The sequence below is a fragment of the Leiobunum rupestre genome, chromosome 1 (genome assembly GCF_980474605.1).
Source record: "Leiobunum rupestre chromosome 1, qqLeiRupe1.1.hap1, whole genome shotgun sequence".
Lineage (NCBI taxonomy): Eukaryota > Metazoa > Arthropoda > Arachnida > Opiliones > Sclerosomatidae > Leiobunum > Leiobunum rupestre.
The window spans coordinates 46,215,167-46,339,357 of NC_143384.1; the positions used below are offsets into that span (position 1 = coordinate 46,215,167).

Genomic DNA, 124,191 nt, shown 5'->3' on the forward strand with positions numbered 1-124,191 from the left:
AATAATTAACGAATTGTATAATTTCGATTTAAAAAGAAATGATAGTTTAGCGTTGTTGAATATATGTATTCATTTGATGAAAGAGTGGAAACGAAATAAATCGATTTGTTTAGAATAAAAAAATGTTTATTTATTTCATACATAATTATTTTTACATATTTTTATTATTCTTGCCAGCGAGAAGGAGGCCTGGTTTGTCGTTTTGGCCTGGGAGATTTTTTAGGAGATGGTGATTTTAATTTTTTTTGCGGTGATGTTAGAACGCCACCAACAGCACCCTCCTCAGAACCTAGCTCTCGATCCCAATCATCTTCCTTGCTTAATTGACTACCAATATCGGTATTTTCTAAGTATTCTTCAAATATTTCATTTTCTTGATTTAATCGTTTATGCATTCTATCATCAGTAATTGTCTTTTGTTGTTTAACAATCGGCGTAGATGATTTTCTTTTCCAAGAATCTACAGTCTTTAAGAGACTCGGGAATTTGGCCTCTCTCCTAGTCTGTTCGTTTTCTCTCTCGCTGAGATAGTCTTTCATTTTGCGTGTTATAGTATTTAAACGCAGCTCTGCGGCTTCCCCAGCGTTACCCCCCCGGGCGTTTTGAAGGGTGAATAAATTTGCGAGGTGAACGGGGAATTTAATGGGGCAACAGGTACGGGTGCTTGAAAGTTTGTAATTTCAACTTTAGGTACGGGTATCGCTTTCCCCATTTCCCTGGCCTCGCTCAGAATTTTTAGAAATTGTCGTAATTTGGAGCGGCTGGTTAAATTAGAAGTTAATATATTTTGCAGCTCATTATCTAATAAGTTATAATATGTTTCCTGGGGAGAAACAAGCTGTTTATTTTCTTGAGATATTTGTCCGACACTCGATGCTTTAACTAAAATCATTTTTTTCATTTTATCTTTTATTGAATAAATTGGCAATTAAAGGAACGATAGATCCTAGTAGAGATGGTATGAAGAATCCCGTACCTTTCTAAATTATTAAAGCACGCTTCCTTTTTTGTGAAATTTTCGGACTGGCCAAAAACCGTATTGTTTTTTTATATTTAGATAATTGTTTTTTTTTGGCTTTAGATAATATAATTCCACCCCCTTTCAAGTTTTTGCAAACGGTCTGTAAGGCTTTTAATTGCGTTGGAGAACTGTTAGCTAATAAATTTTTACGTATCCCTCCTTTAGATTTATACAATAAATTTAAATATGGATAGTGTGTTTTAAACCTGTCAGAGGGATTTGCAATAGGAGTCGTTTTTTTACGTACTGTCTTTTTTGGAGCCATTGTCTTTAATGAAGTTGCTAATAATATAGTAAATTATTTATTATTGGAAAAAACTACCATTTGTGGTCCGTTTTGATTAAATGTGTACGATCTTAATCGTAAGTTATCTGGAGTGGTGACAGATGTGTCTATAAATAGGGAATTGTAAGGTTCGCTAGTAGCCATATCGTAGACCATTTTAAATATTTTTGTATTATTTGGAGATATTTGATTGGCTAAATATTGAACTTGACTTAAATCTCGAGGAGATTTAAACAGATTTAGATATGACATATTAAGAGAGATTAAACGAGATTGTTTCCCTCGAGGAAATAGGGTTTGTGAGATTAATACGACTGAAATTTCATAATGATGACTGTCGACAGTAACCAATTTAGCAATTTGATCATTTTTGTAAAGTTCTTCTGCTAAATCATCAATAATAAGTAATGAATTTCTATTTGATTCCCAAAACTCGCTGTTCATTGGAGGTAGTCCTTGAATAAACTCTATATCGGTTAAAAGTTGAGATAAAACCTGGTAACCTGATTGCCAAACCGAATAACAATAAATAATTTTAATAGGAGGTTTATCGATTAATTCATTCCTCCATCTAATTAGTGAGTTCGTCCAAAATGATTTGCCTGACATAGTAGGCCCTGACACCATCATTCGAAACGGTGAAAGAAATTTTATATAAGACATTACTGTTTAAACAAAGACAACATACTACGTAGTTTGTTAGTAAATGGACTGTTTTATAGAATATTTGTAAAAATTAACAAACACATTTTAAATTTAAAACATTATTTTATTAAAGTATAATATGTCTCTTATCAAAGACCATTCCTTCACCAGTTATATAAACTTTCAAAAAATAACATACAAAAATAACATTTTTGAATAAAAAATAAATCATAATAATTCCTTCACCAAAAAAATTATACACTAATTCCCGTTTTTTAGTAAAAATTCAATTTTAGAAGTTAAAAGTTTAAATCTTATGTTGCTTAAAAATAAAGTATTTACTCTATTTTCGGAAGAGATTTCATTTACGATAACTATGTGATTGAATGAAACCTGTTTTGCAAGTTTTTTTATTACATGTTTTTTAGAGTTATAATTAAAAGATGGTAATTTTATTTTACAATTCGCCATCTTCACATTCTAAATAGCCGTAGGGGACACTAGAGATATTCTCTTTTAGCACACGTTTACAAAATGTTTTTTTGAAAGTTTTACTTAAGTTCCCAACACGTAAAAGCATTTTGTAATTATCTTTTATTACGTTAAAAGGAATTTTTACCTTAAACTCGGTATTTGGTACAAAAATCATCTGTTTAAAAGAATCTAAATGGATGATTTCTGAATTCTCCCTGGTAAGAGTTATCCCTTTTAATTTTATAATTGTCTGATTATTTTCAAGTTGAAAGCTGTAACTTTTTGGCCCGGTTGATACGAATTTTGTTATATAGGTATTCGGGGTCTCGCACGTAAGTTCACCTAAATTACCACCGAGGGGGGTAGCCATTCTTTTGGTAGATGTGTAAATTTCCCTCCGTCTGTGTCAAAATAAATTACACGCTTTCCCAACTTATTAATTAACTTATGCAGATGAATACGCCCGTAACTGGTGACAAAGGCAGCAATTATTACATTACCTTTTGAAAATGTGGGTGCCAGCTCACTTTTTTATAACCTACCATGGCAACATCGTTGTTGATTAGATGAAAGTCTGTTAATTTATTCGTTGTGTCTGCTATAATCTCGGTTAATTGGGAGTAGCGATTTTAGTTGTTGATTTATCCATTCTTAAAGCCATTCTTCCATATAATGAATTTTGCGCCAATTTCGCGGAAGTTCTTAAGGATGGGTTATCAACAATTTCTTCAGGTTCTAATCTTACTCCATCCGCTTCGTATATCGCGTCTAAATACTCTTTTTGCTATTGATATGTTTTAATATTAGGTGGAAACCCTGAATTTTTAACTTTTGCTCTAAAAAAATGTCAATATATGGTTCGAAAAAATTGGTTGTAATATTGTAATGGTACACCTCGAAAATTTCTAACAGTTGGTAATTACTCTTTTATTGAGTAGTCGATTTCTACCGAAGGTAAGACTACCGTTATAGGTCGTTCGTCAATACTATGGGTACACTTTTCATCATTATTGATCACACAACTACCACATAAAGGATAATAAAGTTTCTTATTAAAACGGTAGGGAAGAACGGGTAAGTAGAGGTCTCTGGGGGGGAGGATTCGACAACTAATTATTCCAAAATAGGCGTCAGGTGCATAATCAAAGTTGTGTGTGATAACTTTAACATTTTTACAACCATATTCCATTTTTTGTAAGCAATACGCATACAGACTACAAAAGTCAAAATATCGGATTTGTTCTCCAACTGAGGGGTCTATTTCATGGTACAACTTAATTGTTTCTACACGCCCTCCAACTAAAGAATCTCTAGGGTTAATTTTAGGAATAATTTTAATTGTATTAAAAAAAGCTTTAACTTCGGCATTTTTTCTCACATTCAAAAATTTGAATATATGTGTGGTTTGGTAAATTTTCTTCTATAAATTCTTTTCGGTCTAATTCTCTTTCTCTAATTTCTTTAAATGTTTTTCCGATAATTGTATTAAAGCTCGAGCCAGAAAAATGTTTTGGACAACCGTGCCAGAAATCACCCATTACATCAATTACTATGGGTGGATTTTCACAGTATCCATCTACGAAATACGGACCTACAGCCTGTTCCCCGGCCGCGGATCTGATCGTTTGCAAAATTAAATTATTTTCCTTCTCATACCAAAATAAATATTTTAATGCAATCTCACTTTGATTCTGTCTACTTGCCAAACCGATAGCCGGAATAGTATAATGTATATGGTTCTAAAAACTTGTCAATAAAAACATTGATAAGTGCCCCAGAAAGAGAAATACCCCTATAATTACTGATATCAATTTCAATTAGTTCTTTATATAAGATGCGAAATTTCTGCATAGCTAAGCGTAATAAATTACAATCTAAAAGACAATACGCTCTGGATTCTGATTCAATACAATAGACCGGTTCAAGCTGTTTGTGTGAATACCAATTTTTAAATTCTCGGTATTCCAACTCTTTCATTTTATTGGGCTCAAAAAATTTTTCGTCCGGAATTGGTCCTGAATAATTTAAAGTGTCTTTTGTCCAAAAAATTTAGGGAAAATATCCTTAGATTTAGGCAAAGAAAACATTTTAGGAAAATGCCTTAGTGGAGCACTAATGTAATTTAAAGAATCTACAAAACGAATGTCTACCCCTTTAATATAAATAGTAAGAATTTTGGCTCCATCATAAATAACCTCGGGAATGACATGTTTAATTAATTTAGAAATAATGAACATTCCGTCGAAAGATCTCAGATTATGGGCCATTACGATGAGGTTTGAAAATTTCGGTCTAATTGTTTTTCTTTTCCGTTTCCCATCCGTAAGTAAAATAGTTTCATGATGAAACAAAAAATTGAGAAAGTTATTTACACAATATTGTCCTTCAAAAACCGTGGTTTCCACAGGCTGATTTAAAATTTCACTTTGTGCCACTAACAGAATAGGTTTATGAATATTATTCTCAATTATAGTCTCAATATCAAAATATACATAGGATCGTGGTTTTTTTTAAAGGTCGACTGTTTAACATAATGCTGGTTAGGAGGATGTTCAATTTTACAAGAGTTGCAAGCTGTTTCACATTTGTGAGTTTTTAAAGTTCCAAATTGTACACAGCATTTTTCGCATCTGTGGAAAAGCTTGCAAGTTTCATTTTTAAAATGAAAATTGTAACATTCACCTTGTTTTAAATACCTATTACAAAGTTTACAACGAATTAAAGGAATTTCTAAAATTTCGAGAAAATTTTTACTTAAACACCTTTTACATTTAATATTTCTAGTGTCAAATCAGTGGTGTTTGTTCCTACGATCGGTGGAATAAAAAAAATTCACAGTCTAAGCACGAAGCTACTCCGCCCCAAATGGAATGTAGATTTTTAGCTAAATGAACGTTCGTGCCAATTTTTACAAGTAGAATTTTGTTTTCGGAAGGGGGAAAACCTTTGAAATAAATTCGAAAATTTTCCGTTGCGTTAATTATTATTATCTGATATTTTGGGCCTAAAAATGTCTGAAATTTAGCTATATCAACAATTTCTACAGCTCCTTGTGCAATTCCTACATCATCATGCAATTGCTTAGCGGCTTTAGTTTGTAATTTACTACGAAAGAATGTTAAGGCTCTATATTCTTTAAGAGCACTTGTTAATGGAAGTTTTTTCTTTTTGTACTCGGCAATTTGTCAGAGTTTTTTTTCGACTGTGAGGGCTCTCGCTACCCATAAATTATCGATGTTATTTATATAGTAAAAATTGGTTTTAGTTTTTAAAAAAGCATCAAGATCGATAATGTCTCTGTTTTTTAATGCTAAAACATTTCTACCCATTTTTTTGAGGGGATTTCAAAAGAATTATACTGAATTTAATTTCTCCGTCTAGTAAGAAATCTTTTTTCGATTGAGCAATGCGAGCTATATGGTTAAATATTCGAGAAACAGTTAACTGATCAATTTTAATAAATTTAATGTTAATTGGATGTTCTAAATTTTCCGATTGAATTGCAAATCTGAGGAAATCGAAACCTGGTGCCTCTTGTTTTACGTATTTGATAATTTTGCACAGAATCTTTTCAAATACTGTAAAAAATAAATGTGTGGGGATTTCGTTTAAGTCTATTAGTTCTAATTCAAAACCAAGTTGTTTACATTTCCACTTTTTTGAATTTCTAGGGCTTAATTTTTTAATTTTATAAAACTTTTTATATTTAAAACTGTTTAAAGATGAAAAGTCTAATTGAGAGTCCGAATCGTAATCACTGAAGTCTTCCATATTCTAATTTCGTTTCCAGGTCTAAAATGTTATTCTAATTACTATTACGAATAATTAATTAATGAGTTTAACTTGCCTTCGTGGGTGGGCAAACAATTTTTCCTTCCGTCTGGTCAATTATCTTTTTCAGCCTGTTTGTTGAGTTTATGATTCGGATAACGTCCATGGATAGGGTGTTGGCTAAGAATTTCACTCTTTTATAATCACCCTTCCAGAGCTCATCTTGAGGAAGATGTTTAATGTTTTTATACGAATATATCTGAATATCTAGATATATGCCCTTGTCGCTCGCCTTTTTTCTCGGAGTTTTAGTTTCGTAAGAAACTCCACCTCTCTTAACTTTCACTGATTGTTCGATACCAACTTCTTCGATATTTGACATACGACGTACCTCTTGAATTAAGTCTCCATCCGATTCGTCCGAATCTAATAACATCTCTTCTTCAGGCCTATCAAAAACTGAAACTGCTTGACTCGCGGAGCTTTGACTATTGCTTGTGGAAGCCATTTTAGGCTGTTATGTTTTAATAGTAAAATTTTGCCCTTTTATACCAAAAGTATTTATTTTTTCATTAATTTTTTTCAAAAATATAAAACCTTGAATATTAAAGTGTTTAATACTACAAGGATAGAACCTAGTTATAATTTATCGGTATGTAAATGGTATTTAAAATTGTTTGTGAATGCCAATTTAAATATAGACATGTATAAAAATATAAAATTATTAATTATTTTTTGAAGGACTTTATATTTAATCAGTTTTTTATCATTGAATTTTCCGTGACAAAAAAGAAAACGCCCTAAGAGTTTTAATATTTTTGCTTTAAAAATCGATTATAGATGTAAGAATTTTGTTAATTACAGGGTTAGATGTTTTAAAATTTTATGGGAAGAAATATATTTCTGCAGGGTATAGAATTTAAACGAAGGGATAAATTATATTTCTGCAGGGTGTATTTGATAAAAAATTGTCTTTTGACTTGATTTTAAACAGGTTAAATCAGGATGTAAAAAATTAAATATTTCTAAAAAATGTCTTATAAAAAGACTGTCTTTACCGTATTCGTTTTATAAAACCATGGGATCTCGCGAAGTTTTGACTGTTTCCGGTAAGATTTCTCATCCTCTCGCTATTAACCCTTTTTCACTTAAATATCTAGCATTACGCAAAGTTAGGAATTATAATCTTTTTAAAATTAACGATGTTTCGATTAGAGTTGAAAATTACTGTATGAAAACAGTCTTTCTTGAGTGTCAAGCATTAGTAGAACCTTTTAAAAAAATCATTTTTGCGTGCCCCTTTATAAAAAATCTTTCAAATTATCTCCGTCTGTTTTTGCTTCAGTTTTTTCCAGAAGAATCAATAACAATTCTTGTCTATTTGACGTTCATTCTAATAATTTTGTCTGTCCCCACGATAGTTTTGAGTTTGACGGTTTACTGTTCCACACTCAAGCCACTCTTGAGGGCTGGTTTTCTTACGAAATTTTACGTTTAATTGGAAAACATATGCGATTATATCAAAATTTAAATAAGATCCCATGGTTTCGTCAACATAGAAATCGTAGGAACCTTCAACACGACCTTTTAATTCTCTATCAATTACAACAACTTTCTTTCTTTCGAAAAAAAACAATTAAGTATAACTAATGACTTTCGCCTAACGAGATATAACATCCGTTTAGAATTAGGAACGATAGTGTTATTTTTTATTAATGATTTGGATCGACAAGAAGTTAAAATAGTTACAACTTTAGAGTAAGGAATACTAATTTTAAAAAATAATTACAATAATTAAGATAAATATTTTTATTTAGTTGCAAATTATCTCCTCCAAATCCCAATTTAAACGATCGTCGGCGAATTTTAAAACTACGACTCAAGGTATTTACAATATTTTTTATTTATTTATTTTAAAAAATTAAATTTATTTTTTTTAAAATAGGAGTCGAATCTCATAAAATTTTAATTTTGTGAATAGACATTTTTATTTAAAAACTTTATTTGTGTTTTTTTATACTTTTATTGTTTTTATTTGGTGAAAGATATTAATTTTTTTGAAATGTTTTATATTTTTTATTTAAAATGTTTTCTTTTTAAAGGGTTTAAGATTTTTTAAACATGTTTTCGAAAATAACTAGTTTTATTAATTTAATTCAGGCAGTGGAGGCTCTTTTTAATACTTCATAATCTACTTTTTCTTTTTTAACTAGTTTTATTAATTTAATGTTGGGATTGGTGTAAAGCCCTTTTTTTCTATATTAAACATCCTTTGTTTTCATCTCTTTTATACAATGAATTTTCAAGAAATTTTATTATTCTTATCTTTTTGACAGGTATCTAATTTTTTGGTTAAATTAATTCGAGGATATAAAGATCTTTTTTTTTTTTTTATTAGTATTAGTTTTTTTATTTTCTTTTATTATTATTATTATTATTATTATTTAAAAAAACCTTCTGGAAAATTTATTGTTTACAACTAATGTAAACGAAGTTCATCTGGGATACAATCTATTGCTCATTTCAAACTACCCCTTGGTTATTTAGTAATCTTATTTTTTTGTTTTTTTCATGTCTTCTATATACTTTTTTATACTAATATCGGTTAAACTTTAATGTTTTATGTTTATTTTAGTAAATGATGAGTATATTAACTGAAATTTTATAAGTACATTTTGTACTAGGTTGTTTAAAAATTGAATATAATTGTTTTTATTAAATTTAAAAAAACTTGTTTAAGAAGGATAGGGATAATTAGTTAACCTTAGTTGTATTACAAAATTAATAATTATTCCCAAAGGAAATATTTTTAAATTTTAAAATATAGGTCAGGCTTAAATTATAAAATATAAATGTAAAGGATTTTTACCAGGAGAAATCTAGAATCAAGATGACTGGTGAATTATATCTTAAACCTGTACTTTCTTTGCCGCGATCTTTAAAATTTCTCTCTCTTCGAGTAGAATGTATAATCTTTTTTAAAAAACAAACTTTTTGTTTAGCTACGAAATACTTCAATTATTTAGCAAATATATGTAGATGTTTTGTGGTGGAATCAGAAGAATTTAAAACAGTTTGAGTCTAAACTTCACGTGTTAGATCAAATTCAACATGTTGGCATTGTACAACATAACGTTCGAACTGTTTTAATTAATTCAAACATTCTCGAACTGTATACTTCCGAAGCGATTAAGACCAAAACCAGTGTTTTTATTCGTGCGATGGTAGAGCAACAAAAAGTTAAAGAATTCTTGTGGTAAATATTTTTAGATATATTCGTTTTTAATAGATTAATTTATTTATATCTATAAATTCTAGCCTGAATTTCCAACCCGACATGTCGTTTTGTACCGAAGAGGAAAAATATCTTCTAAGAATTGATGTAATTATAATTATTTTTAATTATACACTTAAAATATTTTTAACATTGTGTTTTTTATATTTTTTAGCCTTCAAAAATTATTTATGCACCCTTCTTTAATTCTTTATTATTTACTAATTTAATTTGTTAGATTATATTTTAGTTTTATTTGTAATGTTTTTTGTGTTGTTAAGTGTTTAAAAATATATTGTTTGAAATATAATAGTTATTAAATAATATAATAACTAATTGTTTTTTTGATTACTTTAACTAAAACTAACATTGTTTTAAAATAATAAAACTATTAAAATATTTGCGAAAAAAATGAAAACTTATTTATATTAATATAAATTTTAAAGTATTTTGGGTGGGTCCAAAAGTTGCCAAGGATATAAAGCGAAGGTCGCGAATTCGTTTCCCCATCTCGCAAATAACTAATTAGCATTTTAAATGGCGAAAAAACGAAAAAAACGAAAAAAGTGACACCAAAAGTAAATAAGTTGAAGTAACCGGGGGTCACATATTACCGCCGATATCTCGGTCCGAGCTTGTTCGATCGTGTCCAAACTTGTTGGGGTGATAGACCGAGGCTTAGGGGTGGTGGACAGTGCTCGAGCGTCGAGGTCAAAGACCATCTTCAAGGTGAAATTTGAGATTGAAAACAAAAATATGTTTTTCGATTTTTCCAAGGTCAAAAATTGGTTTTTGGAAAATATTTTGGGGTTGTTATGGCGGCCATCTTGGCGGCCATCTTGGATTTACATGTTCAAATATGATCTATCTCTACTCTTGGGCAGATAGTTATCCAGTATTTAAAACTCCTACCAAAAATGACGCGCTACAAATATTGGAGAGCTATGGCACTGAATTTTTTACTCGCAACTAATCAAGGCCGTACAACCGCTGAACCAGTGAACCTACTTCAAAGTGTTTCAGTCATATGCTGAATAAGAAACCAAGGATGGGACCAGGCTCACTCAAAGAAGGATGATACATTCGTACGTGCAAGAAGACACCGCAAATCCGGAACTTTCGTGCCTATTGGCCTATCGGAATGAATATCAGTCCAAGTACCCGGCTATTGCGGCTTTTGCAAAAAGACATTTGTCCATGCCCTCAACTTCAGCGAGTTGCGAACGAATGTTTTACAGAGGTGGGTCACTTAAAAGGCCGAGATGATCGAGACTCGGAATTGATTTAATCGAAGATAGTTTAATTTATAAAGAGTACAGGGAGCCACAAATTGAGTGAATTTTGAGAAAAAATAATAAAAATTTAAATTGTAATTAAGTCACAAATGTGCCATTATATTATTTATATTACCATGATATAATTAACCGAAATAAAGAATTTGAATTAAGCGAATTGAAATGTGGATAACGAACTAATTTTGGCAGCATAATAACAAAAGTTTATATTTCATCTTCGATAAGTATGATGATTAGCTAAAAAACGACGCAAGAGTGACGTTCTATTTAATAAAATCAAGTTAATCAACACCACCTAAATGCCGGAATAAGAATCAAAAAAGGCATGGAAATTAATTGAAGTGTCATACTTGTCGAAGATCATGCAATTATGAACTTTTAATACTATATTTTACCTACTACTTATCAAAAACGTATCACACTGTATAATGGGGATCGCAGAAAACGTTTTACATGGTACCATATATTATACTTTCTACTTCATAATCTGACAATTCTTTCCGTGAACAACCTTGAAATTATATTTCAAGGTTGTTCATGACGATATCATTTTTGTTCTCGTTTTCAAATTTAAAATATCTTCAATAACATTTTTTAACAAAATTGAACGTGGATGCATTTATTTATCGCGATATAAAGAAGTTCTTCGCGAAAGGAAAGTTTCGGTGACCAGTTATCTAATATCCTTATAACCAGAAAACAATATTAACTTGAAACTAAGAACCTAAACCTCCCGTGACCAGAAATGACCCGCGAATGTAATCTATTTAACCAGCTCTTTTCATTAGAGCGACAGTTTTTATCGCCGAGATTTTTAACTACTGTGAAGAAACAATTTTAATTTTTTCTTGATAAAATATTGATGAATTAACTATATCAAGGTTTTGAAGTTAAATAGTTTAGGATATATAGATTCACTCTTCGCTGTATTTTTTAAAATCTTTGAAAGAACGATTGTTTCTGTGAACATATCAAAATTGAGGTGATATTTCAAAAACGGCATAAAAGTCTCAACTAGACTAACATTTTGATAAACAAAAAAAATTAACCTAATTGATTAAAGATTTAATAAATCTGGCAACACTTTAATGTCAGAAACACTTAGGAAATCGATATAATTTAAAATTAATTCTTAAGAATGAAGAATTTTTCAATGTTCCAAAGTCCATTTAACAGGCAGATTGGCTTGTTGAAATACTAAATATTGTTAAATTGCTTCCGTCAAACATGGTTTTGCCGATAAATCGACAATAGCAATCGATTAACAAATAATTAAAACCTGTATACTTATTGAAATAAATAAGCCTGGCAGCCCTGTTATGTTACTAACACTCCATAATTAAATAAAAATTTTCATTTTTATATCCAGCTTGATCTGCTAAGAAGGAAGATTTTGGCCAATTTTCCACAGCAAAGCAACTAACGGAATTCTTGGAGAAATGTACATTTCTTGTTAGTCGCCTCGGTCAAAAACGGCATAAAAGTCTCAACTAGACTAACATTTTGATAAACAAAAAAATTAGCCTAATTGATTAAAGATTTAATAAATCTAGCAACACTTTAATGTCAGAAACACACTGTTCAACTCAAACAAATCTTGATCACGGAAGGAATTGTTCACGTAGGTATAACTTCACTTATGCCGCGAAACGAACTACTTATGTTACAGTGGTTCTTGCTCTTATGAGGAATGAAAATGAACAAAAAAATTCCCGAAATGACCATCTCTGCACACGAGTAAATGGTATCCTATCTAAGGAAAAACTCTTAACCAATGGTGTAGCGCAGGGCTCGGTTATTTCTCCGACACTATTTAACCTATATATCAATGATATTACCGACATCGTAAAAACTGGCCTTCTTCTGTATGCGGACGACACCTTATTAATATATGGAGGAAAAAGTATTGACGTCGTTATTCAAAAAACCAACCAACTGTTAGAAAAATAAATATCTGGTTAAAAAACAACAACTTAAGCTTAAACCTAAATAAAACGGAATATATAATTTTTAAAAATGTAGGAAAAGAAATTAATACGAGTGTTAATTTACATATTGAAAATTATAGTATTAAAAGGGTAACTACCTACAAATACTTAGGATTAGTTTTTGACCATCATTTAAACTGGAACGTTCAAGTAGACAATATATGTAAATCATTAAGAAAAACATGTGGAATGGTATACAAATGTAAAAATATTTTTCTTATAAAACCCTAAAAGATATATACTATGCACTTTTCTATTCAAAAAATAGTTATGGTTTCTGCATATGGGGCAACACATCAGCAAATAACTTATCCAGATTAAATGTCCTTCAAAAACATATTATTCGCTCGGTAAATAACGCTCCATTCTTAGCCCATACAAGGCAATTATTTATGAGTAACCAGATTTTAAATGTGTACCAATTATACAATTTCTTAACTATTTTATTTTTATACAAAGATTTCCACGGTAATAACCAAATTCTAGAACGAGTTGTTAAAACCGTAAATACTAGATCAAACCAAATGTTTAAATTACCAAAATGCAATGTTCACTAGTAAAAAATAACCTCAATATTATATAAAGGCATAAAATTGTTGAACTCCACAATTATGGATATTGATATATATGAAAAAAATTAGACTTAAAAAAAACTTAAGTTACTTATGCTCGAAAAGTAATCTAATGAATTAACCGACAGCGCTTACTACTGTGAATCTTTTTAAATTTTGTATATACTCACATTTTGTGTAATTTAGTTTTTCTTTTTTTGTTAAATTTATGTATAAATGTATGTATGTATAATATTTCGTTAGTCTCTTAAACTTACACACCTCTGAAAACCGGGCTTACAAGTCATTAATGACTTAGCCCACAACCAATGTAAGAAAAAAAAGGATTCCCAATAAAATTTGAAATTTGAAAATTAATATTCTGTGTGGAAAACTTTCAAGAGTGTGTGGGCTTTTTTACTTATGTAAAAACATACCAAAAAAAGAATCCTACGTTCGATCCACAAAGCCCCTTATCTTGCGCACACTGAAAAGCTATTCCGGGATAGCAAAATATTAAATTAAGCCAGCTGTATAACTTTGCTAGTTTAACCTTCCTACATAAAAACATAAATTCCGACCTAAATATTTTCGAAAAATCTACCCAACCCCGAATCAATAGAGCAAACAAACTCCTAAAAGAACCAAATTGTAAAACGTCCAAAAAAATTAACTCAATTTTCTACAAGGGTGTTAAAAACTATAATAGAGAGAAGTGTTACCGTTTGGTTAATGAGATAATCAGACTGATATCTCATTAACCAGCCGGTAACAGCAAGATTCTCTCTGCTCCCCTCCCCCCCGATAACCAGAATGTTTTCCCAGCGCTGTTATCTTCGTTAACCGTACCGCAATCAGTAGACTCTCTGCGTACCCCCTTTTCCCTCCCCATTCGGCAGAATTTATCATTGCTTCCATTAACCATAATTTTCATTCTCCAGATTCTGTACTACCCGCGCTACTATCTTCGTTAACCGTAACACAATCACCAAGATTATCTCTCGTTCACCAGCTCCTTTCCCCTGTTCTCCAGAATTAGTTTTTCTTAGCGCAGATTTGTTTTTGGATATTGGATTTTTTACCCCTTTGCTTTTCCCCATTCGCCGAAATATAATCGCCAAGATTTTTCCTCGTGCAGATTTCTGGAGGATGGTATTTACCCCTCTCTACTCTTACCCCCACCGCGTTAACCATAATTTCCACTATCGCTTCCGAACCCCTTAATTTCTAATCTCTAGGCAATAAAAACAAGAAATATACATTTCCAATTTTATTTTACTTTTAATTACATGATTGCGTAAAACAGGTTCTATGACTAATCCGATATTATATATATATAATCCGTTTAAATCGTAATTAATTTCATTTAAAGTGGTGAAACGAACTACCTTCTGCAAGTGAAGTTTGTATAAATAATTTAATTAAAAGTTCTAACTCACGTCCCATTCTAGCGAGATATACTTTTTTTCCGATGGTGAATTATCCCTCGACGGACAGTTTGGAAAGCATCTGGCGTGTTCAAGTTCTGGTACGTCTCCTGATTTCCAGTGTTCTAAGATTCCATGGCACTTGAAACATCGTACTTCATCGCCTCGTTGAATATAGTAGAATCCAGCCTTCGCTAGTTGCTCCTTAGTGACGTGCGGATTTTTCCAGTGACGAAACGTTTCAACTCGATACGCTTCGATGTCCATACTGTAAAACTGATAGTTTCTATAAGCTATTGCCGACATTCTTAAGCCTAATTGTGAAGCCTAAATTTCAATAAATTATGTTTTTCTATTTATTTTGGTTAGACTCTAAGACTATTTGGCTAGAATCTAAGTCTATTTACTTCAAATACGCTACATTTTCAATTTAAAAAAAGCTTAATTTCCCTCTACAGTAAAATAATAAAGTCACTTACTTTTACGGAAATCCTTAAGCCTTTGCCTGTAAATAGAGTCGAGAGGTCGGCGTACGGAGCGCGAAAATCTACGTGTCTCTTCTCGAGGGGGGTCCAGGAACTAAAAGAACGCTGTGTCGTATATCTAGAGATCAAATAACACTCGAAACTACAAGTAAATCCTGATTTCTCCCTGGCTGAAACAAATTGACGTCACGGGAGATTGTAAAACATAACCAAAAATAGAGGTTACTGCTCATTGGTTAGCGATAAAAAATTCGTCACGTGTTAAATTAGGCAAATTAGAATAGCTGAAAATACATTGCGCTTACTTACCCCTAATTTACTTCTGATACAACTTTGATAAAAATTAATCCTGTTCCTAGGGGTTCCCACTGGAGGAAATCTTAATGTTTCACCCTAATCCTAAATTTACCTAATGTGTAATCCGCTAGTTTGTCTTACTCACTTCTTCTATATGATAATTATTTCATTAATTTGCTTAAAACAAAATACTAAAATAAATTTTTAACCCTAATTCAGATTCCTATCGGGTAGGCCTAAATTAAGTATACTTAGTATAATATGCCTTAAAGTTCAAATACTGTTTAGTACAATAAACATTAATGAAAAATACTTACTTTGTATGTACACCAATGGAGATCGAAGACTGTTACTTAATTTTCTCTCAGATATTCAGAAAAAATTAACATTTACCTATATACAATGATCAAAGGGATTACGTTATATTTGACGCGACCGATTCCTTAAAACGATATGTTAAGTCTTTTCTTCCATGGTGGAGGTAGGATTGAGGTGGGACTGAGCTGATGATTTTGATGGGAGATTTTTCCGAGTACCAACGCGTTTTCCGCATGCGTGCGCGTTTTCCGCGATATTTTCCGCATGCGAACGCGTTTTCAGTTGTGAAGTCATTATTAGTAAAATTGTTTGTACCGTGAGAAAAATATCATTATCAGATAAATAAAAGAACTCAATCCTCGTGGTATTACACTCAGCTAAAAAAATTAGTTGCATTATGTTTTTATATTTCTTTCTTAATTACAGTGATGCTTAAAAGCAAACCTCAAATCTAGAAAACGGAGAGCCTTATATACCGCTAATATTTAATCTTCTTTTTATTAAACCACCACCTAACAAATAAATGTATTTCACCATAATCATTTTTTTTATTTCAAGTTTAAGATATGGAAAACGTCATCACATTTATTTATGACCACCCTATATAAGATCGATGTTTGGTATATTTTCGCTTAAATCTCCGAAAGCTGAACAATGTAAGTAAATCAAAGCTCTATATCTATAATTTTTATAAGTTATTAATAACTGGTATCCTTTATTTTAGGGCTGACCTCAAAACGTTTCCAGTATCTCGAGCTAAAGGTGTTACTATCACGGAGGAATGTGAAATAAGACTATGAGTGTTGGATGGCGGAAGTGGGATTACTCTAACCGAACATGAATTCCAACAATTGTGGATGAAGCGTGAAGACATCTCATCATTCATCGATACTGAATCTGCTAACGGTTCTACATGGTTCTTCGAAGGATCAACAACTAGACGGATAAAACTGTGTATTTACCGTGACCTGAAAATGGTTGACATCCGAGAAATGTACCATGGAACTGGACCCTCATACTGGACGCTTTTCCATAGTAAAGAAGGTTTAGCTATAGCCAGATCTTCTTGGAATAAACTTATAGATGTTTACGATGAACTTAACGTCTATCTGAACGAGGTTAAACGCGTTCATAATCTTATTAGTCAAAATGTAGAGAATCAAATTCGTGATTATATAGCGAAAAAATGTTACGGTTGTGAAATAGACCACCCTTCCCAAATAAAGCATGATTATTTAATGATGGAGTGGGATCTGAGGGTTGAATTACACCTCTCCGAAGCTATAAATAATTTAAACTATTCGGTAATTAATTCTACATATTCAGGTAAATCGTTTCTAGAGAAAAGAGTTTGTGAAGTCATTATTAGTAAAATTGTTTGTACCGTGAGAAAAATATCATTATCAGATAAATAAAAGAACTCAATCCTCATGGTATTACACTCAGCTAAAAAAATTAGTTGCATTATGTTTTTATATTTCTTTCTTAATTACAGTGATGCTTAAAAGCAAACCTCAAATCTAGAAAACGGAGAATTTGTATGAGACCCTTATATACCGCTAATATTTAATCTTCTTTTAATTAAACCACCACTTAACAAATAAATGTATTTCACCATAATCATTTTTTTTATTTCAAGTTTAAGATAATGTTTTGGAAGCATCTTTTTTAAAGAATATTAAGTATTTTAAATAGCTCCAATGTCTTCGTCGAATGGTGGAATCGCGGTTTAAGTGGATTTCTTTTTAAAGAATAAATGGGTCATTCCATACGATTTCGACCACTCATGTCACCATGGGTCAATCGCTTTTTTTTAATTTTAAACACAGATAGATTTGTCTAAAAAACGGTGATATCCGAGGTTTTAGCTGAAAATATTGAGAAGTTTTAGAATAAACACAGTTAAACCGAAACCCCACATTTTTTGGTATATCGTACCTCGATTTCCGTACCCCTTCTCTTTAAGTTTAATAACTTTTTATAAATATTTTTTATTTTAACAAAATAACACAATCTTACACATTTTGGCAAGGCAAATTCAATGGTGGAGTTTTTATAGTCCTAACTAGAATTGATACCAGGTTATTGGATGTCAAAATGTAAATTTTTATTTTTGGGGGGTCTCATTCGAGGGGTTAAAGGGTCATGTGGGCGAATGAAAACACGGAATATAAATACACTATTAGATAGCTCTACCTTTTGTAATACCTAGCTCCCATAAGTATCAACACTTGCAAAAGATTCATTTTATATCATCTATAATGTGTGGTAGGTTCAATTTAACCTTCTTAGGTGGCATCCTCGGCTGTGACTAGTTCATTTTTCACTGAATCTTAGGCGGAATTCACAATTTAAATAAAAAATAATAATTTATATGTATAGTTAGGAGTGGTTCTTTGAAATATTTTCAATTACTAACCCTAAAACAATATTACTTTTAATTACGTGTACAATCACAAAACTAAATTTGTGTTAAAATAATACTCAACGGTTCATGTTTCTCACTTCGTAAAACTCACCTTTTTATATATGCTTATGGAAGAGATGATTTTATATAATGATTTTTGAGGCACCAGTTTAAAATTATTAACAATAAGGTCAACGTTAAAAGAATTAGTAATAGACGAAATTTAATGAAACTAACATTACGTAATTTCTGAAGTACTAGCAATTTATAAAACTAAGGGTGTTTTTAAATGATTGTGTACCTTCCTATAATAATCATTTATAAGAGGAATTACAACCTGAACTATATATTTTTTCACACTAGATTTTTTTATCTACTCACAACCAGCCTTCGTTAATTTATGCAATAAATACCAGTTCCTCTTATAAATGTTTATTTTCCGTGACTGGCACATGCGCAGTTTACATACCAAAATGCAAAATCATAAGGAATTATTTTTGAAAAAATTGTAATTATTTTAATTAATTTAAATGTAATAAATTATTTTATGTAAACCTAACTGCTTGTTATTACCTTATTATGTTGTGTAAATTCTAGGAAGGTACCCAATCTCTTAAAAACATCCTTAGTTTTAAAAATTGCTAGTACTTAAGAAATTGCGTAATGTTAGTTTCATTAAATTTCGTCAGAAGTAAATGAATTGAAGTTACCAGACTGCTATACTCCCCATATTGGAGGCGTTTTCCTTGTGAAGTTACATTTTGACCTCGAATTTGAAATTTTGCGGGCTCCTAGGCCGAAAAAAAGTTTTTGTGTTTATCAAACCATTTTTTTAAACACGGGAACTGTTGGTATAGCTATTTCTAAGAGCAATTTATCACGTCAAAATACAGGGATGGAAATTAGCTTTTATTTGACTCGATTTTCTCATCATTTTCATAAAGAAAACGCCCTCCGATTCTGAGCGCCATTTCAGTAACTTCGGTCCATTTACTACTGATTTCGTCTTTTATTAATTATTTTAACGTTGACCTTATTGTTAAGCATTTTAAACTGGTGCCTCAAAAACCATTATTTAAAATAATCTCTACCATAAGCAGATATAAAAAGGTGAGCCGTTGAGTATTATTTTAACACAAATTTAGTTTTGTGATTGTATACGTAGTTAAAAGTAATATCGTTTTAGGGTTAGTAATTGAAAGTATTTCAAAGAACCACTTCTGACTATACATATAAATTATTTTTTTTTATTTAAATTGTGAATTCCGCCTAAGATTCAGTGAAAAATGAACTGGTCACAGCCGAGGCTGCCCCCTAAGAAGGTTAAATTGAACCTATCACACATTATCGATGATATAAAATGAATCTTTTGCAAGTGTTGATACTTATGGGAGCTTGGTATTACAAAAGGTAAAAATAAAATAAGCATTTATTGTAGCATGTGTTTCTTAATGTATTTTCCAAGCTAACCAAAATGGTGTATTAGAAAACATCAATTACTGAAGGGTGTAAGGTTTTTTCTAGGTATTTATAGATTAGGTTTAGTTTTCAGTTACAACAAACATTACAGGCGATACTAAAAAGTTCAATGCCTCTATTTAACACGCAATTATTTTCAATTTAATATTTTATCAATTTACTACTAAAAATTAAGGGTTGAAAAATATATACATAAGTTAACAGTCTGTCATGGCCTAAACGGGACGAAAAATGCCATGTACCTCTTAACTTGATTTTACGACTGATATCAACGCCTACAGTGACTGCTTCCAGAGCTAGATCCTTTAATCTTAAAGTTTATGATTTAGAAAATATTCGAGCAATATTTATCACACATCGTTAAATACGTAGTAATAATTTCTAAAAGATTTAAGCCATTTTTTGTATGATATCAAAAATATAAAATTTCAAAAGTGTTGAATTTCAAGAAAACAGTTATTGATTTATCAATTAAATCAAGGAAAATACCCCTTTTTTTAAGAGCTTATTTTAAAGCTCATTTGTAGAGCTATCTAATAGTGTATTTATATTTCGTGTTTTCATTCGCCCACATGACCCTTTAGCCCCTCGAATGAGACCCCCCCAAAAATAAAAATTTACATTTTGACATCCAATAAACTGGTATCAATTCTAGTTAAGACTATATAAACTCCACCGTTGAATTGGCCTTGCCAAAATGTGTAAGATTGTGTTATTTTGTTAAAATAAAATATATTTATAAAAAGGTATTAAACTTAAAGAGAAGGGGTACTGAAATCGAGGTACGATATACCAAAAAATGTGGGGTTTCGGTTAAACTGTGTTTATTCTAAAACTTCTCAATATTTTCAGCTAAAACCTCGGATATCACCGTTTTTTAGACAGATCTATCTGTGTTTAAAATTAAAAAAAACTCGATTGACCCATGGTGACATGAGTGGTCGAAATCGTATGGAATGACCCATATTAAGTATTTTAAATAGCCCCAATGTCTTCGTCAAATGGTGGAATCACTGTTTAAGTAGTTTTCTTTTTGAAATATGAAAGTGGATTTCTTTTTAAATAATATTAAGTATTTTAAATAGCTTCAAAAGATAATCTCATATTAATCAGTACCATTTTATTAAGCTCGTAAAATATACAATTGTTAATGGATGTTTTCCTCCGAACCTGTATATAAGGATTTCACGTTCAAAAAACGAGTTATTCTTTCTCTCATTTTTATAATAGAAGTTAATTTCGTTATAATGGAAGTTAATTTCGTTAAGTTAACTGAATTTGCGTTTACACCTACAAGCGCTTCTACACAGTCGGCCGGTATGGATTTGAGATCCGCTTATGTTTATGTGATAGGTGTTGGGGGTAGGACTATGGTGAAGACGGATTTGTCTATTAAAGTACCGCAGGGCGCGTACGGTCGCATAGGTACGCATTTATCTTCCTATTTAGTTAAGATTTTTAGTTCACGCTTCTAATATTAGTTCTGCAAAACTAATCCTTTATCGAAAAGTCATCATCTTAGTATTGTTGCTATTACAGTATAACCAAAACTAAATCCTATTCCACATTTTTCTTTCTTATGGTGAAGGACGAGGTTTTTCTTGTAGCATTTACGGATGGAGGTTCAAAATAAATCTGAAAAATTCGTTCGCTATGTCATTTTCTGTTCAGCTGTAGAACGAATAATCGTAATCTTATCATTTCAGGGTAATTAAAGCAAATTTAAGCTGTACCACACGATCTTCGCTCCGATAAACGAAGGTATGCTCTATCCAAATGCTTACAGATGGAAATTAAATTAAAAAAAAAATAGATACGCAGACAGAATAATATAGGCGCGCTGCTTAAATTGTTTATAATATTTGATAAAAGTACACTGGTTGTTTGCGAAAACATCTGCCACCTTTAATTACTCTAAATATTATTTATTAAACAGATATTAAAAACATTATTATTTATTTTAATTTTCTATTCAGAACTGTTTTATATACAACTTACTTATCTCTTAATCATAGTTTCGTACCTTTGGAAAAATTATAAATATTGTAAATTTGTGCAGAAATTATCTCCAAATGGTTATGGACAGAATATTTTACCCATATCACGTGTTGGAGGTGTGGTGGAGGTGTGGTGGAAGTGTATGTTAAATTTGCATAGAGTTTTGCTGGATGAGAGTTCTAAATCAGGAAAGGCTGAGGTGTACGTTAAATTTACATTTGAATTTTTTGCTGGGCGAGAGTTCTAAATCAGGAATGGTTGAGAGTTAAATTTCGATAGAGCTAGGTGATAGTTCGAGAGTATAGAGATAAGTTTATAAGATAAGAACTTGATATCGCGCGTGTGTATTTACTACGAGATAATACGGGTATATAAGACGCGTCGGGAGAGACAAAAACATCATTCCGTTAGCTTTTATAAATTATTCTTTAAAGAAAGCAAAGTGAAGTAAGTAAGATTCGCAACTATAAAGTTGCATTGTATATTTTGTAATAAAAGTTGTTCTTTCCCCTAGAAGATGCCGTGGATTATCGATGGGAACTTTCTTCGTGCGAACGGCGAGTACGTTGTAAAAGAGGTGGCGTTTTTCATAATGGAAACAGGAGAAAATGGAGTCTTCCACTTCAAAGCTCCGTTCCCATACGGAGACTTAACTATCAACAATAAACGTACAAATTCGTGGATTTCCCGTAATATTTGCAGTCTACTGTGGAACGAAGGGGAAGATGACTTATCAGGTGTATTCTCGCTCATTTCCGATAAGTCGACGAAGTTTTACGCCAAGGGCTCAGAAAAAAGTGTAATTTTTTCCAAACTCTTAAATCGCAAAGTGGGAAACTTGGAAGATAATGGATGTTCTAAATATAGTTATCTCAATAAATTAGATTTGAAATTTAATTGTAAATATCACACTGGAAATAAGAATTGCGCCTTGTATAAGTCGCGGCAATTAGCGCAGTTTTTCAATGAAAGTAGTAAAACCGAATAAAAATTGTTTATTCCATTTTAAATATTTTTTTTTATTTAAACACATTTTGATTGGCATACTATCAATTTATACCGCTAGAACCAAAACCTCCACATCCTCTTTCAGTTTCATCTAACAGCTGTCGATTAAAGAAAGTCTTTTTTATGTTAATATTAAATTGAATAAAACTTACATTACATTCTACAGCTGATGGGTATATAATACATTCACAAATCAGTTGCGCTATCTTATCCCCCCTCTTAATTCTATATTTGGAATTTCTATGGTTGATGAGAATGACACAAACGTTCCCAGTATAGTCTCGATCAATTACACCCGCAAGTACATCGATGCCATAATGTAGCGCAAGACCGGAACGGGGTGCTTTAAATTATTATAACGGGCCCCTATGGGGGTAAGCATTCCCCATTTGCGGCAATGTTCGGCGGGGTCAAAAGGTTAGCTGATTTACGAGGTTAGATGATTTACGATGTTATACCACCCCATTGTGGGTCAATAGGTTATCTGCCCCTATTCGGCAGGTGGTGTGGACTGACACGATGTTATGCAAACAGCTATAAACCGTTAAATAGATTCGTCAAAACCGATCCGTCATAGTGAATGTCTGGCCCCTGTCTTTCGAGTTGGTAATAAATAGTTCAAAGGGTTTCCGCCGACAAACACTTTTCCGCCCATTATTTTCGAACACTTTAGGGCCCCTAAGGGTACCGTAAAATAGCGGGCGGTCATCGTTAAAAGTGTTTTGGAAAAAAAGAGCAGAGTGTATACAAATTATAAGGTTTTATTAGGATATTTTTCCAGTACAGGCTGTATAATACGATTTACATTGAAAATACGTCTTTGGAAATGTATTTTATTTATATCATGGTAATTACGTCGATCTTCGTAGGGTATATACCGAAGTTCACTCAAAGGGTTGAAACGAACCACCTGAAATTAGCGTTTTTACGAGCATTTTCATTAAATGTTCTACCTCGAGGCGTTTGATGGTAAGAGTTACGATTACGTCGGCGCCGGGTCCCTCGGGGGTGGTTGTGGGTCCGCCGGATATGTATTTTTCGGATGGCGGGATATCTTGACCCTCCAAAGCGGCGGGTGACGGACAGTTGGGATAAAATTTGTCGTGTTCCGCTTGGGGTACGTCGCCGGTTTCCTAACTGCCTAACTGTCCGTGGCAGAGGTAGCATTCGACTATGCCGTCCGAGTCTACAGCGAAAAGTACGGCGTGGGAAAAGTCCTCTTTGTTCACGTGTACGTTGTCCCATTGCTTGAACGTTTCTAGCTGACCGGTTACGGTGTTGAGAGATCCTCGTGATTAACCATCCCGATTCTCTTTGAGCTGCGGAATAATATTTCTGGGTCTAAACCCCCCAAAATGACGTAATCTATAAAAATGACGTAATTTTAAAATGACTCACTAAAGATGACGTAATCTACACCATGAAACGTAAAGATTACGTAGATGCGTTGTGGTTTTCATAAGCCAGCCGCTATGTGAAAGAGGAAGATGTCTCCGCTTAGGGTACCAAAGAAATGCTGGATATGCGCTGAAATATACCGGTCCGTGAGAGGTATCAAACAACATTTAATGACTCATTTATCGTGTAATACAATGAAAGAAGATTCGGATCTGTCGTGTGATTGTGATGCGAGTGAATCTCTCCATTACACGGAGGCCGAGGAAATGTCGGATGATAAAATTATCGATTATCTTAACGAACTTTTTGGGGCATGTAAAAAGCGCGGTGCCACAATGGAATCAACCGAGTCAACTACATCTAACCTGCCAGCCGAATTAAAAATGCCGACTGAAAAGGAAATGACTGCTCTGATTTATTTTCAAGAATATTGTAAAACTAATCAAATTCATAATATTAAAACCGTTGTAAAGAAAATGTGAATAAACGTTTTTATATTGAATACATTGTTATTTTTAAAGGTGACCGTATAAAGTAATTTTTACATTGGGTAAATTGACACTTAATATTTTTTAAATTCTAAAATACGTTTATAATATTTTTCCAACGTGGGCGAATGAATGGACACAATGAACTATTAATTACGTAATCTTAAAAAATGACGCGAGCAATGAGAAATAACGAGTCGGATTTATAAGATAATAAAAAATATTTATTTTTACAAAAAAAAATTATAAGATCATATATTACAAAAATTATTTTTCTTTTACGAGTCAAAAAAATTAAAATGGACATCGTATTTGACTGTCTATTTCAGCGCGGTACTGGGTAATCCAGTCGGCGAAAAGTAGACTTCGTTCCAAAGAACACGGTTGTCGGGTGTTTAGAGTTTGATGTCGGAATAGACATTTCACTGGCGTATCAAAAGTCGCAGCTCGGGGACAGTCAAAAGTTTCCAAATCGTATATGGCGGTCTCAGTATAATCGGCTAAAAATTTACACTTTACGTCTCCTTTTGTGATGACGTAACAGGTTGTTAAATTTTCTCGTGGCCATTATATCATTTTTGACGTCTCTTCGTGAAAAACCCTTAAAGAAGCTTTGGTGACTTCTACGTTTTGATCGGTGACGTATATAAATCACGCAATAATGTCCGCAAATGACGCTCGTTGTCGATTGAAGTCGCCGCTTGTTGGGCGTGATTTTTCTCGAATTTTGTTTTAAAAAAAGTTTAATGGCTGGCAAAATGGGCCGTAGCGCCAACGAGTCAAAATACCAAGCCCGTTTTAATTTATCAAGGTAAATCGCGACCCAATGGCTGCCCGGTTCATCGTGGGGGTCCAGATTTACAACCAGTGACGCTGGAAAACTATTAATCTTATCGGGTAGACAATCCGAGGCGAATACGCCCATAAAATTGCGCGTATGTCTCAAAATGTCTAAAATCTCGGATCCACGCATAATTACACGTTTTCAATAGAAACGTTACGATCTTTGTCTAAGCTAAAGCTGGCTTGAAGTTCGGCGAAAACTACGCAGCTTAACGTTTGCGGGACTGGTTTAGCGAACGAAAGCTCCAAACGCATCTGGTCCTGTCTGGATGGGTTCCAATAATGACTCTCACCCGCGCTATGGTCGTTTGAAATGTCGAAGACGTAAAAAGCGTACCCCTGGGCATAACCGCCCCGGGAAATATCGATCCCGGTGTTTCTATAATGAATTCCGCTACCCGTGAATAAAGTATGATAGGCTTGAATATATTGGCCAGCGTCGTAATTTGGCGTAATAGGTTTCGAATCCACACCATCAGAATCCACATAAAGAGCTAAACTCGATAAATCTTGATGTTCGAAAGCGTACCGGTTTTTTGCCAAGGTTCCATTGTAGGCTTCGTGATCCACCAGTGCGACACTCAAGCGAACCGGGAGGGTACCCAAATATACGTTGGGAATAACGGTGTTTCGGATATTCGAGTTGATGGGGAATATTTTAGTTTCGGTGCGTGTAAAAGCGTACTTTGCTGCTGCTCGTGACAAGGCGTTTTCGTGAGTGATAAGTATTTTGGGCGCAATTTGGACTCGACGTACCATCAAGCTCGCGTCCGTAATGATAATTTTATAGTCAACACCGGGCTTCGGCGTACCCATTAACTCAAAACTCGCTTTACTTCGCGATAGTTTAATACGTAAATCTACTCCATTATTTAAATATTTTTCGACAATGAGCGCGTCAAGAAACAGCGGACAAATTAAATCTATTTCTTTCGCTGATCCGTGAATCCTTAACGTTGTTTAAAACCCTCGTTGGCCGTGACCGAATTCATTTCACCGGGGGTATCTTTGTACCACAGCGCGCCTTTTAAATGGGACGCTTTGGCACCCTTGTCAAAATTTAACAACGTTTCAATGTACGCCCGATAAGCGTACGAACATGCTGACGGAGACAGTAAGGTTCCGTTAAGGTAAACTTCCGCGTGATTAAATAGCGTGTGCAACAAATTATTACACCCCCCCAACAACGTCAGACGCGGATAAGCTACGATTTTAGCTTTAACAAGTAGGTGCGTAAGCGGTAAATCAATGTGCTCGTGCCCGCTTCCAGGAATATTAAACTCTACGGTATCACCTCGCAGCGACGAGATGGGTTTGAAGGTGGTCCGTTTCCTCCCTCAATTGACGTTTGGATAGGCGCGGTTTGAAAAATATCAAGTTCACTTTTCAACGCTTCGCAATGACCCATGATTTTAGGAGAAAATATCAACGACCTTTCTAGCTCGTTTCCTGCCTACTAATGATTTTTTTCCACCGCGTTTTGGTCTTTTCTTAATTGTTTTCTTTTTAGTTTTGCGTTTACGTTTCCCAGTCCCGTATTGTTGTTTGAGATCATCGTACTTTTCGGTGAGCCGCTGTTTGGTGGCTTCACGTATGGATGACCCCGTCGATACATCAACCAAAACTTGTTTTCCCGTGGAGAGGGCTTGGCCCCCCAAAAATTTCATCCCCCGTAAAAGAAAAGGTTTCGCTAGCTTGTACAAGCCGGAGAAGAAACTTCCAAACCCGCTTCCGAATTGGCCGTGCCCCCGCTAATACGGCGATCCTACGTATACTTCGGGGATAGCACCACCCGCCTGAGTGGCATAATATTAGGCATCTTGGACGCAAATGAAGTTTTACTGTTAGATTACCAAACTCAAAGGAGCCGGTTTCCCATAAACATCGCGTAGATCTATTTGGATAGTATCAAAGTATTTCTTCTCAATGGGCACGTAATGCGGCGAAATGTACGTTTTCTCGATATGAGTACCAAATCGGGCTGATTCGTCAACCGCTATTATTCTTAACAATTTGACGAGCGACGAATCCACCACTTGATCAGCGACGATATCGGAATAAACGAAAATTTGGGGCCGAATGTGGAAATTTAAGCGAGCCGGTTTCTCGGTTCTACCCGCGATAGTTTTAATTCTTTCAAATCCTAGCGTGTTGCTCAATACGTCACTCATAAATACGCCATAGGGGGTAATATTTTTTCCAACCAGCGCCACGTGTCCGTTCAGCGGATCGTGGGTAAGACACACATTAGCGGCGGTGCATAGCGCGGTGTCGTTTACTACTTTAAGTAAATGGTCTATACTCAAGTAATGGCCCGGAGGGATTTCTCGCATCGTCCCGACCATTTTAGGGTCAGCCTGTCCCCCATGTTGGGCAGGATTAACGCGGAAATAGACGTAATTGTCATAGGGCAACACGTTGTAAAACGAAAAGGGATACAATATTTCCACCAACGCAACTTCCCACCCCCCCCCCCCTTTAATTCGATAGGTTCGGGTAATTTTATAGTGAAACAGGCTACCGTATTATTCGGAAATATCTCGAGATTTGAATTACTGGGTATCGTTAGGTAAAAGGCTTCGGACATCTTCAGCAGAAACCCAAGAATTGAATGTAGCCGGATACCCTAACCAGGAAACGAAATATTCGACTTTACCCTTTGAGCGTCGCTTCTTTAATACTTTGTCAATTGTATATTCTTCCGGTTTTATAACTCGTTGAATTTCTTTGAAATAAAAATACCCCGTGGTGGGTTCGTCAGCCAAATCAACGAGTTTAAATTGAAGAGGTCTTTTAGTATTCTTGAAAACAACTTTAAATATTTTGGCGCTCCAATTTTGATCGCTGTATCCTTTTAAAAACGGTCTGGCAGTTCGGGTAATCCTTACGTAATCGCCGACTTTGATACGGCATTTTCGGGGCTTGAGGGCGGCTGGCTGAGATTGCCCTGGTTTGTAAATATTTCTATAAACTTGAAGAATTTTTTGTCGTTTACATCGAAGGGAGCCATTTTAATTGCCGTATGATAACTGGCGTTATACGAATGAATTAAATTGGGCAGCTCGTCGAGATAGCGTCGCGTGTTTTTATGGGTAAAAAAACGATACATGCGCTGTTTCGTTCTACCATCGCGGCTTTAACATCGCTATTTTCGGAATGGTAATGTCTAACGCCCTCCTCTTTTAGGAGTTTTAAAACAGTCGAATTAACGTACTCCAACCCACGGTCGAACTGTATAGCGCGGGGCTTGCCCCGCTCTTTAAAAATTATTTTCAGGGCGCGCGCAACCTCCGCGCCGGTCTTACGTTTTAGGAGGACGGCAAATGCCACTCTCGAAAAGCAATCAATACAAGTAAGAATAAATGTGTATCCGGAATTGTCGCTCGCTAAAGAGCGCATATCCGCCAAATCAGTCTGATAGAGGTCTAGTCTGTTTCCTACACGAATCTTACGTCGTTGGAATTTTCGAATGACTGGTCTATGTAACGTATAGGCGTCGTGAGTTTGCAAAAACGTTTCAACATTCTCCCGAGATATTCCGAGCTCTTTGACAGAATCGTATAATTTTTCAACACCCCCGTAGCTAGCTGGATTACGAGAATCGAAATATATTTTTTCGAATCTAGTCGTTACGTTTATCGGTAACTCTCCCATTTCAAAATTTTGGCACTAGGCGTTTTTTTTTACGTAAACGGTTCTTAATAGTAGGCGACCAAAGTTTCGGTGACTGTCGAGGTGTCGCGAAAGAATTAGGCCCGACCGCTGACGACAAAGTTTTCGTTTGGAGGATGCGAGCGAAAGATGGGGGCCCGGGGGGCGGAAACTGTTACGAACGAAGTAGACGGTAATGGGGTGGTGGTGGTGGGGAAGGCTTGAGGGGTGATTTTTCGTAGTTTACCCACCAGGTTATTAAATTTTGACCAACTCTGGGGTCTCGGCGCGTGGGGACTTATTAGATAATATACTATATCAACAATATCAGAATCAGTTTGTATTTCACCGTCTAATAAAATCTGCCCCTGGCTGTCCCACCTCAGTCGACCGCTGTCCGAAATCAAATGATTAAATATAGCTCGGGCGCTCGCTCTGTATCCTAGCGGGAACAGATTGACTAATGTTTCGAAACTGGGCGTATCGTTATTTTCAATCGGTTTATTTCGAGCGTGCTTTTTCAGTAGCATCTCTTCGTATATCTTCCACTTGGTTTTGTCATCGAGCGCTTCGCTTTTTAAAATATCCGCCATTTCCGTGTCAATATCCGGTTTGAGTTGATGGGGAGCCGTAATCGGCGCTAAAGTCATCTTTTTCGAGTATCTTAACATTTTTTATTATCAACCTGTTAGGGCTCCCACGAGCGACGACACAATAGGCAGAAGAAACGAGAAAAATCCGGCACCTTTTTGATTTAATAATATTCGTTTTTTAGTTTGCCAGCCCAATTTTTTCTGGGCAATTCTGCGTAACGTTTTACGGTGTATTTTTAATCGTAGTTTTTGCCGCGTGGTTAGACGTATATTCCCTATAAGCGTATTATACACGCAATCAGATATCGCTTCGATCAACTCTTTATTGGCGTTAATTAAAATATTACGTCTCTTAACGCCCTTTAATTTGCCGATCGCTTCGAGCAGTTGTTTTTGCGACCTGACTCGTCGAGACATTGTACACTCTGTTTGAAAAGTCTTCGACAGCTGAAATTTTTGCCCTCTTTTTAATTAAATCGTCTCTCTCTCTCTCTCTCTCTCTCTCTCTCTCTCTCTCTCTCTCTCTCTCTCTCTCTCTCTCTCTCTCTCTCTCTCTCTCTCTCTCTCTCTCTCTCTCTCTCTCTCTCTCTCTCTCTCTCTCTCTCTCTCTCTCTCTCTCTCTCTCTCTCTCTCTCTCTCTCTCTCTCTCTCTCTCTCTCTCTCTCTCTCTCTCTCTCTCTCTCTCTCTCTCTCTCTCTCTCTCTCTCTCTCTCTCTCTCTCTCTCTCTCTCTCTCTCTCTCTCTCTCTCTCTCTCTCTCTCTCTCTCTCTCTCTCTCTCTCTCTCTCTCTCTCTCTCTCTCTCTCTCTCTCTCTCTCTCTCTCTCTCTCTCTCTCTCTCTCTCTCTCTCTCTCTCTCTCTCTCTCTCTCTCTCTCTCTCTCTCTCTCTCTCTCTCTCTCTCTCTCTCTCTCTCTCTCTCTCTCTCTCTCTCTCTCTCTCTCTCTCTCTCTCTCTCTCTCTCTCTCTCTCTCTCTCTCTCTCTCTCTCTCTCTCTCTCTCTCTCTCTCTCTCTCTCTCTCTCTCTCTCTCTCTCTCTCTCTCTCTCTCTCTCTCTCTCTCTCTCTCTCTCTCTCTCTCTCTCTCTCTCTCTCTCTCTCTCTCTCTCTCTCTCTCTCTCTCTCTCTCTCTCTCTCTCTCTCTCTCTCTCTCTCTCTCTCTCTCTCTCTCTCTCTCTCTCTCTCTCTCTCTCTCTCTCTCTCTCTCTCTCTCTCTCTCTCTCTCTCTCTCTCTCTCTCTCTCTCTCTCTCTCTCTCTCTCTCTCTCTCTCTCTCTCTCTCTCTCTCTCTCTCTCTCTCTCTCTCTCTCTCTCTCTCTCTCTCTCTCTCTCTCTCTCTCTCTCTCTCTCTCTCTCTCTCTCTCTCTCTCTCTCTCTCTCTCTCTCTCTCTCTCTCTCTCTCTCTCTCTCTCTCTCTCTCTCTCTCTCTCTCTCTCTCTCTCTCTCTCTCTCTCTCTCTCTCTCTCTCTCTCTCTCTCTCTCTCTCTCTCTCTCTCTCTCTCTCTCTCTCTCTCTCTCTCTCTCTCTCTCTCTCTCTCTCTCTCTCTCTCTCTCTCTCTCTCTCTCTCTCTCTCTCTCTCTCTCTCTCTCTCTCTCTCTCTCTCTCTCTCTCTCTCTCTCTCTCTCTCTCTCTCTCTCTCTCTCTCTCTCTCTCTCTCTCTCTCTCTCTCTCTCTCTCTCTCTCTCTCTCTCTCTCTCTCTCTCTCTCTCTCTCTCTCTCTCTCTCTCTCTCTCTCTCTCTCTCTCTCTCTCTCTCTCTCTCTCTCTCTCTCTCTCTCTCTCTCTCTCTCTCTCTCTCTCTCTCTCTCTCTCTCTCTCTCTCTCTCTCTCTCTCTCTCTCTCTCTCTCTCTCTCTCTCTCTCTCTCTCTCTCTCTCTCTCTCTCTCTCTCTCTCTCTCTCTCTCTCTCTCTCTCTCTCTCTCTCTCTCTCTCTCTCTCTCTCTCTCTCTCTCTCTCTCTCTCTCTCTCTCTCTCTCTCTCTCTCTCGCTGACCATATTGCCCAAATAATTTCCCGTAGCTATAAGGGGTTGTTTCGAGACGTACTGGAGGGCGTCAGTCTCTAAATATAACGCGTTCTCTCCGACTATTTCTAGATATTTTAATAAGACTAATCTCGCTTGATAGGTTGTATAAGCGGCAATCACGCAATTTGTATGTTTTAGAGGGATTTCCGCTTCCTTGGTGGGGGCTGATTTCACTAGAAGAGTCGTATCGTTGACTGTCAAAACCGATTTTACGTTGATTTCTGTATTTGATAGCAGTTCAAAGAACGCTTTGGGTTCGCGAACGATTTCAGTTTTGGTCACAATGGATCGCTGACCGAGTTTTCTGTAAACAAAAAAGCTCGTTTTAATATCTATCACGCTACCTACTATGATTTATAAGCCCATGGGCTAATAAAATCCATACAAACCCCCACATGGAATTCAGCATTAGTTTCGAGATGGCTCGAAGCCCTTCGTTTTTCGATACTTTGGTGGGGTCCAATTTGACCCCTTCATGACGCTCAAAGGCCGCAATGTACTCGGCCCGGGCTTCGGTAGTCTGACATTCTGACGGCCAGCCGCTCGCCTCCACCTTGGTTTTTAGGAAACAGTCAACGTAGTCTCGAAAAATCCCGCCGCTGTCCGTTGCAGGATCGTACTGCGTCACCTTGTACGACCAGGCCTCGATTTTTTTGTAATTTTGTATCCGCGATTTACTGCCCATCTTAATTCGTCGATTACCCAAACGCCTTTAAGCATTCTTTCATCGTCAGAATGCTCGCAGTCACCCTGGTACCGTAAATCGGCGCACATCCGGCATAGGGTAAACCTTAACTTCTTGTTAACGGTCCGATACGGAAGGATAGGGTGGAATAAATTGGTTGGCGGGAGCACGTTACATAACAATAATCCCTCAAAATCGTCAATGGCTGGAATATCGGTACCGAGCAGAATTGTCGGATGGCCAACGGGGACTTTACCGCTATAAAAAGGAAAAAACACTTAAATATTTGTTTTCGTCATATATATATTTTTCGATATAATACCGTTTGTTTATAAAAGGGTACAGGCTGCAAATATCCACGTAGAAAATTTTATCGTCGGTCCCTTCAACGTTACAGTACGTTCGTAAGGCTGATACTCTGCCCCCGAAAAAAGCGGCTCGGGGATCTAAACGCTCAGTTAAAGTTTCCGAAAAATTAGAATTTTTTAAAAATTCATTTATGGCTGGATTTTGTTGTTTTTCCAAAATACAATCGCACCCCCATTGTTGAATGACGGTATAACCCATTTCTTTAAGTTTATTGGTTGTCCGCATCGTGTTGGAAAATCGTGTAATAAGGGTATCGCTCGCGTTAGCGTATAAAGGCTGGTTCCTATTTACAGAGTCCCCAAAGCAAGTCCTACATCCGTGAAACCTTTAGTGAAAGAAACCTGTTTATATTTTGTCTCTTCGAACTTTTTAAAATAATACTTACCAACAGCCCTGATATTGTTAAGCGTTTTTTTCACCGATTAGACCATCAATTTTAATTTTTCCAGCACGCGGTTCTCGACCATTCAGCGTTGATACGATGGTAACATTCCGGACATGCGCTTCCCAAGCCAGCCATTCTAAAGCCTCGGTGGATTGAGGCTCGGATAACCGATACAAATTAGCCGGTATTATGCCAATCGTTTCGGGCTCCAAAATTCACACCAACGCTAAACGGATTAACTTTGCACAAGTCTTGAAATAGTTTCATAAACAACCTTTAGCTAATATGTGGGTATCTCTAGAACAATAGAGTTTTAACGTTTATAGGTAATTAAACCCCGAACTCTTTTCGGTTTCGAGAGCGTACCATTTGTTAAAACTTTCGCGGTCTTTCGCCGTGAAATATTGCGCACCGTAAGCTTCCAAGGGGGGCAGCGAGTTCTCCGAGACGTAGTTTGTTTGCTCGGGTTTGTAAATGTCAAAATTATTATCAACTACGTTGAATAGAAAATGGGGGAAAAAATCTTTCGTATATTCGCGGCCCAGTTCGAACGTATCCGCGAATTTCGACAGAGGAATGGGTATATAATTATACGAATCCGATAAAGTTAAATTGTGTAGTTTCAGTTGCAAGATGCGAGTTCCATTTATTATCGGATCGGGGTCAAACGAGTCAGCACTCTCCATTATAACTTGTAATAGGAGTTGCGTATCATAATTACTCGCATTATGTCCCAGCGCGGTCACTCTTCTTATCCGAGCCAGTGTTCTTAAATATTCGAAAAACTTGCGCGCGGAATCTGAACCCAGAAATTGTCTTTGGCGAACGCCGCAAAATTTACAGGCTACGTTGGGGGTATCCACGCACACGCAACAATAAGTTTCCGAAACGCATAAAATGGGTTGATGAATATAACAGTTTTTCTTATCGGGGTGCCGTTTGGTTTGGATAGTCTCAAAATCGTAAAATATCCACATTTGCGTAGGCTGACCATTGGAATCGAAACGGGCTGGGGGGCGTCGCGGTTCTTTTATTACTTGGATGTAACATTGATGTCCCGAGGGGGAAAACTTACGACAAACTGTACAATACTGTTCGGTACAAGAATGCAGCTGGCCGTCGTGTTTAGTCAAATCGATTAGAATCGAACATTCCGAGCAATGAAATAAATTTTGGCATAATGATAATTTATCGCCGGTTAATTTTATTTTATGATGCGCGTAGCAATCGACACCCGTAAACTTACGTAAACAGTCGGTACATTTTATTATATCTCCTGTACATTTTATGGCCCTGCAGCACGCGAAACAATAGTCTGAACACGCGTGGGTGCTATCTCGTCTGTACCCCTCGAGACACTTTGAACAAAACTTTGCTTTCCCGAATAAGGGAAACAGCTTTTTAACTAGATTGAAATGCGCCCCCTCGTTTAAAAGTATAATACGTTTTCTAACCATACCGGCCCGTACTCTAGAATCGTACACCAAGGTCGGCCAGCTGTTTTTAAATTGGTAGATTAAAATATCGTATTCTTTGAGGTACGTTCTAAATTTTCTAATTGACTCTGGCGACGCGCATTTTTTATTAGCTCGGACACCCGATTTGGAGCATAGGAGGAGCGCCTCGGCTCGCTGGGCCAGATTGTTTTCTTTGGTATGCGACAAAGTTTCATAGACCGTTTTTAGTCTTTTTTTTCGGGCTCGTTTTGGTATTTCCACAGCGCCACACCGACGCAAAGAGCTCTAGCGAGACAGATTGAGTCGCTGTTCGCAATACGGACAATTGATTGTCTATTTCTAGAAAACATGACAAATGTCTCTAGTCGTTTCCGTTTTGCACAGCCCCCGCCTTGGGGTAGCCGGACAATGGAAAAAATTAAATTAACGGGTGCCATGAAAAACGCTTCTTCCTCATCTGAATATATAGCTTCGGATACCTCGTCAAGAAGGGCCTCAATATCAATTTGGTCACGCCTCCTAAATGAAATGGTAATATCGGGATGCGCCGCACCCAGCGCCGAGCTACGGATTACTAGTTGTATCATGTCAGCGGGGTTTACATCGCGTAATACCCGTTCAGTGACCTTGGCAAGCCCTTCCGCTATATTATCAGATATTTCAGCTTCCAATTCAATTCCCGTCATATTGAAGTTCGGGAACTGTTTTTCATTCTGACCCAAAATTACGCAATTAGGGTGCTCAAAATCAATATACCCTACAATTGGGAAATTTCCCTCCTCCTCCCCGTAACCGCTTTGGTTAAGTAGTTCATCCACCATTTCAACGGATTCACGTGGTTCGGGGTCTCCAGCATCATCGACCGTGACAATTTCAGGGGTGTCTATGAAAAAGAAATATATTTTTTTAATTTCTTATATATTTTTGATACGCTGTAAGAGAGAAAAAAACTTACTCTTCAGGTAGTCCAACACAGGTTCGTCATATTCGGCACCCAACATAGCATCCCACTCGAGTTCGAGTAATTCTTTTTCCCGCTTATTATATCTAGCTTCAATAATTTCGCCTAACCGAGACGGTAATGCTTGATTAAATAATCGGAGTTCGGCTACCGTTTGGCACGCTTCTGTAACGTGGGGGATAGATTGAACAGTTTCAAAAATTTCAATAACCGTCAAAATTAATTTAAAACTCAGACGGCTAAAGATTGCGGGTAACTTATTTGGTGCAAACCCCGGCTCTAAATTTAAAAATAAACATATTCCGTAATAAAATTGCAGCAGTTGGAGTACGGACCAGGGTCTATTTACCGCCAAATCGTCTAGATACCAACATAAGCTTTCGCTATCCATTTTTTCTAGGTGCTAAGAAAACGACTTCCAACTTGAGAATTCCGCTGATTAGTGAAGTTTCTTTGACCGATCGGGCTCTATTTATACGTATCTTTTGAGGCTGTATAAAAATAATATCACGTCGTTAATTCGAAACTCTATTATATAAAACTCGATTGTTTTCTAAAAGATGAGCCCCACTGTTTTTAAGCCTATAAATTTAAGGATGGATAGTGATCAATGGCTACTTTAATGATAGCCCTATCCCCCCATAAATATGGTGGCGGTTCATCCTTTTATCGCTGACAAAATTTGTTTTTCAAAAGAGCCGCCGAAAAATCTTTTGACTATTTTGACAAAGTTGGGTGAATATACGAAAAAAATACTTTTTGACGGTGCCCTTCTTGTTCTCCGAGCGGCCCAATTTTTTTACGAGCCGCTGTTTTATTAGACACCAAACCCTTTGGGCCCACGCCGCTCGAGTCTTAATTGAACGATGTAGGCCCTTACGGTCTTTTTCTTTGAAGGGAAAATGGTTTAGGGCTCTTTTTTTTGTGTCAACCCTAACCTTTTTTACGATGCAAATTAAGTTTGTCTTTGACCCACGCGCGACTCCTGAATTTAACATGACGCGTCAAATCGGGTATTGTTAAAATAGTGTGCTTTTTTTGCGCACCGAAATGTTTATAAAAAGCGATTGTTTTCACAGCTGTTTTTAAGCGTAGAAGGATGGTCATGGTAAAAGAGGTGACAGTTATATACTCAAAAACTTTTTAAAAAAAGACGTTTCAAAGTGTTAGATATTTTTTGGGGACAAACGTTTTGTCGAAAAAATGGTTATAAATGAATGTTGTTGCGCGTAGACTTTTATGGATCCTACTAAACTATGTGGAATAGATCCTTTTAACTATTTCAGTTTAAACTACGAGGGATTCTCATAGATTTTTGTTTTTACATCCCAAATGGCCCCTACGTATGGGGGATGCCCCTCAAAGTGGGGTATGGGGGTCCTTTTGGTATAAAAACCCTGGAACTGGGCCCCCAAGACATCATAACTTTGCTATCATGACATCCAGAAGTCCCTCGCCACTATTCTCGAATGAGGACGTCGACATGTTAGTTTTTGAGCTCGGTGATCTCTAAATGTTATTTTGATATTTCCCAAATAAACCCTTTTTCGATTTTGGCTGGGGTTTTTAATAATAATATATATATTTTCAGCTTCGCCTTAATACAAAAGGGTGAATACCTGTTCAACCCGCAGGGTTTGGAGGCTGCTGCTGAAGCGGGTAGCTGTAGTCGCTCTTCTTCGGAAGGTGAAGGAGAAGGAAGTTATCCGGACCAACAATTCCAGCCACCCGCCGACGTAATCCCTACCGCCGGACCCGGTTTCGTCATTGACGGGGATGGGTAAGCTTGAATTTATACCTAAATATTGATAAAAATATATTCCGTATTTTAAATTATATATTTGTTTAGTCTCATCAGAGACGTTTCGGCCCTCTTTGAGGCCCGGGCGTTCCTGACGGTGACCACCTCCCCGTCATTGGCGATGTCGGCGGTTCAGCTCGACAGTGACCTCCAAACCCTGAGGGTTTTATTAGACCTCATTTTTCGTAACAGGGTGTTATAACAATAAATGCTTTATCTTATACTTTGTCTCTTTTTTTATATAATTCTATTATTAGACACCCCATATCGGGCTGTGAGACCTTTAGAGCCGGTCGACTTAGACCAAATTGACCCTAGGCTCCGGTTATTCCCGCCTAGCGACTCGCTTATAACGTACGCATATATTTTTTTTACAAAAAACGCCGTGTTGCTCAGTCTTTTTTTTTTCTAAAAAGGAACCTCATGCGAGCAGACCACCAACCCAGTCTCGAAGTCGTGGCATTCGCCCACAGGTAATTTTAATTTATTTCATACGATTTAAATTTACGTCATACAACCCTCCACACCTTTTTTTAGACTTTCGCTCGAAATAAGCGAGTTGTGTCGATGGAAGGTTGGAGCGTGTCTCGCGTACACCGACAGCGAGGAGCAGTCCCAAGCTGTATACGACACAGAGGGGCTGTTCCACGACATGCTCCAACAACTACTCGTCGACAGCCTCTAATTATTGTATATATTTTTTCATTTCTCGTTTGTATTTTTCATTTGTAAATAATTCCTTTCTATATATTAGTTATTTGTCAATATTTCTTTTTGTATATTTTAGTCATTTGTTTATTTTAGTTTTTTGTTTATTTTAATACTTTGTATGCCATTTGCTTTTTTATAAAATATATAAAGTTTAAATCCGTTTTTTGGTTTATTGATAAATTTAGTTTAAAGATAACTTCCGGTATGGAAGGTTCTATCCCCGCCTCTCCCGTTAGTCGGCTTATCGCTAACAATCCTAAGAACGCATTACTAATCGCGTTGACTTTACTTTTAATGGGACTTGTAGAATTTCTATCGCTTTGGTTTATCAATATGGCCGTCGCTATACACATAACACCGCATAATTTGACTAATCGCGTGAGTCATTGAGTCAACCCATTACATCATCCTGATTACGTCATCAAATTATTATCTATATATAAGGCATTCACCCCCGTCATCCATCGGCAGTACACTACAAACCGTTTCTCGAGCATCATGTCTAAACGAAGCTGTGTAGATAACGTTCCAGCGCCTACTAAAATGTCTAAATTTGATACGACTCAGCGGAAAGTTAACCCTCGGTATTCACTTTCATCCGAGCTTTTCGTTACTACGGGGTTCACGTCTGAGCTCGATATATCTGTAGCTCTATGCAATAAAATCACACACCAGGTCTTTGAGATGTCTTCGCGCGCCTGGGATGATTTATACATCCACTGGGAACAAATAAATGACCCCCAACCGCTGCCCTTTCGATCACCGTTCCCGCTATCTGATGCGCTAGTGACCGCCGCCATGTCTGACCAAAAAGAATTAACCTTGCAAAGTACGATATCCGAAGCGTCGGTCGTAATCAAAGCGCCTGAAACTCGAGAATTGGACAGACTCAAATATTTCATTAATTCGCACATTCAACTCCTTAAAGTGAACCAAAAACTCTTTGAATTAATGGGTTACGTTATAACCGATAATTATCGTAAAATTTACGAAATATTGTATAAAGAACCATGTGCACCCAACAATTTATTTCTATCGGTTGAACATGAAAAGTACGATACCGTTGTACGCTACGCGTCCAATTACGTAACAGCATTTAAAATTACTGAAGATTTTAAAGAAACAGTTGCCAACCAAAATATGTTTTGCGTATTTAACTTTTACAATTTGTTCACTATGGTATCTACAAACCATAAATATATTAAAAATAAATTGTTTTATCTTTAAGCGTTTTTCATCCGCTTAATGTACTGTAACTTTGGATGTATAAATAAAACCTTATAATTTGTATACACTCTGCTCTTTTTTTCCAAAACACTTTTACCGATGACCACCCGCTATTTTACGGTACCCTTAGGGGCCCGAAAGTGTTTGAAAGTGTTTGTTGGCGGAAACCCTTTGAACTATTTATTACCAACTCGAAAGACAGGGGCCAGACATTCACTATGACGGATCGGTTTTGACGGATCTATTTAACTGTTTATAGCTGTTTGCATAACATCGTGTCAGTCCACACCACCTGCCGAATAGGGGCAGATAACCTATTGACCCACAATGGGGTGGTATAACCTCGTAAATCAGCTAACCTTTTGACCCCGCCGAATATTGCCGCAAATGGGGAATGCTTACCCCCCTCCCCAGGGGCCCGTTTAAACCCCTTTTCCCCCGCCGAATATTGCCGCAAATGGGGAATGCTTACCCCCACAGGGGCCCGTTTCACCCCCGTTTCCCCCGCCTGCAGGGGGCCCCTATCGGTAGATCGCCTCCCTTATCTCTAACGCAAATTCAGTTAACATTATAACGAAATTAACTTCTATTATAAAAATGAGAGAAAGAATAACTCGTTTTTTGAACGTGAAATCTTTATATACAGGTTCGGAGGAAAACTCAAGTGTTTTCCATTAACAATTGTATATTTTACGAGCTTAATAAAATGGTTCTGATTAACAGTGGCGTAGGAACGGGGGGGTACAGGGGTACAATGTACCCCCCTTAAAATTGGAAAGGGGCGCTAAATTGGTGTGAAAAGGGCGCCAAATTGTTTTAAGAGGGGCCTCAAAAAGCTTGTCGATGAGGGGGCGCCAACTTTAGCATCACAGCTGTACCCCCTTCATCTAAAACGTTCCTACGCGCCTGCTGATTAATATGAGATTATCTTTTGAAGCTATTTAAAATACTTAATATTCTTTAAAAAGAAATCCACTTTCATATTTAAAAAAGAAAACTACTTAAACAGTGATTCCACCATTTGACGAAGACATTGGGGCTATTTAAAATACTTAATATTATTTAAAAAAGAAATCCACTTAAGCCATGATTTCACCATTTGGTGATAAATTAATTAATTTAATTCGAAAGTTTTCAAGCGACTGCTTGTCCTCTCCAGTGATTTAGGTTTTTAGTATAAAAAGCCGCGAATCCTCATTAAATTGATTCATTCTTTCCCTTCTATCGAGTGAAAGTAACAGTAACAGCAGCATCATGGGAGAAGCAACACCAGTAGACATGCACGTGACGAAGCAGGTACTTAGATTTTCGGTACTTAAAGAAACAGTTGAGGGAAAACCAGATTTCCGATTTACCTTTCGAGCACTTGAAATTATAGTAGAAAAATAGTTATAAAAATTGATGCTAACCAAAGTAAACGCTACATCAATGTGCATTTAGCTACGCGCGTCAATATTAAGAAACTTTTTGAGCAAATGGGACCGAACTCAAAATTTTTTATTAAGGTAGGACCATTCTTTTTCTATTTTATTAAGGTAGGATCATTTTCTAAGTGACATTCTAAAACGTGTTTTCATTAAATCTCAATCATTCAGATTGAACGTCAAATGGTTGGGCTATCAATGGAGGAGGCGGATCAGATGGAGACGGTTCTAGCCGTTTTTAATGGAGAAGGTACGAGCTCTTCGCATACCACCTCCGCTGCACCCGACGATGAGTTTGAGGACTATATTTCCCCAGCTTTAATTTCAGCAATCAACGAAATAAATTCACCATCCCCACCAGGAAAGGATGGAAAAAAGAGACGCCCGGGAGATTTGCAAAACGACTCTAAAAAATTAAAAAAAATATTGTAAATAAAAATCTTGAAAATATTATAGCTTCAAAAACATTATCTTAAACTTGAAATAAAAAAATGATTATGATGAAATACATTTATTTGTTAAGTGGTGGTTTAATTAAAAGAAGATTAAATATTAGCGGTATATAAGGCTCTCATACAAATTCTCCGTTTTCTAGATTTGAGGTTTGCTTTTAAGCATCCCTGTAATTAAGAAAGAAATATAAAAACATAATGCAACTAATTTTTTTTAGCTGAGTGTAATACCATGAGGATTAAGTTCTTTTATTTATCTGTACACCCACCGTATGCGGAAAACGCGCTCATATGCGGAAAATATCGCGGAAAACGCGCACGCATGCGGAAAACGCGTTGGTACTCGGAAAAATCTCCCGTCAAAATCATAAGCTCAGTCCCACCTCAATCCTACCTAGACCGTGGAAGAAAAGACTTAACATATCGTTTTAAGGAATCGGTCGCGTCAAATATAACGTAATCCCTTTGATCATTGTATATAGGTAAATGTTAATTTTTTCTGAATATCTGGGAGAAAATTAAGTAACAGTCTTCGATCTCCATTGTTGTACATACAAAGTAAGTATTTTTCATTAATGTTTATTGTATTAAACAGTATTTGAACTTTAAGGCATATTATACTAAGTATACTTAATTTAGGCCTACCCGATAGGAATCTGAATTAGGGTTAAAAATTAATTTTAGTATTTTGTTTTAGGCAAATTAATAAAATAATTATCATATAGAGGAAATGAGTAAGACAAACTAGCGGATTACACATTAGGTAAATTAAGGACTAGGGTGAAACATTAAGATTTCCTCCAGTGGGAACCCCTAGGAACAGGATTAATTTTTATCAAAGTTGTATCAGAAGTAAATTAGGGGTAAGTAGGCGCAATGTATTTTCAGCTATTCTAATTTGCCTAATTTAACACGTGACAAATTTTTTATCGTTAACCGATGAGCAGTAACCTCTATTTTTGGTTATGTTTTACAATCTCCCGTGACGTCAATTTGTTTCAACCAATGAGAAATCAGGATTTACTTGTAGTTTCGAGTGTTATTTGATCTCTAGATATACGACTCAGCGTTCTTTTAGTTCCTGGACCCCCCTCGAGAAGAGACACGTAGATTTTCGCGCTCCGTACGCCGACCTCTCGACTCTATTTACAGGCAAAGGCTTAAGGATTTCCGTAAAAGTAAGTGACTTTATTATTTTACTGTAGAGGGAAATTAGGCTTTTTTAAATTGAAAATGTAGCGTATTTGAAGTAAATAGACTTAGATTCTAGCCAAATTGTCTTAGAATCTAACCAAAATAAAGAGAAAAACATAATTTATTGAAATTTAGGCTTAACCAATTAGGCTTAAGAATGTCGGCAATAGCTTATAGAAACTCTCAGTTTTACAGTATGGACATCGAAGCGTATCGAATTGAAACGTTTCGTCACTGGAAAAATCCACACGTCACTAAGGAGCAACTAGCGAAGGCTGGATTCTACTATATTCAACGAGGCGATGAAGTACGATGTTACAAGTGCCATGGAATCTTAGAACACTGGAAATCAGGAGACGTTCCAGAACTTGAACACGCCAGATGCTTTCCAAACTGTCCGTCGAGGGATAATTCACCATCAAATACGTGAGTTAGAACTTTTAATTAAATTATTTATACAAACTGCACTTGCAGAAGGTAGTTCGTTTCACCCCTTTAAATGAAATTAATTACGATTTAAACGGATTATATATATAATATCGGATTAGTCATAGAACCTGTTTTACGCAATCATGTAATTAAAAGTAAAATAAAATTGGAAATGTATATTTCTTGTTTTTATTGCCTAGAGATTAGAAATTAAGGGGTTCGGAAGCGATAGTGGAAATTATGGTTAACTCGGTGGGGTTAAGAGTAGAGAGGGGTAAATTCCATCCTCCAGAAATCTGCACGAGGAAAAATCTTGGCGATTATATTTCAGCGAATGGGGAAAAGCAAAGGGGTAAAAAATCCAATCTCCAAAAACAAATCTGCGCTACGAAAAACTAATTCTGGAGAACAGGGGAAAGCGAAGAGGGGGAAAGGAGCTGGTGAACGAGAGAGAATCTTGGTGATTGTGTTTCGGTTAACGAAGATAGTAGCGCGGGTAGTACAGAATCTGGAGAATGAAAATTATGGTTAATGGAAGCAATGATTGTACAGAATCTGGAGAATGAAAATTATGGTTAATGGAAGCAATGATAAATTCTGGCGAATGGGGAGGGGAAAAGGGGTACGCAGAGAGTCTACTGATTGCGGTACGGTTAACGAAGATAACAGCGCTGGGAAAACATTCTGGTTAACGGGGGGAGGGGTAGCAGAGAGAATCTTGCTGTTACCGGCTGGTTAATGAGATATCAGACTGATTATCTCATTAACCAAACGGTAACACTTCTCTCTTATAATAATCTGGAAACTAAAATTCAATCGGCCTCGTCGCTGTGCAAATTAAAAAAATTAATTCAACAAATGTTTTTCACTACGGAGACGCCTTCAAATTAAATTAATAAAATAAATAATTTATCAAATGAAATGTATAAGCTTAAACGGGAACCGGTAAAATATAATGTATATCAATTTTTATTTTCTTGTTTATGACTTTAATTTTGCTATAGTGGTTGTTATTTTGTTTTTAACTAATCTTGTATAAATATAGTTGTATCTTATTTTTCCTTTCTTTTGTTTTCTTTTGTCTTTTTTCAGACAGTATTGTTGAACTGCTGTAAGTTATATGTATTTGCCTTTTTATATAACAAAAAATGTATTTCTCCTTACAAAGGGCTTACAGGTCGCATGATGACTTAGCCCTTAATTTTCAACCTGTACACAAAAATACTGTGAAAAAAATAAACTCAAACTCAAAACTCAAACTAATTCTTGCTCAAATTACAAATAGTACACATTTATTCTTGGTGCATATATCTATATTGGGAACTGCGTTATTGATGACGTAGGGATGGAATTATGTATACTATTTGGAAACTGGCGGCCTTGAAATAATCTTAAAGGGGCTCCAAAGTTCGGTGGCAAAAAAAAGAAAATTGAGCATGCTTTTCATTCCCCCCAACCCCTCACTCGGCCTTGGCAGAGGCGGGCAGAGTCAACTGTAAATTTCGCACTTTACTGACTTCACACACATATTGCCACCGAATTTTGGAGCCCCTTTAAATATTTTTGTTCTTGTTCTCTAAAATGCCGGATTTATATACAACGTCCAGAAAACCGATTTCTATGAGCCGTAGCCCCTTTCAAGCCACGTGGTCTTTAATAATAAAATAAATTAATTTGAAAATATTCCTTGACTCAAATATTAGGTGAAAATATTATATTTAACTCATATTATGTTAGAAATTAATAGGGAAATTTTGAGGGAATTTCTAACCTCAAAAAGGAAAAAAAAAGGAATATTGTTGGTTACCTAATATAGAAAAAGGGAATTTGAAATTTCCCAGAGTGGAAGCACTGTCCATGTTATAACGGGTCGCCCTGACAACGCCAAATTCTCCTTTCTCCGAATTCCCATATCACCGAATTCTCTTTTCTCCGAATTGATATAATTCCGTATTACTTTTACTCCGAAAGTTCATAACGCCGAAGTCCCATTTCTCCGAAATGTATTTAGTGACCTCACATCACCGAATTCTCATTTCTCCGAATTCCCATATCACCGAATTCCCCTTTCTCCGCAAGCTCATATCACCGAAGTCCCATTTCTCCGAAATGTATTTAGTTACACTATGCAGAGATAAACCTCCTCCGTGTCACGCCCGCTTGTGGCTAAAGCAAGATTATTTAAATTAAATAATCTTGACTTAAGTTTTCCCTTTATTTTAATTTTTGGTCGTAATTAAATATGATGATCAAGGCAGGCGATTCTATGACAACAAATCCTTACAGCGACTCTGACTACGCCGGCTGTGAAAAAACGAGACGTTCAACATCTGGAATCGTATGCTTAATTGGTTCAACTCCAGTTACATGGGCGAGTAGAAAGCAACAATCCGTTGCCCTATCAACCACAGAGGCTGAACTAGTAGCTGCCACTGAAGCGGCGAAAGATGTCGTCTGGATTGAACGAATCAAGTCTTTCCTGGGTCTCAACGTAGACGATGATGTACCCGTACTCCGAGTCGACAATGAAAAGACACGACGTCTACGAAATGGTTGATCCTCCACCTGGTCGCAAGATAATCGGAAATCGTTGGGTCTTTCGTACAAAGAATGATGAAGATGGGACGATCGTCAAGCACAAAGCCCGGCTTGTCGCAAAAGGCTTTACGCAACGAGAGGGAATCGACTTCAATGAGACTTTCGCTCCAGTTGCCCGATTCGAGACAATACGAATCTTTCTCAACCTAGTTGCCCAGAAAAATCTCAACCTCAGGCAATTCGACGTAAAGACCGCATTCCTTCATGGGAAGCTATCCGAAGAAATTTATCTGCGTCAACCTGAAGGTTTCGACAATAGTAGTGGACAAGTCTGGAAGTTAAAGAAAAGTCTCTACGGTCTTAAACAGTCTCCACGATGTTGGAATGAACGAATTGACAAATCGCTTCAGAACCATGGCTTCAAGAGTGCTGATGGAGATCACTGTCTATATATTTACTCAACCAATGACGTTTTCTTGGTCTTGATCCTCTACGTCGATGATGGATTGGTTGCCGGCAGTACCACCAAAGCAGTTGATGACTTTCTTCACGACTTCAGCGATGAATTCGAAATCATAACCGGAAAAGCGTCAACGTATCTTGGACTTAAAATCGATCAGTTAAGCGACGGCTCCATATTCTTACACCAAAGCGCCTACATCGAGAAGGTTCTTGAAAGGTTCAACATGCAAGACTGTAAACCAGTGAGCACTCCTATTGGCAGTCCAGACACGACCAACCAAAGTCAGGAGAGTTTCGAGTCAACGACCATATATGCCTCGGCCATTGGAAGTCTCAGATACGCAGCGACAGGAACACGACCTGATATAGAGTACGCTGTTAATCGAGCGTCACAAGCTATGGCCAACCCCACAGTCGCCGACTGGAACTGGGTGAAAAGGATCTTTCGATATCTTAGAGGGACCTCTACACTTGGTCTCCTATTCAAGTCCGAGAATTCAATGACAACCATCCCCTACAGCGACGCTGATTACGGTGGTTGTGAAAAAACAAGACGTTCAACGTCTGGGATCGTATGCCTAATTGGTTCAACTCCAGTTACTTGGGCGAGCAGAAAGCAACAATCTGTTGCTTTGTCAACCACGGAGGCTGAACTGGTAGCTGCCACTGAAGCGGCGAAAGATGTCGTCTGGATTGAACGAATCAAGTCTTTCCTGGGTCTCAACGTAGACGATGATGTACCCGTACTCCGAGTCGACAATGCAGGGGCCATTAAACTCATCAGAAATCCTGAGTTTCATCGCCGAACGAAACATATCAGTATTCGTCAGTACTACATTCGTGAACTGGTCGAAGAGGGCGTCATCGACGTTATGTACGTCCCGAGTGAAGAACAGCTGGCCGACATTTTCACTAAGCCACTACCTAAAGAAGTCTTCACCCGCCACCGTCTGAATCTCAGTTTACGGCAGTACGAGAAAGTCGTCAACGAGGGCGAGTGTTGAAGATAAAAAGCGTTATCGGCTTTTCTCGTTTAGTTTTTTTAATAGGTTAAAAAATGTTTATTGTAAATAAGATATATTTTTAATCACTAATCTTATCTTACTATTTTTTAACCTTAAGTGTATATATATTCGCTTACAGCGTTTATTATTGCCGTCACTCCTAATATGTCGTTCATCTTGTAAAGTACTCATTCTTAATAAACGTTTGTTTTTTTTAAATCACTACGTTATGATTTCTCACTAGTTTCATTAGTTAGTTAGTGTAGTGTAGCTTTGCTGATTAACATTGGATTTAAAACTCCAATAATTACAGTATAAGAAAATTGTTTGGTAGCATATTTTATTGTTACAACACAAATTCTATAATGTAGATGGCGTTGTGTTTTCCGTCCTCTGTCAGAAGGGGACAGAAGAATGAATTTTTAATATAAAAACACATATTAAGCTTTCAATATCCATGTCAGCTACAGTACACAATTAAATAAAAGCAGGAGCCGCGGAATTGGGGGGCAGGTAGGGCCAAATGCACCCCCATTTTGCATGGTAATGTAGGGTTCTTTATGCTTTAGTCGTAGGAGCCTAGGAGGAGCTAGTCATGAATAAAACAGCTTTCAAAAAAAATTCTTACAAAAAATGTCAACGTTTTGTAAGTAGAATATGTTAAGACAATATAAATTGCGGTAGATAAATAATTTTAAATAAAAAACACCAATATCAAGACCCTAAAAACTATGACTTTTTAAAATCGCGCGGGCAGACTGCCGTGGCTCGGACTGGCTCCTGACAATCGTACGTTTATAGTACAGGCAACCGGAAGGAGGGAAACATGCATTGAAACAGGGTCAATCGATAAATTTCGTGAAATCCAAAGTTTCCACATACTATAATTAAATAATTTGTTAAAATTTCACTGTTTAAATAGTATGAAGCGCTCTTCTACGAATTCTTGTCTATCACACGTTTAAAGAAGAGAAAAATATCGCCATTTTGGTAAATGGCGACCTAAATTATGAAAAAGTCGAGCGAAAAAAGCTACATTTTAACATAATGAATAATACTTTAGAACGTATAGTATAGTTATCTACCATATTATTATTGAGAAGTATATTAGCCTTAAAAAACGTAACATAATTTTAGTTTATAATTATAATTGCAATTTTAGATTAATACATAATAACTATAAGTATGACACGTCCTATTCTCCCAATGCTACGTTAGTTAATGATAGTCTGTCTCGGCAATTACCATTCATCCTATGGACGAACAGATTTTTGCAAATTAAATCGGGACAAATTTTAAACATTACCCTGGTGTTTGAAGGAAGTGCTTTGGCTGGTATATAATACGTAGGTGTCATAATTTTTTTGACGAATTTGCAGTTTCTAATCCACCGATTACGCAATCACCCCGCGACAGATCATCATTAATATCATTAACCGACGTCGTTCAGTGATACTTATGATTATTATGTTAATTATGATATTATATTAAATCATATATATTATTCAGTTGAGTGGTAATCAGCTTATTTTAATAACAAGTTTTTAACAATAAAAATATTTTGGTACAAGCTAGAGCAGTACAATTAGAATAATTACGTGGCGAATTGAACTAGGGACGAAATAGAACTTAATCGGCGATGATTAGGTTCCATGTCGCCACTAGTTCATTCCCCACCTAAGTAATTATCCCAATATAAGAGTCTCTAATAAGGGTAACAAACTGGGCACTTACAAGGAGAGTCCCTGATGTGTTAATTGCCGATTTTGTTCAAAGTCGGGCGTATATAATCAAAGATAATTTAAACTCGTACCCTAGATTCAAAATCACTCTCTCGCGCGTTGACGATAGCGTTTACCCACTTCCCGCTGGAACTCAGAAAAATTCGCTCCATAGTTTGCGCCTTACCGCAACCGATGGAGCCCGATTTTTCTGAGGTCAAAAATATTTTCGGTTGCCATGGCAAAACCAATGGATAGTGCACCGTTTCATTTTGGGAAATTTCAATTTTCATATTGGTCTACATTACGCCCGACTTCGAACAAAATCAGAAAAAAACACCCCGGGTACTCTCCTTGTTAGTATCCGTACCATGGTTTATGAAAATTAAATCTGGGGATCTAAATGGCGGAACTAACTTTCGTAAGTTATTATATTGTTTTCAAGAAATTGCAGTCCATTTTCACTTGAAATGGGGGCGTTAGTAGTTTAGATTATTATTACTGTGTTAAAGTATTTCAAGCAGAAATACAGAAAATGGGAAATAGAGTAGTGTGACGTCTCCCATACTTTTCACACGTTCCTAAAATTCTATAAAATTCTGAGATTATATATGTTAGGTTAGGTAGAATCCAACTCCTTGAAAATAAGAGCTGGCCTGTAGTCGTTTATTCACTTCATTGCATCGGTTCTTAATTTTTTTAAACATTTCTGCTCATTTTGTTCTTTGAAATCGAATTTGGAATTTTTTGGATACAATTTAGATTTACCGAAGCACGTCAACAAAAAAATAAAAGCAGACGAGGAATCGGAACTTTTTGCAGGTAAGCTAGACGGCGAAATGAAATGCGCCCAACGGGGCCAAACCCGAGGCCAAACCGAGGGGCAGTTCACTCCTTCGTAGAGTGCAGAAGTAATCAAGGTTAAAAATTTAATTGGATTATATTTAATACAGCCAAAGCTACAGACATTAAATTTAATCGGATTAAATTCAATACAGACATCAAATTTAACCAGATTTAATCAATCAAGAGTGCAGATTTAATCATGGGAGTGAACTGCCCTTCGGGCCAAACCTAAAAACTACGAATTTTCAACGGAGCCTTTTTTCTAAATTATGAAAAATTTTGGGGCTTTCCTAATCGAAGAGCGATGCTATTCATTTTACAGAATGAGAAAAATTGTAAAATACGCTAAAATCCCCTGATACAATAAACACTCTTTGCTTTAAGGGCGTACCAAAATATTTTTATTATTAAAAATAAAATATACCATTTAATATATAATATCATAACTAACATAATAACCATTATTATGAAACTGAAAGACGTCGGTTAATGATATTAATGATGGTCTGTCGTTGGGTGATTGCGTATATACGAGCCAAAGCACATTTGGGCAAGGTTTGGGTATCAAATTCGAACAAAACTACCTTCAGAAACAAAAATAAAGTTTAAAATGTGTTCCGATTTAACTCGCGGAGAGTTGTCAGTCCTTAGGATGTAAGTGACCTTCATGGTTTCTTACACGAGACTCTTCCACCGCACGATGTTTTCTTCTTAATGGGAGATTTTAACCTACATGTTGACTGGTCGAATCCGTCCCTTTGTACAGCCCAGGAGCAAATTTTTTTCGATACTGTGTTTGGCCTTGGACTTCAACAGACGGTATAACAAATCCCACACGCGGAAATAACTTCCTTGACTTGGTTTTCATAAATGACGAACGTTTCCTCACTGAGATTCACACTAGAGAAAGCCTACCAGGTTTTGATCACTTTGCGGTTGCTGGAAGCCTGAACTTACCTCGGTATTTTGTTCAGAGAATTCATCGAACTATTCTCAATTACAAAGATCGGTCTAAAAATGATCTTGCAGGCACTTTGTACTACGCTCCTTGGGACATTGTATTTTCTTCAAGTGATATTGATGTGACTTGGGAACTTTGGCTTGATCTCTTTTGGGCATGAGTTAGGGACAATGTTCCGAGTATAACCATTCATGGAAAGAAGCGTCCGCCCTGGATTACGGCTGGTCTTGTTCACGCGAGCCACGTGAAGAATTCTCTTTTTAGGAAGGCCAAATGGTTGGGAAGAGATTTTGATTGGAAGAAGTATCGGGATTTTAACAACACTTTGAGAACTAAGACTAGAGGTGCATATGATATATTTGTGTCAAATTTGCATGATACCATTGCTACTTATCCTACGCGGTTTTGGAGTTTCGTCCGCTCAAAGTCCCAACTCCCTCCACCGTCTTCGTTTAAAGTAAAGAATGGGCAAATATCATGTCCTTTGGCCATAGCTAAGGCCTTTGGTGAATTCTTCTACCGAAGCTTTAGCACGTCAGACACTGCCTTAACTCTACCATCCGTTTTGACACCAGAAAAAAAGCCTTGAAACGTTTGAAGAATGGATCGGCCTGTGGGCCGGATGGTATTACATCCTAGGCTTCTTAAATTGATGTCTCCTGCCATAATTGCCCCGATGGTGAAAAATTTTAAGTTATCACTATCGATGTCTTCTCTGCCTTCTGGTTGGAAGCTTGCTAATGTTATGCCGGTCTTCAAAGGGTCGGGCAAGCGTAACGATCTTTCAAATTATCGACCTATATCACTCACGTCTGTCGTTGGAAAATTACTGGAATCGATTGATTACGAGAAGCTGAATAAGTTCTTGGAAGACAGTTCCTTAATACCTACCTCGCAGTATGGATTTCGAAGGGTCGCTCTTGCACGCACCAGCTTCTGAAGTCTTTCCACGAGTGGTCTTCCTTTCCCGATGAGCGTAACCCACCTGACATTCACGTGGTGTCGTTTGACTGGTCAAAAGCGTTGGCTCCGTTTGCCACAAGCGGCTTATTTTTAAACTTCAAAGAATCGGGATCACTGGTGAGGTATGGCTTTGAACCACTGGTTTTATGCCTGCATCTATCACATTCTTTCGTTTGATGTGCTTGCCAGTGCTGGACTATGCGTCTCCAGTTTGGAATCCTTATCTCAATAAGGATATTGCAGCACTGGAACGCGTACAGCGTAATTTCCCGAGTTACTACCTTAAGTAGTTCGGTCTTATTTGCCTGGTCATATTCCTTATAGCCAACACTTACGAAATCTTCACCTTGGCCACTCTCCGTTCGTAGAAGTGTTTCGGATATGGTCACACTCTTGAAAATTGTCAAGTCACCGACCTTTAATACAGATGACAAAATGACATTATGCACCCGGAAGACCTGCCCTACGTATAATCTAAAGTTTGCTAGATGCTTGGCTTTAGAAAATTCCTTCTTCTTCAGAAGTGCACGGATTTGGAATCTTTTGCCAGCTGACATCCGGTAGAATGCCACTTCTCTTTCAATTCAACATTTTCGGTCTTTGGTCTCGGAGTTCTTCTTTTCGGATTGGCTTCTTCAAAATTCTTAATTTATTTATTTATAATTTAATTTATATCTGGTATAATTTATATTGTGTATTTGTTTTTAAATTATTTATTTTAATTGTTTGTACTGTTTTGGTAACCACCCTGTATAGGCTTTGCCTCTGTGGTTGCCTGCAAACTTTGTGTTGTGAAATAAATATTATTATTTTTATTATTATTAATGATTTATATGGTCATTGCCGAGACAGACTATCATTAAGAAATGTATCATTAGGAGAATAGGAAGTGTCATACTTACAGTATTATGTTACTTATGGTATTACTCAGTATGTGAATATGTAGCTTTTTTATAACTTTGGTCGTCATTTTCCAAAATGGCGAATTTTTTACTCTTCTTTAAACGTGTGATAGAAGAGCGCTTCGTACTATTAGTAATAGATTTATTCACTTTAAGCACTTAAACAAAGTTACATAGAATGTTTATGGTGAACCAAAATAAAATAAAATAAATTAGCACAAGGTTGCCAGATAATCGGCAAGCGAAGCACCCGGGGGGAACGAGTTTAGAACTGATGCTGCGTTCCCTCTTTGAACCGCAATAGCAATTCTTTGCGTGATAAATTCCACCGATCGCGGCTCGCCGGTAACCTCACGAATTCGACGCCCGATTTAAACATCGCAATTTTACCAAATCTTTAATTGTAATATGTGGAAACAATATCGGTTTACCCGGTTTCAATGCATGTTTGACAGCTTTCGGTTTGCTGTATTACGCAAAGACGCAAAGGGGCGGACTTAGAGTTCCTGGATCAGGGGGCCCCGAAAGATCCCACGTCAATACGCTAGTTCAAAAAAAAAACATTAAGCTTATTTAAATTGAATAACAGTTTTACCCCATGCTTTTTCAAAATGAAAACAACCAATAACTTTGAAACTATATTGATTCTATTTTTCATATTTATAGTATAAACGAAATATGAAATACTCTTTCGAAAAACACTAAAAAACGAATTCGAGTAAGTCGAAATACGGTACCACGTAGCCTCTATTTCGTGAGGTAAAACCGTACCAAAACCTTGTAACCTTACATAACCAATCTCTTATCCACTCTCTGACTACGTGTCAGGCCGCTCAGCAGAGAGGTAGTAGCCCCACCCTTTTCCCAGCATTAAACAAATTTGAATAGTCGAACTATAATTTGGATAGTCTAGTGGTTTCTTTCTTTAAGTGGGTGCTATGGCATTATTTTTTTTTTGGTTTTAGTTACGTTGTGACTTGTCACGTATGGAAATCAGGAACATATGTAATTAAGTGCTTCGTCTTAGACGAGGGGTAAGACACTCTGTGAACTCGGTGTACACTGCCGTACCTTTGACAGTGCTAAATGGAACTCGCGAACTCTTGAAAATATGTACCTTTAACAGTGCTAAATACACGAACTCGGTGTACAGATTATATGAGACTGTCTTACCCCTCGGTCTTAGAGGGGTAGGGTGAAAAGTTAGGTTTTTGCCTAGTCAAATAGAAAAAGGTTGGTTTTTGGGCTCAAACAGAGTTTAAATAGAGCGGAGCATGCAGTGGTATAGCCAGATGGGTGGGCCAAGGGGCAAGTCCACCTTCCCCGAAACGTATGGCTTTTTTTTTGTTTTCCATTGTGTGCTCCCTCCGAAATGAAATCCTGGTTACGGTGCTGGGCTGGAATCAGGGAGAATGTCACTCAGAATTCAATTCCGCTATTTCGTTCTTGAGTATCGGAATTCTTTTTTGGCATTTGGCTTCCGCAAAATCCTGAATTTCTTATGTTAAATTTAATTTTTTTATAAATTTGGTTTTATCTATTCAAACCTTTTTTGTAGAGCTTTCAAATCTTTAATCTAATTTTTAATGGAATCTAACCACCACGTATAGGCCTCTGTGGTTGCCTGCAGAGTTTTATTTTGCGAAATATTATTATTATTAAATCAACAAACCTTTCTAGCTTGAATATTTTTTAGATATAGACGCGTCATCAGTCATGATATTTTAAAATTACTGTGCAATAACACATTAATTGGTATAAACTAGATAGTAACAAATTTGCAAATAGCATTTTTTTGAATGAAGGTCTATTAATTAATTAAGCAAAAACGTATTAAATGGTTTTTCCAAATGAATTTCAATGATTTTCTCGAAATGGACTTTCGGTCCTTGATGCGTTTTCGCTAATTAAGGCAGTGGTGACGTCCCTATACTGAAAACGTCAAAGGGTACAAAATAATACGTAACGCCAGAAGAAAATAGGGGGAAGTACGCTTCTAGTCAGCTTTGGAAAGGCGTCACTTTTCACGAATTTTCGCGCCAAAACGGTTTGGCGGGAAATCGCGGATGAATACATCGTTTAAAAAGTCATTTTTCTTAAATTGAACAATTGTAACATATTGCCCTTCTCATTCTCTGCTATTTGAGCTAAGGCGTATTTGCTTTCGTCGATTATAGCCGTGATGAATCAAAACAAAAGTAGGACTACTTTTTCAGTTAGGTTTATTATGCGTAAAAAGGCGTTTTCGTGGGTCACACGACGACTTCTACGGCTCAAAGCTACAGATACGTACTTCCCCTATTTTCTTCTGGTAACGCAAGTAAAATTTTTATAATCATATTGTGAGGATAAAAAATATATGAGAAAATAACAATGTTCTAAATTATTATTTGAAAAAATGGTCAAATCTTTTTTCATGGAAATTTAAATGACTGATTAAAAGAGATTACTGTGATTAAAAAACAATGAAACTGGAGAAGATCACACGGTATAAATTTATTATTCGGAGACGTTTCGAGCCGTGACCCTTTATCAATCCATTGTTTTAAGCCTATTAATATAAATTTAAAAAACACGAGATTTTAAAGCATGTCGCGTGAGGCGCATGTGTGACAAAAAAAAGAAAGAACGTGAAACAAAACAGATACCAAATGGAATAAATACTACAATAAAAATATAATTTTAAACATTATGTAGACCCCAGTTAGTTATTTCTGAACAGCCTCTATCTAAATTTAATAAATATGCTTCTAAGAATTTTCCCAAATATGCTTCGCAATACCATTTGTCAAATCACAGTTCTTTATACAAATTTTATGTTCTTTAATTCTATCGGTAATTGAACGTTTGGTTTCTCCAATGTATACATTAGAACAGGAGCAGGGAATTTCATAAATTACACCTCGTAAATTTTCTTCGGAAATTTTTGGTTTTAATTTTGAAAGTTGTTTTCCTAATGTGATGGTGGTTTTCGAAGCTAGGTTTATACCAAATGGTTTTAAAATACGTTTTAATTTTTCCGTCGTGTTCTTCATGTATGGGAGAACCAATGTTTTTAATTTTTTAGAATCAAATGGTTTTAAATTTTGAACTATATTTTGGTTCAGAATAGAAGTCACCAAATTTTTAGGATAGTCCGAGCTTGTTCATTGATTAGTTATAATTTGTTTATCTAAAATGGGATAATCAGATATTTTCTCAATGTGGCTTTTTAGACCCTTTATCACTGATGTTTTCACCTGGTGAGGATGATTGGAATTGAAATTTAGAAACGTTTTTGAATGAGTTGGTTTATGGTACATCGTGAAACATAAGCCATTTTGTTTTTTCTCAATATTTATATCTAAAAACGATAATCAACCAGAGTTTTCTAATTCTAAAGTAAATTTAATTTTCGAATTAATATGATTAATAGATTGGTGAAAAGCGTCTAAATTTTGTCTATTGCCTGACAACACAAAGAAAATATCGTTCATAAAACGTCTTCCAAATTCTCAACAAATAAATTGGCATTGATCGGGGATGTTTATCGGGGTGATTATTAGATTGAGTTGATATGGGACACAGGGCCGTGCAGACGGGGAAAAGTGGGAGGGAGGGGGTGGGGCAAAATCCGCATTGTCCCGTTGAAAAGGGCCCATGAGGGACTGTTAGGGGGCCCTAAAGATGAAGGTGCCCACGGGAAAAGTTCAAAGGGGGGGGGGGGTGCAAATCGAAGCCCCACGAAAGCTCGGCACGGCCCTGATGTGACCAGATTTAATCTTAAATTACAAATAATCATTTATGATAATAATTTTCAAGTATAGGTAATTTATCAGTTGAACTCGGGTGGTGTTATTTCACCAGTACATATTTACATAAGTTTATAATATTTTACATAAGTCTGTCACTTCCTATGTTTTACATGCAAAACTTTTACTGAGAGCTAGATACGAGAGACTTTATAATGGACTTCGGTGACGTTTTGCGTCTACTCGTTATCGTGTCTAGCGGGGCGATTTTCGTACCATGATGACGTCACTCTGTAATTAGCTCTTACGAGACGTTAGTAAAATATTTTCCAAAGTTATATACTTATTGAAAAATATTATAGACGTATGATATTTATAATACCTGAGTTTCAAATATATAACTAGATATAGCCATAGGTGCCATAACTACAATTAGTAAGACACTTTCTATTGCTTTAATTCTAATTTCCTTACAGAACCTTTTTGCGACAAAGATACTCTCTTGAAGTTACCGTCCTTGGTGAATAATTTTCTTTAAGAATATAATCCTAATATCGGAGAGCCCGTTCTGGAGTCGTGAGGAACTTTGCCTCTGTTTTTAAGCCCGCGTGCGAATCACGCGTGCCAAAAAAACATATTTGGGCTCATGCCGCCGAATTTTATTTTTTATTTTATCAATTAAGTGTAATATTCCGCCGATCTATCGGAAACCAGATATTTTGGCTTAGGCGGAAGTCTCGCGTGTTTTAGACACTAGGGGGCTCTGTGCTGATAAAACATCTGGATTGCGCAATAGCTATGAAAATCAGTTCCGTTGTAAATCTCGTTAATTGTCATACTTACTGCTATTATGTTACTTATGATATGGCCTATTGAATCTTTCCATTATTTCCGTTAATTATCGTCCTTTTTTCATCATTTATTTGAAATCAACACGCTTTCTCCTATTCAATTCCGCAAGAGAGCTTTACAACGAAAACAAACTTCACCATTGAGTTGAGAATAATAATTAGCATTTCCGTACCCAAAAAACTACTATTCGAAGTTATGGGATTTCGAAGTTATGGGAATTCGAAGTTATGGGAATTCGAAGTTATGGGAATGCGAAGTTATGGGAATTTTGTATTCGGGGTTTTGGTTCGAAGATATGAGAATTCTACGTAATGGGAATTCTGAGTTATGGGAATTCTGAGTTATGGGAATTCGGCGATATGGGAATTTATGGGAATTTTGTATTCGGAGTTGTGATTTCCGAAATTATGAGTCGTTCCCGTTATAACGGTGGCGGGAAAATTATGAAACACAGTACGATGGTCATTACTCAAGGACTTCAATTCGTCCATGTTAAGACAGTAAAGGTTTTTTTTACGTACTCATTGTCTTATTTCTGTATTGATTCATTGTGTCTTTAATTATTCCAATCATGAAATCGTCTGGTTGGTTAACTGCCCCTAAAAGAAAGAACTGCCAAGTAATATAATAATTTTATTTCCCTGTGTATAAAGGAATCAAAGTATTTAATTAACTCTGAACAATATACTGCTTTTGAAATATGAAACAATTTTAAATTACTTATACTGACAAAATCCAGTTTGATAAACTGAAAACTGGGTGCTCAGTGTAGCAGCCGGTGTTTTTTTTAACAACGTGTGGGTGTATTATTATCTTTGTAGCAATACAGTATTCTTGTATGCTTGAAGGGGAAAATTTTACACTGCCTCTGCTCATCAGTAATTTATTTCCCCACAGCAACAACCTTTTTCTAATTTGCACATTTAGTTTTTAGGAGAATAGGTAACTCCTCCAAACTTATAAAACCAAATCGTGTCATTTAACAACCCATGAAAATTTTAAATTTACCAAAATTGAGTACTCTTCTGACCAAATTGAAATTAAAAGTGTAGGCCTTTTTTTTCAAAGTATCAAAATCTTTTCAGAATTTGAATAGAAAATTTCACTTTTTACAAATACATTACCGATCAATTTACCTTATTTTCACTGAAATTGAAAAAGCTATGAAATGAGTAATGTTAACCTCCACAAAAATTAATGACACTACACATAGTTTTCATGTTTTTATATATGATTATCTTTGATGTAATCATACATGAAAAATACCCAGCCTTTAACCATTTCAAGAATATCTAGTTGCTTTTAATTGTTTTACTAGTTTTTAAGACTTACAAAGTGTGTTTAAAATTTATGAAGAATGATAATAATTTCGAACCATAAACCATATTTCTGTCTTAACAAAATTTTTAAATATATTTTCCACAGAAACGTTCTGTTCCAGCTGGCCAAGTGCTCTTTCCAAAATTACGTTATAGCTCACAAAATTGCCAGCAAAAGACTATTCAAGATTACTTCACAAATGGTAATAACTGCAAATTGGTCATTTTATTTTTAGAATCCTCTTTTTCTAAGCTAATATTTCAGAATTTCAATAATGATAAAGCAAAGCAAATGTTTCAAAAATCAGTAATAACCAGTTAGTGTTAACCCTTTTGATTAAAGCTTCAAAGTTTACTAGCAAAAATGGACCCTAAAAAAATATTCTAGTGTACCAAAAAATTATTTAAAACAAATCCAAGCTGCTCAAATGGTTTTCTCACCTTTATCTATCTGAGATGGCACAAAAATCTATTTTCAATGTCTCTGGATATCTTTAAACGAATTATATTAACTCGTTTATTAAGCTTGGATGAGTGTTGATGACAATTAGGAAAAATTTTAACCACCACATCAAAATCTAATTGATTTTGGGTACTAGCTCTTTAAATTAAGAAAAATGAAGCTTGGAAATTAAACACTCGATAGAGGTAGAATGTATTGGAAAACGAGCTAGAGAATAAAACCATTTAGCTACAAGTACAATCATAATCAGGAATGAAATACTTAATAAAATATTGAAAATAATATTAGCTCAAGGTAACTTTGGCATCATAATTTTCAGGACACATTTTGTAAATTTTGTGCAAATATTGGTATGATGTTAGAGTTACATACAACCGGTAAAGGTCATAATAGTCATAAACTGTTTTGTTTTCTATTTACCATGCCAAAAATGTCAAAAATAATTAGGCTGGAAGTAACATGAACACCATGGTTTTACTAATATACTTTTCAAATTTTGATAAAAATTTAGGAGCTCAAAGTAGCTTAAGCTTGGGTACAAATGAAAAAAACAAAGATCTGTTAACTACAGATGTAAAAGAAAATTTTAAGATTGTTGAACCTAACCCTGGCCTACTAGAGGAAACAGATAAGGATGCAAACAACTTGGAAGCCAGTATTAAAGTAAAAGGAGAAATAAGTCAACAAGCAGTGGAATTTAATGATTTGTTTATAAGCAAATTTGAGCCCAAGAAACTACAGGCATTTCATGAGTCGTCACAATTTTCACAATCATTTGCTCATGATGTTATTAAGTTTTTGGATCTCCCAGTGAAAGACAGAGAACATGCAAAGACCTGCGGCACTTCAGATGCATTACATTCAGCAGAGAGAGTTGTGGTTGGACCTGATCCGAAATTTTCTTGCCATGAGCCTTCAGACCATTTAACGTTGTGTACTCAAGAACCAATTTTATTTGAGCCTATAACACTTGAAGGTACAGAACTTGACTTGAGTCAATGTTCCTCAGAAGACTCGCCTACCCTACACAAACAAGTGCCAACTAATTTAGTGAACATTTCAAGGGACAATAAGGAATTAAATATATGTCAAAGTTCTTCAGACTTATTAACTTTAGACACTCAAGAGTTGATTAGGTTTGAACCTCTTTCAATTGTGGGTACTGAACTTGACTTAGATAATTCGCCTTTTCATAAATAAGTTAATGATAGTTTAAAAAATGTTTATTAATCATTGTTAAGTTTTAGTCAGCCACCAGTTTTAATAAAGTGTACATAGTGTAATATTTGTTCTTCTATTAAAAAGTAAATAGTGTAAAATCTTTGGTTCTTCTATTAAAAACTAGCTGCTCATAAGCTCATAACATTTGTTGTTCTACTATCTTAAGTGCCCCCTTATTAGCCCAAGCATTCAACCTGGGGAGACAATCTTAGGTACTACAACTAAAGATTAGGACTACACAAATCTGTGATTTTTCTTTAGACAGATCAGACTGAAACGATAAAATGTTGTGTATCCCATTGAGCTATAGAGGGATGTGGCAGATAATTTATTTTATATTGAGATGCTGCAGTGTTGGGGTAAAAAAAACTACCGCAGCTTTTATATAGGTTTAAACTTGGTTTTATTTTAAATACTGTTGAGGTACTATCGTTTCAAGTGCAATTAATTAAAATTAATTTTAGATACTGTAAATGCTTTTTAATTGTATGTACCCATTAACCAACAATTTAATTTAAGTAGGAAAAAGAACAAAAATTAACTGCATAAATTTAAATAGACACAAATATTTCGTTTTTATTTTCTGTTGAAGGCAGAATTAGATTTAAAAAAATAATTTGCTCCAAGGTCAGTGCTGCAGCAAATGGAATTGGCAGTAAATTTAAAATAAATTTTTTGAAATAAAAATGAGTTAGGTAAGAAGAGTTGAAAACTATCCTTTTTTATTATAATTCACCATTCACCGGCAGACTATTATAATATATTTTATAAATATTTATGTACTCCCCTAAACATTTGAAAGAAATATTTTTGAGATATTCTCTCTGGGTTTTACCAGCGCCTCCACTCTCTTTCACCTAGGAGCAACAAACACAAGGAGAACGCAGCTAGCCTTTAAACACGCTAACGAAGGGTTGTGTACGTATTTCATTGGACGAGTGGGGGGGAAGACAATTTCCGAATTTTCCCCTTCCGACGGCAGCAGGCGCTAAAGCGTCTAGCCAATGAAAACGTACACAAGAAAATCCACAACTTTTGACGGGTTGCGTTCTCCTTGTGTCGGGTGTTGTGTTTGTTGCTCCTAGCTTTCACAGACATTGCTACCTAAGGTGCAATGGATCAGAGATGCTGGAATTTCCCCACACTGGACATGTGACCTCCCTTTGTCCGTCTTGTAACAGAGATTTAACAGAGTTGAGTGAATTGTTACCAACGTCAAGATGCCTTAAAAAGTGATCCTGTTGTGAGTTTTTGGATGCTATGTGTGTGGTGGACGACCAACCATCTGTATATATTTATATTTAGTTGGTTTTCACCTGACCAGTTCTGTTCAATTAACTTGTTTTTCCATTAATTTTTCCACCTTAATATTTAATCAAAGAAAACTTATGTAATGTAACCATTTATTCCAATGTAACACTTTTGAATACGCTAATCACATATTGTCAAAATTCCCCTAGATAATGCGCATTATTTTAATCTGGTTTAATCTTTAGGGAAAGCTTGTTAAATCTTGCTATGCCTAAAATAGCCCCTAAAATATAGCTCAGAAACATGTTTCTCATTGGTAAAGTGTTCTCCAAGTGGGAATTGAGAGGATTTGGAGTAGGCCAAAGAATAACAGTATATGGTGGCTGCTGACCATATTGCCACTAATGCTAAACCTCTGGGTTTGGTTGAAACAAGTGTAGCCGTTCTGGGCTCTAGGAGGGTGGGAAACATGCCTTCAGAGGCCTTAGACCTAACTACACAATAATAATAAGAGACTAATAACTGTTAGTCATCCCACCAAGGGAAAGGAATGCAACGTTGCAGCCACTGGGGGAAATACTTTAATTAACTAGGAGGATAGCTGGGAGTTAACCACTCCTGTTTTTTTCATCCCTGTATACTGTTCTGCTGCTCTGCTCACCACCAGTTTTCTCCTTTAATAATAACACCACACTGGTGCCCTTCAAAGTTAGGTCAATTAAGATAAGGGCCTGGCCATTTGGTGTACTAAACAATATGGCTGCCACTGATAATGTTAGCTACACTAGGGATTATAAACTAAATATTTTATATAAATAATCACAAGTAACTAGAGTACTATACTACAAAGTTCATGTCTCAAAGAAAAATAAAACTTCAAAGCATGTCTTGCCAAGTGAACCCACTTTATAAATGTGAGGAGGGGGTTTGAAGGTCCCATTTTTTGGTTTTTTGCTTATATCTCTTAAACTATGCGCCCTAGCGACATGACCACTCTATACAATGAACGCTGATTAAATTTGCTACAGCTTTCAATTTGTCGTTTTTTGATATCTTGTATAGTTTTCAAGATATCCGCTCTTGAAAGTCTGTAATTTTGGCGAAAAACATTTTTGCCTCACATTTTTTGTTATTTTTGACCGGATAACCCTTCAACGATGCACCCAAAAAATAAATGCCAGCCATAGGGCTGTAGAGCATTAAATTCACTTCAATAATATATATTACTTTACTATTTTATCTATTTTCGTTAGACATCCCGTTTTCAAATCGTTAGCGCCCAAAAATGTTGGTAGGACTGGAAAATCACCATATTGTTTTGATATGTTTCGACGCCATATAATCTATAACTATAAGTCTTAAAGTTTGTCCTTTTATTTATTTATTTGTATGTCATGTTCCTAAAAACTAGAACGGTTAGCTCTAGCGGTTTGAAATTTTAACTCAATGTTCAGGGCCTGATTTCCAACTAAACGCGCCTAATACCAAATACCTGACACTGTTATTAATCTAATTCAATTCAACTCACAGTTCAATTTTATTTTACTCGACTTTGGACTTCCACCCCTTTGCTTCCCTAAGTTCTTTAGTTCCTTGTGCCCGTCCGGACCTTTTAACTTTTAGTGTGAAATTCGTAGAAGGGGAGTTAGTGTGAAAGAAAGGGACTTCGTAGAAAGGGAGGTTTAGTTGGGATTTTTAAGTACAGGACGCATTGCGTTTTTGCTACAGCGTTTACCTTTCTTACCTACAAATCAGATCTAATTCATTAAAGCTAGTAAATAATGAAATGATACATCATTGGACAGTAAATAATCTAATTTTTAATTAATTTAAGTTATTTTTAGCTGTTTTATTGAAGATTTATTGTATCTTACATAAATAATAGTCGGCGATCACTACGATAACGCGTCTCATAAATTTAATAGACCTGTAGCAAATGTAATCGGCTTGCATTTTGTAAAAGTGGTCATGTCGCATAGTGTCCGAGATATAAGCGAAAAACCGAAAAATGGGACCTTCAAACCCCCTCCTCCCACCCGGCTTTAGGGCTACGAACGGGGACTTTTGATATGTTCACCTCCTAACTAGTCCAAACAAAGTTACGAAGTCAAAAATTGTGTTCCCAACATTTCCCTCTATACCTTTTCGTTGCCTGGACTAATAACTGTATGAACTATACATAAATTAAATATTTTTTATCTTGGATGAATAAAGTTTATTTTGATTAAGAGAATTTTTTTAGTAGAAATAAAACTAATGATTTATTTCATACTTACAATGTTAGTTACTTTTCCAAATCAGAAAAGGGAAAGAATTAGAGGGTTGGGCATATTTTTTTTCATTACACAATTATTTAAGGCTAAGTCATGAATATTAACCTAACAGAAAACTTTAAACAAATGAAGCTTCTCTATTTTTTATTTATATCCATATTTTAATTGGACAGTTTGACAGTGTAAAAAAAATATAAATAAAAGCAGTTATGGCTTACTTAAATATTTGTTTATAAAAATATTACAAAAATTGTGATGGGGCAAAACCTACATGGTATTGGTTACTGATATTTAAATTTTCCAACTAACTTTACTTTTACCCAATATTTAAAAAGCAAGGCAGATGGCGCCGCTAACATTGACTTTGAGTTTTCCCACATTTCCCGTAAGTTATGCTAATAATCAGTTGGATATATTTATTGGTAATAATCAGTTCATTAGTGGGAATAAAATTGGGAGATAATAACCCACTTTCCATTATTCTTCTCATTTGATGATATTAAAAAGAAATCCACCATAGGTGTAACATCCACTGAAATATGAAGTCAGGATTTGGGCATTAATTTCATGATATTTATTAGTCTTTTGTGTTAATTTTATTATACGTTCTCATAAAAATTGGAAAAAAAACTAACTGAAATTCAAGTCTTGTGCTACAAAATTATGTAGTTTAAATGCTGCATTAAGTTTTTTCAAATTTGTGAGTAATACATTTCAATAATCTACAACACTTTGTTAGTGTAAAAATTACACATTGAAGCCTTAAGTGCCTCATATAAATTAGCTTTCTCAGAAGTTATGAACTAAATGTCAAAGAAATTTTCAATTTTTTGTTTATAATTACCATTTAAAACATTGTAAAATTCAATTTTACTCATAGTAAATAAGCTAACCCTTAGTGACAGTAGAAAAAATTGTATTTTAATGAAAACAATTCCTCAAATAAAAATATTATATAGTACACTATCAATACCACTAAACATGATAAAGTACTATTATAACCAGTAGTTTATATATACCAAATTGAGCAGCTAACAACATCTCTAGACAAAATATTTGTCACGTAGTTACTTTGGTTGATAACACTAAACTTTCTATTTCAGGCATGCAAACAATTTTGTTTTCTACATGTCCTAGTATAATCATTTGCCCACTGTTCCCGTCAGTTTTAATAGACACTACATCTTGAAGGAATCCTTGTGCAGTTCCTAGTTCAACATGGAAGCTAACGGAGCCCATAATTAGTCTTGTTTTTCCAGATTTTAATACTTGAAGTTTTCCAATTAAGCCTTCAGGTAAATCTGATAATGTACAGTGCTGCACTGTAGTTGGAGATTCCTGGAAAAAAGAAATTTTTTTAATAATAGATAGTCCCTTATTCTGCCAAAATTCATGGCGCATTGCTACCAATGTTTATAACATACATAATAATAATAATGAATTAAAATGCTAAAATGCTCAAAAGTTATGTTACCAATTAGGGTGTGTCATAAATTGTTTACAACCCTAATTCAATCAAATAGTTTAATTACAAACCTGATTTGTATTTTCTGGTGCATTGGCTGCATTGCCCTGGTCTCCTTTTTTCTGGTTTTGTCTTGCTTCATCTTCATGCTTGCTTACAACACCAGGTAAACAATCTGGTAATTGGAAAAATAGCAACTGTCCATTTTCTGAAACCAATACAAATAAAGATCTGAGTAATTTAACTTATTGGGATGAAATATAAGAAAAAGTTACTTAAAAGATTTATTTGAAATAAATATAACAAATTTTGTTAGTAAACAGTTAAAAGGAAAATGGTAAAATATTGTAATTTTCTTTTATGGGAAGAACAAGCCACAAGAAGGAATTCTAAACTGAAATAAAACCTTGAATAAAATAATTTTTATTTCAAAGAAATTTAATAAATGTAAAATACTTATACAGGGTGTTAACTAAAAAACGATACAGAGCCAATTACTCAAAATGTGTTTTATGTAAGAATTTTAAATTTGCAGGTTACATAGAGGGTGCAAGGGGACAAATGTCAATGGAATTTTCAATGACCTTAAACCAGGCCGGTCTTCAAGGTCATTCAAATTTTATCTCTAGAACCATTAGGATTAGAAGAATGGTTCCAATTAGAAATGTGTTCTACGTTTAATTTTAAGTCTAAATAACTTTGACCCGATCTAATTTGACCATTGGGAAGCCGAGAAATGTTAGACCAAAAACCATAAGGTCGTGTATGGTATTCAAATAAAGACACGACATTTAAGGGCTTATAAATCGAAAACTACCAGAGCTAATGTATAAAAATTGTCGTGACACTCTAAACAAGTTCGTATTTTGTAACTTACGATGACCTTGAAACATTAGTTCAAGGCCATTCAATTTATTTCAATAAGCTTTTTTAGTTTCTTTTGTGTTTAAAACATTAAAACTAAAAAAAGTTAATAAAAATACTTGGTACGTCTTAAATCAATTAATTAACGTTTATTTTTGAGTTTTATTGGTTTATTTACCTCGGGTAAAAGGTAATTTTACTTAAAAAACCTTGCGGGACATTTTTCTAATTGGAACCATTCTCCTAATGCTAATGGTTCTCGAGATAAATTTTGAATGACCTTGAACTAATGTTGCAAGGTCATCATAAGTTACCAATTTCAAACTCCCCCACTCAGTTTAGAGTGTCACGACAATTTTGATCCATTAGATCTGGTAGTTTTCAATTTATAAGCCCTTAAATGTCGTGTCTTGATTAGAATACCACACACAACCTTATGGTTTTTGTCCCCCTGCACCCTCGATGTAACCTGCAAATTTCAAATTCTTACATAAAACACATTTTGAGTAATTGGCTCTGTATCGTTTTAGTTAACACCCTGTATATAAAATTTAAAACTTTTGGGATCCTCAGAATCAAGCATAATATATAAGTATTCATCCAGTGTAAGTGCACTAACTAATAAATTTGATAAATTCTTACCAGGAATCTCATCATTTAAGAATATCTCAGGGGTAGATAGTTCTCGCTCTTTTTCATAATGTAAAATTAAACTTTGTTTCTTTGTTTTAATTTCTTGATTATCTTCAGTGTCCATTGGTTCATCTTCCAGTTTTTCTTTCTTTACTGAGTGAAAAAGGTTTATTAACTTCTTACACCAACGAACTTTAAAAATAATATGATTAGATTTCATTAAGAAGAAACAAACACCTGGCAAGTAAAAAAAGACCAACCATATGGGGGGGGCAGATTATTTGTTATTGTTGAAACAAACACAGTACTTTGGCTGATATGCCTTCCAGGTGAAAAGTCAAGTCGTAAACAGTTTTAACCGTAATTCATCATTAAACACCAGTCACATGGTAGTTTCAACTAGAAGTTGTGTTACATCATATTAAGGGGTGAAGGTTTGGCCCAATTTATGCCTAAGAGGGAAGAAATAACTACTGGAGTAAAAAATGAGCAGTAACAATGAGCGTCTTCAGATTCTAATTTGGAGCTGGTCCATTGCAAACTGCCAACACTTAAAAACAATCATTGCAAACAAGGTTATAAATTGGTATTTTAGCTAGAAGTTGCCATATTCTTAAGAACCAGCTGCAACACTGCCGCTTGAGCTGACTGTGACCCACTTAATTACCAATGCTCCGTGTTATTGGTATCATCAATGTCGAAATTATTACCCGGCAATATCCTCTATGGTAAGTTCTCGCAGACCATATTGGTCCCCCTTCTCAATAATGTTAAAAGTGTTATCATTCTGTCAAAAACTTCACTACACCAGATATTGGCTATGGTATCCATTCCTAGATCAAGTTATCCATTCGTGGTATCATATTCAGCAGTAGCCCTATATGCTCTGAAGTCTAACATTGTATAATTTTATTTATTTTTTCCATGTATCTTGATTTATTATTATATTTTCAACTAAATTACGTTTTGCCATTTCTTTGAGCTCTTTAATACAGTCCTTACAATTGTCAGGCAAAAAAGGAAATCCCAGAGTAGGATTAGAACAGAAACTATAATATCTGCTAGCATAAACTCTTGATATTTTAGAGTTACCAAAAAATAAGCTGGTTTTAGAGTGGATTTCACCTGGTTTTCTTAAAATAAGGTGTTTTTTAATAGTACAAACCGGGTACAACCTAGCCTATTATTTTTCACTTTTTATAATTTGGTACTAGCCTGGTATAAAGCTGACTTATGATTTATGGTCATAATCTACCTGGTTTTAGCCTGGTAATAATGTGGTTATAAACTGGCTAAAGTAGTTTACACCTGGAGATTTTCAAACCAAAAGTACCAGGTCACCCCCATGTTTTTCTTGTTTATTTTAACATGGTAATAATGTGGCTTTGAACTAGTTAAAGTAGTTTATTCCTGGAGATTTTCAAACCAAAAGTACCAGGTCCTTCCCATGTTTCTTCTCATTAGACCCTAATACAGCCAAAGGTGCAAAACACATTCTTTATGTCGATTTTCACGCCGCGTGGCTCGTATACTTCTCGTAGAAATTTTAGATATTTTAGTGATAAAGTTTTAATTATATATCAATAATGTCTGAACCTTCAGATGAAATATCAATAACATCTGAACCCTCAGATAGCTTTGTTAAATAGAAGTGTTCCATCATCTTCTTAAGTAATAGAAATGCTAAGGCTTAGCCTTAGTTTTTTTTGGCACAAAGACCAAAAACCTTTTTTTTCCTTTAACACATTTAAAAGAAAAGGATAGAAAAGATGGGAACATTTGCGATGTAAAGTGGAAAAAAAACAATTGGTACAAGGCCACAGTAATTAAAATTGGACTTGGTAAGCTATATTTTTGAATTATGATTTTTCACTTGTTTGTGGCTTGAGATTTCAATTGAATTGTTCTTGTAATTCTACAAAATTTTAGAGCGTGCTTCACTAGATAACCTTCAAACAAGTTACAATAAAAAAATTGGTCTAAATTTGGTTGGTAATCATGTATCTGTCGAAGTACCAAATAAAACCAAAAGGAAAAATCTTTGAGAAAAAAGATATCAATAAGAAAGCTAAAAAGGCAACGAAAGTGATCAAAGCAGCTAAAGCCAAAATAATCACCAAAAATGGTCAGGCTAATAGTACACTTCAAAATCCATGGGAAAATATATCAGAAACAGCAAATGCAACCTCAGCAAGTGTAACTGTGCCTTACTCAAGAGAAGCAGTTGTTACTTCACAGTCCTTAGTTCCCGCTTCTACTTCATTTCCCTCGAAAGCACTTGCTGTCTCAACTGCGGATTCATATTCAGCGGAACCAGCAATATCATACTCAGTGGACCCAGCAATATCATACTCAGCGGACCCAGCAATATCATACTCAGCGGACCCAGCAATATCATACTCAGCGGACCCAGCAATATCATGCTCAGCGGACCCAGCAATATCATACTCAGCGCAACCAGCAATATCATACTCAGCGCAACCAGCAATATCATACTCAGCGCAACCAGCAATATCATACTCAGCACAACTATTACTCAAAGTCAACCAAAAATGGTAAAAACTATGCCTGTAATTATTTTTAACTGAAATTAATACTGTTATAGGTTGGTTAAAGGAATGGGAGTAATGGTCTCGGACAAGGAAAAATTAATTTTTGACCTCACTGAAAATGATCCTGGGAAAATTATGATTTTAACTACACTGTTTACATCTAAAGATCTGGCCAACATGACTGCTCAAGGTAAAAGTAAGAGTAAAGGCGGCATTCCCAAAGAATTACTTCATGCCATTACAGGTAATTTTTATTCATCTCCATGGAATTAAGCATATATTTATACGATATCATTCTAGTGTACGGTAAGAAAAAATGCCCAGAAGAAAGTATAACAACTGAAAATGTAACAACAGTTATAAACGAAAAATGTGCCAGCGTCCGTCATTACAAAAACAAAGAAAAAAGCAAACTAAACTAGCAAATTGTGAAATGTCATTTACTCAAATTAAATTTCATTTAAAAGTTTCTTTTTAACTACTATTTTAGATCACTGAATTTACAATGACCTAGTATGGAAAGAGTATAAGCCTTTTTTTAGGTAGGGTATAGGCCTGGAATTAACTGGGTATCAACCTGGTTTAGGTGGGGTATAGGCCTGGAATAAACTGGGTATAAACCTGGTTTAGGTAGGGTATAGGCCTGGAATGAACTGGGTATAAACCTGGTTTAGGGGATAAGCCTGGAATGAACTGGGTATAAACCTGGTTTAGGTAGGGTATAGGCCTGGAATGAACTGGGTATAAATCTGGAATAACCTAGTTTATGATGAGTGCCTAGTATAAATTTGGTATCAACCTGGTTTACGACTAGTATTGACCTAGTTTAATTGGGTAGCGACCTTGTAATGTAAAGGTTATCAAATAGGTAGTGACCTAGTTTTAAACCAAACTATATTTTGTCAATATGGTATGAAGGTGGTTATGAAAGGTAGTATTTACATAGTATTATTATGGTACTTGAGACAAATCCAAGGTTAAAACTAGGTACTAACCTAGATTTAAACCAGCTTATTTTTTGGTAAGGGATAGGCTTGAGCAATTTCGCGCAAGGTCCCTAAAATAAAACAAATGCAAGAGCATTTTATGCTAAATTAATATAAATATTAAAAAGTGCATAGAACTTTTTAACAAGTTGAACAACAAAGGATTTAGGCTAGCACCTATTAAAGAGGAGCCAAGATTGGATAACATTTAAAAAAAAAGAAATTCGGGATTATTACTTTCAAAACCTCATTAATAGTTACTTTTAATTTTCTCTTCTTTCAATTCTTCCTTTTTAACTTCAACGCCCAAAAGTGGTAACTGAACAGGCAAAATTTTTCTTGAATGTTTTTCATCAATGTCATCTACAAACTGAAATGAAATATGTTTATCATATTTATCATGAGTGAATAAAGTTATGATCAGCACAGTAATAAGTAAATTAAATACAACACACTTAAAAAATAAGCAAGATTTAAAAGAGCAAATTTTTCTTATCAAAACAATCCAATGCCCTAACTAGTTGACATGAAAGTACATGAGATTTCAGCATTAAACTCTTCACATATATCAACTATGGGGTCGTCAAAGGAAGCAAATAGCTAATTATTCGTGAAAAGTGGGCACAAATAATTATCTAAAATAGGATGAAATCTTTTTATTCCCTGGCTGGGAAATTAATTTGTCACTTTAATTAAAGACCGAGACAAAAGCGAATTTTTACCCCTCTTTTGACATGTGACAGCTTATACATTTTTACTAACCACTCAGGCAGCTTGAGTTCTGGCTATTGTACCTTAATTTTTTCATAGATAGTTTCTATTCAAGAACAAACTGAGCTGTCCACTCTGTCGCTATACTCATAAAATCGAGAAGTTAAGCAGTGTGTGGTTTACAATTTGCAAAGGAGAAAATGGAATCTCTAGTCTTGCAATTAAAGTATTAATTATTAAGTATTGTAGAAACGTTTTTGGCAGAATCAATTTAATTAATATAAAAAATGTAATTTTGTTGCTCAGTACTTTAGTTAAAAGTAATCGTAACATAAGCTTAAGTTCTATCCATGAAAATTAATACAAACTTTACTTACATCATCTCTAAGTAGATCATCCAACAGCTTACCTTCTTCATCTCTTTCTTCTTTAGTTTTTAATTTAACAGGCTTATACTTAGGAACAGTAATTGTACTATCTCTTCCAACATCAGATCTCTCATAGGCAGCTAGAAGCGAAAGTATTAATAGTTAATACTAAAGTACAAGTCTGTTATTATATTCCAATCATTGAGTTACCTATAGATAATAATCATAAAAATATTTAAGACATGCAAAAAATTATACATGAAAAACGAAAAAAATATTTCCATTCACAGAATGACATTAATTTTGCTGGAAGTGAAGTGTCTAATTTAGTTTGTTATTATAGTTGGAAGTGGGTTTACATGTTTATTGAATGACAAAACCTAGGTAGAAATAATAGCAATAATAAAAGTTTATGTATTAGATGATATTTGGACCTGTTCTCTATTTGAAAAGAAAATCTTAAAAAATGTTAGATAATTCTCAATCTAACAATCAACTGTCAATCCTAATAGTTAAAATACACTGAGGGGTTATTAAGGATGATAATACGTGGCCCCATCTAGAGCCTCTAATCTCAAGATTCTTGGTATATTCTCCGGCGACATAAGGAGAGAGAATGAGAGCAGGTGATTAAAAGTGTGTTTCCCTCTTAACAAGCGGGTCATCCATCTACAGATGGGCAAACCATGTTAATAAAACCAAACAATAGAAGGGGAGACTAAATTTTATGGAAAAAATGCGGTATTTCATCAGAATATGCATTTGAGGCACCAAATTAAGCCTAAAAATTCTAAGTTATATGCAAAAGGAACGAGCGAGAAAAATTAGAAAAATTATTAAATATTAAAAATTAACTGGCAAAACGGGTTTTAATTAGGGCCCAAAGTGTGTTCAGTTGTCATTTAGAAAATAGTTGATTATTTTGTGTGACCCTGTGAGGGTTTTAAGAATGTGGATGGAGATAGCGTTGCAAGTGTGAATATTGTAAAAATGAGCATGTCAACAAAACTTCCTTTCATTTTATTGTAATTTCAACTATATGTTATGAGAAAAGGCTGATTTCTGAGTTCTTTTTAAAATCCGTTGGACAGTTTGATATATTAAACATTGACCTTTAAACTAGACAAGATGTATAATGTATTGGTCTGATTTATAATTACAAAAACGGTTTTTAAAGCGTTTTTCAAAACACTTTGTAGAAAAAATATATGGCTATAAAACTTGCAGTTTACAATATTTGACCTTTGACATTGGCATGTAACAGCGCTTTAATTAAAAGTTAATTTTGTTTTTCATTTCTTCTGATATGTTTTACAACAAAATGCTAAGATCCCAAAATATTATTTTTAGTTCTCAAGGTAATACTTATTTGTAATTCCAAAATCAGACTTACTCCAAAATATTTTATTTTGCCAAGTTTAGGGGTCAAGTGCACTTTTACCATTTTCTTCAATGTCTAATACCTCTAAAACCTTTAATCGGATGTTAAAAATAATATTGTTATCAGATTTTTCGTATGAAATGGATCACTGAACAAAATCTAAGGAGGTAGGTCTGACAAGGTGTGCCTATCTGTCATTGAATGACCTGGGACAAAGGGAGGAAAATTATACAAGGAAAGGCGTCGTTTTTCTTCTGGGAATTATTAAGTAAACAAGATGCTGCACACATATTCTCTATAAATACATAATTGGTAGTATTGACATTTCACATTAGTTTTACAAAAAAGTTTACCCCAAACTGAAAAATCAAAACTACCTTTTTTCATTGAAGCCATGGGACCTTCCGAAAAAATAGAGCCTTGAAGTTGAATGACATCTCTACCTCTTCCTCTGCCCCTGCCTCGACCCCTTCCCCTTTCCCTTTTTGAAATTTCATGCTTTCCTTCTTTTGACGCTGAATCAACTTTAGCATTTCTGTAGTTTTAAAGAATTTAAGATGAGTTTAATTTCAAAGTGAAGTGAAAATTTAAAATGTTATACTTTGATAACTTCAGCTTTTACTAATAAAGAACAGTTCATTCAAAGGCAAAAAAAAAATTGATTTTGCCATAATTGATAATTAAAAGTAAAAAATTTTCAAACACGGCCTTAGCCCCTAAAACACATAGTTAATATTCTATTACAGGGCTATATTAATGGAATTTTGGGTCTTAGGCTAAATTCTCAAAATGAATCCCTAAAAAACTATACAGTAGTTGAAACGACATTTATCACTTTCCACTCTAGAAAAAGGCAATTATCTTAAAACAAGGAAAATGAAAACCTGATACCGGGCCCACTGTCTTCCTAAGAAAAAGGCAATTTAGCTATCTTGCCTAGTCAATAACGTGGCTCTGCTCTTCAACTTACTATTTTAATTAGACAAAAGTCAATTTAAAGTGAGAGAAAATTCCTATCTCTAGCATAGACTGCTTTACATAATCAGGTTAGGAATTTGAGCAAACTTTATTTTGACCAAAAGTACAAATAATTTCCCAGCCCATAACAACCTAGCCTAAAACAGGGAAATCTAATAGAGGGAAATTTTACTCTAATTTTTTAAAATGGCTCAACCAGTCACGTGATGGAAGAAACATTCATCTTACTGGGCCAGGTCAGACTTTTAGTTTCTTTAATTCCCAATAGCATACTAGGCACACACATTTTATATTATATTTTAATGTTTAGATTCCTTGTACTTTCCCAGAATTAATATTAAAATACTAACAAATCTTTGGGCCTTTCTTTCTTCACTGGAATATTTGGGGTAAATGTCCTTTTTGGTGCTCCACCTAAAGTCAAATCTCTTGGCGTTCTTACTGAAGGTAGCCTAAAAAAAGAACTAAATATTAATGTTATTCGAAAGAAATAATTATCATTTCTTAAATTAGGATTCTTATTGGCATGTTAATGTGATTCAACCACTATGGGCTTTAAAAATCTATTCATTATTATATCATTTTTTTCACTAGGAATTAATTTATTCAAGCATATTATCAATCCAACAGAAACTGTATTTACTTAAAATACATACATATAATGAACTTTAAAAGCAAAACGAGTATTATAAATAAGTTGATTAATAAAGAGGATTTAAGTTATTTTTAAGTAGGCATTTGTCCCAAATACAAACTGAAAACCAAGTTGAAATACAAGTTGTCGTAAGTGGTTTTTAGCAAACTTATTTTTTGGTAAGGGCCTTTAAACATACATTGCCACAGATGTATTTGAATTTAAACCATTTCATCCAGTTATTTATCATTTAACAACAGTTGTCTAGATGTGGTGCGTACTGTAATAGTTCTGTATAAAATACTAGAGCTTGGATTTCACAATATTGTATTGATTACTTAAGGGAATAGTTCAAGAATGATGTTTCAGTTTTCAGACTTGGATAACAATTAATAACAATTTATTACCAAGCGCTCTGACTATAAAGTGATCTTGCATAGGTCGATGTAAAATATTGTCAATGAAAGACATTTCTGGGATTTCAAAATGAACTATCCAATTACAAAGATATTAACTTTACAATAACCCACAATTTTACACTTGTAAGGAACAGGTTATTAAAACGACTATATTGGCATTCAGCTTAGACCATAAATAAATAGAGCCTTCATATTATGTCAAAGGTAATTTATTACTCCTTCGGAAAATATTTTGAATTATCTGGAAATAGCTTCTAGCCTCTTCTCCAACATTCATATCTCTTTTAACACTCTTGAACCCTTAAGCACACATTTCTACATGATTTTCGACTATATAGTGAGATGATTATTTTAATAAAATTGACAATTATATATCCTTTAGTTATGTTGTTTTTAAGTCTGATCGGGACTAACCTTTCAGGAAAACATTCCTAAGGATAATTACCCTTCTAAAAAAGGAATAACCCACAGCGTTGTACTTGAATTGATAAGAAATACTTTTTAAAAGTAATAACAATTACCTTTGTCATTAGTTGAAAACCAAATATAAATTAGAATGAGATGGATTACAACAAGACTGATAGCAATCCTAAAAGGATCGCATTATAAAAAAATTCGCCCGACTTTTCAAAGAAATTTTAAATAAGAGTTTGAACAATTTAAGGGGGTCATACCCTTCCCATAGTTAATTAGCACCCAAAATTCTGCAGACCACCAATGGGAATTTGGGGAAAAAACATAACATATGGGTCTTATATTTTGTCTACTACCTACCTTGCTCCTCTTGCAATAGGTAGACCCTGCCTTCCTAAGAGTCCTCTTGGTAAATTCATTGTCGAGCTGCTGTTGGGTAATTCTGTCCCCGAACTTTGAGAGTTCATTTTAGGCTTTCATATAAATATCTACACTAAGTTTATAATTATTATTTAAATAAATAAATAATCTGAAAACCCTAAGAATTCAAGACATTTAATTATGCATATTTTCATAGCAGACTACACAACGGCGGCACGGCCAGGCGGGCCAGCTCCAATAAGTGCAAGAAATAAGTTTTTTCAACTAACTACCCCTTAAACGTGTAACTTGTCAGGACTCGGAACTACTCAAACACTAGTCCCAATGAAAATTTATAATTAACGTACAGAGCCGAGGGACCAGTTTTATCCTCCAGTTTTGGAATAATTAAAGAAGTCAAATTAATCAACAATTTTTTTGATTTCTATAACCTACGGTCAGGCCAAAGATTATATAAGCTCAGAGGCGGATGCTCGAGAAGCTATTGTAGCGATAGCTCATATTCGCGACCGAAAACTATCGCTACGCCCCTTTTGTTTCGCCATTGAACCCCAGATAGATAGCGGCTAAAGCAGACGCTATTAGGTTTTCCTGATCATTATTCGTAAATTTGACTTTATAAATAATGATACTTGCATATTAATATAATTTTTGCATCGTTTGCTTAAATTTTGATAAGATTATTTAAGAAAAACCGTTCTTATGACTTTTTATTTTTTCTGTAGCAGACGCTAGATCATAAGTGAAACCTCGGAGAACCTAGCGCGGTTACACCACCTACTAGTTTCGGTCAAGGTTCGTATGGAAAGGCGTTTCGGACGCCAATAGTCTTTGTGTCAAGCCCCTTTTCTTACCCTTGAAGGCTTGAAAGTTGGGGTTGCATCTCCTAGTAACTGATCGCCTGTAGCTTTTGTGTGTCATAAAAAATTAAATTGCGTCAAAATCTAATACATTAAATATCTATTTTCAACCAATTGATAGAGATAACTTGACAATTATTTCGTTACCAAGAAGAATTCTTTCTATTTTAACGTGCTAAGCAGGATTTTAATCCCAATGCCCGCCCTCTATCCTATAGCAAATATTAGCAGACAATTACTGTGAAAGCTGTCATAGCCACCTTTGATTACGTGCTGCCAAAAGCGACATAAGAGCTGCAGCTATGATCATGGATAGTTACGGTCCATGCAGTGATTCAGTGCGTAATCATAGTTGGCCGTGAAATAGACTATACAGACAGTAATTGTGATTGGATGAATGAGAGGTGTGTATGCTTGAGCATATGATTAAATGTTTTGGTATTTTAATTTTTCTCCTTGATTGTTTGCCTCGCTTACCTTGGCCCCCTGCCACGTTAAAAACGTAAGACCAATCATATGTTTCAGAAATCTATAGATTACAATGCTTTTAAAAGGGATAATAAACATCTAAAACATATAAATTATCTCTTATATCTTATTTTGTTAAATAATTTTCACTGTAATCAGATTCTAATTATAAGCCATCAAACTAAAACAAACCTTTATGGTTTCTCTCCTGGAAACTGGGGGTAATAAATCTGCTGTTCTATGATAAAACCAAGAAAGTATACTTAAGGAGAATGACTAGGTCGAGATGATTTTATACGTTTTCCTTAATCCTCCTAATGATCTTCCAGTATGCTCTCCCAAATTCATCAAATCAACCGGTATCTCATTGTTTCTTTAAAACCGACATGTTTGGATGCGATTGAAACACATGCAGATGCCATTATTTCTTACCCACTGTCATGCTGGGGAAAACTTGTCCTTGGTGACTGCGGATTGTCTCAATTTTGTCTCAAACGTCTTGTGGCGATAAACTCCATCATCCATAAAGCAAATGGGGCGCTTTCACTAATCGCGCGTATAATATCATTGTGGATGCGAGCCCCCTGCGGTTTGAAAACCAGCCAATCCGATGTTATCCAATATCTGAAAACTAAGCTTCGGAAGCACGCATTTGTTCCCTCCTCCATCAAGGACTGGAACTATCTCCCGGACTACCTCTAGTCCCTGCCAAACCACTTAAACTTCACACGTGAACTTCAGAAATTTCTAGGTCAGCTCTAAGCTGACCTTCGCTTTTACTCTGGCGTGATGGGCGTAGCCTTTTGTCTGAATTAAAATACTTTAGAACTTAAGTCATTCTTCCTAAGTGTAAATAAATGCATTTGTGGTAAAACACAGCTACCATTGTTAGATAATAATAGCATGATACTAGGTTGGTCATTTGAATGATGCCGTTGGAGGCTTCGGTTGGGCTAGCAACTGTTCATAAAGATCTAAGTGACATTTCTTATAAGTAATGTTAATTGTTTAATACACCTTTGTCACTTTCAAGCAAGTGACATAATACCCACCTGAATAAAACATCGCCAGTCCATCTCTGTTTAATGCCTAATAATTTCTCAGTTAAGATGAAAAAAATTTAAAACATTTCTACAAATAAATGGCTTTTGCCAGTTGAAAATAATCATAATCAAACTTAGTTTCCTATTTTACGAATTATTTTCCTGGTTCAAAGAGCTGGTTTATTCATTTCAAACTTTTTATAATGCCGAATGCTTTCTTCATCTCAAATCAAATTTTAACATATCTTTATTTATTTATTTATCAGAAAATATGAACATTGTTAAGCTCTTATTTTATTTTTTATTGAATATTATGAAGTCAACAATAGTTTAAATTTTTTACAAATGAGTGATTTTTATAAATACCAAGGTTAAATTTTTATTTTCAATGTGCATTTGTAAGTAACTAGTAATTTACAACTTGCATTTTAATGCAAAACACAGAACAAATTTTTTAAATTACCCACTTAAGAATCTGAGCTTGTTTCAGTGACCATATTTGACATAGGGTTTATTCATTTTATGTATAAAATAATAAAAAATCTTTACTCTGTCTTTCACTGGTAGTTAGCTGCTTGCATAGCTCATGTCTGACAGCCCACTTCCAGTGAAAGACACAGTAAACCGAATAACTATGTAGTCGCCTTTGAATAATTTCATTAACATGTTTTGTATAAGACAATTTTAATATGCATATTATTTTATTTTGGTGTTTAGTTCCATTTTTCTTACACAAAAAAGCTAAATAAACATTTTAATCTAGGGATATATATTGGCATTGACAGTTTGTGAGAATCTCAGCAGAAACATTCAGGTTTTAAGGAAAAAGGCAAATTTGGAATTTTTGCTTTTAATAATTTTTATAGCTCAGGTAATTAAAGATATGCTATAACATTGCTTTGATATACAATACGTCTTTTATTAATCTAGATAGAGTTGAATCTAGGAATAGCTAATGGACAATTAACATTTGTTTGAAATCAAAATATACGCCATGCTATTAAGTCTACCTACGCTAATGGTACAGAATCCCCCCAGACAATATTCCCCCCCATTTTCATTAGATGAGCCAAATTCCCGCGGACATTAGTTACGATGTCAGTAGTTGGAATTTTTAAATACACCCACCATGATTATAATGAGTGGATTGGGGGTGCCCGCACCCCAGCACTAGAGTGAAGTGAATGTACAGCACTGTTAGGCACCAATAATATATCCATCTTATTCTTGGGGGATTTTGTCTCATCTAATAAAAATGGGGGATTTTTTCTCATCTAATGAAAATGGGGGGATTTTTTCTCATCTAATGATAATGGCGGGATTTTGTCTCATCGAATGATAATGGGGGGATTACATCTGGGCAGGATTCTGTCACGCAATTGAGGACCTACAACTTCATGGAAAGCACCAACCAACCATCAATCAATAAGGACATGTGAAATAGTCTTGTTCATTTATTTACATTTCAAAGAAAATCTCTATCAAATGATTCAAAAATTATTTTTGTACTGTAACCGATACGGATCCAGTAGACCTGGGTTCGAGCTTAAAGTCGCGCAAGCAATAACTAAGAAGACAATAACGACTGACTAGAAATTGACATTTTAATGTTAAATCGTTTGACATCGATACAAAACGCAGCTCTGAGGCCTGGGCCTATTTCAATAACAAAATATTAATCATTTCCAAATAATAATAAAACAATATTTCTTTTAGTTATAATTTAAGAAGCGTCGAGAAACAATAATGATAGTTCAAACTTACCAGTGCGTTTAGGGCCATGGCGACCGACCGGAAAACAGGCCCTACAATAACCTCTGTATGGCTAGATACTAGACGGCAAAACGATACTGGTCGACTAAGAAAAACCCAAGGACTAATGAGAGGGTTGTTCATGCACAGAACAACAACACTGAACTCTAATATTGCTGCGGTGGCTTTTCCCCCCCACAGCCCTCCTGTCTCTCTCTGCTCTCTCACTCTCCTCTATTCCGTCTGGCCTTCTCCTTCTGCCGCCGAAGTATATATCACTTGACTGACGATAACGCCCTCTGTTCGGTGCGTGGTGAAACGCATATAATAAATAGTGACTTTTGCCCTATGTCCTGTACTTCAGGCGAATTAACACGGGTACCATCAGGATGTAAGTTAAACAATAAGATAACAGTAATATTTAACAGTATAACAAATTATAATTTAGGTAGGAAAAGTATGATGTGTCAGGTTGTCAAGTGGGTATAGTTTGGTACCTTAGGCCTAGCTCGGCTGTTCGCTAAGGGTAAAAGTTCGTCTGTTACAGTACAAACATCAATTTCTGACCTAACGAATAAACATTTTTCATCAGAGCTTCATTATATGAACCAAATTTAAAGATGTCACGTCTAAAATTTTTACCATTTTACTAATAGCCAATAAACTTTTTTAATTTACAAAACAGCTTGCTTTGTTTCAGTATCAGGTCAATAAAGACCGATTAGATATATTAATTAAACAATAATGAGCATTTAAAGTCATAAAAATAAGAATGTTTCTATTTAGGTTTCATAATGGCTGGCGATTCCTTAGAGAGCGGTGAAAGTTACTCAGCAACTGTAAGTCACTACTACCCAGCAACATCAAATTTTCATAACTTGAACCAGTGGTTTTTATGTATTAGCCTATGAGGTTTAAAATTTGGAAATTCATTAGGTCCCAATAAGTTAAGTTGTAACAATTTATTTCTTCCAAAGCATTCCACGTAACATTGCCAGAAAAATGTTCCAAAATATCCCCTGAGACTCAGCCAAATTGTTCATATTTTAATGAAAGGCTTACAGGAGCGTAAACTCTTTTAAAAGTAAAACTAATGTTTACTGTTGTAAAGTAAAGATAAATTATTGAATCAAGGCCTAAAATTGAATATTATAAATAATAGTTTCAATTAGGAAGTTACTTATTTTTAAACCTGTCTTCTGAGAGATTTCTCGTCATTATCCTAAGACACTATAGTCTTAATATTAAAATTTCTTCTCACATGAACAGTGCATCTACAAGAGTATGTACTATGTGGGATTTTAACAAGAAAAATTTCTTTAACCTATGAACTATTTCCATAAACTTTTTGTCATATTTGGAAATTTGTGTGTTAGACTGAACATTTTACATTTATGCACGATTTCAATATTGTAGTGAAGGTTTTTAATTATACCTGAGGAATATTTAGAAGTGGGAAGGAAACGGAAAGTAGAAAACATTGAAATTCCTTTTTATGTTTATTAACCAAATACTAAAGCCTGTATGAAAATTTAAGAGCTTTCTGTGCGGTTCGATTTCTATATTGCAAACTCACTATAGGTCTAACATGTAGACCACTAGGTTCAAATGATTAATTTGAGTATATTTATGTGATAAAAATTTAAATATAGTTACTTTTCTTTTCTAGGTTGGGCTTATCTATATTTTTAACTTAATTGTTGGCACTGGAGCATTAACGATGCCATATGCATTCAGTAGTGCGGGATGGTTGTTAAGTCTCTTAGTTGTAATTGCATTAGCTTTCATGAGGTAATTATGGTTTTATATGTTCTAGTTTCTAAATCAAGCTTGGATAGAAGTTAAAAAAAAAAATTACTTTTGTTTTTTTTGAGCCCTTTATTTTCTAGTGCGAAGGTCTTGGTGTTAAAGTCAATGAACCTAACTAAATTATTTTAAAAACAGCGTTTTATTTTTCATGCACAATCTTTTTAAAAATTAAGGAGATTCAACTAAAAATTTTATCATGCACAAGTGTTTAAAGTTTATTATAAAACTCAACCATGTCTTCGGGTAACCTTCATGGTAATGGCATCCTGAAGGTTAGCTAAAACTTAATAAACAAACACTTGTGCTTGAGAACATTTTTGAACTTTACTTAATTATTGTTTGGTGCTAATAAATAGATAGAGGTTGAAAAGTTATCACAAACTAAGATTCCCCTAAATTAGTGTTAATTATCATTAAATAATTATCACTATTATTAAAGAAGTAATCGTATCCCTGTATGGCTGATGTTAATATCTTGAAACATGTACCTTTGCAGGCTTCCGCTGATTTTTGGAAGAAAACATAGCAAAGTTCTAAAACTATTACATGTAGAAAATTAGTTATTAATTCCTATGCAGTTTAATTTTAAAGGATAAGTTCAGGGTGGGTAAGATTTGGATTTATTTGAAACATCATGTTTAAATAAACTGAAAAATATCAGTCGTAAAATTGTATCTTTTTTTAATGACGATAAATTAATTTTTAAACGAGCCAAATTTACCCGCCAAGCGATCTGAAATTTTGTTTCGCTGTGACATTTTAGGACTTTAATCACGCGCTGTTCGCGCTATAACAGCGCTCTGCTCCCTGCGCGCGCTTGCTCCGCATGCGGTCTGCTGAGGGAAGGCAAAAGAAAATGGCAGCTCGCTTGGCGGGTAAATTTAGCTCGTTTAAAAATTAATTTCTCGTCAGTAAAAAAAGATACAATTTTACAACTGATATTTTTTAGTTTATTTAAACATGATCTTTCAAATAGACCCAAGTTTTACCCAACCTGGACTTTTCCTATAACATTTTACATGGTTAGGAAAAGTAATACACAGAAAACTTTGAGCCATTTACATCATCAGCTTAGCAGCTATCCATTGTAATATGGGTCCAGCTTGCAAAGATACATATTTTTGTTTCTCTGGCTTAGATGGATACTTCTGCTGCTATTATTAACTGTTCAAACTCATTCAATTATATTTATGGAATGTTTTTACAGTTATCTTACCGCAACATTTGTCATAGAAGCTATGTCATCTGCAAATGCGCTAATCCATTGGAAAGCTGTAAAGCAGTTGAAGAAAGTAATAAATGAAGAAGGTGAAAATCTGCCTTCAACATCAAGTCCATCATCATTGGTAACCCTTCAATTTAAACAATAAACTCATGTACCCTAACTTTATATATTATTTTAGTTCTTACAATAGATTTGTAATCTCTTTTCCTTGAAAATCAATTATTGTTCACAAGCTTGAGTGAGGTGTTCAAAAATTATGAGATCAATGTTAAACAAATATTAAATAAAAAACTCTACTATATTTCTGTTGAGTTATCCAATTTCACCTTCTATCTTTAACATAGGGTAGTTTGCAAATAAGGAGATCCCGTGAAATTTTACTGACATAATGTGAAATACCTTTGGTGGTAAATTCATCTCTTAGTATATAAAAGTGGGAAAACCTCAAATCCGCTTCGTCTGTGTAACCGTATGTGGTTAAAATTCAAGTATTTCATTCTTCATTTTTGGCAAGACAAAAATATTTTCGATTTCAATATGATTTCTCTAAATTAAATAAAACCCAGCATATTTTACATCATGGTCAAATCTTTGTTTTTTCAAATTGTAAACTTAATATAGCTTTTCTCTTAGGAAACTCTTGTAAATGAAGATGGAATTACTGCAACAATTGTTGGGCAAAGTGAAAAAGTACCATTACTTTTGTCAAGTAAGTATTACATTTTCTGTGCATTTGATAATTATTTTTATTATTATTTGAGGGGATGGGTGGTTGGGTTGATGCCAACCAACTATTTTATAGTAGTAAGCTCAGTTTATTTTCTTTGAGAAAGACTTTTTTGTAACACTAGACCCAAAAAATATATGTATGTACAAAATGTTATGAAAAAGGTTTAAATTTTTTTATAGCTTTATTCTTTGGTTAACGATTAAAATTAAAATTTATGACCGACTCCTACATAAATTATTATAAATTGATTCCACTCCTTATGGCATTTGGGTAGAAAACAAACTTTAGAATTTTAGTTGGGCAATAGAGAGCTGGAAGTTTTGTTATAACTGTGTCACATGTGCATGACATGGGGTAAAAGTAATTATGAAATCAGGATACATTGAGCACCCAGGAAAAAAGGCTGAACACGCATCATGCATGTTAACAATGTTTAAGAAAATTATGAGTTAATCATGAGGGGCTAACCATTGTCAGATGACTTGTACACCAATTACGCATACTCAACACTGATAAAGGTACCGACTTTGAGGATTATGTGTAATCTCATTAGTACAGTCAAAGGTACAGGTTTGTACACCGATTACGCAGAGTGACTAGCCGCTCGGTTAATCAACACTCTTGTCATTGTTGTTTTAAGAAGGCCATTTCTAGGAGTGTATCACTCCACTCACGCCAGTTTATCTTTCATAAAATTGCAAATCCTATGTTGTCCAACATTCATAAAAAAGAAAACCCATAATCTAGTCTCTATAAATAAATCATAATTTTGATTATTGTGTGCAGTTTTTTAAACCAGTTTGAACATTCACAGATATTATTAAATTTTTTTACGATAGTAGAGCAATTGGATTAATCTAACTAGTTAAATTCTGTGGCACCAAAACGTGTTTGTATTAATTTATGTGTAAATTATGATTCAATACCCTTTACAATGTCGATTATGGGTAAGTCATGTGCTTATAATTTTTATATCAAATTGGAAATATGAGAATGATGCAAATAAAGCGCCCACTGCTAGTTCTGGTATATTTTAATTTTTCTTAAATGGTACATAAACATTACTAAGGTGGTGGTTTCTTTAAATTTCAATTTTTTTAGGTAGTGTTGAATCATTATCAGAAACAGCAAGTGTGGATTACTACAACATAACTGAAAGGATTGAAATGGTAATTAAAATGTTTTTGAATGGTAAGGAAATGTATGCTCTATTGGTAAAAGCCACATACACAAATTGATGATTCCACCATCAATTCAAATTTCGCATTATCGGGGGTTATGCTCAATCCCATACTTCCCTATAATATGGCCATGCTGTGTGTAGTGGGCAAATGTTTTGACTATTAGGGTTGTCTGTCTTTGGATATAAACTTATTACAGTTCTCATTTAATATATTCATAATTAAGATAACTTTAGATTCATTATTGTAAAAGTTCTAGTATGCTTGATAGAGAAAAGATTCAGGTAAATCAGAAATAAACCTTCAAAATTTACAGTTAACTTTTTTAAAACCCAAAAATTATAGTGCATGGTGATTAATGCACTAGTATTTTTTGGCAAAATTGCACTACAGTGGCCTCATGTAATTTCGTTTTTTTTTTGGTGGAGAATGTAGCACTTGACGCGTAGATTACGAAACTATTTTTTTGGGCCGCAAATGATAATTAAATTAATTAACTTAATTTTAAAAATTAAGTAATTTTAGCTAATTACCGTGTTTTTGTATTTTTTTTGTGGCGGAGAATGTAGCACTTGACGCGTAGATTACGAAACTATTTTTTTGGGCCACAAATGATAATTAAATTAATTAACTTAATTTTAAAAATTTACTAATTTTAGGGATTTACCGTGTTTTTGTATTTTTTTGTGGCGGAGAATACACCTGACGGGTAGATTACTAAACCAATTTTTTAGCGGCCGCAAATGATAATTTTTTAATCAACTTAACTTTTAAAAAAGGCGTCATTTTAGGAGTTTAGTAACGTTTTTCTAAAAAATATTTTCGTCGTGTAAACTCCCCGTATTGGCGCCTGACGCACTTTGAGATTCCCTGTATTGGGGCCTGACGGCACCGCGCACTAACTTCGCTCAAGCGCCGGGGGCGCGCAGCGTATCCCCAACCCCATACTAAAAAAAGCGATGGGCCATCTATAAAGCGACCTAGAGGACAGTACCAAGCCTTACGCATCAACTATATACTTTTAATCTCAACCAGAAAAAAAGTGGCCCAAAAATAGAAAACACTTAGAAAATGAACAAAAACTGTAATAGATTTGATAAAGTACGGGAATATCACTTTGTAGCCCAAAAATACAAAACACCGAGAAAATGAACAAAAATTGTAATTGATTTTATAAGAAAGGGAATATCACGTGGAATTCATTAGGACACCGAAACTGTGGTGTCGGCGAACACACGACGGAAATAAGTATAACGAAACAAGTGAAAATTTAAAATAACATTCAAAAATTAAATAATCATTTGCGGCCAAAATAAAAAATACCCTCGTCATCTACGTGACAAGGTCTATGAGGCGCAAACTAAATTAATATAAAATTCGATGAGGCCGCTGTAGTGCACTTCACCCGTATTTTTAATAGAATCAATATTAATTTTATTTAAAAGAGAATTAACGTTAGTAATTTTTATTTACTAATGTAACATTTTTAACTCAATACAAGCTAATTAAAGTTACTCAGCAGGCCATGTTTGATTTATCCTCAGTGACAATTTTAAATTTTCACTCACAACTTAGTTATATTTTTAGAGCAGTTATTAAATAGTCATTATAATTAACAATAATGCAAGCAATATTTATATTTTTGTATAATCTGTGCTAGAATTTAAACGCTTACAACAACTAAGGGTGTACAAGTATTATTTTTTAGTTTCAAATCGAGTCCAGAGTCCAAGAAAATTGGAATTGCACGAGTCTCGAGTCCTCTAAAATCCATTGCGTTTTCAAGTCCAAAAATTTCTAGTTGAGTCTATTTCAAGTCGTATGGGAAGATAGTAAAAATTGATATAATTTAATTTAAATTTACTTATCCACTATAAAAAATTAGAAGGTTTAAAACTAAATATTTTAATTCAATTAAAACACTGAAGAAATTTTCCCATTTTCTGAGTAAAATAATTTAAATCAGATGAGTACCTAGAACGCTTATTCAAATTACTGACAGCCTGCAGATTAGAAGCCGTAGCCTTCAAACAGCGGAATACAGGGGTACTAACTCAGATTTCTATGGGTCGAGAAAACAAATTTGCTACCATGTGGACCAAACACGCTGCGTTAGTTGGTTTTTGTGTCATGTACTGGAGGGCATTATCTCTGTAGAAAAAAAATAGAAACTGGTAACAAATATGGACCTGTTGTACAAAATCGAACTTTTCTTAAAATATTTGGGTTCATTGAGTCCTCTTCGAATAGCTTTTAAGCCTTGGAAACACGTCTAGCGAATACTTTCAGTTTTTGAGTACCCTCACACCTCTAACTACAATGTTAATTTGTACATTTCTGTATCCTTCTTTAATGTGTTATCTAACTTTTTCTTTATATTTTTGCAATTTCAAAAAGGGAAAGATGGCATCGCTCTTTTTTAACAAATGTAAGAAAAAATATTTTAATACTTTTTTTCAGTTACGAAGACCATCATTTGAAATACTTATAATATTTTATAGTTGGGATGAACGCTTTTTACTTGTGCATTGCTGTTTATTTGTATGGAGATTTAGCAATCTATGGAGCTGCCGTTTCGAAGTCACTACGGGATGTCACTTGGTAAATATTATTTTCATTGTAGTGAAAAAATTCGACCCTTATTGAAGCAGTATACTTGTATTTTTTATGATCACATAATAATGGTATTTATAAAAGGTCACTAAATAAGTGGGTCAGTTGTAGAAGTTGAACTCAACAATTGTTAGAAAATATTTTTTAAATGTAGTCAAGATCCATATTCAAAAGTAATGTTTTGAATGTGAAATGTAGTATAGTAGTATTCAAAATTACAATTTATAATAAAAATCGATATGCCTCACTTGGGTAGAATCATAATCCCCTTACTAGACGCCTAGCCTAATTACGGCTTGATGTAAACGTATAAGTAGTAAATTTAAGAGCAATAAGCTCTTTAAATTTTTAATACACAGGCTACAAATATTGATGTTTAAAATGTTATTAATTTTTATTGGAAAATAATTTCAACAACCCTAAGCTGATTTTTACACTACCTTAACTGAATTTTATTTTTATAATTTCTGGAATACTACTAACAAATTTCCAGAAAGTTTGTACCCTTTTAAAGAATCTTTACTTAGACAGTCCTAAGATATGCATACAATATAATTATTATACTGTGTTTGATCAGTTGTATGGATGAATCTCAAATGGTTTCATTTTAGTGTTTATGAAAATATTAGCAATGGATCTGATGTAGCTAGAAACTCTTCTGAAACTGTAACAGATCTAAAATTACCATGCTGGAATCCTACTGTTCCAATTAACAGGGAAGATGCCTATAGGATATATTTGGTAAGTTAGTTAGCATATTCAGATTTCTTGAAAAATCATACTCATATTTAAGTGTCATTAAGTTAGCCAATAAAATATAGACTAGATAGAAATCTCAAAAAAAATTTCGCCTAGCATATTTTGAGAATAAAAAAAAAAGCTGTGAGGTCTTTAATATGCAAATCGTGGACCTTGGATTAATAATAGAAGCTAACGCTTCCTGGATGTGACACTTCCTCAAAAACGCAGCTCACAAAAGCCAATTGGCGACCCCAGCGCGCCTAGTGGGATTTTTAAGAAGCGCAACGGACAAACAAGGAGCACAATTTCACCTTTTGAGAAAGGCTTAGGAAAAGGTAGTTTTACGTTTTCCATATAAGCACGGTCAGCATATCTCGAATAACTTTTATATTTAGGATATACACAGTGTTTCACACCCATTTAAAAAGAAATTGATTGAATAACAAATAAAACCTTAATTTTTGCTTGGATTTCAAAACCTTAGCTTTTCAAACTACAAATATTGGTTCCTGATTTGCATCACGCAAAACTGGAAAGGTAACATTTTAAAGGAAGTTGTCCAAAACCCCAACTTTTTTCACTGGCTTATGTGAGCCAAACCAAAACTGTCTACCAAAGGCTAGAGTGTCATATCCAGGAAGCATTAGCTTCTATTATTAATCCAAGGGTGGACACTAGTTATATCTTTTGTGGAATTTGACACTCAAAAGGCAACGGAAACCTTGTATTATTATATGAAAGCTATTTTAAATGGTTAATAAATACATTTTGATACATAACAAATAAAGTTTTCTATTTAAAAATTTCCAACCAATTTTAGTTGATACATTATCGCTTTATAACAAGCATAGGTATAGGAATTTATCATTAGGTTTTAAATTTGGATTAATTAACTACTGGACCTGTGCTTTTAGAGCAGCATAACTTGTAGCAGTGTTTCATATTTGAAAATTTTTCCAACCCAGAAATATAAGCAAATATATAGTACTAATATCTTAAGCTCATTGGAGCCGTTTCTTCTAAGATTATAATTCAAAGGAAAATAGCAGAACTTAAAATATATCTTCCAAATACCTTGGAAACATGCTGAAGGTAATATAGTTATTTCATGTAAATTTTACAACAAATATTGTATTTAAAATTCTTATGTTGGTTATCCAAATTATTTATCTTCTTAAATGCTAACTAAATAATTGTGAAATTAGCTGCATACAAAAAATGCATCCAAAATTTTTATGTAAATGCTATGTATTTGCGTATAAATATTTACTGATTATCTTGATATGAGCACAGGTGGACAATATGCCATTTGTAGTATGGAATTTTTGCTTATGATTCTGGTTCAGTAGTTATTCCTCCAAGTTGTAATCTAAAAATATTTTATGTAAAATACAGTAGTATTTTCAATTTTCAAAATTAATTTCAGTTATATATTTCAGACAGCATTTCTTTTCTTGATGGGACCATTTACATTTTTCAATGTACAAAAAACTAAGTATTTACAATTGCTGACAACACTATTAAGGTGGCTAGGTACGTATAAATTTTAATTAGTGCAAAATTGAGGTTCTTCATTTATGTACTACTATAATCAGTTTTTTTTCTTAGCTTTTGGGTCCATGATTATACTTGCTACCAGGATTTTATTTCGAGGAGAAGGAACTGGTAAACCAGTAATGGCAAATGTGGCAAAAGTTCCTAATCTTTTTGGAGTGTGTGTTTATTCTTTTATGTGTCATCATTCCTTACCGTCATTGGTAACTCCAGTTAGAAGAAAGGAAAAGATTTTTAAACTTTTAGCATCTGACTATGTATTGATACTATGTTTTTACTCGCTATTATCATTTACGGGAATATTCGCTCTTAATAGAGTTGATGATATGTATACTTTAAATTTTCAACCAGCGAAAGCTGGTAGTGCAATTGACATAATAGTTTCAAATTCATTCTTAGAGTATTTTTTAGCTTTATTTCCAGTTTTCACTTTAAGTACGAATTTTCCAATCATAGCAATCACGTTAAGAAATAACTTGAAAACTTTGTTCTTAGATGATAATAAACAATATTCTTTTTTTGTCAAAAATGTTATATTCCCTTTAGTAACAGTACTACCTCCAATTTGTATCGCATACAGCACGGAAAATTTAGAAACTTTAGTGGCAATTACTGGATCTTATGCTGGAACTGGAATACAGTACGTGGTACCTGCTTTATTAGTTTTTTATGCTAGAAAGAATGTGCTATTAGCATTGGGTTTAGGTGTCAAGAATAATTATTCTTCACCATTTAAAGGAAATATGTGGATTATATTTGTACTAATTTGGTCTGTTGCATGCGTAATGTTTGTTACTGTATATCACTTCATATCCAGAGAATAATTTCTTAGTGAAATACCATTGAATACTCCTGCCATATTATTGAAACACATGTAAAAAGCTGTATTAGTAGAAAAGATTAGTTCCTAATTTATAATTTTTCTGTATCTTAATGTACTGTGCCTATAAATATTGAAATTTTTAATATGATACTCAAAAAGTGCAATAAAGTATATTTTCAATAAAATTAAAATTGTTCATTTCGTGGAAAAACAAATTAAATAATCAATGCCTGTGTAATAAAAACTTAAAATAACATTGTAAAATTTGATTGGCACTTAAAAAAGCCTACTATAAATAAGGTAATTTTTTGTCATAGACAAAATGGTTGAAAGCACTAATGCTATCCTTACGTGAGGATCACCAATTTTTGCCCCCAACCACCACATTGAAAAACCAAGTCAGAGTTTCGTACAGGGTTGAATTTTTTTGGGGATTATATTTCACCGTATAATGGGAATGTCCTTCTAAAATTGAAGACGTTCCTGGTGTTGGAAATGTTTTATAAATCACATGGTTGTAGTATAATCAAATCTTTTTGTTTCATAACATTATCTTTTATTTAATTATAAGTATCCTTTGATTCCTATCAAGCTACAATATCAAAACCAGCAGTTTCCACACAATTTGCTAACCCTGACTTGATTTTTTCGGGTGTAGCTCTTACACGATTAGGGGCTAGAAAATTTTGGGACCACCACACATTTATCACATCTGAATAGCAATAAGCCATGTGTAGCATATTTATTAGTTAAATTTTTTATTTATCATAAGATTAAAGTACCTAATTTCTTTTTCACCAAAATAGCCATGTTTTTATGTAAAGGATAATAAAATTAGCGAATAAGTAGATTAGTCCATTAAGAAAAGGGATAATAAAGCTAAACCTTAAACAAATTTGATGAAATTTGAAAACTTACTAATAGCTCGTACCGAGCATACAAAAAGGCGCACAACTCGGACCAAATAGATATTTGAGGTATTTATTGAAACTAAGCTGGATTTCTTTAAAAACTTGAATTTTTCACTAAATGAAGCTTCCATGTGTACTTCCTTTCAATAAACACCACAACACTTAAATATTTTAATCTTAAAATTAAAACTACCAGAATATCAATGATCAGTACCATTTTAAAGTACAAAATGAGAAATAAAATTTATTAGAGACGATTACAAATATTTAGTTTAAGCTTCCTTCTTCAATGAATGCTCGAGCTAAATTGCGGGCTAAACTTAGTCTAAGCAAAGATACCTTCTCGGAGTTTTCATTCTATAAAAAAAAATAGTAGGAATGTTAATTTGAAAACAAAAACAATCCAAACAAATTGGCAAGTAAAAAAAAATTAAAACCCAATGGGAACTGAGCTTAGTTTGGTGCAAATAGATAATTTTTGGGACCACTTAATTATGGTAAGTTGCCCCTGGGACCAGCTTATATTGAAAGTATGGCATATATGAACAAAGAAGGGTAACTACTCCAATGCTAGTCCAAGAGAGAGCGTAGCATAAATTTTAATAACTGAATGGTTTACTAATTGTACAATTTTACCATCTGAAGTTTAAAACACTTACAATTAATGGTTTAAATATAATGATAACTATAGTTACATCAGTTTGGTCCTTTGTTTGATGATAGAATTTACTTCCAATTAATTCTTCTAAGCAGTAAAGAAGTTGATTTGTTTGTTGACTAGACATTATTAGATCTTCAGCTTCAAGTAGAGGAATGGCATCTAGTAATAATGTCATCCAGAAGCTACAAAAATAATAAAAATTACTTTTCAAAGTTATTTTAATCCTATTCTTGGTTTTTAAAACTGCAAGTCTTTCATGAAGGGGTGGAATTTCAAAAGTAGGCCCAGTCTTCGGGATCAAGAATGTATTTATTTATACTAAGGGATAATTATTATCTTGAGATGGCCCGCAGGCATAGTGGTTTAATTTTTTCCAGCACCAGTGTGTGCTTAAATTTTTTTTGGGAATACGAGCATGATGATTTTTAGTAATGCTTAAATTTTTTTTAACTTTTCCAGGTTCTCCCTGAACATCTAAATTATTTTCGCTGACCGATTTACAATTTTTGTCTTCTAGCTTGTTCTTACAATGCCCTGACTTTTAGACCCAGCCTATTCTATGAAATCCAGATACTGTGGCAACCTTGCCTATTGAGTTTTTGGTTGAAACAAACTGATTTTAAATGAGAAGAAAAACTAGTTTCTGAAGGATGTTTTAAGTAGGTCTTAAGGTAACACTACTGAATACTAAATAATGTATCTTACTATTTTGGTGCAAGATTTGATGCCAATAAAGAGACCAGTAGAGTAGCTGCAGTGTTGAACTCTTGTTCAGAGTACACCCTGTGAAACTCCCTGTACTTTCCAAGAAATGTCAATCTGTCACTGACAAGCATAGAGCTTCCTAATGTATCCAGCAAATCCAAATTTGAGAATACACCTTTTTGAGCATATTCCTCTAAGAACCTAGATATTTTACTCTTTATTCAATCTACATACAAATATAGAACTTATATAGCAATGCAGAAAACCACAAAAGAGCAAGTTATGTCAAATAAATTATAACAAGTATGTATATAATTCCTTAAACATATGAACTTATTATATCAGGGTAATTATTTCTGAAATCGACAGGGTTTGTTGATCGATAGTGGCGGACTTCAACCAAACTTTTTTGTGGGTTTATATAGTACTCGTATGGAAATGTATGAAGCACGCGAGCCCTAATTGAAAAGTTTCAAAAGTTATGAATTTTTCAAATTTGCCTTTTTTAAATAGATTTTGCGCACTGTCTTCATATTATATTGAATATCTCAATTGGTATTGGTTTTTTAAATATGAAATTTGGTATCCCAGGCTAAAAGGACCATCTAAAGTCAATATTGAGGTCAATTTTTTTATAGATGTTATAGTTTTTGCAATATGAGCTCATTAGGGGGGTAGTACTTGATGTTTGATTCAGAAAAAGGGTCAACTAGAAATTCATTAAATATTTTATTAAATTTTGGAGCACACCCTTTTTGTATAAATAAATGATAAGTCCTACCTTGTGTTTAATTTATTAGCAATATTTTGTGTGAAAATGAGTAAACCTTAAAATTTAAAAAAATTATTTTGACCTTAATAATCGAGATACCATCAATTTTATTTTAACGTATATTTTCTCTCTATAAGTAGGCTTTTAGCTAAAATATTTAATGAATTTCCAGTTGACCCTTTTTCTGAATCAAACATCAAGTACTATCCCCCTAATGAGCTCATATTGCAAAAACTATAACATCTATAAAAAAATTGACCTCAATATCGACTTTAGATGGTCCTTTTAGCCTGGGATACCAAATTTCGTATTTAAAAAACCAATACCAATTGAGATATTCAATATAATATGAAGACAGTGCGCAAAATCTATTAAAAAAAAGTCAAATTTGAAAAATTCATAACTTTTGAAATTTTTCAATTAGGGCCCACGTGCTTTATACATTTCCATACGAGTGCTATATAAACCCACAAAAAAGTTTGGTTGAAATCCGCCACTATCGAGCAACATACCCTGTCGATTTCAGAAATAATTACCCATCTCAGTATCACCAACTGTTTTACTTCATTCCTTTAAAAGTGAAACAGCAATTTCATTACACTTCAACACTATTATTAAAGTTTTTTTCAACACCAGCCTTTTTGATTTCTAATTTAAATTTTTAAGTTTTTGCGAGTGACAGTACCGTTACATCGTGAGGTATAGCCGACTTATTTACCTATGGCAGCGTATTTTCACGCGGGCAAAATGAATTCGAAGATCCCCTAATTGCTTATATCTATCTCTCATTACTTGCGACAAAAAGTGAAGGTTAAGTTTTAGTTTTTTTAATGTTTCTAATTAATTTCTCTATTTTTTTAATTAAAAAAAAGTGGTTTTAACCGTGGATTTTATTCTGTGGTTAAATCTGACTTAAACAAGGGTGGTTTAAACCAGTCTGGCTGGCTCTTGCCAACCCTGGTCTCTTGGTGGCTGCTGCGAGAATTAGGGAAGCACTTAAGAAGGATAGAAGGTTTAGTTTTTTTGCCCATTTGACAGAAACACAACCAACATTTTTAAATATAATACAAAAAAATATTCCATTAAGTGAGAACAGAGTACAGAAGACTAGAGTGGCAAGAACTATTTCGATAGCATCATTCAGTATCTTTACAATTGAAACTGATACACGTTTGGTAATTATGTCACTTTTGACATCAACTTGATCAAGGAGGCGTACGGGTTATCACTCTCTTGAAGTATAAATCCAAGGATTAAGTTTGATTTCATTTCATCCAAAACACGGAATAAATCTTATCCACAGGGGCTTTTTAAACAATTTTTGAAGTGTAAAGCATAATTTATACTAGGTTTTATGCATAAGAAAACAAAACTTCCATAATTGAAATAAGATGAATGCTTAAACAGTGATTTAAGAAATCTTGTTTCACACCATATAAAATTTAAAAATAACTGAAAATACCCACCTATCTGCTAAATATGATGCAAAACTGGAATCCTTTGCTTTAACTGCCCACATAACAGCAGATCCAATTTGATTATTCCTTTGTGCTCTCCGGGCCATCATTTTACAAACGTTTAAAACTAGTAAAATAAATAGAATATCTATAGAAAATAAGCTTATTTAATCACAAAATAACATAACTCAATTATAGTCCAGTAATGGTAAAGGATGAAATCTCTTAGTGTTAACAGTTTTATGCTAGCCTTCTGAGATATTTTCTATAATTGTCACAACACTGCAGTAATTAATAATAATAATCAGCTAAGCTAATACCCAAGGTACCACCATTAGGCTAGATACATTTAGTGCCTTTAAATCACTGGTTTAAAATGGGGAATAATTAACCTACCTGCAAAAAAAAATATTTTGCTAGACAACTGGATTTTAAGTGACATCCAATTAATGTTGACATACAAGTCAATTTTCAGTGCCAGCGAAAAAAATGGTTTTACAATATAAATATAAAATGCTTTTTTTTTCACAAAATTCATAAAAATACAAATTTTGCATACACAAAGCACTCTTCGCTAGAGCAGGTTGTTTGCGTTTTAGTTTCTGGCCTATTAAGAAGTCTTTCACAAAATGGACCTTCAACTTTGAGGACATAGTTTGTAACCTATAAACCATTGATTGTGCTTGGGCCTCCTTCCCACTTTCCCTCGAACCAACCGTTGTCCTTCTCAACCCAGTTTTCAATGAAGTACTCCTTAAAAGAGCCAACATCATCTCCATGCCATTATTTCTTCAATGCGTCACAAGTTATAAATCAATGTCTTCACTTGTCACAAGTTGGAAGTGCCATTATATCACCTCGTATTTCATTTCCTGTTTGTTCACATCTTAGAACATTTAACTTCTTGTCTATGTTTCGAATCACATAACATTTAACTCTGACGAAAACATTTCAGAAAATCCATGTAGTATTTGATCAGTGGAATTGGCCATCAAACAAGTTGGGTGAAAATCTTCTGCTATTCCCTTTTCAATGCCAGACTTAATTGCTCGAAAAATAATTGGCAAAGTCTACGGTTGATTCATTTTTGCAAACCGTTAATCCATAAGGGTGACTTGGTTGTTATCGGAAGTTCCAACCAAACTCAACGGAAAACCTTGCCAGATGAGTTCGTAAGCAGTGTTGGCGTTAATGAGTTAGCTTTTATTGGCAAGCTGCAGTAGTCTTTGGGTAGAGGAAATGCACGAAGGTAGCAGAGGTTCAAATTTGGATCAATGTGTACTTGGAATAAAACTCTGATCTATGCTCTCAGGTAAGGAAGTAAGTCTTACACAAAATTCCATGTAATTTCCATAGCTAAAGGTACTTTTTCCATGGTTGATTTTCATTAGTTGCGTCAAAAAACTCGAAAGTTGACTTTTTGGTACTTCTTCCTTCATAGCCCTTAATATGGCATTGGGTTTTCTAACTCCAACATGGAATAGACCCTCAATCGTTTCTTTTCTAGTTTGGGAAATCCCATGGAATCTAACTGAATGTGTGTGTTCACCATTACTACAGAGTAAATAGATAGATGGTCTGCATTTTCTGCCGTATTTGTACACGTAGAATCCAAGAACTTTCATTTTTAATGAATTGAACAGCATCAGACTTACACAAAAATTTTAGAAAATTCCCAATCCTTTGTCACGCATGTCCTCTTTTTTCAGTATCAGTCTCAGTATACGGGAACTTCTTGCGATTTTGTCATTAGCTAAGTGTTTTCTTCAGAATCTGTCGGTGTATTGATCAGGAATATGTTTATTTACCTAAAGATATTTTTTTTAAGATAAAGCTTATCAGCTAGCAAATTGTTGTTTTTTTCAGCTGGCATAAAAAAAGTGAAATGATGGCCAATAGTAGTGATGTCATAAAAATAAGTCAACAGGCAAATTTATTTTTTGTCAGACTCATTAAATGAAAGCCATTTACAATGATTTTGATGGTGGTGACAAGAACAACTAGGGAGAAAACCCCTTTAATAAGTGAGGAGAGAACTTGTGAACTCAACGCAGAAGGTAGTGGTTATGAGTTTTCTTCAAGTGTCACAAGCTGCGAGGTCAAAGTGCTAACTATAAGTAGTTATGAACAAATACAAAAATGTCTTGTTCATGATAACGATACAACCAAAATCAATAAAAAATAAACTAATACTTCCATGTCTAAAAATAAAATAATATTATTAGCTGTATTAGTGTTTATCACAATTCTTTGACAACTGTTTAATTAATTACAGGAACGCCAAAGGATGCATTCCACTGCTCCAACTTCTATTTACCTAATTATTAATTAACAACTTGATAGAGAGCTAAGGCCCATTGGGAAAAAGCCAAGATAGAACTGCCTTAGAACACATATTTACAAAAAGAAATACAAAAGGGGATTAAATTTGGTTCAAGTTTATGAATTTCAGTAACAAAAATTAATACTTAATGAGTTCATTTCTCTCTTTTCAGCAACATGAATTATTTTCCAGGCCTTTGCTTCTGTGTCCAATGGAATTCTCTCTAAGTATGTTTCTAATAGTTGCCTGGCAAAAAATTTTTTTATTATAAGTCAAATTGAAATATTGGTGGTATTTTATCTCAAAAATTGAGTGTAGCAGAAAAATAATTCAATATCTATTCAAACGCAGTCTTAAAAAAATCACCTAATCTTTACCAAAAAAAAAGTTGTCTAGGAACTACTTAAAGTTGGTTTTAAGTTTGTATTTGAGATAAATGCCAACTAAATATTAACTAAAAACCTACTAAAAACCAACTAATTACCAACTTAAAGAAAAAAGTATTTTCCTACCAACTTATTACCTCTTTAACCTGTTTATTAAAATATGCTGACAACTTGAGCCTACTTTAAACCAACTTAATATCAACTAACATGTGTATGCCAACTAAATACAAACTAAAATCCAACTAATTTTTTCGTAAGGAAAATCAAAGATAACACCATCCCAAAAATTATGGATAAAAGATAAAGGGATTGAATTTAATTGGAAACAAACAATATCACAACTAAAACATAACATGACCCCAAAAGCACGTCTGACCACCAATGTATATTTTATAAAAATCAAGTGAAATGAAAAATGACCTTAACTTTTGAGGAATTAGATGAGACCCACAAAGTTGCAATAATACCCATATATTTTACCAAACTATTCATTATCCAGTAACAGAACCAGCCACAAAATTAAATAAATTAAGAAATTTAGATCAAGCCTCTATATTTTTGTTGTTCAACCTTATTTATAAATTTCCAAATGAAATACATTCAGATATCATGGTACGGGAAAATCCCAATCCATTACTGTAAATTTAACTATTTATCTAAGGGTGTGCAGGCATCTAACAGAAATATACACATGCTTAATTTACCTGTATTTATAAAAGTTTTGACCTTAAAAAGACGGGCTTAAAAGTGAACATTTAAAATAACTTAAATTAATTTATGTCTTTATTAAAAAACAAACCTGCCATACGTTGGACAATGATCTAGATAGGCAGCACCAACCTCCCACAAACTGTAAAAAAATTGTGCTGATTAAGATAATTAAATATTGTCCCATTTAACGCACATGCCATTTCTAACCAAAAGTGTGCTAAAAACAATTCTCTTTTGAAAGAATTTCAATTGAATTGAATTTTTTAATCGTATGAAAGGTTTCCAAAACATGGATTAATATACCCCCGTACCGTAAAAATACATACCGGGGGTGAGGTTTCCAAAACAAAAGAATTACATTAATTTTGCTTAAAAATATCAGGATAATTTTGCCTACTCCCCAAATAAGCCTTTCTATTAAGTCATTACGCTTGCCGAACTTGTTGTAAAGTATCGCTTTCGTCACGAGATATGTAGGAGTTCAGTTCAGTTTTGAAGGTTGGATCTCTATAAAAAAGATGACTCGTTGAATTTTAATTCGTATCTTGTTCAACTTGTCAAAATTTTCCACGCGCTCTTTCATATTTTAGCGTAACAAGTTGAATAAGACAAAAATAGAGTTCATGCTAGCGTCTATTGGCTATCATATTAGAACGTCACGAGTTACGCGTCCGATACATCTCGGCTATCACATGGCAAAACCTTGTAAACACCATTTTTTTTTTAAATTGTTAGTATTTTGGGTAAGTTTTATAATTTCATACCACTTGTTAAAAGTTTAAGTGGGAAACAAAAATTCAACTAGTTATAAGTATATTCAGTTTTTCAATTAACACTTTTTCCCAACAAAACCACATCAAAACCAATTATGTACGATATATTTTTTGTTTTACTATGGGTTCCTTTTAATTCTACGGTAAAACCCTTACCAAAAAATAAGTGGTCTAGGAAATACTTTAAGTTGGTATTTGGAAATCAAATGGTACTACTTCTGAAGCTTGGGAAATTCTCTTATCAGACACTGATAGCATTGAAGTTGGAAAATTGACTGCCATTTTAGGAGCTATCAGTGGTCAATCATTTAAAGACTTTGAAAACACTAATAACTAAAAACAATGTTTTCTTCTCACGATCAATCACCAGTCGCTATTGACATTACGGACACTCTGGAAGTTACGAAATCACCGGACTTTTTACTAGAATCTACTGAGAGTTTATCACGAGATAATTATCAAATTTCACATTTATCCGTAAATACACAACCACACCAAAATGAATCTCAGTTGCCAGGAACTGTAATACGTAAAAATACACCCTAAGAGTAAAAATCTTGACTCGGAAAGTCGAGATATTTCATTTCTTCAAAAGAAATTTGATCCTAGTTTTTATCCTAAGTGTAAAAAAGAGGTATAAACTCAAAGAAGAAAGAAAAGATCTTGACCAATCTTGGGGCAAAAATGCCAGAATATAAAAAGCATATAAACAGTAAAAAATGTGGGTTTTTAAACTTCGGCACAGTGATGTCTTAATAAATCGTCTGACAACTTGGATTCTGGCAATGAAAGCTAAAACTGCAGTTTTGGCTTTCATTGCCAGAATCCAAGTTGTCAGACGATTTATTAAGACATCACTGTGCCGAAGTTTAAAAACCCACATTTTTTACTGTTTATATTACTGTAGAAACTTGTCGTTTCTAATTCAAATTTTTCATATTATTTTGTTAAATTAGTCATAATGACACATATTACATTTAAAGAAAAGAATTAGCCTTTTCAGTTTACGTAGAGCTATGCAACGGTCAAAGCGGGAAGCTCAAACTCCTGGACATTCACGATTTCCCATTTTAAACAACCAAGCGTCTACTTAGCAGACGAATATAAAGCAGTTTATGAGCTTCCCACGTTGACCGCTACGTGGCTCTACATAAACTGAAAAGGCTTATTATATTAAGATTCATATTTTCAGATGTTATAATATTTAAATATTATATAAGTTACCAAATCCAGTTATTTTTCAGTTAATTTTAGCTGTTTATAATAACAGGTCATGATATTTTGCTTTTAAATTTAAATAATTAATTTGAAAATGTAAAAGATAAATAAAAATATTTTTACATATGTGAAATTGCCTATAATTTATACTTACATTTACAACAAAACCAATTTACAATTGGTTTTACCATTTTCTGGGAAGTTCAGAAAAATGAAAGGTTTTACAACGGGATTCACATTCTCAGAAATGCGTAAAACCACATTTGATTTTACTGTGGGGAATTTTTTTTTAAATATATTGATATTCCCACGGTAAAACAAATTTATGAAATAAATTATTTTAAATTAGAAATTTGCTTTTTTTTACAACGAAATTAGGTTTAGCTCAATTCACAAATACTTATGAAACATTCACTTGATCCGCGTGCATTATTTTAAGAAAAGTTTAGGCAGAAACAGCAAAACTTAAATACCTCGATTTCACTTTAGTGGCGTTTACAAGGTTTTGCCTTGGGACAGCCGATCTAACCAAGAAGGCAAATGTTACTTTATAGAAAGGCCTATTCAAACTTAAATTTAACTCTGGATTATTTTTTTCGATACTCAATTCACCTCAAAGTTATTGATTCCATTTAAAAGAATTTAAAACTAAATGATGCCAATATCATTTGAACTTTTACCTTTGATGGGACATTAGACTTGAAACATAGTTTGTTAAAAGGAATTCTCTCATATTGGAAGAATAACTGAAATAAAAGGAAAAAAGAATTAACAACCTAATTAATATTATTAAAACAAAAGAATACCATATTTCCTGAATATGTAATTGGCCACTATGATGGAAAAGATCAACCAAATGAGACACAAACCACCATCCATCAGGAAACAAACAAAGTTCTTGTAACACTTTAGTTATATCAAACTCCATCGCTGCTAATATAATGTAATCCACTTCCTGCATATTTCCTGAACCACCAAATATTTCAAAACAATCCTAAGGTAACAACAGAATTAAAAGTTGTTTTAGAATGCAATAACTTATTACAAACCTTCGCAATATTCTGTAAATTATAAGCTTTCACGCAAGGGTCAGTGTATAGCAACTGAGAAACCATCAGAAAATACCACGAATCACAACAGTCACTAAAGGAATTAAATCTATGTTACAGCCAACAATACCAGTTTGTAATTTACTAGCTCCTTATAAGTTTGAATCTACCATACATTGTGACTTCTTCAAAAACTACCTATACTGCTTGTAATATTTTTATTATATTAAAAACAACGCAAGTTACAGTACTACAATTCCAGCAAACTGTCAACAAGATCGATGTTTTACAACTAACCCTATAATAAACCACTTCATAACTCAGGCAAAGACAGACGGTGAAGCTAGTTAATATTTTGGTCTCATATAGAAATGGTAATTCCTGATTACATTAGTTCTATAGTAGAGTGTAACTTATAGGGAGCAAGTAATAAAAACAATAATTATTTCAAAGTATTTGCCTTAATTCATGTAAGATTTCTTTATCTCCACATAATATCTATAAAATGTTAATAGATACTGTTATTATTAAGTAGAGTCAAACTAAATTATAACTGTATTATTGAGGTTTCAGAAACCAATAAATTAAAATGATTTCTACCTGGCATATTTTTTCCAAATTCTCGGTTGAAGAGAATTCTCCATTTTTCCATCTTCGATTGCATTCATCTTGCCAGAATCTCCATCTTAAATTAAATTCTCCTACAGACTGTGAACCAGCCGACTGAAAAAGGGGCATTTTTCGAAGCAATTCATCTAAACTCAAAAAATCTTCACGACCAGCATCACTATGAATTTTTAGTAGTTTTCTTGCACTTTCAATCATCCCAATTAAAGTATAGCAATATATCTATAGTGGATATATTTAACAATTCCCATAAAAAATCAATATGTTGAATTAAGTACCAAATTTACTAACAGCTATCCAATACGAAGGGTGGTTCTCAGGGGTTCCAAACTCTAGAGCTTCATTCGCTTTTTTATCACCTTCATTTGAATGCCATCTGACCCATTCCAAAAGCCCATTAAGAACAAGGCCACCTAAAAATTATTTTTTTAAATATTTATTTTAACAAAAGTTACATAATTACCAAAAGTGTGTCCATGTAATCATTTCTTAAATGAATATTTCACGCGAAGTAAAAGTTTGGAGAGAACTAAGCACTGGAGCGGGCTAGCAGGCTTATTGATTTTTTTAGACCCAATTGAATACAAAACTTGAATTAATTTGAAGTTAAAATCGTCCACCATAGCCTAGCCTTTTGTGTAGATAGCAGCATTCAGTAAATTTTCATCATTGGAAAGTATAGGAGCTTGCACACTTTTGGTACTTATTTCACTTTTTATGTTAATAAGAAATTCAATGGCTTTAGAAAAAAAAATTATACTTACCGGGTGGAATGTCAATAAACAGTACTTCACATAAATTCCATATAAGTTCAATGGTATAAAAGAGTTCACTCTAGAAAATAAACGTGTTTCAAACTACAGTCTATAAGGAAGATAGACCTTAAGTAAAAAAGGTCATGAGATATGCCATATTAAACTGTACATGTTCACAAATGTATGTTTCACCATCAATAGCACAATGAAAATAGGATTAAATCAGAATATCATTTACCATCACAGAATAGAATTTAGGGAATTGAATTTTTTCTGATTTTAAGCATTGCTTTCATAAATTAACAAATGAATTTCAACAAATTAATAAGTTTAAATAACAGTAAATACTAAAGGCATATGTTTCGTTTATTTAAATCAATTTAGTTTAAATCAGTTATTTAAATAGGAATTTAATTAAACCAAATGATATTTTTAAACCATTGATTTCAATGTATTTCGAAGGGGAGGAGCTACCTGAAATTAATCCAGAATTTTTCAAACAATTCTGTGGGCCTTAAAAGGGGCTCCAAAGTTCGGTGGCAAAATGTGTGTAAAGTCAGTAAAGTGCGAAATTTACGGTTAACTCTGCCCGCCTCTGCCAAGGCTGAGTGAGGGGTTGGGGGAAGGAAAAGCATGCTCAATTTTCTTTTTTTTTGCCACCGAAATTTGGAGCCCCTTAAAGGTAGTGAATAAGTGTGGTCTTATTTTAAAAAGGCATGAAAATGTTGAAAATTTGTTATAAGTGGCATTAAATTCATACAAGAAATGGGTTTAAAAATAATCCTAAACAATAAAATTTTAAAATTTGGGGCATTCTGACAAACTTTCATTTAACTATATTTATTTAACATTCATACTTGCGCTATTATATCTTCTTTCACTGATTCCACAGAAATATTCTCTAAAGAGCAAAGATTACATAAATTTTGGTATTTCATATTAAAAAAAAATAAATGATGTACCTGCACTTTTCTGCAAATTAAACATGCATGCGCTTAAAATTGACCGATACTTGTGGCTAGTAAATAAAACTCTAGGAAAAAATTTATTATCATTTGAATTATTGGTAGTACAAAACTTAAATAATTTTAAAATTCACAAAATTGTTTTATTAAAAACTGTCAGGGTTTTCTTATGCTTCGGAAGTAACAAGCCTTCTGTTATCAGCTGTATACAATTGAATACTGAATAACATCGCAACACTATTATTAATATAAACTCGGAACAACTCCTTCTGTGTTGAGTTTGCAAGTTCTCTCCCCACTGGTTTAAGGGGTTTTTCCCCTTCCATAAAACTAGTTAAGGTTAACGGTATTAGTTAGTGTAGGGAGCTGTTGGCATGAGTGGCAAGAAGGGCTTGCCACCACCCTCCAAACGCATTTTAACCCAGCCACCTGTTTAAGGGATTATAAGTCACTAGATGACTTGGGCCTAAGGTGGTGCCTTGGGTATTAGCCTAGCTGATTATTATTATTAATTTTTTTCACCAGATTAAATTAAATACAAAATAATTGACAATCAGTCTTATTTAAATTGAATGCCTGGATTTAAATTTGGTTTCTGATTTAATTTTTTGGTACATACTAATTCTTTATCTTCTTTTTAAATAGATTTATTTAAAAAAAGTACCGAAAATCATGACAGTTTTGAAATGTTTTTAATACAGGGTTCAAATACAAAAAATCCGACTCAAAAACCCAGTGGGTTTTTTTGGATCCACCCACCTCAATAAACCCAAGTCAGAAAAAACCCACTTTAAAATCAACTTGTTAAACTTTAATATCTTAGACTGCTTGTAATGTGTGTTTTGTTAGATGGGCTTTTACTCTCTCAATTTTCAAGCTTATTAAATTATCACAAAGAATACACATAACCTTTGATGAACATTCTTCAATAGTTTTTACTTAATTCCTTTCTGGAGCAAGTTTTCAGCCGAAAGTTGTGCTTTTTCTCAAACCGTTTTAATAAAACAATTTTGGGTAATTTTACAGTTTCAAATGTATTTAACAATTCTCACACAGTTAAAATGGTGAGTACAAAACTCATTTTAAGAAATATAATTTAAGAATTCTCAAGTATTATTTTTAGTTATAGAAATCTCATTATCAAAATAAATGAATAATGAAGTTACATTTTCTCAATTAAGATACTATAAATTTACCACTTTTTTCTAGTAGGTCCTCCTTTTGTCCTTCCAGGCTGTATAGACCTACTTACTATTCTGATATAATTTTTAATTTCACAGTCCCAATATACAGGGTGTTTCAAAAGGTTATGCAAAAATTGTAAGGAGTTGTAGGGGGTGAGTTGAGAAGTATGCCTGCTTGTAGCAGCCTACTCCCAGGGGCTAGTAGGCCACAATTTGAAGGAAAATTGGAAAAAAACAGGCATACTTCTCAACTTACCCCCTACAACTCCTTAAATTTTTTGCAAAACCTTTTGAAACACCCTGTATACAACACAGTACACAACCTGATCTATCTAGCAAAGTTTAACCCTGATCAAAAATTTTTATCACCTTAGATTTATTAAGTATCTGAACACATTTTGACCCAAGGGGTCGAGGTTGTTTAAAATTTACATTTTAGGTTTTCAAAAACAAACAGAGTTACCTCTTTTAGAATCCCTGATTTCATAAGTGTAAGCCCATAGAAATAGTATGGGCTCTAATGTGTTTTAAATGCTTTATTTTTACAACATTTTGGATCTAAAGGTTTGCTTACCAATCAATAATATACTTACTCATCTTTTATTTGATTGACGTTGGAATCATCAATGCCAGAATCTGAAACTTTCTTCTGAAGAGTCATAAAAATACCTATTTAGAAGAATGTATCATAAGTAGCTTCATGAAATTTAATTCGCAGACTACATCAACCCTCCTTTACAGATGATTGTATGATAATTTCAATTACTCATTAACTACAATATCTTGATTTTTTGGGTTACTAATTTCAATTTTATCTAGCCTAGTCAACTATTTATGACCAATTGGTAGGTAATAGGTACGTATAAAATTTATTTCAGTCACAGTTTGCATCTAGAGCCCCACATTTACCTATCACATCACAACAAAAACCTCAAATACATTGTTTTTCTGGTCCAAATCAATGGCGTAGACAAAGGGAGGGTTTCAGTGATAACCCTCTCACTTGGGTGTAGCTTTGGCTGTACTAAAATTCCTCCACCTTCCCAACCCCCTTAGGTATTTTACATAGTTTAAAGCCCTCCCTCAAAGGATTTCTGGCTATGCCACTGTACAAAATAGTAGCTTAAAAGAAAAAATTAACATACTCTGAGATTCATTAACTAATTTTCTTGTTGAAGTATTGTGCAACATTTGATTCCATTGGATGTCATGCAGAACTGTTGGCGCTTGCAAAATCACTCTATCTGTATCTTTAAAAGATAAATATGAATTTTATTTTCATTCAGGACTGTACAAGTTTCAAAAGGATTAAGATTAACAAATTTGCGTTAACAAACAGTTCTTACTGATCTTAAATGTCAGATATTTATTTAAAACACCATACTTAAACAGACACATCAATAATTTGTTCAAATATACAAATTGACAGTTGAATTTCTATGTAAGTTTATAATTTAATAGATTTCCATTTAATCAAATATGTTTATGTGGGGTGGCGGAGTGGTTAGCGCTTTCGCCTTGCAGCAAGAGGAGCCGGGTTTGATCCCAACTTGTGGCACTCGGTGAAAACCCGGAACTACTCCTTCTGCATAGAGTTTGCAAGTTCTCTCCCCACTGGTTTAAGGGATTTTCCCCCGAGTTCTTAGGTTTCCCCTTCCATAAAACTTGTACAGGTTAACGTTAATAGTTAGTGTAGGAAGCTGCTGGCTCGCGTGTCATTTAGGGCTTGCTACCACCCTCCTACGCATTGTAACCCCGCCACCTGTTTAAAGGCATAATAAGTCGCAAGATGATTTGGGCCTAAGGTGGTGCCTTGGGTATTAGCCTAGCTGATGATTATTATTATAAGTTTTATTATGTACAGTTGTGGCGACATTAGTTTAAACTTAAATACTGGTAAATATTAACTGTACACTTTGGTACTACTTTAATTTGTGAGGTAATTTATGACCAATGAAATTTTTTTACTGTTGCTATGTTTATTCACATAGTCACTCATTCAATCTTTCCAATACAGTACCTACCATTGTGTTTATTTACTCTTTTGGAAGAGTAGGCTATTAAGTTATTTCCACTTCCAAACTCTACAGCTACACCCTTCTTAGATATTAATTCATCTTGTAATTCCTAGAACATAAAAAGAAAATTAAAAACTATATTTTATGAATATCAACGTACAAATTTCTGGTAAAATAGTATTCGTAGCTTGCTTGTGGGTGGGGTGCTTCTGTTCATTGCTATGGTAATGCTTATAGGTCAGCCATGACATAAATATGGCCATGGCAGTCACATCTGTGACATGAACTAATGTCTTGGCAGTCGTTTCAAGGCGCGGCTTAGCTACGGTGCTAAGCAAGCTACAAATTAATTTGTTGGTTTCACAATAGCAGTAATTCTTCTAACAGTGTAAAATTGTCATTTTATCTACTATAACTGATACTGAGCTTACATTGAAATAAAAGTCAACTGCTACATATCTTGCAATGAGAAAATAAATGTGCCAGACAATAAAAGTCCACGTTGTCCATTTTTAACTAAAAAAATGTAATTATTTAATTTAAAATCAATTTTTTTCATTGATCTTTTAAAATTTTCTCATTTTTTACTGTGAAATTCCTTAATAAATTGAGTCACAATCACTTGGGTATTAGCCTAGCTGATTATTATTTTATTATTATTATCTGACCTTCATGTGCTAAATAAGTCCCATATTTCTGGACAAATGAGCTCATAATTATTGATGAAGTTTCATAATTCCACCAAAATGTGAAATAAATTTTAATGTAAAACTATATCTGATCATTTTGTGCCCCAGAATTCATTTAAATTTCCATTTCAAGTTTCCACTAAAACATAACTAATACTTAGTTTTTTGATGAAATTGTTACTACAAGAATGGGCAAAATTTATTATATCCAGAGTGTTTGCATTAATTTATTCACATAATAGCCAAATTTTTGGTGTCAAAGTGGCTAGCATTGTGAACAAACCTTTCTGCATAGAGTTTAAAAGTTGCCTCCCTACTAGCTTAAGTGGTTTTCTCTTAAGTTCTTCAGTTTCACCTTAACAAATGAACTAGTAATAATAAATATAGCAAGCTCTTGGCTCATGTGGCATGAAGGGCTTGCTACCACTCTCTTAAGCAATGTTACCCAGCCAACTAGAATGATAGTAAAACTTGCTAATGACTTAAGACGACTATGGGGGTGTCTAAAGTAGCGCCGCCAGGATTTTTTCCCCCGGTAGGCACTAGTTGATATTGAGGCCCCCCTATATATTTTCAATTTAAATTTGATTATTTTTTTTGAGTTCCCGGGTTTTATGACCAGTTATTTAAAATAATTATACTTTATAAAAAAAATCTGTAAACATCCAGAGAACTGTAATAGAAGTTTTAAATCTAAACGAAGAAGGACACTCTTCAATTTGACCATTTTCCAAATTCATCAACCGGCCGAGGTTAAATGTTAAAAGTAAAGGCTTTTTTCGAAATCCCCGTCTATAATTCATCTGAAAATGTTGAAATCTCAATATAATATTTTTCGTTTACGAGATATTAATATTTACATTATACCCTACAAACATTTATTTTTTTATTTTTCAAGATTATTATTAACTACAAATCAAACAAACCTTTGTTTTGCAATTGCTAATTTGATTTTTACCTTATCGCTGTCTCTCAACATCAGTGTCACAACATGTATTTTCTATCTTCAACATTACTGTTCTGTGGTAATATGGAAATGACAACAAACCAAATAAAGTAAACTGAATTAATTTATTAGTAATTAATGAGTGAACATGTTACACCTATGGTGGCTGGCTTTAGACTGGCTGAAAAACTGAATGTATGCAGGTTTGCCAGACCTGATAAAAACCATGACAAAAATGCACATAGTTTCAACTACCAAGTATTACACACAACATGCACTACATATTGGCTATGGCAAAGTTACCCAACAACTCTCTCCCTTCTTTGACATACTTCTTATGACAGTCCATCTTCTTGTAAGTTTAATAATTTAACACAATTAATGAAGTTAGTTTTACATAACACTTTTGTAAAGATATCAGCAACGTTATTTTTTGATTGGACATATTTGAGAGTGAAGAGTCCTTCTGCTAACTTTTCTCGTACAAAATGATATCTAATATCTATATGTTTCGATTTATGTTTTTCCACACTATTTTGACTATAAAAGATTGCTGATTGGTTATCACAGCACAATTCCGGCTTTGGTAAATTAAGTGCAAAATGGTTTAGTTCGTTGATTATCTGTGTAAGCCACATAAGTTCTTTGACTGATTCAGAGAGGGCAACGTATTCGGCTTCCATAGTGGAAAGAGACACTGATTTTTGTTTTAGTGACTTCCATGCTACTGGGCAGTACCCAATAAAAAGAACGTAACCACTTGTCGATCGTCTGGTATCGCGATCGGAACTCCAATCAGAGTCGGAATACATAACTATCTTTATTTCTTGTTGTTGTCGTCGATATATAAGCCCGTAACTTGCAGTCGTAAGAACGTATCGCATAATTTGTCGTAGTCTGTTCCAATGAACTATACCAGGATTATTATTAAACTGGGATAGTGCAATGACTGTAAATATAATATCTGGTCTAGTCCTCTGAGCGAGAAAGAGGAGACAGCCTATTAGTGCCTGGTATTCCTTGGTGTCAACTTCCCCTGGGGTCTTTGGACAATCTTCTCTAGTTAAAATGATATTTGGGCTCATTGGGAGACTAACTGGTTCGTCCGCCTTGATATTGAATCGTACAGCAACCTGCTTGATATACCTTGTTTGGTTCAGTTTTAAACTATATCATCACTCTGGGTGGCGAAATCCACGCCTAGAAGCGTTTTAATTGGACCCATACATTTAACTTCATACACCTTGGCGATTTTGTCTTTTATATCTTCCAGGATTTCGGTATTCTTTGCTATAATCGGTATATCGTCAACATAAACGAGGATTATCGCTCGTCCTGGAATGCAATACACGCAATTGGTACCAAGTACCTTCTCGAATCCAAGTTGCTTAAAAGTACGATCCAATTCAATAAACCACTGCCTTCCGCTTTGAGGCAGGCCATACAGAGCTTTCTTGATCTTCAAGCAATAAATAGTCGGATCATGAGTTACGAAACCAGGAATTTGTCTCATGTAAATATCGCGGTCCAATTCGCCATAGAGATAAGCATTCTTAACATCTAGCAATGAGTGCACCCAACCAAGTTGCACAACAAACAAGGCTACAAAAAATCGAATCAAACTAAAGTTGACTACGGGTGAGAAAGAATCATCGTAGTCCAGACCTTCCACTTGATTATAACCTTGCGCTACCAGACGAGATCGGTAACGGATAATGGTCCCTTCACTATTCTTCTTCACCGCAAATACACAACGGCATCCGACAATCTTCTTGTTCTGGGGTAGTGATACAGTCTCCATAACTTGTCGACTATTGAGAGTTTGATACTCATCCGCCATGGCCTCTTCCCATTTCACCTTCTCCGGTGAGGACATAGCTTCATCATAAGTTTGTGGGATAATCACATCGGCAAATAGTGCTGCTGGTGAATCCATTATTTCCGGTAATGAAGCTAAATTTGATGTACTGGATGATGGAGATTCGTAGTTCTTCTTCGAGAAGTCAAACAATGTGATGTCATGTGTTAGTCCCTTGCTCTGTAAGTACGCCATCACCTCATTTTTGGAACGAAGCCGTTTGCCTTCTGGATTCCTGTAATAAATATCAATCGCACCCGCAGTAGCGCCCTTTTGTCGTGTGACGACCTCATAGCTCCAATCTGCAGGCAGTGTCTTATTTTCTGGCAATTGTTCTTTGATTTCTTTGATGGTCGCCTCCGGGACTAATGGTTCATCACCTGTTTGTTCTTCTGGGTTGGTAGAAGTCGTTTGTTCCTCATCAGTACGAACTATTTCTGGATCGGTGATACAGGGCCACTGGAAAAATTCCTCTCCTCTCTTTATGTTACATTTCTCTACACCCAATATATTTTCGTCAAATGAGACATGTTTATTCTCTAGTACGTGATTGTCATTAGGAAACCATATTCTATATCCTTTAGTATGTAGTGCATATCCCACCAATACACCTTGTTTCGCTCTCTGTTGCAATTTGCTTTTACGCTTTTGTTTGGGGATGTGCATGAACGTCAGACAACCAATCCTTTTAAGGTGTCGGGCACTAGGTTCGTTACCACACCAGAGTTCTAATGGGGTGGAATTACCGAGTTTAGAATGCTTCAGATGGTTTTTAATGTAAGCTGATGTTGTGACTAGCTCAGCCCATAACTTAGTAGGTAACTTAGAATCCTCCAGGATAGCCCTGACCATATCCATCAACGTACGATTTATTCGTTCCGCAACACCATTCATGGCGGGTGAATATACATTAGTTTTTTCATGCCTAATACCCTCTCTACGGCAATACTTCTCTAGGTACTCGGCGCAAAACTCCAAACCATTATCTGTACGGAGGGCTTTTATTGTGGTCCCTGTTTGTTTTTCCACCTCGGCTTTATAATTCTCGAAACAAGCAAAAACGTCACTTTTCTTGGCCAATATGTATATTTTAATAAATCTACTATAATCATCCACCAATGCTAGATAATAGCAAGCTCCTCCTAGGGATGTAACGGGAGACGGACCCCAGACATCAGCATGAACTAATTCCAATAACGTCTGACTTCGTATATTATCCAAACTTTTATGCGGTGTTTTAGTACTTTTGGCAATCTTACAGGGAATACAGGTCTGGAGTTCTCCCTTAATAGGATCAAGTCCTTGTAGCATGCTGTTGTTTGCCATATATTTTAGATCATACTCATTCACGTGTCCTAAATGGGCGTGCCAGAGCTCAATAGGCCGAAGAGTGTCTCTAACGTTATATGATGAGTTATAAGCCTCTGTTTCTGGTGGGCCTTCGACCAACACTTTTGTGTCAATGACATAAAAATTATCTTTCAATTTGGCCTCAAATGCCACATGACCTTGGGGAAAATAACCCACTAACTTTGATTGTTCAAATATACCCTTCCAACCGGCGTTATCCATACATCGTCCGGACAATAAGTTTTTTCTCATAGAGGGTGTATGTATTACATTTCTCAAATGCATATAATTAATCTTATCTTCATAATGGACCTCTAACCATACAGATCCTCGCCCTTCGGCTTTAGTTTTCCCCTCTCCTACAGAGACCTCAGTTACATCACAAGATTCATAGGTATAGAACCAGTGTTTGTTATTGCAGAAATGGTGTGTAGCACCTGTATCAACTATCCATTCTTGTGTTGCGTCAGCAGTACAAAACGCTGTAGCAAATAAACCAGCTCTATTCGTAAGATCTTTCTTTTTCTCCTTTCCCTTTAAGTAACTCTTCCCTTTGCCTTGACCTTTACAATCGGCAAAACAGTGGCCATACTTATCACAATTGTAACATTTCCCTTTAAACAACCTTCGATTGTCATTCCTCTTAGGTTCTTTACTTTTCGTGCTTTTCGTATTTACGAATAACGCATCAGAACCATCTACCAAGCTCTGTTCCTTGGCCACCTGGCGCCCATATTCTGCAAGCAACATTTTCTTTATTACCTCGGGTTTAAAATTGGAATCGGGAAATTGATATATTTGTAATGCCAAGGAATTATAATCATCTGGGAGTGACCCTATCAGCTGATACGATAGTTCATCGTCGTCTACAATCTTCCCTGCATTGGCCAGCTGAGTCTTTATATTATAAAGCCTGCCAATAAATTCTGCCATACTTTCCCCGGGTTGATATGCTGTTGAATAAAATTCTTTTCTCAATACAGCTATTCAACAGAAGTGTCAGTCCCTTCAACAAGACTTCTTAAATTCTCATTGATACTCAATGCAATAACAGCATAGGCCTTGGCATCCCTTGCATTGAACTTATCTCTTTCAACCTGAGTACTAGATGCAACCGGGGCCCTTTCTGTACCATTTATTATTCCCCAATATCCATGGTGTTTTAACAGTTGTTCCATCTCATATTTCCAAGCCTCATAATTTAAAGAATCGAGCTTACGAACTTGTCCGGGAAAGATCATACCACCTTCCGCCATATTGGTTTTCAAGCAGACGGCTCTTGTGCCGATTTTTTCGTATTTCTTGTATTTTCGTAGGTCTTGCCTTCTTTCCAAAAACTCGCAATATTATTAAATCATTCCACAACCACGCTCTGCTACCATGTTCTGTGGTAATATGGAATGACAACAAACCAAATAAAGTAAACTGAATTAATTTATTAGTAATTAATGAGTGAACATGTTACACCTATGGTGGCTGGCTTTAGACTGACTGAAAAACTGAATGTATGCAGGTTTGCCAGACCTGATAAAAACCATGACAAAAATGCACATAGTTTCAACTACCAAGTATTACACACAACATGCACTACATATTGGCTATGGCAAAGTTACCCAACAACAATTACAAACAAAATGATATTATGGCTCTTACTGTTTGTAATGTTGAAGATAGAAAATGCATGATGAGATGGTGCAAAAACTGCCCGGGGAAAAAACGGAATTTTAAGTAATGAAAACCTATGCTCAATGCTGGACGATTTTGAAAAAATCGATTATATACAGTGGATTTCGACAGACAAAACTTATCTCCTGAACATATCTGAATCAAAAGACGACTTTTTACCAACTCTTTCCCTGAAAATAATAGAACTTACCCGTCACCATTTCCCGTCTAAAGCCCAGTCAGAATATTTGAAGTTGATTAAAGAAACACTAGAACCTGGGAATGTTATCGTGATTGGAGATTTTTCAGAAAATTATTCAATTGTAGTTCAAGACGAGGTTCAAGGCTTTCATTGGAAAAATTCTCAGGCTACTCTGCACCCATACGTAGTTTACTATAAACCAACCTTTGATTCATAAAAGCGTGTGCATAATTAGTGACACTAGGTTTCACTCTACAACAGGAGTATACACGTTCCAATCTTAATTAATTACATATTAACAAAAAATATTCCTAATTTGAGAAATATTATCTATTTCTCTGATGGTTAGGCCGGGAAGTATAAAAAATATATAATTTTTGTAATCTGTGTCATCACAAAGACGGTTTCGGTATAGATGGAGAGTGGCATTTTTTTGCAACCTCCCACGGAAAAGGGCCGTGTGATGGCATTGAAGGAACAGTCAAGAGGCTAACTGCTAAAACTAGTCTTCAACAGCCAGTATCAGGGCAAATATTATCGCCAAAGGAGATGTTTGAATTCTGCATTTCAAAACGTAATATTTTTCTACGTTTCCAATGACGAAATAATTGAAAAACGTTTTTTTTTTGAAGAAAGATTTTCGAAAGTGGTAACAATTAAAGGTACGCGACAGTATCTTAAATTTATTCCTTTAAGTAAAACTCAAATCGAAGTTGCACCCCTTTCCTTAATGGGATAAATGAAAATTTTTAACATTTCGTGTGCTGTTCAAGAAACCAATGAAGACACTGAAGAAATCTTATCTCAAACATTTGTTACTTGTGTGTATCGAAAGAAACCTATATTGGACTTGTTAAGCAATATTCAAAGGAATGTGGTGATTATTTAGTTTCTTACATGTACCCCCCTTTTTATTCCACTTATTATTAAAAGGCACTTATTAAAGACGAAAGCTGGATTTAAGAGAAACTATTCTTTGTGAAATTGAAAATCCCTCCATAGTCCTCTGATCAAAATACATGTTGAGAGACAGCGATAAGGTAAAAAGCGAATTAGCAATTGCAAAACAAAGGTTTGTAGGGTATAATGTAAATATTAATATCTCTTAAACGAAAAATATTATATTGAGATTTCAACATTTTCAGATGAATTATAGACGGGGATTTTTCCAATCCATATATCCATCAATAAAAGCTGTATTACTGCCGCTGATAAAATGCCGGCAACAAAAACAATAAACTTTATCTTTCGCTACAGAGTACTCAAGCATTGGGTACTTGGCGTACCACAAGGAATTAAAGCCTAGATTTTTACCACCAATCAAAGTTTTGGGCAAACAATCTTTATCCAAACTAATATCTAAAATGTTGAACGGTCTAATACATGTAGATAAATTAAACGAGGCGTTGGGGATTTCTGCCTTTTCAATGCCAAAGTTGCTTTTGGGGTTTTCAACTAAATCTGTAACATCTCGATATTAATTGGTATTTCCAAAATCTCGCCAGCAGTTGGATCAATTTCCGTAGCCATACTGTTGTTTGGTATAACTTCAACGCTATTTTGAACTTTCATGATATCGGAATGAACGTTATTTAATTTGACCGACCATTGTGGTTCCATCACGTCTTTCTGATTATGAACTAAGTTATCTTCTCTCTTCAGTTTTTGAGCCCCCGATATAAACTTTCTGGTGTTCATTTGAATCACTTTGATAAAAACTCAAATTAATTTTTAAAATTAGCCAATAGCTTTGAGTTTGAAAAAGGCTGTTGAAAAAAGTATGATCTACTAATAGCCCTGAAAATATTTTTTTAAAAGATTAAATACTAATAGTCTTTAAAAAGGCTATTTAAAATAGTATCTACTAATAGCCTTGAAAAAGGCTGTTTGAAAAGCGTAAATACTAATAACCTTTAAAAGGCTGTTAAATAAGTATCTACAGATAGCCTTGAAAATGGCTGTTAAATAAGTATCTACTGATAGCCTTGAAAAAGGCTGTTAAATAAGTATCTACTGATACTAGTCTGATAGCCTTGAAAAAGACTGTTAAATAAGTATCTACTGATAGCTTTGAAAAAGGCTGTTAAATAAGTATCTACTGATAACCTTGAAAAAGGCTTTTTGAAAAGAGTAAATACTAACATAGCCAACTAAATACATACAGGCCATGATATGTATTTTTTTACCAATTTTTTATTTGGCTGGGGCCATTTGTTATGTATCACCGCTAGATGGCAACCATATGGGTAAAAACTTCGGAGCACGGCCAACTTTGATCACCCATAGTTGGCCGTTGTTTGGGGCTCGCCGGTAGGGACATGCTGGAGAGTTAGTGATTTTAGTATATTTTTCTCGACGGACCTTGGAGTGGGAGCAGTTCCTAGTCATGATATTCATTATATTTGGTAAGTTTTTGTTGTTACGTTGATATTAGAGGAGTGGAACTTTAATGTTTCATGTTTCCTTTCTTTATTGTTAGTATTATGAAGTACTTTGCTATGCCCCTGGTTTGAGTTCCTATCAAGATTTATCTTGCATAATTTGACTATGCATCTTGTAATCTATTACTATTTTTGTCATATCAGAGCCAAAGTTTTTGTGATACATAGCTGAGTGTGATTAACAGCAAAATGTGAAGTACAACAATAAGCCAAGAGTACAAAGCTAATTGTGATAATTGTAGTACAAAGCTGATTGTGATAATTGAAGTACAAAGTTAATTGTGATATGTGTAGTACAAATTTAAGAAATTGTACTAACAACAAAATGGTTCATTATTGCATAATCAAGAACTGTGAATCCAATAATAAGAAACTGAGCAGCCAAAAAAATCTTAATGCTTCCAATATTCGTTTTCATAAATTTCCTGATGACGATAAAAAACGTGATGCTTGGGAAAAAGTTATTTTGTCTAAATTAAAAGGAGATGATGAAAACAAACCAGCATTGAAGCTGCATTCTGATTCACGCTTGTGTAGCAAACATTTTCTGAACTCTGATTATAGACCAAGCTTAAATCAAAGTCGAAAAAGACTTTTACAACATGCAGTTCCTTCAGTGTTTCAAGGTGAAGTCGTAGTAAAGAAACCAAGAGTTATTACTACCAATGAAATTAACCAACAATTAGCCGCTAATCCAACTATTTCGATAAACATGTCTCCCTCAATTTCAAATAGGAAAACTCCTTTCAGTCCTAGGTTTTCAAGAAATTGATCTCATTTAAGTCCAAACGTTTCAAGAAATCTAAGTCCTAGTCTTTCAAGTCATTTAAGTCCAAGTATACTCATCCAGTCATCTCAGCTTTTAAATAACCAAAAAAGTAAAGTCGAAGCAAAGAAACAGGAAGAGCAATATGGAAACCTGCAATCTAATACCTCAAAAACATAGATACCTGACAAAACAAACTGTGGTTCACCTCAAAAAGTTGTTTGTGATCGTGTAAATCAATTAAAGAAGAGGAGACTATTTCTTGAAGCTGAAACTTGTAACATAAGTCCCTCCAAGAGGCTCCTTTCAAGTTATTCTCAATCAACCTGACTTACTAAGCAAATCAAATCTGTACATAAGAGTTCTTTAAGTACTTCATCAAAAGAAATATCATTCGAGGATATTAATTACATTTTGCAAAGTTCGTCAACGTTAAGCACATCAATAACAATGGACGCTAATTTTGTCAATCAAAATTTTCCCATCGAATGCTTTCCTATCTCAGAATCTCAACAACCATCTCAAACAGCTAAAATTGGTATCCAAGTCTCCGTGAGTTCAGTATTACGTCAAAGAAACTCAAGGCCCGCTGCACATCTAACCGTAAACAAACACGTATCATATCGCAACTCAAGAGAAAAATTAGTAAAATGAAAGAGAAAATAACAACGTTAACTTCAAAACTTAAAGAACACAAGACCACTAAAAATAATTCTTTCAATAAATAACAACTGCCAGTGGAAATGGAAATATTAAAGCCAAGTTTATTTTTGAACAAATTATGTCATTCAGAAAAAAGAAAGTAAAGTTTCAAGAGTCTACCCTTAAAATATGCTGCACATGGAATAAAAAATCTCCATCTGCGTATCGATATGAAAGAGATTTGGCTCTCTTACATTTACCACACCCAAAGACCTTGAAGCGATACTTAGGTGCTACTACTGGTGAAACAGGAATTACCACCCTGGTAAAGGCCAGATTGAAAGCAGACTACAAGAGATTGGAAAATGACCATGAAAAATTTGGATCAATTGTCATTGATGAAATGTCTATTCATTCAAAATATACCTACGATCGACGACTTGACAAATTTTTTGGAAATAATGATACCACTGCTATGGAACTTGGGGTAACCGATTGCCTCGCAACACATTTATTGTGTTTTCTTGTCGTCAGATTATAGAATTCCAGTTGCATACTTCTTTACGGGAAAGTTAACCGGAGAGTTACTCCATAAGCTTACTTTAGAAGTAATCAAAGAAGTTGAAATGGCTGGATTTAAGGTTGTACGACTAATCACTGACAATGCAAAAACTAAAGTATCGTGTCTCAGAAGTACCTCACCCTGAAGATAACAACAGAACGCTGCTTTTGTCATTTGACCCAATGCATATAATGAAAAATTTAAGAAATCAGTTTCTGGACCGTGACTTTTCTTTCATTGGGTTGACTATCTCAGCTAAGTTTTTGAAACGACTTTATGAGCTTCAGAAGGGAAATGTAGTGAAAATAGTCAGATTCCTGAGCCGAAAATATTTATATCCAAATAATATAGAAAAAATGAATGTTGACTGTTTTCTCCGGAAGTCACCAAAGCATTAAAAACAAACATACGGCTTAGAGTTTGTGATGTTGATGAACTGGAAGACCTTGAAACATCTATTTACTTTATGGAAATTATTCGTAAGTGGTACGAAATACATGATATATGTAGCCCAAAGCAAGAAATTTTCACAAGAAACGAAAATAAGTTACCCTTTTCTGACATCAACGATGAGCGGTTAGATTGGCTTGGGCCAGAATTTATCCTTTATACAAATGATCCAAGAAAATGGCACCCACAAAACCTTCATATTCAGTGAAGAAACATACGAAGCTGTTTGCCTAACTACACAATCAACAGTGTTGCTGGTGAAGTTTCTTCTAAATTCTTTTTTTTTACGTGCTAACGAGTAAAGCATCTAGTGATGCAATTGAAATGTTCTTTAGCCATGTGAGACAAATGGGGGGGCTACAATAATACAATGGATGTAAGAAGTGGTGTGAATGCCATAAAAACTACCCTAAAAATTGGATTGATCAAGCCATCGAAATATGGCAATGCAGATAAAGATTCTCAGCTCATAACCAGTTCAAGTACTAGTTTAAAAGAAATTCAGGATCTTGCGAAAATTGAAAAATGGAAATGTTCAAAGGAAGACTGTATCAAAAACAATTCCTTACAATGTAATGATGATACTCAAATCGAATTGGAAAAGTTGATGTCAGAGGTGAATTTTATCACTATGATATGTTTTTAATGACCTTTTGTTCTAACTAAATTATAATAATATTCAATTTTTAGATTCATGCCCAATTACAGTGAGAAACACCGCAGTGGCTATGATTGCTGGATTTATTGGTAGATTTGCCGAAGAGAACTTCACATGTTTTTTTTGCCTCGACTTGCTTTACCAACTAAAAAAACAATTCTCCAATATTATCTTATGTAAACTTTTTAGACCGAGGAGGATTGAAATATCCGAGTAACTACCTAATAAATGTGTCAGTAATTGTAACAGATTTTGTAATGGCAGTTTTACCATGTCTACCACGACAAAATAGCCTAAATATTTTGGAATTCATTTTAATGCCCTATATAACGAAAGCTTTCAAATGTCAGTGCGAGGAGTATGAAAACCTTTGTAAAATAATGATTGCAAAATATGTAAGACCTCTCCTTGATAATTACGCAAATGATATAACTGATCTCAAACAAAAAAGAAAGAACTATAACAAGAAACCATTGCCAAGAAAGTACCTGACTCTTTAAGGAAATTAAGTTATATTAACTGAAATTTCTAATAAACTGTATTCTTTTTATTTTTGAAACATGCTTTATGAGATGATAGTAATTATAATACATAATTTGAAATTAATAATAATAATGATAAAAGAAAGATAAAAATATAGATATGGAAACTACCTTACTTTTAAAATCCAAATTCAAATTTCCCGCGCTTCTAAACCCCATATGATCGCCATCTAGGGGTGTTCATAAAATCACTAAGTTGCCCTATTCTATTTTTTCATATCATGGCCTGTATGTATTTAGTTGGCTATGATACTAATAACCTTAAAAAAGGCTGTTTAAAAAAGTAGTAGCCTTTAAAACGGCTTTTTGAAAAATTACACTAACTACTGAATGAGAGACTTGAAATAGAGAACTGTTCCTTTCTCGAAATGAAGACTTGAAAATTCTACAATAGAGGTCCGCCGAGTCAAGGAAGCCACTTTTGTTCCATGTTGCAATCCAAAACCAGTATTTACAACCGGTTCGCCCTCTACCCCCGAACAGTTATTGGCCATTCGTCGGAATTCTGAGAAATTCACCTTTGCTCTCCAAGACCATTGCAGGTTTATCTTCCCCCCTCCCACAATCCCACATTTTCCCTCTTAACAGGTGCCAAATGTCGCCCGCGTGGTGGAAAATTTCGGTGGTCACTAACAATTCCCAGAAAAAAAAAAGATATTTTGCTATATAGCGCTAGATAAGTCAGTGAGAAAGAGGAATGAATTATACTGAATTCCCACCAGCCTCTATCAAAAGATCTTTTGGCACATTTTCTTTCAACAACAGTACTCAATAGGGGGCAACAACAAATGGTTTCACGAAATAATTCTACACCTTAAGTGTAGGCTTTCCCCCCAGCATCTCTCTGCTACAATCTTAAGTTGTAACCGGTGTCTACTGAAAGTCATATGTTTCCGAAAAACCTGCGATGTTTTATAATTTTGAGCCCACAAATTCTGGAATACAAACTTTTTAAGAGAAGCGATGAAAAATATCAGAATTTCAAAAAAAAAATATTATAAAATTATATTTTCTTAAAAAAATGGAGGCCTTTTTTCACAAATTTGGAGGCCCCGAAGTAGGCACAAATATTTTCAACGTAGGCACATGCCTACTTGTGCCTACTGCTGGCGGCGCTACTGGGTGTCTTTAGTTTTCACCAAGGACATTAAAAATTATTTTAATATTATTATTAAAATTTCAATGTTCTTCCTAGTAGTAATTAATTAAATTTCAGATACCATGAAAATTAGAAATGCTTAATCCCATCCATCTCCCAGCCAGAAATTACATAACTCTGTCTATGCTTGAGCAAAGGTATCACATAGAGCCATCATGTTCGGTAGTGTTTGGTGGCTCCTTGTAACAATTTCAATCATGCACATTCTATGTTATACCTATTTCTCCAAATAGATGGATGGCATTAAGTGTTGGTGCTCTTGCTCAACAAATTCAACAGCATTTAAACGTAACGTATAAGGTCCGTCACTGTACCGACTTCCGCTTAATGATGATTTTCAGTTACACCTCTGAGTGCTCGAAGAAAAAATTTTAAGACGCTCGGAAATACTATAAAAACGAGCCTACCACGCGGCGTAGCAACCACGACATAAAATTTAAGTGTTACGTTAATGCCCGGTTTCGTGAGCCAAGCTTTATGCTTCAAGGAATTCAACAAATATAATTAGAATATGGTTAATATTGTCATTGAAATTAAACAAATACTTACTAAAATACATCCTTTACTTTCCCGCTTAGCCATTTGGATTTCAGGCCTGTCCGCTCAGGGCATAGAAATAGGAATTAGACTAGAAGCACGATTGGATTGGGCGAGGACGTACCAGCTAGAAGGCTGCCATCAGAGTGGAATAGCGATAGTCGCGCCATCTCATAGAAACAATTTAAACTAAATAAGTCAATATGGTCACGTGGAATAACATAAAACAAATCGTAGGCAACGTATTAATAACTTTTTTTTATTTATCTGACATTATATTAAGTTATTTAAACAGCTTTAGGAAAATCCATAGAAATCTCATAGGTAACTAGAATGCTGCCGCCTACGGCCGAGCTTGACGCCAGTTAGCCTTGAACCTTCAGCCAATGAGAGGCCGTAGAGTGGTTCCGCCAAGGAGGATAATAATCCTCCTTGGTTCCGTTCCTATAGCGGGAGATAGGTGACGTCATTCTCTCCGGTGACACTAGCTGAAAACTATTCGTGAGTTCTGAACCGTTAAGAGAACGACTTAGGACTAAGCTGTGACGTCACGCAAAAGTTCTGGATAGTTCAGAACGTTTGGACGAATAGTTGTGATTCGTACGATTTGACGTACGCAGCCCGATGTGCAGACGAATTTTAGAGATTTCAACCTTGAGTTCCGGCAGGGGGTAGAAACGTACGCGAAATGCGTTGTCTCATGCGATTCCCTAGTGGGAGAGGTGGGGGTGGAAGTTTAGTCTGAAAATTTTCAGCGGGTTCGTCTGCTTCGATATATGGACCTCGTGTCCTCGTTCGGGCTTCGGGCTAAAAAGGAATCACGATTATTGTCAAAATAAACTACCCAAATCTAAAAAGCCGAATGGTTAGTACTACAATTTTAATTATCTTATCATCGATGTAGTCATAAATTGTTTGTTTTAAATATAATCTCAGTTGTAAACTTTAAAAAATGCTTCAAAATTAATATATTTGCCCAATGAAGAGATTGAATCTCCTGATTTACCTTTTGTATAAATAAGTTTTAAATGCATAATTTCAAATGTTTTTCTATATTTTTATTCTTTTTAAACAGCTTTGCTTAGAAAAAAATTAAGGCTAGAGGTCGGCGGAACGAATAAATTAACCGGCAAAATTTCGATTAACCATAAAACGTTTGGTTAACTGTTTTTTATGAACACTTTATAGAAATAAACAACGATTTAACATACAAAAATAATCGATTTTTTCGTATATTTTTTGGATAATTTGCGGTTATGAATAAAAATAAATAATTGGATAATTTCTTATTCAAACGCCGATCTCTAATTAAGGCAAATCCAATAAAAAATGATGACAAATGAAGCATTACATTAGGCTTTGTTGTCCATATTTACAATTGAAGGCACCAACGTTATTAATAAACTTCGCTACAATTTCAATTTAACCCAACTTATAATTAAAGATGATTTGTGATAGTTATTACAACTCTTGAATTGACAAGATTTTCCCATATTTAGTTTACACCTTGGTAAAATAAAATTCCAATTAGTAAAATAAAGAAAATTTACGCTTCAAATCAAACTTGGTCGAAACCTCGGGCCTCGTCCTCCAGTCCCGATTTTTACGAGATTTAAAACTGAACCGAACTGAATTTTTCAGACTTTTTACCCCCTCGCTATTACATTGCCCCCCGCAACTAGGGAACCGGGTGGTTAGACGGGAGCCCGTAGGAAACTCGCCGCATTTCCAATCTAGGGTACGTAGTCTAGATTATCTTTGGTTCCGGCCAGTACTTGCTCTTGAGCAGGTACCATTTAGAACGGTTCAACAAGAGGTTCTTGTCTGCGAATAGTTTGCATTTGGGTAGTTCTAGAATTTTTTTTGCCGAATAGTGCACATGGGGACTGGTTGAACGGTTCAGAACTCACGAATAGTTTTCAGCTATTAAATTCTTGGCAGAACCGCTCTTTGAGCTCTGATTGGCTGAGATCTGGCTTCGTCTGCCACGGCGTTTGGGCCATTTTCCAGTTACACGGCAGCATTCTAGTTACCTATGAGATTTCTATGGGAAAATCATACAAATCTCAAGAATCTACTATATCTACCGTGTCACCCTTAAAGTCACACGTTAAATTTGAGCAATCATTGTAAGTCTGAAATACCACAAATCATCAGGGGCGGCTCAAGGGCTGGGCAACCCGGGCAACTGCCCGGGGCGCCGGTTTGAGAGGGGCGCCGAAATTGAGTTGTGTGCCTTTTTGGTTTACCATGAATTGGTTAAATTTTTTTAATGAAAGCGTAACATAATTTGAAAAATATTTAGCTAATTAGAAATACAAATCGTTTTCCCAACCAAAATGTCCAACATCGTCGATGAACGTTTTTTTGCGACTAATTTATTTTACAATAGTAAATAAACCATAAAATTACGGTGCATAGTTCTGACGGATGAAGCATTTTCCAGGTATTTTAATTATAAACCAGGGTATATAATATGAAGAAGAAAAAGTGGTCGGGCGATACATCAAAATAGAAGTGTGCCAGAATTTCTAGCCCGGTGTACCTAGCAACAGGGGCCATACCACCGGAGGCCTATCATAATAGTGCCCTACGCCAGCGTCCCAAATCTCGAACAGGTGACAAATCCAGCATGGGTAGTAGTACCCTACTAATGATGGTCGCACCTTTGATGCAAACCACTCAACCCAGCAAAAGGTGCAGCAATGGGTTGGCCAATTCTCACTTCGCACACAGCCGTGGGATTAAGAGTGGATGCTATAGCAACTCCAGCCGACACCCTACCTACGTAGGTAAAGAGTCATACCCTTTGGAGAGAGCTCCTATAGGGAAACGACGGGAACACACTCAACACAGTGGCCCACATAACCCGGCACAGCTGGCACCGTAGATCCCGGTGTTTTCCAAAAGGCCGGGAAACAGGACCACCGTGCCCTCATACGGAGGCCCGCCACCCCACAGCAGGCTACCCAGTACCCAATCCGCCGAGGTGGCCAGTTTGCATGGACCCTCTCCATTAGCTTGAGCCGAAGCCCAGTTTCCAGCCCAAACCTGACCGAAGTCGGAGGTAGGATCATTTGATCAGCGCTAACATCTCCCAGTGCGCCACCACCCTTATGGGTTACAACAGACGGACCCCAACTCCCCGGTAAAGCCACCAATTATTGCACACTCTAACCCATTTAGGGCCACAAGAATAGAAGAAAGCCCAAAGTAATACAGTACTTCAATGAACTTGCTTGCTATTTCGTTGTCGTTTATCCAGCTTTATGATAAATAAACTGGCAGACCATCTTCAAGAATTC

At 34.7% G+C, this 124,191-nt stretch overlaps 4 protein-coding genes across 13 annotated transcripts; 2 read left to right on the forward strand and 2 right to left on the reverse strand.

Moving 5' to 3' along the window:
- The first annotated feature begins 57,269 nt into the window (after positions 1 to 57,269).
- On the forward strand, positions 57,270 to 59,841 carry LOC149963087 (uncharacterized). 2 transcript variants are annotated; one of them, XM_090170460.1, is made up of 3 exons: positions 57,270 to 57,411; positions 58,218 to 58,314; positions 59,146 to 59,841. In XM_090170460.1, exons 1-3 carry the CDS (start codon positions 57,364 to 57,366, stop codon positions 59,772 to 59,774), a joined length of 774 nt encoding a protein of 257 aa, XP_090026586.1. In that variant the 5' UTR covers positions 57,270 to 57,363; the 3' UTR covers positions 59,775 to 59,841. The 2 variants fall into 2 exon arrangements, with proteins under 2 accessions (XP_090026586.1, XP_090026585.1); XM_090170459.1 differs by having other exon boundaries at positions 57,271 to 57,411; positions 59,086 to 59,839.
- A 3,627-nt stretch (positions 59,842 to 63,468) lies between these two features.
- Polr3D (RNA polymerase III subunit C53) lies at positions 63,469 to 75,418 on the reverse strand. Its single transcript, XM_090170462.1, has 8 exons — positions 75,085 to 75,418; positions 73,608 to 73,709; positions 72,657 to 72,814; positions 70,908 to 71,038; positions 70,081 to 70,189; positions 66,291 to 66,434; positions 64,856 to 64,992; positions 63,469 to 64,657 (listed from the first exon to the last, which is right to left on the reverse strand). Exons 1-8 carry the CDS (start codon positions 75,189 to 75,191, stop codon positions 64,379 to 64,381), a joined length of 1,167 nt encoding a protein of 388 aa, XP_090026588.1. The 5' UTR covers positions 75,192 to 75,418; the 3' UTR covers positions 63,469 to 64,378.
- Positions 75,419 to 75,843: 425 nt separating this feature from the next.
- Positions 75,844 to 90,060, forward strand: LOC149963089 (putative sodium-coupled neutral amino acid transporter 12). 7 transcript variants are annotated; one of them, XM_090170466.1, is made up of 12 exons: positions 75,844 to 75,900; positions 78,240 to 78,347; positions 80,015 to 80,067; positions 80,898 to 81,019; positions 82,245 to 82,383; positions 82,896 to 82,971; positions 84,094 to 84,161; positions 86,571 to 86,601; positions 86,675 to 86,774; positions 87,398 to 87,527; positions 88,967 to 89,060; positions 89,136 to 90,060. In XM_090170466.1, the coding sequence occupies exons 3-12, from the start codon at positions 80,023 to 80,025 to the stop codon at positions 89,903 to 89,905; spliced, it is 1,575 nt and encodes a 524-aa protein (XP_090026592.1). In that variant the 5' UTR covers positions 75,844 to 75,900; positions 78,240 to 78,347; positions 80,015 to 80,022; the 3' UTR covers positions 89,906 to 90,060. The 7 variants fall into 7 exon arrangements, with proteins under 7 accessions (XP_090026592.1, XP_090026595.1, XP_090026590.1 ...); XM_090170467.1 differs by lacking the exon at positions 75,844 to 75,900 and adding an exon at positions 75,982 to 76,369; XM_090170465.1 differs by lacking the exon at positions 75,844 to 75,900 and adding an exon at positions 76,394 to 76,467.
- Positions 90,061 to 91,008: 948 nt separating this feature from the next.
- Nup75 (nuclear pore complex protein Nup75) lies at positions 91,009 to 120,978 on the reverse strand. 3 transcript variants are annotated; one of them, XM_090180367.1, is made up of 19 exons: positions 120,899 to 120,978; positions 106,426 to 106,528; positions 105,547 to 105,651; positions 104,995 to 105,070; positions 103,215 to 103,285; positions 103,110 to 103,153; positions 102,262 to 102,331; positions 101,789 to 101,910; positions 101,471 to 101,719; positions 101,331 to 101,368; positions 100,871 to 100,964; positions 100,628 to 100,815; positions 100,502 to 100,567; positions 97,919 to 97,969; positions 96,879 to 96,979; positions 94,420 to 94,537; positions 92,182 to 92,382; positions 91,511 to 91,658; positions 91,009 to 91,172 (listed from the first exon to the last, which is right to left on the reverse strand). In XM_090180367.1, exons 1-19 carry the CDS (start codon positions 120,929 to 120,931, stop codon positions 91,083 to 91,085), a joined length of 1,968 nt encoding a protein of 655 aa, XP_090036493.1. In that variant the 5' UTR covers positions 120,932 to 120,978; the 3' UTR covers positions 91,009 to 91,082. The 3 variants fall into 3 exon arrangements, with proteins under 3 accessions (XP_090036493.1, XP_090036494.1, XP_090036495.1); XM_090180368.1 differs by lacking the exon at positions 120,899 to 120,978 and adding an exon at positions 108,067 to 108,124; XM_090180369.1 differs by lacking the exons at positions 91,009 to 91,172; positions 91,511 to 91,658 and having other exon boundaries at positions 92,277 to 92,407.
- Positions 120,979 to 124,191: the final 3,213 nt, after the last annotated feature.

Bases quoted from the DNA above. Each gene is read 5' to 3' on its own strand.
- LOC149963087 (XM_090170459.1), top strand. From the start codon at position 57,364: ATGAAATCGTCTGGTTGGTTAACTGCCCCTAAAAGAAAGAACTGCCAA. The intron at 57,412-58,217 runs GTAATATAATAA...TATTTTCCACAG, and splicing joins CTAAAAGAAAGAACTGCCAA to AAACGTTCTGTTCCAGCTGG. The intron at 58,315-59,085 runs GTAATAACTGCA...ATAAAAATTTAG, and splicing joins TCAAGATTACTTCACAAATG to GAGCTCAAAGTAGCTTAAGC.
- LOC149963089 (XM_090170463.1), top strand. From the start codon at position 76,630: ATGGTTTCTCTCCTGGAAACTGGGG. The intron at 81,020-82,244 runs GTAATTATGGTT...ATGTTTTTACAG, and splicing joins ATTGCATTAGCTTTCATGAG to TTATCTTACCGCAACATTTG. The intron at 86,775-87,397 runs GTAAATATTATT...GTTTCATTTTAG, and splicing joins TCACTACGGGATGTCACTTG to TGTTTATGAAAATATTAGCA.
- Nup75 (XM_090180367.1), bottom strand. From the start codon at position 120,931: ATGGCTAAGCGGGAAAGTAAAGGATGTATTTTA. The intron at 101,911-102,261 runs GTAAGTATAATT...AATAATTTTTAG, and splicing joins GTTTATTGACATTCCACCCG to GTGGCCTTGTTCTTAATGGG. The intron at 91,173-91,510 runs GTAACTATAGTT...TTTTTTTTATAG, and splicing joins AAACAAAGGACCAAACTGAT to AATGAAAACTCCGAGAAGGT.
- Polr3D (XM_090170462.1), bottom strand. From the start codon at position 75,191: ATGAACTCTCAAAGTTCGGGGACAGAATTACCCAACAGCAGCTCGACA. The intron at 73,710-75,084 runs GTAGGTAGTAGA...TTCTTTTTTTAG, and splicing joins CCTATTGCAAGAGGAGCAAG to GCTACCTTCAGTAAGAACGC. The intron at 64,993-66,290 runs GTAAGAATTTAT...TATTGGTTTCAG, and splicing joins CTTAAATGATGAGATTCCTG to AAAATGGACAGTTGCTATTT.